Source organism: Leucoraja erinacea, chromosome 4 (assembly GCF_028641065.1).
Source record: "Leucoraja erinacea ecotype New England chromosome 4, Leri_hhj_1, whole genome shotgun sequence".
NCBI lineage: Eukaryota > Metazoa > Chordata > Chondrichthyes > Rajiformes > Rajidae > Leucoraja > Leucoraja erinaceus.
This window is the reverse complement of record NC_073380.1, coordinates 21327257-21471435: the sequence shown is the minus strand read 5'-3', so window position 1 is coordinate 21471435 and position 144179 is coordinate 21327257.

Here is a 144179-nt window from a genome sequence, read left to right as displayed (position 1 = left end):
ATTTTAGGAACTGAAGGTCAGGTTGATTCTATGATATTTGTCAGGATGTCAAGCATTATCTGATAGAGTAACTATTGGTTTATTAATGGTCCAATTGTTCTTTATTGTCACCTACGCACTACACAGTGAAATATTTGCACCTGTTGCCATATTTTTGAACTATTTGCAAAAGAAAAGTCAGAAGTCCAGTTTATATGCTGGATGTACAGGAGCACCCATGACCCAGGTAAGCCCAGGTAAGCCCTGGGCTGCTGCATGTCTTCTTCCGTCGGGGCCTTCTTTGGGGTGGCCAGGCCCGCCGCCGCATGATGAACATTAGTGCTATGAAGCCTTGAAATCAGTTTTGGGACTCAGGAAGATATCCTCATTTACCCACACATCACTCCATGTGCTCTTCAGTAGCTTGAAACCACTTGTGAAAGCACCATAAACTGGTGGGATTTCGGCAAAAGCTAGAGGAATCTGAACCGCAACTAACATTGGTGATCCTTTGATGTAGCACCTTCCGGGGTCCGCTGATAAATTGGTGTTTCACCTTGTGAGATTAAGTTCTCAATGATTTTGAGGAAGGACATTCTTGCTATTCAGGGAGTGCTGCATTGGTTCACAAGGTTAATTCCTGGGATGGCGGGTCTGTCATGTGATGAAAGAATGGAATGACTGAGCTTGTATTCACTAGAATTTCGAAGGATGAGAGGAAATCTTATAGAAACATAGAAGATTATTACGGGATTGGACACGCTAGATGCAGGAAACATGTCCTGATGTTGGGGGAGTTCAGAACCAGGGGCACAGTTGAAGAAAAAGGGATAGGCCATTTAGAACTGAGAAGAGGAAAAAGCTTTTCACCCACTTTCAGGGAACTGTGCACAGTTATTCCCGGATCCCTCTGTTCACTTACATTCTTCAATTCCCTACCATTTACCATGTACGTCCTATTTTGATTTGTCCTGCCAAGATGTAGCACCTCACACTTATCAGCATTAAACTCCATCTGCCATCTTTCAGCCCACTCTTCCAACTGGCATAAATCTCTCTGTAGACTTTGAAAATCTACTTCATTATCCACAACCCCACCTATCTTAGTATCATCTGCATACTTACTAATCCAATTTACCACACCGTCATCCAGATCATTGATGTACATGACAAACAACAGTGGACCCAACACAGATCCCTGTGGCACCCCACTAGTCACTGACCTCCAACCTGACAAACAGCCATCCACCATTACTCTCTGTCATCTCCCATTCAGCCACTGTTGAATCCATCTTGCTACTCCACCATTAATACCCAACAATTGAACCTTCTTAACCAACCTTCCGTGAGGAACCTTGTCAAAGGCCTTACTGAAGTCCATATATACAACATCCACTGCTTTACCCTCATCAATTTCCCGAGTAACCTCTTCAAAAGATTCAAGAAGATTAGTCAAACATGACCTTCCAGGCACAAATCCATGTTGACTGTTCCTAATCAGACCCTGTTTATCCAGATGCTTATATATATTATCTATAAGTATCCTTTCCATTAATTTGCCCACCACTGATGTCAAACTAACAGGTCTATAATTGCTAGGTTTACTCTTAGACCACTTTTAAACAATGGAACAACATACGCCAATCCTCCGGTACTATTCCTGTTTCTAATGGCATTTGAAATATTTCTGTCATAGCCCCTGCTATTTCTACACTAACTTCCCTCAATGTCCTAGGGAATATCCTGTCCGGACCTGGAGACTTATCCACTTTTATATTTCTCAAAAGTGTCAGTACTTCCTCTTCTTTGAATCTCATAGTTTCCATAGCTACACTACTTGTTTCCCTTATCTCACATAATTCAATATCATTCTCCTTGGTGAACACCGAAGAAAAGAAATTGTTCAATATCTCCCCCATCTCTTTTGGCTCTGCAGATAGCTGCCCACTCTGACTCTCTAATGGACCAATTTTAACCCTCGTTATCCTTTTGCTATTAATATATCTGTAGAAACCCTTTGGATTTACTTTCACCTTACTTGCCAAAGCAACCTCATATCATCTTTTAGCTTTTCTAATTTATTTCTTAAGATTCTTTTTACATTCTTTATACTCCTCAAGCACCTCATTTACTCCATGCTGCCTATAATTATTGAAGGTCTCTCTCTTTTTCCGAACCAAGTGTCCAATTTCCCTTGAAAACCATGGCTCTTTCCAATTTTTACTATTTCCTTTCAACCGAACAGGGACATAAAGATTCTGTACTCTTAAAATTTCACCTTTAAATGTCCACCATTTCTCTTCTACATCTTACCCATAAAACAAACTCTCCCAATTTACTCCTTTTAAATCATTTCTCATCTCCTCAAAGTTAGCCTTTCTCCAATCAAAAATCTCAACCCTAGGTCCAGTTCTGACCCTCTCCATAATTAAATTGAAACTAATGGTATTATGATCACTGGTCCCGAACTGTTCCCCAATGCATTCCTCTGCCACCTGACCCATCTCATTTCCTAACAGGAGGTCCAGCACCGCCCCTTCTCTAGTAGGTACTTCTATGTATTGCTGCAAAAAACTATCCTGCACACATTTTATAAACTCCAACCCATCCAGCCCATTTACAGAATGTGTTTCCCAGTCTATGTGTGGAAAATTGAAATCTCCCCCAATCACTACCTTGTGCTTACTACTAATATCGGCAATCTCCTTACCTATTTGCTCTTCCAATTCTCGCTCCCCATTTGGTGGTCTATAATACACCCCTATGTGTTGCTATCCCTTTCCCATTTCTCACCCAAATAGCTTCCCTAGACAAGCCCTCTAATCTATCCTGCCAAAGCACTGCTGTAATATCTTCCCTGATAAGCAATGCAACACCTCCACCTCTTGCCCCTCCAATTCTAACACACCTGAAGCAACGAAATCCTGGAATATTTAGTTTCCAATCACAGCCCTCTTGCAACCATGTTTCACTGATCGCCACAACATCATACTTCCAGGTGTCAATCCAGGCACTAAGTTCTTCCACCTTTCTTACAATGCTCCTAGCATTAAAATATACACATTTAAGAAACCCACCCTCTCTTATTCTCTGTTTATTGTCTTAAATTATTGTCTTAAATTCTTCTTCTTCTTCTACCTAAAAAGAGCCAATCATAAATCAAATTCCTTGCCCACTCTATAATTTCCGTGAATATGTTATTGTCTTCTTGGATATTATTCATCATGAAATTAATTTCAAAAGCAATAGAAACACAAGGAATTGCAGGTTGGAATCTTGAAACAAAACCTGTTGGAATAACTCAGTGAGTGGAAGGAATGGATAGACAATGTTTCAAGTGCGGGCCCTTCTTAAGATTCCCCAAAATAATTAGTTCAGGGACATTCTCCCAGCACAGGAATCTTACAACATGTTGTGCTATTTTCTTTCACAAATTATCATTCATTGCATATGTAGTATGGAAGTACAGGTAAACGCATACATATGAATGTACACACTCAGTTTCGTACACACGTATTTAATTCTAACTGTAAACCAAAATGTGATTCCACATACACACTGATATTCCTGCCTCTACTTCTAGACAAATTCATAAACAAATTCAAATTTACATTATCGGTATAATCTATTATTTTCCTAAATTTTATTTCCAGTATTTATTCATACTGTCAGCTTTTGTTTGAACGTTTCACAAATACAGCCACAGTGTTGCTTCATGTAGAAAGAGAAAAACTGATTACTTGAGATCTGTTGTGTTTTTCCATAAGGTATAAAGGTTGTCATAGTTACTGCATAATTAATTAGTGGAATGTGTTTCGTCTGTTGTGTCCAAATCAAAGAAAAATGCAACGTATGTTTACAAAAGTTTAGCAATGTAAACTAATTGTTAGAACAAGAAATAGGTTTAATTTTAATCTCACAACCCTCAAAATGTGCAGATCTAAGAAAGTTGTTTATCTAGCATTCTTTGCTTGAATAATGTTCGGGTGGGAAGTTCAAAGCTTGGGCTGAATCACTTTATTTTTCCGAATGCTTTGAGTGCAATGTGCATCGGATTTCAATTGTGATTCACATTGTTATTTACAATGACAATTGACCTCAGACAAGAAGATAGTGAGGTAATGTATATGCTGTGTGCACGCACCAATGGTAAGCAGTGCAGGCACAGTCGCAAACATCAATCCTCACGCAACACTAATTTGATGCGAGTACTGTAAAATCGGTTTGCTTTTCAAAAACCCATGGGATTCATAGAAATGTAGGAAATGTTGGATAACATATTGTCCAGGTAGCAGAAAGCAATGGGGAATGGCTGTTGTGAATTTTAATGACCATGGGACTATATGTAGTCAATCTCTGCAAGTGTCAACTTTCAAGAGTGTTTATTTGTCATATGATAGAAAACAGACAATGAGATTCTTACTTGCTGCAGTTTTATAGACAAGTTTGAAGCAAGAACAGGATGCTGCCTGGATTAGGGAGTATTAACTATATGGAGAGATTGGACAAACGTGGAATTCTATGTTATCCCCTCAGTAATTTCAAGTAATACAATGTTATTTGTGGTACTTATATTTATATTATTCTATTTGTAACATGTAATCAGGTTTAATAAACAGTTTAAACGAGGCCTGAGCTGTGCTGCTGTGTGAACATATCTGATTTTCCCCACTTGTGGTAAACCATTGTTCACATAATGCTTCTGAAGAATTGCAGTATATGAATTGAAGACAATGCTAAAAGATAAGGAAACTGAAATAATTAATATCACCCAAGTGTATCCAAAAACAAATACAAGAGAGCTGAATTTTGTTTGTTTAGGCGTGAAGTGGCATGAGAGTGAATGCAGTCAGAGGAAACTTTGACTGCACTAAATATTTCATGAATTGAATCCAAAAAGGCTTGAAGATGTAGAAACCTGAAAATGAACTCAGAAATAATGATTGTAGGAGACGCCGTGGGCGTACACGGTGGCACAGCGGTAGGGTTGCTGCCTTACAGCACTTGCAGCGCCAGAGAACCGTGTTCGATCTCGACTACGGGTGCTGTCTGTTCAGAGTTTTACGTTCCCCCCCCCTGACCGCGTTGGTTTACACTGAGATCTTCGGTTTCCTCCCACTCTCCAAAGATGTACAGGTTTGTAGGTAAATTGGCTTGGTAAATGTAAAGATTGTCCCTATTGTGTGCAGGATAGTGTTAATATGTGGGGATCGCTAGTCGGCACAGACCCGGCGGACCAAAGGGCCTGTTTCCATGCTGTATCTCTAAACTAAATGAAACAAAAGTAAACTAAACACTTACTTGAGGAACTGATACTTGGACTATCCTCATGGATTACTCATCTCTCTTGGACTATTAGTGTCTGGTGATTCTCCATATGCATTATCATGGACCTAAGTTACCCTCTCAAATGATGAAGTTCCAGGACCTTTCACCACAACTTAAACATCATTTCACTTCTGACCCAAAATACCAGCTCTACTACTCTCTCCACAGATGCTGCCCGACCCGAAACATATTTCCAGCATTTAATGTCCTCATGTCAGATTTCCAACATGTAAATATTTAATTTGTATCCATTGAATATCTTCAAGCCTTTCAGGAATCAATTTGTGAAATAGCTTGTGTGTTGTCAAATTTGCCCCTGGTTGTACCTCATTCTTATGCCTCTCCATGTTAAAACAAAAATTAAATTCAGCCATCTTTTGCATTTATTTTTTCGATTCACTCAGAGAGAGAATAATTATTTCTATTTCTTTATCTTTCAGCATTTTCTTCAATTCATATGTTGCAATTCCTCTGCAGCATTATGTTAATACAGATTTACTACAATAACAACATCTACTAAGTAGGTTACATCAATTTAAAAAGACAGGATTGATCTAATAAAAACTGCTGTAGGCCCTCAAAATTTGACAGCTTGTGAATGGTGCTGATTGTAGCCAATAGCACATGAAATGAAATAGTTACACAAGTGTCATACTTTATGGTACACATATTATTCCTCTATATAACAGAGGAAAGTAAAATGTAAATGCGTGGAAAGCCCAAAGGAGAAAATACAAAAATTGAAGTTATAAGATTGGTAGTGCATTTCTAATGGGATTAGGGCCTCTCCAGGGCAATTTAATATTGAACGAGTTTGCTCATTTTATATACTATTATAATTCATAATTAATAGGTTTTATCCTGAAAAAAAACCAAACAAAGCAACCAGAAAATCTTCTCACCAAACAATAAGTCTCCCCAGACCAAATAACAGAGAGTAGTGGACGTAGCCTAAAACCATCAAGCAGACCATCCTCCCTTCTATTGAGTCTATCTATACTTCATGCTGCTTCTGCAAGGCCACCAGTGTATTCAAGGACCAATCTCACCCTGATCACTCCCTTTCCTGCCCTCTCCCATCAGGCAAGAGATATAGAAGTTTGAAAATGCACACCTCTAGATTCAGGGACGGTTTCTTCCCAGCTATTATCAGGCAGCTGAACCGTCCCCTCACCAGCCGGTGGGCGGTCCTGATCTCCCATCTACCTCATTGGACGCCTTTGAACTATCTTTAATCAGACTCTATTGGACTATATCTTGCACAAAATTTGGTGCCCTTTATCCTTTATCTGTACATTGTGGACAGCTTGATTCTAATTTACTGTATTTCTTTGACTGGATAGCATGCAACAAAATGCTTTTCACTGTACCTCGGCACACGTGGCGGTAATGAAGTAAACTAAATTCAATATGTGAGCCCAGAGAAAAATACACCCAGAGAAAACCCATGTGGTCACAGGGAGAATAAATTACGAACAGACACCACCCGTAGTCAGGATCGAACCCGGATCTCAGTCTCTGTGAGGCAGCAGCTCTATCATTGCGCCACTGTGCCACGCACAAAGGAAGTGTTTCCCTTTTGTGGCCATTGCCTTGTGTTTTAACAGGGATTATTGTTGACTAGTTTGACCAAATGCTGCTCATGTAATTGATATTCCTCTTACCTCATCGCTGGAAGTCAGCACTTTGATCTCCATTGCTTCAAGGCTAAGATGAGACTGAAACAGAATGGTCCTAACAAAACCCAAACTGGGGACTGGTGAGCATTTTATTGGCAAGCACATGCTGCCTAATAGCTCTGTTGACGACAGCTTCCACCAGTTTGCTGACGATGGAGAATGGATTGATTGGGGTGTAATCAGCTGGATTGGATTTGTCCTGCTTTTTGTGAAAAAAGAGCAGGTCCAACTTGGCCAATTTTCCACACTGTCAGGTGGTCATCAATGTTGAATTCTATTGGAACATCTTCAGTTCAGTTTAGTTTAGTTTATTCTTGTGTGTACCGAGCCACAGTGAAAAACACTGGATTTTATATTGGCTAAAAATCTATGAGAAGTGGCAACTTTGGTTGGGAGAAACAGAAAGTGTGTACACAGTGTACACCTCAGTATTTTGGAAACAAATAAGGTAGACGAAAAGATGGGTATAATCATGGGTATAACAAATAAGGGAGAAGAGAATATGGTTGAACTCGTCTTGCAGTTGCTACAAGTAAATGTTGACAATACTAATAAAGTGCTGGGATTTCTTATTGTGACATAGAATTCAAAACGTTAAAGTTGATGAGCACTTTGTTTAGGCCTCACAAGCACTTTACATGTTTCCAATTTCCAAATTACAAAAAGGCCATCAAAACATGCGAAAAAGTACACCAATAAATGTACATAGAATGGTTCTGGAACTGAGATCAGATAGGGTAGGCAGTTTAACTTGGCATCATGATTGGCACAGATATTGTGGGACAAGGGGCCTGTTTCTGCCATGTACTATTCTGTATTCTACAGTGGTGCAGCTAGTAGAGATGTTGTTAACAGATACAGGGGCTTTAATTCAATCCTAATCTTGAGTAGTCTTTCTGGAGTTTGCATGTTCTTCCGTGATTGAGTTTTTCTCTGGGTGCTCTGGTTTCCTCACACATTGCAAAAACATGAAGGTTGTAGGTTACTGGCAACTGCAAATTGCCTGTAGTGTTGATGAGTGATAGATACTGGAGAAAGTTGATGAGAATATTGGGGCCAATAAATATTGGGATTAAAGTGAGTTTGGTTGATAGGTTGGATAAACAGTGAGCATAATAGCCTATTTCCATTCCGTACTTCTCTCCATGACCTTCTCCTTCAAAAAAGAGAAGAGTTAGAGGTGACTACACAGACTTCTCAGATTGCACTGAGTCAATGCCAATGACTTGTGGGAGAATTGAAAACTAGGGATTATAAAAGAACAAGTGAAAATAAAACTAAACTGCAGATGCTGGAAATTCTAAAGATATACTCAGCAGATCAGCCCACATCTGTGGGAAGAGAAATAAAGCTAACATTTCAGATTAAAGAGGGTTTGTCAGAAATTAAAAAATGAAATGATGATTAATAAATTAATTTGGAAATTATCTGTAAATTCTTTATGGTAATGAATGGGATTTACTATCTTCAGAGATGATTGAGACTAATAACTTGGATCCTTTCAAAATAAACTATATAGGCACTTTGGAGAACAAATAGTAGAAAGTGTTGTTGAAATGCTGAGATGTGGTAGAAGGAATAAGATGATGTTTATCTGGATCAAGAGCAGCACAATTTTGCTTGGCCAAGTAATCCGTTTTTGAACAAAGCACAGTGCTGGAGGAATTCAACAGGTCAGGCTGCATCTGGGGAGAGAATGGATAGGCAATATTTCTGAAAAATTGTCACAGCCCAAAATGTCACCTGCCCATACCCTCTTCAGATGCTTCCTGATCTGCAGTTCCTACAGCACTTTGTATTTTGCACAAGATTCCAGTATCTGTAGTCTCTTGTGTCTCCATAGCTTGTTCCTGAACAATATTCCCTCTGTAATGTAATGTGAACTTATTCAAGCATTCATAAAACTGCATTAACTTGAAGGTTCTGAAGAATTTTGCCACCCACCTTTGATTAAAAAAAGATGACAAAGTTCTTTTTGGAAAGTATCCAATTACTTCCTCAGTCTTTTTGACCTAGAACAAGCTGTGCAAAAATCATTATATCTGTTTTTTGAAAACTTGCAGCTTTTCAAAATTGATTGGTGGCTTAAGGGTAAAAGGTATTGTCTTTCATAATGAACTAAAGCTTGGAATTATAATATTAAAAAGCCTCAAGTGAGACTTAATATTTGAAGTGTTACTTTGAAATGCAATGTGAAAAATAACTGAGCAAAAACAATTAATGACACGTCCATTAACTTTTCCAAAGGCTGAATCAATACATTACAAATAACTGAATTTGAAACTCCACTGGTAATTAAAGTCTTAGATGTGCAAAGGATTTAATGACTATTGTAGAAGCTGTGCAGTAAAGGGGTTGTGGGTGAAGGGTGCAGAGGACTAGGGTGCGGAGGGATAGATAAATATTCTGTAGTCTTATTAATCTACCTCAGTCATATCGGCTCAAGAAAGTATCAGGACGGACATGTTGATTAAATTTGGGGGTAAAATGCTGCAACATTGATCCCATGCCAGGATTTGAAAGCTTGAGCTTCACTGCCTTCAACCCATCATCAAATCAGCAGCCTGGAAGTGTTCATTTGCCAGCCTTAAAATGAGGAATATGGTCTAGCTCAGGGGTGGGGAATCTTATCATGTTGGAATGCCGCATTAAGTTAGCTGTAATCTAATAAGGCCACATCCAAGAAACTTCAATTAGATATACTTCAAAATGTCCATTATTTTGTAAAAATCTAATTACTATGTACTAACTTCAAGAAAATGAAATCATTTTGTTAAAAAGTTAACTAATCTTTTAATGATTTTGTTGTGACTGCTTTTTGTGGGAAAGCATTTGAATATTTGGTTGCAACATGGAGGTACGCAGTTTCAGCTGATCTTCTAGATGGGTATCCGTCATTTGTGACCTTAAGGGCGTCTTGATTTGGGTTAGGTAGGAGTATCTATACACTGCGAATGGCTCAATTGTAATTATGTATTATCTATATAATTGTATTATTGTATTAATTAATATACATTAATTGGATTGAATGCATTAATTGTATTAATATATGATTGTAATTATGTATTGTTTTTCTGCTGACTGCATAGCACGCAAAAAAAGGTTTTCAATGTACCTCGGTACACGCGTCAATAAACTAAACTAAACTAAGCTGCTGTGTAGGAGAGAACTGTAGATGCTGGTTTACACCAAAGATAGACACAAAATGCTGGAGTAACTCAGCGGGACAGGCAGCATCTCTGGATGGAAGGAATGGGTGACGTTTCGGGTTGAGACCCTTGTCCAGACTGAGGGATAGTGTTTCCCCGGCTTTTATCATGCAACTGAACCATCGTCTCATCAACTAGTAAGTGGTCTTGACCTCCCATCTTTGGAGATCTTTGAACTGTCTTCAATCAGACTTTACCTTGCATTAAACACTATTACCTTTATCCTGTATTTGTACACTGTGGACAGCTTGATTCTAATCAGGTATAGTCTTTTTGCTGACTAAATAGTACAATAAAAACCTTTGCACTGTACCTCGGTACACATGACAATAATAAACTAAACAAGATTTAAGCTGGAGGAAAACCTTTGTTTTTTACATCTGGAATTGTGGAGAGGTGGAATATTGCATTGGGTGACCAGCCCTCCCGTGTGATGCTAGGACCCAATGGGCCCCACTTAGTCTAGTGATTTCTAAAAATAATTGATAATAGATATGCCATGGTAACTGAGCACAGATTGGGAACCAACACAAACTGCTTCTGGTATGGATTACTTATTTTTGTGTGGTCTTATCAACCAAGTGACCAAAGGTCATAAAACAGTTAGTGTGTTGGAAGGAACAGCAGATGCTGGTTTGCACCGAAGATAGACACAAAATGCTGGAGTAACGTTGTGGGACAGGCAGCATCTCTGGATAGAATGAATAGGTGACGTTTCGGGTCATTACAATTCTTCAGACTGAGGGCTGAAGAAGGGCTCTACCCGAAACATCAATAGCTAACTTGTCCAATAACTTAATTTGGTCTCATACAACTCATGCACTTTCTTCACACACAAGAAAGTAATGCAAACAACTGGTATCAGTAGCTGCATTGCCAACAAAATAACAGCCCGTGTTGGCTGGCAGATGTATAGGAAATAAGTAATGACATGGCAGAAGAATGATTTGGCACATTTTTGTTAGTTATGCTGCCTGTGAGTGTTCATGGAAACAGATGATAATTGTTTTTAGCATAACACGGCATAAACAAGTGGTCGTCATGTAATCTATCTTCTTATAGCATGGATTACCACCTAACCAGATCACTTTTACAATCTTCTAGATCTATTTTGATATCATTTGCAAACATAAAATATAATGAACTCATATCCAATTATATAAATTTGTGTCGTATCTTCACTGAGATGAACTGGATGCTTCAATCAATAAACATTGTACGAAGGACATGGCTTTTGTAATTTATTGAAGCCTGCAAAAATACATTCATATTGATTCATGACTTACAAATATTGTAATTATTGTTTGATGAAATATTATTGCATCGATTTGTGCAGTTTTTCGGTATTTATTTTGTTTTATAAACAATTCTATAAAATTTCACACCAAATTAAAACATGCTCTGAAAATATAACATCCCACAACCCCTCCAGAGGGGTTGGATGTACATCTATATTACCTCTGTAGAAACATAGAATGGTTACTGCATAGAAATCTGTTGAATCGGCACCATCACTATCTATACTATTACTAAAAGTCTCATCTTGAACACTTCTGCCCCTGTCCCACTTAGGAAACCTGAACGGAAACCTCTGGAGACTTTGCGCCCCACCCAAGGTTTCCGTGAGGTTCCTGGAGGTTTTTGTCAGTCCCCCTACCTGCTTCCACTACCTGCAACCTCTGGCAACCACCTGCAACCTCCGGGAACCGCACGGAAACCTTGGGTGGGGCGCAAAGTCTCCAGAGGTTTCCGTTCAGGTTTCCTAAGTGGGACAGGGGCATTCCTGTGTATGTTGTATATAGATTTTAGAAAAACGTTACCCTATATTGCTATGATTTTTTACCATCTTACTCACCGTCCTCTCCTCCAACCGCCCCAAGTTTTTTTTTCAATCGGTGAAATAATAAAAAAGTTATGAATGTTTAAAAAATCATGAGATCAGCATGTTGGTCTTCTCATCAGTCACCATGATGAAGGCAACGTTCCCTACAGGGGGGCCAGGAGAATAAAGCCCTGGACGTCAGTCAGTCACCCCAGAAGACCATGAGTGAGAGTTGAGTCCAGAACTGTGAGTCTACGCTGTGAGTTAACTGAACTGTGAGTCTGCACTATGCTGCTTGAACTGAATTGAAGTGTTGGTCTGCAAACTGTGCTGCTTGAACTGAATGTCGTGCTCATTCTAGAAGTCCTGCTCACTGCGGAAGTCCCGCTCAGGGGAGAGGCCACACTCAACCGCATGAGTAGATTCCAGAGAGTTTTACTGTCATATATATGTTGTGTGTGAGAGTGTGTGATGAATGTTGAGAGATGGTGTGTGTGTGTGTGTGAGACTTCCTGGCTGGCATTCCATATTTACCAGGATCCCACATCCTATATTCCAGGATCCATTGAAGTTACTAGACTGGTAACATGGATCCCACATCCTTGTTAAACATTTTCTCAAAATGTTCTTCTATTGACATAGGGGGTTCACAATTTTCTATTTCTAATAAGAACTTTACCCGTTTTTAAAGAAAATTGATCCTTTAATAAGATTCTTATCTGCAGTCACATTATTGTGTTCACTTCAGTCTGAAGAAGAGTCCTAACCAGACGCTACCTGACCCACTGACTTCTTCCAGCAGTTTGTTTTTTGCACTTCATTGAATACTTGACAAAGGAATACTAAACATGTTTGTACACGTGCACTTGTACACTTGGGTTTAGAAGGATAAAGGGCAACCTCTTTGAAATGTACCGAATAGTGAAAGGCTTGGATAGAGTGAATGTGGAGAGGATGTTTCCAATCGTGGGAGACTCTCAGCTCAGAACAAAATGACATACCATTAGAAAGGAGGTGAGGAGGACTTTAGTCAGAGGGTGATGAATCTGTGGAATTAATTGCCACAGATGGCTGAGGAGGCCAAATTAATGGATATTTTTTAAGGCGGAGGGTGACAGATTCTTGATTAGAAAGGGTGCCAGAGGTTACGGTGAGAAGGCGGGAGAATGGGGTTGAGAGAGAAAAATAAATCAGCCATGATTGAATCACGGAGTACACTTGATGAGCCAAATGGCTTAAATCTGTTCCTAGAACTTAAGAACTTATGAACATGCCATCCTTCCAGCGCCCGATTGATATGGACATTATTGAATAGCATTGTAAAAATGGTAAGCCCCAGTTTTGTGAAGAGGATCTCATTCAGCATCTCAACATGACTGCTGGAAATACAGACACATGATGTTGGAATCTTGGCCAAATCTTGGAATAACTTAGAAGGTCAGGCAGGATCTGCAAAGGGGATAGACATCATTTTGTCAGGACCTTTCTTTGGACTGAATGTGGGAGGGGGGGGGGGGGGGGGGGGGGAGGAAGCTGGAAAAGAGGAAGGGGTGGATCAAAACCTGGCAAGTGATAGGTGGATACAGGTTCAGGGCATTTGTTTGGCAGATGGGTGGAGTAGGTGACGAAGGCTAGAGATGAAAAGAAAACAAAAGGGTGTCAGATAAGAAGAGGAGTGAAATATAAAGCCAGAGGAACGGATATAGGTGGAAGGAGATGGGAGGCAGGGGAAGAAGGGGGTTTTGATGGTGGAGCACTTGGGTGTGCACCAGGGAGGGGGTATTACTAAAAAATTGGATTTCAAAGTTCATATTATTAGGGTTGTAAGCTACCCAAGCAGAATACAAGGAGTTAAAATGGTTAGCAACATGGAGGTACAGCAGGTTTGGGCAGCCAAATGCATGAACTTGGTGAAATGGTCACATCATCTACACTTGGTTTCACTGATGTAATGGAGGCCACATCGGGACTGCTGGTAGCCTGGTATTTAGACTTTCAATTCCTAGCCTACTTCTCCACTGCATTACACCCAAGCACGTCCAATGCACAGGAAGCCACCCAGTGCCTGAACATGCAGAGTTTTCTACACTTGATGGATTTTGACATTGCGGTTGAGGTGCACAATACCAGCAGTCACATAGTTTTATATTGCAGTAGGTTTTCGATGAATTTGTCAGTATTTTGTTTTTTAATTGGAAGCTATTGTACAAAAAATAATGACTTAACAGTTCTACAACTCTAGCACAGCTTCAATTTTAACATGTTATAAACAGAATATTAAATTGAAATAAGAAAAATGAGAGAAGAAAGGAAAGAGAAAGATGAAAAGAAGGAGAAAAAAGAGGAGATATATCCGTCGATCCACCCATGTGCCCGCTCACCCAGCCTTACAATCAGTTTTGAGTTTGTGTTCAACCATTGTATTGTTCAAGAAATTCAATAAAAGGCGACCATATTTTTAAAAATTGATCTCTGGTTTGTCAGTCAAGACAAACCTAATTGTTTGTAGATGTAGTGTCTCTGTCATTTCCGTAAACCACATCTTCACTGAGGGAACTGTTGTCTTTTTCCAAAATTCATTATACGATTTTTTGCTGATATTAGACCGTAATCAAGAAAGCTTCTTTGAAATACCGTTAGTTTGACACATGCCTCTGATTCTCTCAGTGTTATCAGTTTTGGGTCTGGTTCTAGTGGAATTTTAACTCATCAGTATTAATATTATATCAGTTCATATGCATCTGTTAGCTGTTCAACATTGCAACGTTAAACATTATTCAAATTTGATTCATAATCCTCAAAAGTCATGTTGATCTACATTCAATATATTTGCATCGTGAGGTAAATTTGAAGATTTAGTTCCAGTGTGGATGCTCACTAATCATCATTTCAGATGTTCATAGACTTTGATACAAAGTCCCAATTTTAGGATTCATGTTTCTCACCTGCAAAATTGGAACACTAATTTTAAACTGCTTCCTCAGATCTAACCCAAGCTTGATGTACTTAAATTGGCAATCTTCAAAGACAAATAAAAACTGGAAGATAAAACAAGATGGAATATATTGTTTCCATTGATAAGGAAGCAGCATATTTCACACAAAGGCACTATAATAAATCACGGTGACTTTGTGTGATTTGATTTTCTAAATGTCCTCCTGTTATCTTCTTAATGATGGATTCCAGCGTTATTCCAAGTCAGATGCTACATTTTCCTGGTTTCTTCCTCCCTCCTTTCATGAATAGCAGTGTTACACCTGTGGTTTCAAATCATCTAGGACCTCTCCAGAATCGAAGTAGATTACAACCAATGAATCCATCACTTCCTTTAAGACTCTAGAATGCAATATATCTGGTCCAGGTGACTTGCAAGCGTTTAGCTGCACAAATTTGTCTCAGGATTCTCAGTGTTGAGAGAGGTCTTCTGATTTTCTTGCTTCCAATAGCAATTTGCCTATCCATTGTTATTGGCTACAATTAATTCATTTCCTTCAAGGTTATTAAAATAGATTGTAAAAGGTTGCAGCACTCATCTCACTAGTTATACCTTACCTGCCTTGCCAAACATTGCACACATCTCTGTCTATGCTAATCAATTACCCTCGTCTGTGAGCTCATACCTTGATCAGCATTTTTGAAATGTTGCATCTGATCAAGCACCTGTTGTAAATCAAAATATGCTACAAATATTGGATCCCTTTTGTGATGTATTTGTAATGTACTATCATTGAATGTATTAGAATGGAATTTGTGATGTACATGTAATGTAATATCCAATGTATATGCCAGTGCCCCTTGAGGCCAAAAGCAGAAGCTGATGTAAGTTATTGGGGCAAATCCTCCAAAATTATGGAAGAACTCGGATAAGGACATGGACATTTTAAAAAGACAGACTTGCTGGCTGCAAAGGAAAAAAAAACAATCCACAAAGAAAGAATCAGTTTCAAGTTTCAAACCTGTCTGGCCTGTAGACTTGGGCATCACACAACTATGCAAATGGTGTGGGCAGGAAAGGCTGAGACGGAGATAACGAGATTATCTTGGAAACACAAAGGAAGGTACCGAGCCTCAGCAGATGGTGGTAAACAGGCCAGCAGCAAGCACAATCACCATCGTGGATGACCCATCCATCAGGACAATGGGAGCCCATGTAGGCGATGGGATAACGATCAGGCTGAGGGATCATGACATCAGCAAACCCCTTATCATCGGAAGCCTATTGTTCATGCCAGATCGAAACTGGGAATGATCAAAAGAACCCTTTTATCCAGAGGACCACCTGGGGGTTTGTAAGGAAACTCAGGTATAAAAGCAGGAGTCAAGCCAGAACTCGCTCTATTTCTGCTCTGCTGGACGGCTCGTGAGCCTGCATCAACCTAGCTGTAAGTATCCCAGTGACCTGGTGAAGTTCCCGAAATAGGAGAGAGGTTGAGAGAAGTAAAGGAAAGGGTGAGTATACTGGCAAGTAAAATTGTGTAAAGTAAGTTTTACGACATGCCCGATAGTTTTCCTTCCATAGTCTTAGTTTAAAGCATAAGTTTAGCCACGTGTTATGTAGCGTTGGTGAGATTCGATTTCACATAGTTTAATAAAGCCTGTAAATTTTACTTGCTTTGAGTCCATCTTGGTTTCTGTTTTCTCTCATCAGCACACTCTGGTCAATTCAACCTTTTATCATATCCCACCATAATTCCGAGGTCTAGAACCCAGGGGAATCCCTTTTGTTGTATTCTCTCTCTTGGAAACCACTCGAGTGGAGTGGTGGCCGTTTGACCCTCCGGCAAGGGAGAGAATAACTCGGGCAGTTGGGCCCGTTAGTGGAGTAAAGGGAAACAAAACCCCCACACTGGCAAATGTACCTGTGCCTCGTGACTAAGGTCAAGTGACCTTCTGGAAGTTTCAGTCATTGCAGATTAAACTTACCTTACAAGACGGCGGATGTGTAATCATTGTGCTAGTCACAACAGGGAACATCCATCCTACATTAAATATTTGAAGAACTCTAACAAACATGTCAAACAGTTTCTTTTTCATAGAATAATGTATGTTTTGCTTGATTGTTTTATGATTTGCAAATTGGTTTCTTCCTTCACAATGGATTCCAGAATTTGGCCAGTGTTAGGCTAAATGCATTGTACTTTCCTGTTTCCTCTTGAAAGTGTTACATTTGGTGTTTTTCAATCCATTGGGACTTTCCAGCCAAGTGAAATAATCAGGATAGCAAAGTTGGATTGCATGACTTAAAAATCACTAGCTGTGATTCACTGAACCAAATCACCACTTGGTGATATAAAACTGCAATGTTGTTTTAATCTCAATTAATCACAAATTACAATAGTGGACAAATCCATGATTGTTTTCATCTGTCCCATTGTCCCCAAATGGGTAAGTTAAGGGCCTGTCCCACTTGGCTGTCATTTACGCGACAGGCCGTTAGTGATTGACGTGTGACGGTCGCGCGCATCATCATGCGTCCGCACAGCCGTCTGGAGCGCGTGACGTCATTTGAAGATAGACACAAAATGCTGGAGTAACTCAGCGGGATCGGCAGCATCTCTGGAGAGAAGGAATGGATGATGATTCGGGTTGAGACTTTTCTTCAGTCTGAAGAAGGATCTCGACCCGAAACATCACCCATTGCCTCTCTCCAGAGATGCTGCCGGTCCCGCTGAGTTACTCGAGCATTTTGTGTCTATCTCCAATTATCTTGGCCCCACTCTGGGAGTAGGAGTGGGGGCGGATCCAGATCCACAACGGCCGTGAGTCCCATGCCGAGCTCGGCGATCGTTTGCCTGCTTCTGCTGCTGTTGGAGGCGAGACTTTGCGCCACACCAGGGTCTTGGGCCTGTCCCACTTTGGCCGTCAGTTACGAGACAGGCCGGTGGCGTGCAAAGATTTTGTGCATGATGAAGTCCACACTCCTCCATGCCACTCCACACTCCTCCACACCACTCCATGTGCCCGTCTCGCGCTACCCACACACTAGCAGGTTGCGTAAATGGCGCGCGAATGACGGCCAGGCCCTTCAGCCTTCACATATGTAAGTGTGCTGCCACTGAGACAATTATATTCAAGAAACATAAAACAGAGATAGTTGAACCAAAGCCTTCTCTGCTATCTGGTTTCATAGTAAATATATAACATTGTGTTGCTTATCATTGGCAAATGAAGAAATTATCCTAAATTTTGCTTTTTGCACCATCCTCCATATGAGAATGTTAAAAATGTTCACTAGCAATTGATCTCAAAATATCCTGGTATTCAAAAAAATGGTGTGAGACTGGTGGGATAGCTGAAAGCTGAATGGGTGGTAGACCCTTGATTAAACATGGAAGAATTAAACTATCTAACCATTATTAATGCTAAAGAAATGTAATGTTGTAAAAAATACATTACATGTTCCAGTAAGAAAAAACAAATACAAAATTGCTATAAACATGCATTGTAAGATTTATTTTTGGTCTGACATATCTAAAATATTAGGTATTCATCAATCAATTCCAGTTATTTTGTTTAGACTTAGGAAGTAAGATATGCTAATGATAATAAGTGATGCTTTAATGAATATGTTGAGAATGGTGCACAAATCTTTAAGAAAAATATTCACATTGTAAACTTCCAGGGTAAGGTCAGCATAATCACTTCAGAGCAATTTTTTAAATAACATTCCATTCCAAAAGACATTGCTGTATGAAATCAAAATATCTGAACTTAATATTCCACCTTTATCCACTCCAGTAGATTTTACATATTATGTGCTAACAGAATGAACCATGATTAGAAAGAGTTAAAAACAAGAAAACCATTTAATGTTCCCGTGTACCTGGCAGAGGGCATAACATTTAAAGTATAAAAAGAGACAATATGGAGTGTAGTTGAAAGTAATGGTTGGTTGGTTCCCCACCCCCAAAAATGTTTCCCACCTTTAATGGTGGTGGGGTGAGGAGGGTTTTCAATGCGTGATCCATTTCATGAAATCAATAGGAGGCCCAGATTGTTTGTATTTGTTCATGATTCGTTTAAATAGAACTGGGGAGTTTTGAACTTTACTTTATACAATTAGTTCACTATTACAGTAAGGGAGAAATCTGAACCCTTGCAGCAGCATTTATTATATGCTCCAGTATCAGGCTAAACAGCACATTTGATTTCAATTATAACAGCTCATTCAACTTGATATTTAAAGAGGAAAGTGCTGGTTGAAGACCAGGAAAGGATTTACTAAGTGCTCATATTGTTTCAGCAACTGCACCTTCTTTCATTTTGCTATCAGGCACAGGTTGCTTCAAATCAAAGCCCAAACTCTTGGCACAATTTCAAGCAATTACTGCAGTAATAAGATGAATATAAAATCAATTCTTTAATTAAACCCTTCCTTCTGGCCATTCTAATAAAGTTTTACCTGGAAATTCATTTAGGTCTATTTCCACAGATAAGCTCTCCTTTAGTTTTAATGGAAAGACTCAGCTTGTTACTGCTAATAAGATATAAATTATCCCCAGTAATTTTGAAACTTTGAGAAAGAAGATAATTAGTGCAGAAGATCATGCAGTGGTTTGATTTCAATACATTAGTGAGGCCGGAAGAAAAAGTGAACAGTGTTGTGTATTTTGAATTAATTCAGCTAGTCTCCCTTGCAAAAAAGCAGTAGAATTTATGTTAACATGTAGTTCCTTGTAAATAATGATACTATTTATACAGTGGCATATTTTCATATTGAGTACAGAATGCTCCAGTTTATTCGACACATCCCGGAACCAGCAAATCCGCCTGACAATCGGAAAGAAGAAATTACAGATTTAACTCCATGGAGAACATGGATACTGCATGAAAGAAATAAATCTTAATGCTTGCTGCTGTATAATGAGATGAGATTTGGGAAAAAAACATGCTTGACAGAAAAGTGTAATTACCCTTGCAGCTTGAAAACAGGCACTTCTGCCCAATGAGTCAACGCAGCTACTTAGTGAATCTTACATTCAGCCCATTTTATATTTCCCACATTTCCATAAAATCCCGCCAGATTCTTCCATTCTGCATGTCCCAAGGGGTATTTAGATATAGATATGCCATTTATTGTCACTATACATGTACAGTGAAACTGAAAGCTGCTCGTACTCAGTGCATACATACAATTTAGCACAAAAAACAAGAAACAGAAAAAACAAAAAACAGGAAGATGGGGGGGGGGAATAGGTGCACAAATTCTGCGGCCCTACATACATATATACAAATATACAGATGGAAGTCCGTGTTGGGCGGTGTAGTCAGTGCATGTGTGAATTTGAATTTATAGTAGATATAATTCTCGGAAAGCAACTATTCCTGAGTCTGTTTGTCCTGGATTTGATGCACCTATAGCGCCTTCCAGAGGGCAGCAGGTTGAACAGTCCAAACGCAGGATGGGAGCTGTCTTTGAAGATCTTCTTTGCCCTGCTAAGGCAGCGGGAGGTGTAGATGTCCATCAGGGAGGGGAGAGGGCAGCCAATGATCCTCTGCGCTGTCCTGGTTACCCTCTGAAGCCTCTCCCTGTCTGCCATAGTGCAGCTGGGCAAATAACCTACTTTAAAATTTAGACATACAGCGTGGAAACAGGTACTTCTGCCCACTGCGTCCGCGCCAACCAACGATCACCCCGTACACTAGCATTATCTTACACACAATGGACAAATTACAATTTTTACCAAAGCCAATTAACATACAAACCTGTAAGTCTTTGGAGTGACGGAGAAAACTGGAGCAACCAGAGAAAACCCACACAATCACAAGGAGAATGTACAAATTCCGTACAGACATTACCTGTGGTCAGGATTGAACCTGGGTCTCTGGCGCCGTAATGCTGAGCCACTGTGCCGCCTCATGTCTTTGGATATATGAGGAGGCTAGGATACGGGAGGAAACTAGAGCAACAGGAGGAAACCCACGCAGCAGTCACAGAGAGAACTTACAAATTCCATACATATAGCAACAGAGGTCAGGATTGAACCAAAGTCACTGGAACTGTGAGGTATCAGCGCTACTTGTTGTGCCAGAGTGCCACACATTATGTGCATCCACCAATAACTGTTACTGTCTGTTTAAATAATCCATTGGTTCTCCATCCAGCTGTAATTTCTAAAAAAAGGAAACATTTTGATTTGCATGAAAATGATTTAAAGATATTTAGTGATTAAACATTTACATAAATTTACATTTAAACAATCAAAATACCCTTGAATTCAGCCAGGTATCCAGAGATATATAATGGGAAAGTGTACTGGAATTATTGGAATAACAAGAGGAAAATTGAAGAATGAGTCAAGTGTGTCATGTTCACATACATTTAATAGTTGGTGCAAACATAATTTGGTGAAAACCAGTAGTTGCACCAAACTGTAGGAATTGTAGGACGCCTTCCAGAAGTGCCGCTGGGAAGCCGAGGTCAGAGCTTCGCGGGTCCAAGCCTCGCAGGCCGGAGGTAGGGCCTAACGAGGTAACGAAGCCCATGGCCTACGGCCCCTGGTTCTGCGGATCCCGCGCCATGGAGGCTTCCAGAGAGGACCCGGCAGCGATGGTGGAGAAGTCAGTGTGGTGGTTGATGATGGCGCCGACTGACAGACTATGACAGACATGTGGAAGTGTGGACACCGCTGCCGGGGGAAGGAACAAAGGAGGACCCGGCATGGGGGGACTGCCATGTGGGAGGTGGAAGAACAATGGACAATGGAGGACCTTACATGGGAAGGGGGAGGGTGAGGGGAACAAAGGGGGACCTGGCGTGGGGGTACTTTGTAACTTTGTAAGCACCCTTCATGGGCAATTATTTGCATACCGCAGCCTTGCAAGCAAAGAATTTCACTGTGACTTGTCACATGCGACAATAATGTATTCAATTCCATTGTGCCTCATTGATAGAAAAGGGAAACGTGTGTAACCTCAGTGAGGTTCTTACAGAGATTCTATTACACACATGCTATAATTTTGTTTGGCGATCTTGCCGGAACTGCTAAAATAGAACATATGATGTTCCTATTGAATTAACTGGATTTTCATGGATTTCCTGTTGAAAATGGATCACTGTTGAAATTGTGGAAGGATATGTCGCGATTTTAAAGTGCCTGAACAGCAGATATGCAAAACAACAAGCTATTTTGGGGTAGTAGACATAGTCCTATATAAATTTAGATGGAAGTGCAGAGTCATCAACCTTGAACAGCCTCCTTCAGTTATTCGTAACGGCAACTGAAACTCATGTCTGTCAAAATAGTACACTCAGTGAACAATTGGCCAACAGAGCTCTGATGACACTTTTTCAATCTGAAACATATCTCATTTTCCTAATGCTGACTGATCTGCTGAGAATTGTACTATTCTCAGAATTGTACTATTCTCTGTCAGCCATCATTACCCAGTCCCAAGAATTTATATCTAGATGAATAACCAAAGGTAGTTGGGCTAATTTTTATTAAAGCTACTCAAATTGAAAGTGACAAAATGAGATTGGCCATTTTACACATCATCGTATCATTTTCCATTGCCTGCAATAGACTGTAGAAACAGGTAGAATATTAAACAGGTGAGCATTCATACTACTTCACATCAGCCAGATGAGGTTAGAATGATCCTCTATGTGATGTATCTGAGGCAAATACTTAGAACATTCCCTCTTGCTGATCCTTAACATTGGCCCACTTCACAATTAAATTTGCAGACACCCAATGACACATTTCATCCAGCATTGAAAAGAAAACCCAACGTATGATGGGTTACTGCCCTGGAATATTGGCGATTTCCCTTTCCAACGATGCTACCTCACTTGCTGAGTGTTTCCAGCATTTACCAATTTTGTATTGGGGAGCCCTGCATTTGCTGTTCCTTCCCCACTACTACTTCCTGTCAATAATGTCCGTAAATTTGTTTCAAGTATGTTTTTCATGCAGTATCCTCTCCCCAGTCTTTAGACTAGAGAAACAGCAAGGAAACTGGCCCTTCAGACCACAGAGTTTGCCCCATCCTCTCCCCAGTCCTGCCTCCATCCTCACTCCATTCCTGCCCCCAATCCATTTCCATTCCCCTATACCAGGGGTGTCAAACTCATTTTAACTCATTTTCTCGGGGTATCTAAGTCTAAATCTAAATTTTATTAGTTATTTAAGTTATGACATCGGATGGAAGCTGCATACCAAATTTCGTTGCGCTTATGTGCAATGACAATAAAAGATATTATTATTATTATTATTATTATTATTATTATTATTATTATTATTATTATTATTATTATTATTATTATTATTTAGGTCACAGGCAAAATGCAAATTTATGTGCACCGGATCACGCTGTGCACGCGCGAGCGCAGTCCAATCCAGCACCGGGGAGAACATCCCGCAGCCCCTTCGCAGGAAGCATCCGGCCCATGGGCCATGAGTTTGACACCCCTGCCCTATACGCTGGTTATATTTCTTCATCTCACGGTTTCCTTTATCTTGTGTCTGTACACTGTGGACGGCTTGATTGTAATCATGTATTGTGTTTCCGCTGACTGGATAGCATGCAACAAAAAGCTTTTCACTGTACCTCGGTACGCGTGACAATAAACTCTGAACTAATTAGGCCCTTCTATCTTAATCCGCCGCCATGGTTTTGAAATGCTTTTGCTTCCATGACAGATGATTATTTTCTGCATTTCCTGTTATTCCACTTTTTCACCAACAGTAGTTTAGTTTAGTTTAGAGTTACTGTGGGAAACAGGCCCTTCGGCCCATTGAGTCTGCACCGACCAGCGATCGTCGCACATTAACACTATCCGACACGAGGGACGATTTTTACATTTATACCAAGCCAGTTAATCTACAAACCTATATGTCTTTGGAGTGTGGGTGGAAACTGAAGTTCTCGGAGAATACCCACGTAGGTCATGGGGAGAATGTACAAACTCCATACAGACAAGCACCCATAGCCAGGATTGAACCTTCTTCAAGGAGCTACTTTTTCCATTTTTCCTCTTTAGGCAAGCCAAGTACTGCACAGAATATTGCAACATTGAACTTTGTTCCAGCTTCCCAGAAAACTGGCAATGCCCTGAAAGACACATTGTAGGTCATCAAAGAACAGCTGCACGGTGATAGAGTTTCTATTGATGTCTGCCACTACATTGAGCCTAGGGCCCTGGATGGCCATATGAGCATCATCGATCACACCTCCACCACTGTGAAGCCAGCAGTCTGGTGAGGTTACAGAGTCCTACCCTGCAGTTATTATGAGTTTGTCCTTTAGAAGAAAATGTTCTGGCAAAAACATTTTTTAAAGAGTCCCTCTGGTCTGAAAACTGCTGTAACAAATAACCTCTCCCTCTGCAAAGATGTCAGAGTCCAATGGTATCGTATTGACATGTGCAGGCAGAGTACCACCAATACCACCAGATATCCCGCACCATCCCTGCCACTGCGCATTTTTCTTCATCAAGATGTGAAACCTGAAAGCAATCATCATTGCTGTAATCTGTCAACCACCAAAAGCTAATTGACATTTTCATTGTTAGCTACTGTCACAATCTTCCCTCTCCTCATTCTCATCCACTTCACCTCCCAGTACTTTTCCACTGGTCCCTCCTTCTCCTCACCTGCATGCCTGCCACTCCCCTATCTTCAGCCCAACTCTCCTCACTTGTTGCACTCAGTTGCCTCTGATCACCAATTAACCCGGTATATAGACTCTCCTCACCGTGCACACAGTGCCAGATTGTTCTCAGCGTTCATGTAAGACTCTCCAGCGATTTCCCGACTGACTACATGGATTCGAACCTGCCTGCCCCTGACCACTCCGTCCTGTCGTCTTCCCGGATATCACCTCAGCCTTCTGTCTCCGACCATGGCCATCGTCCCGTACCCACTGGTTTCTGTCTGCCTCTCTCCTGGGCTGTTTGGTGTACCCCTGCAACGGCTCCTCGACTTCCTGCCTGGCTTCGACTCTCCTTTCCTCGCTGGTTTGTTTGCATCGTGTGTTGGGTCTCCTGGTTACCGGACCTTCCGCTACCCTGACTACGTCTCCTGCCTGCCCCTCTTCGGAGCCCTCGCTCAATCCTGAGCCTCTGTGTGAGTATGGTGTACCTATGCCTGTGTTACTACTCTGTGTTTCAGTATCGTAATAAAGTTCATGACCAATTATACCTGCCTGATTCTGTGCTGCTATTGGGTCCAAGTTATACCCAAGCTATACCAGTACAATCTGGCCAACAATGGACTCAGCGCACACAATGTCTCCGTCAAACCAGAGGTTTTGGTCACTCTCCTGGAAAGCCTCGACCGAAGCGTGAGCAGCATCAACTGACCAAAGATCCTACAGGATCTTTGCTACCGACCGCACACACACACACACACACGCACACATACACACACACACACACACACACACACACACACACACACACACACACACATCGCGAAGGTGGGTGCCAGGAACAGCAAAGGAGTGCTGTCTGCGCGATGAAGAGGAAGGTAAACAGCTGCCACAGTGCACGGTAAGTCCTTTAGAGAGCGCGGGAGAGTGGGAGAGAAGGGGAAAGAAGGGGGAGAGAAGGACAGAAAAGGGGAGAGAGAAGGGGAAGAGAAGGGGTGAGAGAAGGGGGGAGAAGGGGAGAGAAGGGGGGGAGGGAGAAGGAGTGGAGACAGTTTTAAGAAGTTTAATAACGTTAGCGGGCATTTTACCTTCCGGCAGATCTTCTAGGTCCTGAAAACCAAAGATTCTATAGGATCTTTGCTGAAAACTCCAATGAGCCAATAAAAATGGCTGGTCAGCGAAGGAGATTGCCTTCGACTGACTGTAAGTATATAGCCACCCCACTCCACTGGCTTCAACCAAACGGCAACCTATTGTTAAAATAATCACAGGAACATAGAAGAAGCCTCGACTACGCGGAAACCACTTTCGACCATTGGGGAGAGTGACCAAAACCTCCGGAACCTCACAGAAATCTTGGGTGGGGTGCAAGGTCACCAGAGGTTTCCGTTCAGGTTTCCTAAGTGGGACAGGGGCTTAACTGTGACAAATCAAATCAAAAAAAAAAAATGGATAGAAACATAGAAATTAGGTGCAGGAGTAGGCCATTCGGCCCTTCGAGCCTGCACCGCCATTCAATATGATCATGGCTGATCATCCAACTCAGTATCCCGTACCTGCGTTCTCTCCATACCCTCTGATCCCCTTAGCCACAAGGGCCACATCTAACTCCCTCTTAAATATAGCCAATGAACTGGCCCCCAACTACCCTCTGTGGCAGAGAGATTCACCACTCTCTGTGTGAAAAAAAGTTCTTCTCATCTCGGTTTTAAAGGATTTCCCCCTTATCCTTAAGCTGTGACCTCTTGTCCTGGACTTCCCCAATGTCGGGAACAATCTTCCTGCATCTAGCCTGTCCAACCCCTTAAGAATTTTGTAAGTTTCTATAAGATCCCCTCTCAATCTCCTAAATTCTAGAGAGTATAAACCAAGTCTATCCAGTCTTTCTTCATAAGACCGTCTTGACATCCCAGGAATCAGTCTGGTGAACCTTCTCTGCACTCCCTTTATGGCAATAATTTCCTTCCTCAGATTTGGAGACCAAAACTGTACGCAATACTCCAGGTGTGGTCTCACCAAGACCCTGTACAACTGCAGTAGAACCTCCCTGCCCCTATACTCAAATCCTTTTGCAATGAAAGCTAACATACCATTCGCTTTCTTTACCGCCTGCTGCACCTGCATGCCTACCTTCAATGACTGGTGTACCATGACACACAGGTCTCGCTGCATCTCCCCCTTTCCCAATCGGCCACCATTTAGATAATAGTCTGCTTTCCTGTTTTTGCCACCCAAATGGATAACCTCACATTTATCCACATTATACTGCATCTGCCAAACATTTGCCCACTCACCCAGCCTATCCAAGTCACCTTGCAGTCTCCTAGCATCCTCCTCACAGCTAAGACTGCCCCCCAGCTTAGTGTCATCCGCAAACTTGGAGATATTGCCTTCAAGATACACCACAGTCACTGGTTCTCCCCTATCCACGCTACTAGTTACATCCTTGAAAAATTCTATAAGATACGTCCGACATGATTTACCTTTCGTAAATCCATGCTGACTTTGTCCAATGATTTCACCACTTTCCAAATGTGCTGCTATCTACAGTAAATTGTCATCATATTTGGCACTTGGCTAAAGTAACATTGCTGAGAACATCAGCAAATGAAGAAAAAAAAATAATATCTTATATCACAGTCATCAACTCTGATGTACTGCCACGTCAAACAATCTTATATTACTAAAAGTCTGTTCTTGACCGTTTTGGCTTTCTGTGCTGCTATTTCTGAGAGTACGCCGCCACCTACGGCCGTCATTTTTGGCCACCTCGCTCAGAGCCCCCCTCCGCCGCATGTGTGCAGAGAATTTTTCCCATCTATGAAAATTGACAGAGCTATTAATTTTTTTTACAAAATTCCCCATTCTCTTTGCTGCCCCTGCTGGAGGGAGGGGGAGGGACTATAAAACCAGGCAGTGGTGTGCCTCAATCAGTCTCTGCAAGTGGTGTGCCTCAATCAGAGCTCTGAATGACACTTATAAATGTCTGCAACACTGTGAGTACCCTTAATTTGGTTTGAAAATGAAAATATTGTTAGAGGTAAAAAAGCACTGCCTGCAAATGGTTGTTTGGGTTTGGGTTGAAGTAAAATGGAACTCTCTCCCCCCCACCCAACCCCCCCCCCTCCCCTCCCTCCTCTCCCCCCTCTCCTCCTCTCCTCTCCCCCTCTCCCTCCCTTTCCTCTCCCCCCCCCCTCCTCTCCTCCCCCCCCTCTCCTCTCCCCCCCCCCTCTCCTCTCCCCCCTGTCCATATGCAAAATATTTTTACCAGAGTAATCTGGCTAAAAAGCAGTTATTCAGGATACCTCCATTGTTAAAGGTAACAAGATGGAAGAATGAGTTGCCAGGCTTAAGGAGGACTAGTTTTGATTGTCCCTAAAAACATGAGTGTGGAGCAGGATGGAAGATTAACCCCAACTTTAAGATGCTCGCTCACATGTAGGATTCCTGAATCCATTCAATGCCACCATAGTTGCACTCCGTTGGAGCAGAGATTGATGAGCATAATTTAGTGGCAGCCTGCAGCACCCAGAGGGGAAGTCTGTTACTGTTGCAGAAATGGTTAAGAGTCATCAGATAACTTGGTTTAATACGAAGAAGGTGTAAACATAGCAGAAGGAAAGAGACAGAGGACTAGCCAGTTTCATATGATGCATCAAAAGCTTCGGGGGAGAGGGATGGAAATCCAAAGCATTAGGTATTGTCGCAGTGTGATGAAAAATAAGAAGGGAAAGACGCTGGAATGAATTTCCTGTCCAATACCAGTTGGAAAAGCAATATATTGAAGCGAGACCAGGCAGATTGAGTAAGGTAATTTTTGTCTATATACTTATAAAACTCTGATCTTGGATGTGTGTGTGCGTGTGCATAAAATCATACTGCTCGAATAAACAATGCTCTAACGGTAACATTTTTAGATATTCTGATAGAGATTAATGCCGTGGTCAAAAATCGCCTTATCTGAAAATTTCATGCATTATTTTTTGAGTTATTTATGAAAGTGTTCACAAATGTGCAGAAACTTGGGGAAAAAAGTAACAGTTTTTTCCCTGTGCCTACAGCTGTGACATCACAATGGGATTCTAACTCTGCTCACAACATTGTTGCTATCCAAGTACACTGAGTTCTGCTCGCCCAAGCACGTGGAAATGCATTCTTTTTAAGTTTTCGGCTTTGCGTGAGTGGTGGAATATTGCATTGGGGAATGGGTTGTGTTGGGAGACCAGGCCTCTTGTGGGGGCTATGGCTAAGTGGTGTTGGGGGACCAGGCCTCTTGTGTGACAGGGACCCAATGGGTCCTACTTGGCCTAGATAAAATGGAATGAAAACTCGTGCAATCTGTGTGCCTGGCTTAGCTAACAAAAACAGCTCCTGTTGCTGGGAGGAGAGCTGACAAACTAACTAAAAAGCCCGCGAATGAACCCCCGCAGTCACGTGACCGAGCCAACCAATGACGAGGGTTCTGACCTCCCCACCACTAGGTGCTGCTACAGGACACCCTCCCACCCCCAGAACCAAAGGAAAGAAACGAGCGGGAGTCCGAATCAGGCAGCCAGACCAAGTGGAGACAGGAGGAACTGGCATAACCGGCGCAACAGGCACAACAGGCGGAACAGGCATAACAGGCGGAACAGGTATAACAGGCGGAACATTCTTAACTGGTGGAATAGGCACAACAGGTGCAATCTGCTAAAGTGGCATGGCCAGTGGACGACTTGTACGCCGAGGTTGGGCCACCACCACCGGGCTGTCGACGTCCAGATGGGCGGGATTGAGGCAGGCCACGGAAACGATCTCCTCATGACCCGCGACATCCAACACAAAAGTCGCAACGCCGGGCCGCAACACCCAGAAAGGCCCTTCATAAGGCCGCTGCAGCAGTACCCAGACATGGCACCGATGGACGAGAAGCCAAAGCAAAGAAGTCGAAGCCAAATTACCGAATGAAAATGAGGCTGAAACGCCAATTAACCGAAAGAGTACGAAGACGAAATGCCTACTAACTGAAAGGATGGGGCGCCTAAATGCAAATTAACCGAAAGGGTGGGATGCCTAAAAGCCAACAAACAGAAAAGCTGTGTAACCTAAAAGGAAACTTACCGAATGGCCACTCTGTCGAAACGCCACCTACCCGAAAGGTGGCGTCGCCCACAAGACCTACAGCCGCTCAACAGAAAAGTCCAATAACGGACATGAAGTTGCCGGAGGGTGGGACTTTTCAGCAATTGGTCCAGATCCCTGCGTCCATCACAACACTGTGATGGACGCAGGCCGCTTTAAACCTGGTGCTTGGCACCCAAGGACTAAGTTTAAAGCGGCCGAAGGTGTGCATCCCAAGGAAGGAAAAGGCCCACAATAAATCGTTGCCCAGCAGTGGCTGGGAAACGTCTGCGATGGTGAAGGGCCTCGAGTAACGTCGAGAGTTGACGATGAGGGAAACATTCTGAGTAGCATAGGTGCGGATGGGGCTGCTGTTGATGGCGGTCAGGGTGGGGCCACGCTTACCAACATGAGTATCGAGCCCGGACGGAGGTAAGATGCCCAGCTCAGCCACAGTGTCCATGAGAATTCAGAGCCCGGAATGGTAATCCCAGATGTAGAGGCGATGTTTCTATCCTCTACTGGCGAACAGCCGAGGCATTTCCCGGATTTGAGCAGGGGCACGGCATGAGCAGGCCGCCGCACCCCAGCATCGGTGGTAATAACACCACTGGTGCTTGTGGCGATACACAGCGTTTGATAGCGTTGCAGCGATGTCGGCCGAGGGTGGTGCGGAGGCGCGGACACCCGGCTGATGGAAACACCGTCCTGCTGCTTTGCTAGCCACAGCTCGTCCGCCTTTTCAGCAAGCTGCAGGGGGTCAGCGAAGTCAGGCTCGGAGAGGAGCAGGCGGATGTCATCGGGCATCTACTCATGGAAAGCCTACTCGAATAAAAGACAAGGCTGGTGGCCGTCCATGAGCGCGAGCATTTCCCTTGTCAAAACAGACAGCTTACGATCGCCGAGGCTGTCCATATGCAAAAGCCGAGCCCGCGATCACAGCGACTGAGTCCGAAGGTGTGTAGTTGCAGTGCCTTGAGACCTTCATGCATGTGAAAGGTGGGCAGATTCTGCAGGTAAGTTAGCAACCGGGTGGCAGTCTCCTGGCTTAGCACACCCACCACATAGAAATAGCATGATCTGGCAGAGCTTGAACTGGGCCTCGACAATCTGGCGGAGCTCGAACTGGGCCTCGATGTGCATGAACTACACCTGAGGCAGAAACACCCAGAAAATGTGCAGTTTAAGTGCAACCGCATTCTGATGTGTAGGGTGGCATCGAGGTTCTCGGTGGTGTTTATGACGAAAATCCGAAAAATGTTCAGATCGTCGGGGTCACCAGTGAAGCGAAACCAGTCAGGTTGAGTAAACACATTTTTATTAACAATAAAAACGGAACGAAAACTCGTGCAATTCGCATGCCTGGCTTAGCTAACAAAAACAGCTCCTGTTGCTGGGATGAGCACTGACAAACTAACTAAAAAGCCTGTGAACGAACCCCCGTGGTCACGTGACCAAGCCGAACAATGATGAGGGTTCTGACCTCCCCACCCCACAACTAGGTGCCGCTACTAATATACAATGCATACAATGCTCTGATGTAGTATCACCAATGGCTTGTAACATTGTAGCAAAAATTCCCCACTTTCATTCTCCATCCCCTGTATTATAAATCAAATATACTTTTCTTCCTAAATATTAGTTATATCTGCATGAAGAAGGATCCCAGAAAACATTTGCATCTGCCTCATAATTTCCCATTTTGTCTTTGTATTTAGTGACATTATACCCGATCTCTTTATTTAAATAGTAGTAGGCCCCCCTCAGTCATGACTGACCAAAAGTGATGCATCCTAGTTTGTCAGATGCAAGCCTGGGCGATGTCATATGGAGGACAGGCTGTTGCCCATGCAGCACGTCCCCCCTCTCCACGTCGCTGATCGATCCAAAGGAACAACAGGGCCATTACAGTTTGGCACCAGCGCCGTCGCAGGAGTTGCCAGATCGAGGTTGTAGACAACGACAAACTGCCTTCAGGACTCCAACTCCGGATTTTCTTGAGGTTTACCCCTGGAGCCTTTACCATGACTGGATATGGCCAAAAGGCAGTGGAGGTTTTAAATCAGAGTTTTCGCTCTCCTAGATAGACTGCCTTCCCAGGCTGATGAGCCCCATCAGCCTGACAATCGTGGGGGCGGGAGCGTCTACCTTCCCGTGCAGGTCTATAGCACCTGCCCACTTTATTAATATAAAATGTAAATAGTTGAGAACCCACCATTTTATTCCTGTGGCATTATACTCGTAACAACAATCCACCTAAAAATAAACCATTTACAATATCAGTTTTCTGTCATTTATGAGATAGGCCATCCTCTGCCAATGCTAATTTATTACCTCACTGCTGTGAGCATATGCAGGGGATTTTGTCTATCAGGTTTGCCAGGAGATTGGATGGTAAAGGGCCTGTCCCACTAACACGACTTTTCAGTGACTGTTTTCAACCTTCAAGCAAGTGGGCACTCGCTTGAAAAACCTCGAGCTGGATCGACTGTCAGCGATGAAACCATGAGCCGGATTGACCATCTGCACACACACACACACACAAACACATAGCAAAGGCGGGGGCCAGGGAAAGTGGTGGGGCGCTGTCTGAAATCCACACCCGCGATGAACATGAAGGTATAAGACAGCTGACAGTTATGGTAAGTCCTTTAGAGAGCGCAGAGAGGGCGGAGGGGGAGAGAGAGGGGGAGAGAGAGGGGGGGAGAGAGGGGGAGAGAAGGGGAGAGAAGGAGTGGAGGAGTGGAGACACTTTTAAGAAGCCAGACAACCTTTAATAAAGTTTAGCGGGCATTTAACATTACTGGTCGGTTTACTTACCTTTTTTTTCTCAACGAGCTTTACCTTCGACAACCCTCGATTACCTTTGATTGCCTTTGATTACCTACGAATAGCATTATGACCTACCTCAACTAAACCTATGAGTAAAAAAATATCCATTTTTTTCCATGGCGACCATTTTTTACTCGCGGGCATTTTTCAGCTTGCTGAAAAAACCCGCGACCTATCTGAGGCCTCAAGTATGCGGGGACTTATCTCGAGCATGAAGTAGAGTTACAAAGACGTCCTAGGATCTCATGCTGACCATGCTGTGAGTATTAGTCGAGGTCAACCTCTTCTAAAGTTGCGAATTAGGTCCCCGCAGTGGGCCAGGCCCTTTATTGTTTACTGCAAAATTATTGTCTTTGGATTGTCACCTTGTCGTGGTCGAGAAGCTGGTGTAGTCCTGAGATCCTGAGAGTGATGCCGTCCGGAGCTATGTTACTGGAAGGGCCACCCTTGGCGGTAAGGTCGAGGGGGAGATCCCAGACAAAGAGCAATCCAATGGTGGACCAGGCAGAGGATGATGGCTGACTTAAGTGGAGCGTCACATTGACTGGATAGGCGGATGAAGGCTGCTGCAGAAAAGGGTCCCCGGTCGTCTTGGACTCCATGCCATTAGATCCTGACCCAGATCTGTCAAGAACTGTGTGGTGGCTGTCTGTGCGCCAGTTTCCACACATTAAACAAAGTTACAAGATACAAGAGATACAAGAGCCATTTATTTGTCACGTGTACCAATTGGTACAGTGAAATGTGTGGTCACCATACAGCCATACGAATAAAAAAGAGCACAGACCACGATAGTCTTTAACATAGACATAGAATGAAAGTTTCCCACTGTGAGAGTAGGCACCAAAATTCAGTCATCCTCCTCTGTTGTCCTCTGTTGTTCACCCGTGGACGGGGGCCTCCCGAACCCCTCGCTGTCGCTGCTACGGGTGGTCCGATGTTTAGGCCCGCTAGCCGGATGATGGAACTCTGACGTCAGAATGGGAGCACAACCTCAGCCGCTCTGGGCGGAGATTCACGCTGGCGGCCATCGGCAAAAGGACCCAGGACTCCGCGATGTTGAGGTCAGCGCCCCCTGTGCTGGACGCTCTACAAACCCCAGCTCTGCGATGTTGACGCAGCAGGCCCAACACTCCGGAGCTTCAAATGACCATCCAGGTAAGGCATCGCCCGCTCCGTGGTGAATCCAGTGCTGCGCCACCGCTGAAGCTTTGGCCGGTCCCCGGCAGTAGAGGCCGCGACAATCCAGTTGGTAGGCCGCGAGGAGGGGGGCGAGGACGCGACTCGGAAAATAGTCGCATCCTCGCCAGGAAGTGACTGGGAAATGGTTTCCCTCTTACCCTACCCCTCCCCCACATAGAAAAAACTAAAGAAACCCCCAAAACTTACTTTTAAAACCTACTAAAAATAAAAAAAAAGATAGAAGTACAGACAGACTGTAGGCAGAGGCTGCCATCAATGTGGTGCTCTCCCAAAAGCGGACAGTCATACTCGTTTCGAGTGACCGCCGATGATGACTGAAAAATGAATTGAATACAAAACCTGCAAAGTGTTTCTTCAATTGGTGAGTACATTGTGAAATACATTGTTGAGTATTGATCTTTTTCGAGGTAGGTTGATAATGGTTTAGAAGCAGATTTACGAGGCTAACACATGGGAATCAGTGGGATGTTAATAGGAATGTGTGAGAAAACACATAGCAGGGAAATTGGAGGAGATTGTTATTATTTGTTGTGCTAGTACAGATGTAACAGATTGAATGGCATCCTATGTCAAAGAAAATATAGAATAGGAGTGTTGGCTTGTGAGAAAATATAGATATGCTATTCCCATATCTGCTATAATTTGATTGAAACTGGAATCTAGAATAAGGGAACACAGTTTAAAACGGAGGTACCACCTATTTAAGAGAGGTAAGACATTATTTTTCCCCTCTCAGAAGGTCATGGCACTTTGGACCATAGAAGCAGTACTTAAACATTTTTAAGCACAAAGATACAGGTACTTGATTAAAAAAAAAAGGATGGAAGGTTATCAGAGTAAACGGGAATGCAAAGTTCAATGTAAATCAAATCCGCCGTAATCTTTTTAAGTGGAGGAACAGGTTTGAGGAATTGAATGGCCCACTGCTGCTATTGATTTATATGGTTATACATGCTTGAAATCTGTGATTAAAAACAGAACAAGTTGGGGATTTGCAGCAAATCTAAAAGCACTTGTGAAGAGAGTAACAGAGGTAAAATATAGGGGGCAATTTTCAGAAACTTGGAAATCATATGGAAATTGAACATGTGGTTAACTCATTGTTAGGCATGTCTATCTAAATGTAGGAGGTAACTAGTGCATGGAGCAGTCAACCTCCTGAAAGACCATGGAGATAGTGGGGAGGGAAGAATCTCTCAACTCCATTCTGGAGTTTGTGCTCAATTGCAATGCAATCACTCAACCACAAATTATTTAGCTCACAGCTGCCATGTGGTCAACAGTGTTGTGTAGGCAGGCAATGCAGATGCTGGTTTATACTGAAGATATACTTAAAATGTGGTCGTAACTCAGTGGGTCAGGCAGCATTTCAGGAGAAGGCATCATCATTTCTCCAAAGATACTGCCTGACCCGCTGAATTACTCCAGCTATTTGTGTCTATGTGGTCAACACTTCCACTGCAGGAGGATATAAATAGTTTGATCAGTTGAGGAATGTATAAAATTGTATTTATTTTAAGAATATGTAAGCTAATGCATTTGAGGAGATTCAACATTATGAATGGGAGGAAATTTGGAAGGTTGTTAAATGTAGCAACTCAATTAGATGGCCCGAAAGGCGTATTGGAATATGCCGGGTTATCCTGCATACATCCAGTGAGATTTGGCGACACACTGGTTAATGCCTTTACTAAAGTAGCATCCAAATACAGTTTGCACATCATCCCTTAAAAAAACACCATGGTACTGAAATAAGCTGCTTAGATACCTAAACCCTAAGGCTTAATGCGTTGAATCTTAATTTCAATGCAGTGAGAAAGTAGAGGGAAACCAAAGCTTTTCCAAATCCAATTAAACATCAAGGCATATACAGAAATTTCCTATCAGTATTTCTATTACTCTGTGAGATTCAGGCAATTGCCAACATACTTCCCTCTTTTAAAAAAAATCGCCCACTGTTGTTCCTCCCTTGATTCAATAGTTCTTCAGCAACATAATCATTTTTTTTTATCGGCACCAAATCGTACGATACGATACAACTTTATTCATCCCCGCAGGTAAATTGGTCTGCTGACAGTCGTTGTGACTTTTAATTTCAAATTTTTGTGTTCCTCCAAGGTACACAAAAACTTGAAATTAAAGGTGAAAACAAAAAGAAAAGACAAGTGACTGTTGGCTGGCTGCCGTGTGCACAGCATCTTCAAATGAACAAACAAACAAACACAGACTTATTTTCTGGGCAGAGGATTCTAAACTAGAGTACCCCCCCTCCCCGGGTCTCCCACCGTCACTCATAGCAGTCCCCCCACTCTGGGTCCCCATTGTTTTTCACAGTGGTCCCCGCATGCCGGGTCCTCCAATGTCTTCCCCTCCCCCTCACGCTCATCGACCACGAGGCTCCACCACCACCGATACTCCCGTTGCTGCCGAGGCACATGTTGCCGCCGAGGCTCCCACCGTCACAACCGCTGAGGCTCCTTCGGCCCAGACAGGCCTCGCCGCATGACTTCACCGTAGTCCCCTGGGAGGACTGTAGAGCTTGTCGGGCCTACCGGGATGCGTTTCGGTCTCAGGTCATCATTCTGGTCATCAATGGTGTGGTTGTTCAGTGGGTGGATTGGGCCCACGTGCTTCTCCTGGGCACTCCCACTATGCACGTGGCTCCCTGGGACCTATAGATCTATGTCTGTCCTTGAAGAAATAAAGCATATTTGTTTTCCCAACTTATGGTTTCATTCCTCGCCAACAGAGCTACCCCACCACTTCTGCCAACCTGTCTGACTTTTTGATAGGAGGTATACCCTTGAATATTCAGTTCCCAGCCCTGGCCCTCTTGCAGCCATGTTTCTGTAATTCCCGCAACATCATTCATGCCAATTTCTAACTGAGCCTCAAACTTGTCCACTTTATTTCTTATACTTTGCGCAATAATATATAACACTTTGACTTTGGTATTCACCTCCCCTCTCATACCACTCACAACTGGCCCTGACCTTACTCTCTTATGAATGAATGCATGAATGCATGAATGCATGAATGCATGAATGAATGAATGGATGAATTGAATGTATGAATGAATGAATGAATGAATGGATCAGTTCTCGAACTTTCCTCCCCATTAAAACGAGTGTCTTTTGTAACTTTTCCTGTACTCACTTCACCTTTAACGCCATCTTTATACTCCCAATTTGTCAATCCCCCCCCCCCCCCCCATTATTTAGTTTAAACCCACACATGTAGCCCTAGCAAACCTGCCTGCCAGAACGTCAGTCCCCCTCCAGTTAAGGTGTAACCCATCCCTTTTGTACAGGTCACCCCTACCCCAGAAGAGATCCCAGTGCTCTATAAATCTAAATCCTTGCTCCCTGCACCAGCCCCTCAGCCACACATTAAGACCCCCTATCTCCCTGTTCCTGTCCTCACTAACATGAGGTACTGGAAGCAGTCCAGAGATAACCACCCTAGACGTCCTGCTTTTCAGTCTTCTTCCCAACTCTCTAAACCCGCGTTGCAGAACCTCCTTCCACTTCTTCCCAATGTCATTTGTGCCTACATGCACAACTACTGCCAGCTGTTTACCTTCCCTCTTGAGGATGTTCTGAATTTGGTTTGTGATATCTTGAACCCTGGCACCTGTGAGGCAACAGACCATCCTTGAGCCTCGGTTCCCGCCACGGAATCTCCAGTCCGCACCTCGGGCAATGGAATCACCCACCACTGTGGCTCTGCCCGATGTCAGTCTCGCTGGTCCAGTCTCATATCTAGGATTGGAACCACCAACCTGTCCGCTGCTTGGACTGGAAGTGTCGTCTCCCCTGACAGCTCCCAAGAGGGCCTACCTGTTTTCATTAGGCACAGCCCCCTGGGTATCCTGCACTCCACAGTTACTCCCCTTTCTCTCAGTCACATATTGTTCTTCCCGTATCCTCGGCGTGACTACCTCACTGTTGATCCTGTCCAGGAAACTCTCCTGGCTCTGAGGTCATCCAGCTCCTTCTCCAGTGCCCCAACACGGTCCTTCAGGAGCTGAACCAGGGCACACGTACCACAGTTGTAGCAGCCAGAGGCTCCATCAGTGACCCTGGCCTCCCACATCCTGCAAGCAACACACTGACTCGTATTACCCATCATGTGTTTATCGCGTCCCGTCCTCTCCAGCTGTTGGCGTAGTCTCCTCTCCTCGGCCTCCTCGCTGAAGACTCTCGAGCCAAATAGTAAAAGGCCTGTCCCACTTGCATGCGATTGCATGCGTTTGGCGCAACCAAATGGAAGCGGAGTTTGCGGTAATTTTGTGCTAAGTTCGTGCGTGACGTACTTTGCGTCAAACTTACCAAACTTACTGGGCAGGAGGCGGGCTGACTGAATTTGGGCATCGCACGGCGTCGGGCGGTGATGTCATCACGCAACACCACACAGGGCGGTGGCGTCATCGCACAACACCACGCGCTAGGCATATGCCGCCAAGACACTGCGTATGCCGTCAAGGCACAGTATACAACTGCAATGCACCTGCGTGCCGACTGGCCGTTGGCGCGCAAAATTTTCGGACAGTGCAGGATTTTCGGATCCCCGCGCGATGTCGGGACCAGCCCCGTACAACTCCATATGCCTCCACGCTTCAAAGTGGGACCGGCCTCGCGCGGCCCCTACGCTTCAAGCGACCACGTTTGGTCAATCGCATGCAAGTGGGACAGGCCCTTTACACTTTTCTCTCAAGGCACAAGACTATCTCAAGGACAAGACTCTCGAGCCAAAGACTTACACTTTTCTCTCAACGCACTAGACTCTCGAGCCAAAGACTCGCACTTCCCTCTCAAGGCTGCTCCCCAAGATCAACCTTGCTCATATTGGCTGATAAATTGCATAATTTGCCAATTTACAAATCAAATTCCTAAGTTTTTCCCACTACCTTCTTTCCCATGGACTTTCAGCCAATAATCTCTTCTCCCTGCTTCTGATTGATTTCTGCTTCTCCGAGCTCCACATAAGGACTCACCATCTTTGGTCAGAGGGTGGTGAATCTGTGAAATTCTTTGCCACAGAAAGCTGTGGAGGCCATGGAGTGAATATTTTTAAGGCAGATAAATATATTCTTGATTAGTACAGGTGACAGAGGTTATGGGGAAAAGGCAGGAGAATGGGGTTAGTTAGGAGGGAGAGATAGATCAGCCATAACTGAATGGTGGAGTAGACTTGATGGCCCGAATGGCCTAATTCTACTACTATCACATGACCTTATGATCATCTCTACAAGTTGGAAACTCAGATTAGCAGGCAGAGACCACAACTATCTTTCCAATTTAATCTCAACAAACCAACTGTTTGTGTGGAATTTGCATGCTCTTCCTGTGACTGTGTGGGTTTTCTCCGTGTTCTCCGGTTTCCTTCCACATCCCAAAGACGTGCAGGTTTGTCGGTTAATTGGCCTGCGTCCATTGCCCCTAATGTATGGTTGCAAAAAATGGGATAACACAGAACTAATGTGAATGGGTGACCGATTGGGTGTGTAGTTAGTGGGCCGAAAGGCCTATTTCCATGTTGTATCACTAAACTAAATCAAACTTATAATGAATTAAAATTGTTTGAAATAACACAGTACAGGTTCCATCCGTTTAGATATGGTTTCTGTTTTTGGCTCACATTGTGTATTAGGTGCCTATAAAAGTCTACTGTAGAACTTTGCATGATGATTAAAATCACAGTGGCACACTCTGCTTATCTCGACATGCACATTGCATGTACCGTAATTTAGCGCTACAAGTAACCACAGGTACACTTTTCTTTGAAATTGTGCACATAAAGAACCCATAGCACCTGAAATATGAGTTTGAGTTTCTAATCTAAAGCTTTTAAACATACCATTTAAAGTTATCCAATTCCCAAATCCTTTCTGGAGAAAGGCCACTAGAAAAAAAATCCTGAAGCTTGAGAAAACACCTCAAAGGATGATTTTCAGTACATGAATCATTTTGCAGAAAGTGGTAAATACACAGATAACAGGTTATTCAGGATCTTCTGATCTAATAAGTGAACTTCAGGGTCAAAATGTATCTGAGATAGATGCAGCCTGTTCATCAGGTGAATTCACTGGAATGAGGATCTCAAAGCTGGAATACTGAAGGATCACTGGTGCTCTATAAGCTTTGAATTTGATACCAGGGTTGTGGATTTCATCGTCAAACATTCATTTTATCTGTCAACCAAAGGCCGTGTTGTTGTACTGTAAGCAGTGTTCAAGTACATGGACCATGTTTGCCTTCTTTGATCCTGAGGATATGGGAAGAGATCCAGGTTTTCCAAGGTCTCTCCAGAATTTCATTGCTGAGGTGCAGTATTGTGTGACAAGGAGAGGTTGTTATAGAATATTCAGTGCAACATCCATCATCCTGCACTTTCCAATAGGGAATTCAACTTGAAACATGTCTTCTGCATGCACACATCTATCAGAATTATCTGTAACTCAATGAATACATTTGAGATGGGCTTATTTCTGGGGTGGAGATTAAATAAGATGTACCGATACAATTCATATTGTAGCTTAACCCTGCTCCATCAGTGGGCTTATTGTTGTTAAATGTAGACCACTCCTATAAACACATCATGTGTATAGTAAATAAATAATGTCTATAAATTATGAAGCTAGAGACTAGCATGTTGAGTCCTTCTTCACTTGCTTCTGGCAAAGTAACATTGTGTGCTAAGAATATCCAGAAAAATGGGCGGCACAGTGGTGCAGCGGGTAGAGCCACTGCCTCACAGTGTCAGAGACTCGGGTTTGACCTCGGGAGCTGACCGTGTGGGCTTCCTCCAGGTGCTCCAGTTTTGTCTTCCCATGTCTCAAGCATGTGCAGGTTTGTAGGTTAATTGGCCTCTGCAAATTGCCCCCTGTGTGTAGTGAGTGGATACAAAAGTGGAATAACATAGAAAAAGTATGAACGAGTGATCAATGGTCAGCATGGACTTGGTAGGCCGAAGGGCCTGTTACCCTGCCGTATTTTTCAATCAATCAACAGTGGCTCACCACACAAAAAGGGAGCTGGATAATTCTTCTCAATTAACTGAGCATTCAGCATTAATTAACGGAGGTTGAGATGCATTTATCATTATTTCTGCATAATTGTTATTTTTAACTTCCTAGAGTAGGCATTTTCATGAGAGATCAGGTAATAATATTATTTTCACAGTGATTTCAGCATTTTCTGGATATGGAGACAGAGGGGACATAAGAATAATAACCCATTTAGGCCTTATCATCGGTGGGCATTTTGCGTGGAAAGTTCGCCTTTCCCTATCTATTTTTGTCGGTCTGCAGTTGGTGGTTGGCCTCTGATTAGAAAATGGAAAACATGACCAGTGTTTCCACTGCTGAATGTTAACTTGACATTTGATTAAAACATTTGTTGGGTATCAGAGCAGTAACCCCCAAGGGCAGCCAATATTATTTATGAAGAATCATTCAGCAAACCTCTGGAGCAAGGGTTCCCAACCTGGAGTAAATTTACCCCAAGGGGGTAAATTTCACCTACCCAGTGGGGTGCATTTGTTGATTCTGGATCTGTACATATTTTTTCTAATGACTGACTGCGTTTGATTCTGGTGTACCGGTATCTGTTCATCATTAGTTGTTCATGAATAAGTGAGATAGCATTGTTATGTGCTATTAAAGTTGCCAGTGGTAAACGGGACGAAAAAGGTTGGGAACCTCTGCTCTGGGGGATGTTCAGTACTGACATGGCATTGGGTTAGCTTGATCTGAGTCGCATGATTCCATCTGTTTGATCAAGTAATTAGTGACTTATTTCTACCGAGGGCTTATCTCTTAATTTAGATACTGCGAGTGGATAAAAACTTTAAGATGTCATAAAGCTTACCAAAAGCAACACAACATTTCAAGCCAATAATACCCCAGTGTCAAGGGGATATTGACAAACAGTTCAAACCTCTCTGCTTCATCAATGAGTATTTAATATAGCAGCATAGCAACATAGAAACATAGAAAATAGGTGCAGGAGGAGGCCTTTCGGCCCTTTGAGCCAGCATTGCCATACATTGTAATCATGGCTGATCATCCGCAATCAGTAACCTGTGCCTTCATTCTCACCATGCCCCTTGATTCCGCTAACTCTAACTCTTTTAAATTCATCCAATTAATCTAACTACCTTTTAAATTCATCCAAACGAGAGAATTTTACAAATTCACAACACTCTGGGTGAAAAAGTTTTTCTCACCTCAGTTTTAAAAGGCCTTCCCTTTATTCTTAGACTGTGGACTCTGGTTCTGGACTCCCCCAACATTGGGAACATTTTTCCTGCATCTAGCTTGTCCAGTCCTTTTATAATTTTATATGTTTCTATAAACCCTTCCCCCTCATCCTTCTAAATTCAAGTGAATACAAGCCCAGTCTTTCAAATCTTTCCTCATATGACAGTCCCTCCATCCCGGGATTAACCTTGTGAACCTTCTCTGCACTCCATCAATAGTAAGAATGTCCTTTCTCAAATTAAGAGACCAAAACTGCACACAATACTCCAGATGTGGTCTCACCAGGGCCCTGTACAACTGCAGAAGGACCTTTTTACTCCAATAATCAAACCCTATCTTTAGGAATGTCAACATGCTGTTAGCTTTCTTCACTGCCTGCTGTACCTGCATGTTTACTTTCTGTGACTGGTGTACAAGGACACCCATGTCTCATTGCACTTCCATTTTTCCCATGATCTTCCCATTCACTCAACTTTTCCACCCTGCAACCTCCTAGCATCTCTTCACAGTGCACATTGCCACCCAGCTTAGTGTTATCTGCAAATTTGCTAGTGTTACTTCTAATTCCATCATCTAAATCATCAATTTATATTGTAAATAGTTGCGGCCCCAGCACCGAGCCTTGTGGCACTCTACTCGCCACTGCCTGCCATTCTGACAGGGACCCGTTTATTCCTACTCTTTGTTTCCTGTCTGCCAACCAATTTTCTATCCATGTCAATATCCTACCCCCAATACCATGTGCTCTAATTTTGCCCATTAATCTCCTGTGTGGGACCTTATCAAAGGCTTACTGAGAGACCAGATACACTACATCCACTGGCTCTCCTTCATCCATTTTACTTGCCATACCCTCAAAAAATTCCAGAAGATTAGTCAAGCAGGATTTTCCCTTCATAAATCCATGTTGACTTGGACCAATTGTTTTATTGCTAACCAAATGTGCTGTTGTTATTTCTTTAATAATTGACTCCAGCATCTTCCCCACAACCGATGTCAGGCTAACTGGTCTATAATTCCCCGTTTTCTCTCACTACTTTCTTGAAAGGTGGCATAACATTAGCTACCCTACAATCCACAGGAACTGATTCTAAATCTATAGAACATTGGAAAATGATCACCAATGTGTCAACGATTTCTAGAGCCACCTCCTTGTGTACCCTGGAATGCAGACCATCAGGTCCTGGGGATTTATCATCACTATGCCACCCATATGTAACACATCCTAGCATGGATTCTATCCTTCACATATCAGCCATTTCAAAGACTTCAGACGTTAGTGTTGCTAAAGCCAGCAGTATTTGATAATGGTCAAGGTTTGCTCTCCACCCCAGCCCTTTGGCAAATTTCAATAATGAATATTCAGATATTAAAATGCCAACAAAATCACATGAATAATAAAGAAAAATGGGTTATATTCCAGGGACATTTTATGTAACACATTTTAATGCTGCTTCAATATAACTGTGCAGTATTTCGATGAAGAGTGAAAATACAGCCAGCATCTGAGTATTTTCTTGAAAATGTTCAGTACTTTTAAAAGACATTTTAACACGAAAAGATTGACACTAAAAATGTACTGCAACTTCTCGTCTCATTTACAGTTCCCCTACCTTCCTGCAGTGGCATGTGGTCATTTCTAGTCCTTAATCCGTCACAAAATGAAATCATGCCCACCATAGCAAACTGTCCGTATTACTCCTCATAAATGCTTACTAGTCAGGTAATATTAGCAGAAAATGAAATAAAAAACCTGAAAACCAAGTTTTATTTTTATTTTTATATAAACATATAAATATATTTGATATATTTCTAATGCAATATTGATCAAGGACCTGATGATACAAAATTGAAGTATTTGAATTGCAGTAAAGGTTTCAAGGTCAGTTTATCGTCACATGCACCAATTAAGGTACAGTGAAATTAGAGTTACCATATAGCCATACTAAGTGAATTGAATTGAATTGAATTTCCTTTATTGTCAATCAGACTTTTCGGTCTGAACAAAATTTCATGCCTGCAGTCATACATATAATAATAAATAACAAAAACACACGATAAACACAAATTAACATCCACCACAGTGAGTTCACCAGGCACGTCCTTCACTGTGATGGAAGGCAAAAATCTTAAAGTCTCTGTCACTTCCCTCCTTGTTCTCCCTCTGCGCCAGTGCGATCCAGGCTTCCATTGTTGTGACCCCGCCGGGTGATGGACACACAAGACACACAACCACATAAAAGTTAACATAAACATCCACCACAGTGGATTCCACATTCCTCACTGTGATCGAAGGCAATAAAGTTCAAACTTCTTCCTCTTTGTTCTCCCGTGGTCGGGGTAGTCAAACCATCCGCAGTCGGGGCGATCAAAGCCTCTGCAGCCGACAATCTAAGCTTCCGTCGGGGTAATCAAAACTCCCTTATCGGGGTGGTTGAAACTCTCTCTGCGGCATGGAGCTCCCGAATCGGCCTCTTCTTACCAGGGACTGCGGACTTCACAATGTTAAAGTCCAAAGTTGTATTTTTAGTAAATTATTCCATTCTTCTTTATTATACTTTTTTCTTTTTTTATTTCTTTTTCTTATTTTCTATCTATATTTAAAAAAAATACTAGAAGCAGAGTTAATATCAATTGATAATATTAGTGATGTAGGAATGATATACATGAAATGTTTTTAATATGATATGTACCTGCCTCTAATAAAAAGATTATTAAAATTAAACAAAAAAAAACAATGTTAACGTCCACAGCCCAGCAGTTGGAGCTTCGATTGCCGGCAAAGGGATCGCAAGCTCCACGATGTTAAAGTCCCGCAGACTCCTGTGGCTTGGTGCACCGGGTCGGTCTCCAGGAAAGGCCACCAACTTCACGATGTTAGGATTTAGTGGGGACGGAGATATGGAAAAAATGTGCATTTCCGTCGATGGAAGAGATTGAAAAATAGTTTCTCCCAACCCCCGCACCCCACCCCCTCACATAAAACAAAACATGGAACACAAAAACATACTTTTAACACAAACTAAAAATAACAAAAATGAAGAAAAGGCAGTCAGACTGTTGGCGAGGCAGCCAGTGCTGGTGGCGCCATCCGGTGTGCTGCAAGACTCAATTAAGGATGAGCAAGCACATGTATTTGGCACCATGAAACATTATAATATTGCATCGAGAAATCAATGCTTGTTCATTGACTAAAACAGGAACTAAAAAAAGACAAAGAATTGAAATCCTAAATACTAACCAAGGCCTGGGAATGCATTGCCGAATGGTCAATTGCTGAAAAAGATTGAGAATGTAGACATACATAGAGCTATAAATATCACACTGCACTCCCAACTCACCCATTTTCTCCACTCTTTCTGTGCTCATTCCATAATAATGACAACTTAAATTTGTGCAGCACTTTTAAAGTAGTAAAATACACAAACCACTTGACAGGAGCATTAGCAACAACAAAAAATCTACACCAAATATACAAGATACAAGAATAGTTGAGAATAGACAAAAATTGGAGGTCAATGTTCAAGCCGCTGGGGTGCAGATTGTCCAAGCGGAATATGAGGTGCTGCTCACTTAGAGGGGGAAAACATAATATTGGATAATTCAATGTTCATACAGTTGGGTCATAAGATAAAGGGTGTTGTTACTTAAAATTGGAAAATTCGATATTGGGTTGTAAGCTACGCAAGCGGAATTTGAGGAGCTGTTCCTCCAGTTTGCATGTGGCCTCAGACAGTGGAGCAGGCCCAGGCAGCAATATTGGTATGGGAAAGGGATGGGAGTAAAAATAACAACTGGAACATCTGGTAGGACTTCGCAGTCCGAACGCAAGTGTTCAGCGAAACTGTCACCTAATCTATGCTTGGTTTCCGATATAATGGAGCACATTTTGGAGCACCAAATGCAATAGATGAGGCAAGGAGAAGTGCACATGAACATGTGTCTCATTTACTGGGCCCCTCTGCTGGAGATGGCACCTCAGATGTTAGAGGTTTAAAGATTGCACAGGGGCAAAACCATGGAGGTGTTTGAACACAAGTTTTAAAGTTCTAAAATTCTCATTTGTCACACAAGAAACTGATATAAATGAGTATGTGCAGGACTGATAAGCGAATGGAATGTGTGCTTGAAGATACAGATTATAGTTAGAGAACATGGAACAGTACAGCACATGAACAGCCCTTTCACCAGCAATGTCTGTGCCGAACATGATGTCTAGTTAAACTAATCTCTTCTGCCTGCCTGTGATCCATATTCCTCCATTCCCTGCATTACCATGTGCCAATCTAAAAGCCTCTTAAATGTCATTTTCATATGTGCTTCCATCATCATCTTTGGCATCACATTCCAGGTATCCACCACATTCTGTGTAAAAAACTTATCCACATGGTGCCTTTGAACCTTTCTGCTTCTAATCTTAAAGCTACGCCCACTCGTATTGACATTTCGACCATGTAATAAAGGTTCTGGCCCGTCTACCCTATCTACACCTCTTATAGTTGAAGAAACTTCTATCAGGTTTCCCTTCAGTCTCCGGCATTCTGGAGAAACCAATTCAAGTTTGTCCAACTTCTAATTATAGCTAATACCCTGTAATCTGGGTAGATTAATAATAAAACTCTTCTGCATCTTCTCCAAAGCATCCATATGCTTCCTGTAATGGGGCGACCAGAACAGTATGCAATACCTTTAAGTTCAGTTTAGAGATATAGCGCAGAAACTAAACCTTTGGCCCACGGAGTCTACGCTGTGAAGCAATCCTCATACACTAGCACTATCCTACATGCTAGGGACAATTTACAATATTTACCGAAGCCAATTAACCTACAATTAATTCTGTATGTCTTTAGAGTGTGGGAGGAAACCAGAGCACAGGGGAAAACCCACACAATCACAGGGAAAATGTACAAACTCCATGCAGACAGGATCAAACAGGGGTCTCTGGCACTGTAAGGCAGCAACTCTACCCCTGCGCCACCATATTGCCCAAATACTCTAAATGCAACCTAACCAAAATGTTATAACGCTGAAACAAGCATTTCTAGTTTTAATACTCAATGCCACAGACAATGAAGGATATAGGGTAAAGGCCTGGGATAAAATGGTGGAAAGATAAGCCAAAGCTATATGCTGATGTGGAGATAGAAAGCTAGCAGGGAATGGTTAAAAAACCACCCCCTCAGCAGGTATCTTCTCCTGCAAATGCAGGAGATACAACACCTGCCTTATACGTCCTCCCTCGACTCCATCCAGAGACACTGCAGTCCTTCCAGAGGAGACAGAAGTTCACAAGCACCTCCTCTAACCTCATTTACTGCATTCAATGTTCCGAATGTGGCCTCGTACACTGGGGAGGCAAAGCGTAGATGGCAACCATTTTGCTAAACACGGATATGCAGGTAGATGTGATTAGTTTATATTCACATCGTGTTCAGCACGGACATTGTGGGCCGAGAGACCTGTTCCTGTGCTGTACTCTTCCGTGTTTTATACAGATGAAAAGTCAAATTAATTGCTAAAAAACAATAGAAGTATGCCAGTTGAGAGTATGAATGCCATCTGCAGACAGACATGGAACAAAGACAATGCTGCTCAGGTTTGGCTGGGAAGAGTGTTTATACACAGCTAGGAAGCTATCACTAAATGTGAGAGCTAAAGGACTACTGACCACCTCTGTCACTCCAGCAGGATCATGCTGCAAATAAGAAGCCAACTCACTTTTCACAGAAAAGAGCAGATGGTGAAAGACTGAGTTGGTTACAATGCATGAGACGTACCAAGTAGAGGATTTTTCTTTTAACTCCCCGCGTGATTTCTGAAGTGTTCCAAGAAAGGGAAATAAGTATATCAAGTTTTAATCACATTAGAATTATTTGACTGTGTGCCATTAAAAGACTAACGGTTTAATTTCCCTTCAAAAGACAGTCAAAACGGAACTCAACAATTCAGAAATTCTGTCAATTCTGAGAATACCGCATGAAATGTGGATAATTACACTGAGCTCCTTTTAATCAGTTTAAAAAATATATAAGGTTGTCTTGTTGATTATACTATTAAATGTTACTTGAAATTATTATAATCAGGTATGATAGGTGACACAGTGAGCTGAAGGGTCTGTTTCTATGCTGGACAAACTTATAACTCCATGACTAAGAGATCCCAGAGGTGGAAGAGCGGCATATTGGTAGAGTTGCTGCCTCACAGCGTCAAAGACCCGTGTTCGATCCTGACTACAGGTACTGTCTGTACAAAGTTCACACGTTGTCCCTATGACCGCATGAGTTTTCTCCGGGTACTCTGATTTCCTTCCATGATCTGAAGACATGCAGGTTTGTAGTTTAATTGGCCTCTGTAAATTGTCCCGAGTGTGCAGGATAGAACTGCTGTGAATAGGCGATTGTTGGTTGGCATAGATCCGGTGAGCCGAAGGGCCCGTTTCTTCACCGCATCTCAAAACTAAACAAAAATGCAAACAACAAATTAAGCTTTATTGGAGAATGTTAATAAATTGTGTTTTTACACAAAATAAATCAGAAAGTCCGATACCAAGCCCACCTTAGACTCATCACTTCCCCCCCCATCCCGCACCCCCAGACAGTCAATGATTCTTAAGTCAACATCTATGAAGAGGAGTGACAAAAGGTATCAGGTATCACCATTGTTGCCCAGCAGCCTGTTGAAGTACAGGAATATTTTTAATAACAAAAATGGCACGGCTAAAACTGATAATGCAAGAGCTTCTTCCACATTTGTCATAATACCAGCAGTCCCGAGACTCTGCTTTGGTGCAAGTGCTATCAACCCTTTCTCTGTCCAATTACTGGTGTACCAGAGCCAGCAAGGGAGGCTTTGCTGAACCTTCTTTGTACTTGTAATCACATCCTCAAAAACCACTCTCACTCTCACAATATCTTTACCCTTGGCTGCGCTTACTACTCTTTCTGTCATCAAGTAAAATATGTTAAGCTGCCAAAGTCATCTCAAAGCACTTTAACCTCACTAATCCACTCCCACTCTTTATGCAGGGGGAAAACATGCCATCCCACACACACCAACATCAATAGAAGCTTTTATTGTTGGCTGTTATCTCAAGCAGGGTGAAATATTAAAAACTGAGGAAGCAATGCTTCAGGTTTATCTAGCCTTCGTCAAATCTAGTTGGAACATTGTGCATTGGTTTAACAGATTTATTGAGACAGATTAGAATCATAGTGTTAGAGAAGCACAGATGTGTGCATGGAACAACTAAGTCCATCCTCATTCCTCTCTACACCATAATAGATTCCCCAGAATGGTGTTAGGGCATTAAGGGTTAAATTATGAGAACAAATGATTTAAAAACAATGATTAAGAAGGAGAAACAGGAACTATAGATGTTGGTTTACAAAAAGAAAGACACAATGTGCTGGAGTAACTCAGTGCATCAGGCAGCATATGTGGAGGGCATTGACAGGCGATGTTTTGGGTTGGGACCCAAAACATCGCCTGTCTAGTCTCTCCAGAGATGCTGCCTGACCCACTGAGGTACTCCAGCACTTTGTGACTTAAAAAAAAAAAAATAGACACAGAAAATGCAGCAGCACCATCCACGATAAAACACAATAAAATTGCAGTACTGAAATATAAATTAAACAAGATATATTCAGACCAAGTTATAAAACTTTATCAACATACAAAACAAATAAATTTTGAATTTGGTGATAAACCACAAAAACTATTAGCGCGTCAACTTCGCAAATTGGATGGGGAAAAAACAATATACAAAATTAGAACAGACAAGGGAGAAACATTAACACTGCCTAAAGATATTAATGATAGATTTCTACAATACTACCAAAAATTGTATTCATCTAAAATAACAGAACAATCAACGGGAATGGAAACATTTTTACAGAATTGTAAGCTTGCGGGTCTAGATCAGAAAGAGAGAGAATTGCTAGGGGCTGAAATTACGATAAAAGACATCGAAGAGTCAATCAAATCTTTAAAAAACGGAAAGGCTGCAGGCCCCGATGGTCTAAATTCTGAATTTTATAAAAAAAAATTATGATTTGCTTTCCCCACGCCTACAGACAATGTACAAATACGCTTATACTCAACAGAAACTCCCAGAAACTCTAAATGAATCTACAATCATACTCATACCAAAAACGGACAAGGATCTTGAAGATCCAGGTTCATACAGAGCTATAGCCCTCTTAAATACAGATCAGAAAATATTAACTAAAATTTTATCTAATAGATTGAGCTTAGTGATCAGCAAATTAATACATCCCGACCAAACAGGGTTTATCCCCAAAACGGTAGTAATTTTATATTCTGAGAAAATTATTTAATATTATATACTCCAGTAGAATCCCTAATGCAGATCTAGCAATTATCTCGTTAGATGCTGAAAAAGCATTTGACCAGGTAGAATGGCCATATTTATTTTCAGTGATGGAAAAATTTCAACTAGGAGAGAAGTACTGTACATGGGTTAAATTGTTATATTCTAATCCAACAGCTAGAATATTAACAAACAAAATGTTATCAACTAAATTTAATCTCTCTAGAGGCTGTAGACAAGGATGTTCACTATCCCCACTATTATTTGCTCTTGCAATCGAACCCCTAGCAGAAAGCGTTAGAAACCATCCAGGAATATTTGGATACAATACTAGAGACACATGGAATAAAATCTCCTTATATGCAGATGATATGCTAATATATATTACAAAGTTAGAAACTAGTCTTCCAAACCTATTAAATCTAATAACTCAATTTGGTAAGTTTTCGGGATATAGAATTAATTGGAATAAAAGCGAAATCATGCCAATAACAAAATTCAATTTACATACAATACAACAATCCCCTTTTAAAATAGTTAAAGATAAATTTAAATACTTAGGAATCTATGTAACATATATAGAGACATATATCTCTTTATTTAAACTAAATTTCCCACCCTTACTGAATAAACTACATAAGAATATTCAGTACTGGAAAACACTCCCCATTTCTATGCTTGGGAGAATTAATGCTATAAAAATGATTTTTTTACCGCAACTGCTGTACCTACTTCAATTAATTCCGATATATATCTCAAAAACTGTTTTCAAAAAAGTCGACTCCATTGTTACAAGTTTTGTCTGGGATTATAAGAATCATAGAATAAGTAAAAAACATTTATGTAAGTCAAAGATAAATGGAGGTTTGGCTTTGCCAAATGTCTTATTATATTTTTGGGCAGTCCATATTAAAAACGAATTTCTGGCTGGAAGAAATGGATCAACAACCAGATTGGTTAATGATGGAAAAGGAAGACTGTCTACCTTTTGAAATTGGACTGATCATATTTGCCCCCACAAAACTGCACAAAAAAACCTATAAAGAAAACCCCATAATACATAGTGGAATACGAATTTGGAAACAAATAAAAAAAGATTTAAAATTGAATAATATACCACTATGTCTTCCCATTGTAAATAATCCTTTATTCAAATCATCCTTTATGGACAAAGGTTTCACACAATGGAAAAATTATGGAATCAAAAATATAGGACATTTTTATGGGAAAGGCACTTTTCTTTCATTTCAAGAGTTACAACAGAATTATGGACTGCACTCAAATAATTTCTTCAGATATCTACAAATTAGAGATTATGTTAAATCTAATACACAAGTCTACAGTCCAGAAGAATGGAGAAAGCTTTTAAAATTAGAGTGCACTTTATAAAATCAAAAAGCATGATTTTACACATAATAATAAAAATATCGAATTGTCTTCCTTTAAAATCACTACAAAATATTTTCAATGGATAAGGTAAGTTTTGACAGGATTTATTTGAATGGCAAAATATGACTATCGGAAATTGTGGACTCCGTAGTGGTAAACAGTAACTATACCTGCAGAAAGCATTGGCTATTTGAGTAACTTTGACTCGATCGATGTTGGAGTCTGAGCTCCGAACACTTCGACACATTAACCAACACGAGGGGTTCCTAGACATGGTATACCAGGAAGCAGTCTCACCTCTTAGATTTACTATCTCTAAATTGGTGAATAGCCAGTAATGCTGGTAGAGGAATGCAGAGAATAGTTTCAGAAAACCTTCACTCCTTACCTTTGTCTATCAAGTATGATCTTTACACTCTGAGAATACACATTGGATGTACAAACTATCTTAAGCTCAGAGTGGGAGGGGGAGGTTCCAGTTGCCATGGTCTACATAGGAACTAACAACACTGGCAGGACTAGGAAGGAAGTTATGCTGAGGGATTGTGAGGATCTAGGAGAAAATTTAAAAGCAGTCAGTCAGGGTAATAATCCCCATATTATTACCTGAGCCACATGCAACTTGGCAAAGGGTAAATGGGAGTAGGGAGATACATGCATGGTTCAAAGCTTGGTGTGGTAGAAATGAATTCAGATTGATGAGACAGTCGCACCGGTACTGTGAAAGGAGAGAGATGTTTAATTGGGGTGGACTTCACCTGAAATGCGCTGGGACCAAGTTCCTAAAACCAGTGCATAAATAGGGTTGCAAACAGAGCTTAAATTGACAGGATGCTATCTGGATTTTTATAATATTTCTAAATGGGCTTAAATATATGGTAGACCTGGAGTATATTCACCTACTCACCTAGCAAATATTATTGACCTGGAGTATATTCACCTACTCACATGTTGGATGGTTCAGTTCAAAAGCTTTGAAATGCTAATGCTAATTGTCTATTTCACAGCTAAGGCTGTTGAACAAAGATAATATTTTTTTCTCAATAGCCAAAGTTGGTTTGAACTGAACTTACATGCCACAATTCAAATGTCCATTTGTATTTATTTTTATCTAAGTACCCAAGAGTCAACAAAGTCATTGCATATCTACTCACTGGATTGGTATAGACAGAGGCTTAAAGTATCACCCTAAACAAACCTATTTGGCATAAAATGAAGACGGCTGATTGAATGAGAAATTAAATTGCATGGTGCATAAAAGTTCAAGTTCAAGTTCAAGTTACATTTATTATCACAGGCACCAATTGGTAGAGTTAGATTTGAATTACCATGCAGCCATATGAATAAAAAGAACACAATACACGATATAAATTTAACATGAACATCCCCACACAGCGGAATCAAAGTTTCTCACTGTGAGGGAAGGCAATAAACTTCAGTCATCTTCCTCTTTGTTCACCTGTGGTCGGGGCCTTTGAGTCCTCCGCAGTTTCCGCAACGGTGGCCCGATGTTTCAGGCCCTCTCGCTGGGATGATCGCAGCTCTGGCGTCGGAACCGAAGAACACACTCAGCAGCTTGGTGTTTCCAAATCGGCCACTTCCTACAGGAGACCGCGGCTCCCAAAGTCCACAGGCCGAGCTGGGCGGAGATTCAACATTGGCGACCCCCGGCAAGTGGTCCCAGAACTCTGCGATGTTAAAGTCAGTGCCGCCCGTGGCTGTAAGCTCCGCAAACCACAGCTCCACGGTGTTGAAGCAGCTGGCCCAACACTCCATAGCGCCACAAGGCGATCCCCGGTAAGGCATCGCCCGCTCCACGATGGAATCCAGTGCTGCGCCGTTGCTGAAGCTCTGGCCGGTCTCAGGCAGGAAAGGCTGCACCAATCCCAATGGTAGGCCGCGAGGACGGGACGAAGACGTGACTCGGAGAAAAGACGCATCCTCGACCAGGAAGTGACTGAGAAGACGGTTTACACCTCCCCCCCATCCCCCACATAAAAAAAAGACTAAGAAACCGCCAAAACCATACTTTTGACACACTAAAAATAGCAAAACGGGTGAAATGACAGACAAACTGCTAGCGAGGCTGCCGCGGGCGGCGCCACCTGACGACGCAATCCAAGTCAATAGCCAAGCCAAATCCACAAATTCCTCACCTGCAATTCAAATTCTCCAATTACGACTGGGAGCAGGGAATAGAGAGAGCATAAACTTTAATACTATAATACATTAGTTAGCTATAGTGCTGTGAAAGATGTGATTCTCTTCATCAAATTCTCAATTATCACACACTCATGCTGCCTGTGCTATTTTGGGATGAAAATAGACCAAATCCCTTTACATGACCAGTGAAATATAGTGACTAACATGCATATTATTCATTCAACATTACTGGACATCTAGTGTCCCTCAGCAGAGGACCAGAAGATAAAATAGGTAATTGAACTTATGACAAAATATTTTTTCAATCAGAAATGAAGCAGGGAATTGGTGGAATGGTTTTTCATCCTGTTGATTCAACTGGACAGCATTTTATTTCTTACCGTCCCAACTTCTTTCTTATCAAATATCCTTGCATTGATTGACTTAGTAAAATATATCTTCCATTCTAAGCTGAGGCTCTATTGTTAAGTTTCAATCAATGGTATCAAATGTGTCAATGTGTGTCTAAAAGATGTGAGAGTAGTTATTTAACACAAAAATACATTGGTTGTTAAGAAATATGTCATGTTATTGCAGTTTTTTGACCTGCCTATTTACTAGAATGCATTACAATAGGCCATAGGGCAGAATGTTGGACATAAAACACAAAAAAAGCTTGGTTTTCCTGGGGCTCTGTGAAATATTAACTTCTCAGATGGTCCTAGAAGATTATCCACCCTGTCAGGTTTAGCTTCCAAACAGGCTTTTGGACCAGGCCTCTGATGCTGGTGGTGTGATTGGCTAGCTCCTGTCAAGGTGTGGAGGGTCTGAAAAGGTTGCAAAGTTGGGAAGGGAAAGTTGGGGAAGTGGCATAAAGCATTTCCGATCATTTGGACTCACACCAAATGTAAATATATGGGTCTCACCACAACTGATAAGATTGTCCAAGCCATGCAAATCCGACCACTCAACTCAAACTGCATTAATTAAAAATCCCAACTCATTTCCCATGAACATTTTATATAGGCAAAATTAAATCCAGATACCCACAGGCTAAGTTCAAGTAACCTACTTTCACACAGAGAGTGGTGAATCTCTGGAACTCTCTGCCACAGAAGGTAGTTGAGGCCAGTTCATTGGCTATATTTAGTTAGATGTGGCCCTTGTGATCAGAGGGTATGGAGAGAAGGCAGGTACGGGATACTGAGTTGGATGATCAGCCATGATCATATTGAATGGCGGTGCAGGCTCGAAGGGCCGAGTGGCCTACTCCTGCACCTAATTTCTATGTTTCTATGTTTCTACCCTACAGTCTGTTAGCCTCAAGGGCCTTGGCAGGACAGATATTGAAAAATAGTTGCCACTGGTGAGAGAATCATCAACAAAAAACATAGTTACAAAATAAAGGGGTGGTCATTTAAAATTGATGTGCATGGAAACTTCTTCTCTCAGTGGGTAAAATTGTTCCCATTAGCAGAGTCTGCAAGACTAGAGGACGTAAAAATACAAACGTGTCATGAAAATGGGAAATGGCTCTGACCTGGAATGCTCTGCTAGATGTATTAGTAGAGGCAGATTCATTTGTAATGCTCAAAAGGAAGTTGGTTATGTGTGTGAAAAGGACATATATTCAGGGCAATGGGGAGAGACTGCGGGAATTGCTTTAGCTATTGTTTAGCAATTAGGTGGCACAGTGGCACAGCCCTAGAACTTCTGCCTTACAGCCCCAGAGGCTGGAGTTTGATCTTGACTATGTCTTTTGTCTCTATGGAGTTTGTACGTTTCCCCCTGTGATGCCATAGGTTTACTCCCACACTCTAAAGACTTACAGATTTTAACTGGCTTTGGTAAAATTGTAAATTGTCCCTAGTGTGTAGAATTGTGTCAGTGTATGGGGTGATCACTGGTCAGCGCGGTCTCGGTGGGCCGAAGGGCATATTTCCATGCTGTATCTCCAAAGTAAAGTAATTAGTAGCATTGCTCTGACAATGGAACCTCTTCCCATGCTCTAAACGTTCTGTTATTCTGGTGAGCTGAGGGTGAGCTATGCCCAGGACAGCTTATTTGGGAAGTATAACCACATTCACTTGAATCGGATCACGATTCTCAATTTAAAAACATATAAGTCAATGGTAAATGTAAAATTGATCACCTGTTCGCACTAGTTCTATCTCATCCCACTTTTGTATCCACTACCTACATACTAGGGCTAATTTTACAGAGGCCAAATGACTTACAAACCTGCAAGTGAAAGGCATGTGAAAGGAAACGAGAGCACCCGGAGGAAATCCACACGGTCATAGGGAGAACATGCAAACTCAATGCCGCCTGCACCCAAGGTCAGGATCAAACCTGGGTCTCTGGCACTGTGATGCTGTAGCTCTACCTGCTATGCCAAATGTCGTAAATGCCATAATTGTATCTGTCTCAGCCACTCGCTGTACATACTTCCTCTGGGTTCCATCCTTAGAAAGCATGGCATCTCCTTCCACTGTTATGCAGATGATACCCAGCTTTATTTGCCGCTGAGGGGGGAAGATGCCTTTTCTGTAAAATCGCTTCTGTCCTAAGTTTTGATGACATCATGACCTGGTTGGCCCTAAACTTTTCTGGATTTAATGAAAAGAAACATGAGATTTTGAAAATGACACTTTTGATCATATTGTGGGTTACAGCTGGTTAAAAAGAAATTTATGTTTTGTACTGACCTTTAACATTATAAGCTAGAAGTAGCAACATACAGCTAAGGATTGTATCATTTGGCCCTTGTTCCTGTACCGACCATTTAAAAGATCTATCCAAGTCTTCACCATCTTTTACTCTTTCCCCAAACATTATATTCTCAACTGTGTACTCATTTAGCTTTTGAAAGCTGTTAATACATCTGCTGTCACAATGCTTTCTGTAAGCCATCTTTTTGGTGTTGTTTCGAACTTTTTTGGCTTTCTCCAGTGTGGTTCAGAATTTTGCCGATTATCTTCTAAATGGGACCGAACCAGTTACACATATCGCCATTCTGCCTGTCCCTACACTCTCTCTCGGTACCATTTCAGAGTTCATTAAAAGTTACTATTACTGTTTTTTAATCTCTTCTCTGTTTATTTAACATTTGGGTGGCATTTCTGTCTTGTTAATAATTACACATGAAAGATAGAACATCATGGCAGCTCCCTGCACGTTAGAGTTCAAGAGTCAAGAGTCAATTTAATTGTCATTTGGACCCCTAGAGGTCCAAACGAAATGCCGTTTCTGCAGCCATACATTACACACAAATAGACCCCAGACACAACATAATTACAATTTTACATAAACATCCATCACATAGCTGTGATGGAAGGCCAAAAAAAACGTATCTCTCCACTGCACTCTCCCCCCCCCCGATGTCAGAGTCAAAGTCATAATTGCCCCCGGCTGGCGATGGCTATTGTCCAGTGCTTTTTAAATAAAGCCATTATTCGGGTGGTGCGAGGTCGCACACCGGGTCTTGATGTTGGAGTGCCCCGGTGTGCGCTCGCAAAGTCCCACGGCCATTCCAGCCGCGCGGGGCGGTGTAGTAAAGTGAGCCCCGCTCCAGGAGCTCTTCAAGTGCCCGCAACACGAGGGCTGGGGGAAGTCGCCGTTGCAGGAGCCCCGAAAAGCGGTCTCTCTCCAGGGAGCCGTGGGCTCCCGGCGCCGCCGTGATCAGACCCGCAGTAGCAGCCTCCGACTAAAGCAACGTTTTGTACTGACCTTTAGCAGCAGCAGCTAGAAGCAGCAGCATACAGCTAGCGCTCCTATCACCGCTCCATGTTCCTGTACCGGACTCGATCCATCCAAGTCGACGGTGACTTTGAGTAGCTCTTTCCCCAAACATTATAGTCCTCAACTGTTCTTCATTTAGCTTTGAAAGGCCGTTAATACATCTGCGTTGCAATGCTTTCAGCGACAATTTTTACCATTGTTTGGAACATTTATTTCTCCGTGTGGTTCTTTTTGCCGATTATTTAAAATGGTGACCCCCCCTCCCACCCCACCATCTGCCCCCCCCCATCTCTCTCACCCCATGCCAGAGAAAGATAAAAGTCATATTACTATTTAAACACAGACTCTGTTAATAAAAACGCGGTGGCACTTCTGTCTGCTAATGGCCACGAAAGCCGCGCCACCATACCGGCAAATCCTGCACGTTTCAAAATTTATCCTGCTTCAAAATTTCCATTGGCAAAGGAATGTGTGAATTGACTCAATAGTCACAAATATATTAAACGCCCTTGATATAGTCAGTGCCTAGTATATGAATTTCACGATAATCCTTCACATTTGTTTTTACCAGGGATGTTGCACAATAGCTGAAATGAAATAGCAGCTTGATACTTAATGCAGAGGTGTAAGATTATGCTGTGAAAAAATTAATTCGTTCATTGAATGGTGGAATAATTTACAGCACACTCTTTTATTTTATTTGCCTTCAGCAACTGCATAAAATTATGGGTCACCATTTTATATAACTGAATTAAGAGATATTATTTTTATAGAGAAATCATGTGAAACCTCGGGCTGCAGATTGCAGGTGATCATGTAGTGTGAACAGAAGATCACATAGAATGAGTTAAACAAGGAAGGTAACGGGACAGAGCTCCCGAACATTTTGGAGGGTGGAAGACAAAGTGAGTAGAATGATTTAGAGATGTGATGTATTTAATTTCTAATTTTGTAAGGAAAAGACTTCTCCATGGATTGTCACCGTGTCGTGGTAGAGAAGCTTGTGTGGTCCTGAGATCCTGAGAGCGAAGTCGTCTGGAGCTATGCTCCTGGTAGGGCCACCCATGGCGGTATGCTTGTATTCACTGGATTAGGCTTCTATTCACTGGAGTTTAGAAGGATGAGGGGGATCTAAAAGAAACATATAAAATTATCAAAGGACTGGACAAGCTAGATGCGGGAAAAATTTTCCCAATGTTGGGCGAGTCCAGAACCAGGGGCCACAGTCTTAGAATAAAGGGGAAGTCATTTAAGACTGAGGTGAAAAAAAAAACTTTTTCACCCAGAGAGTTGTGAATTTATGGAACTCCCTGCCACAGAGGGCAGTGGAGGCCAAACCACTGGATGGATTTAAGAGATGGTTAGATAGAGCTCTAGGGGCTAGTGGAGTCAAGGATATGGGGAGAAGGCAGGCATGGGTTATTGATAGGGGACGATCAGCCATGATCACAATGAATGGTGGTGCTGGCTCGAAGGGCCGAATGGCCTCCTCCTGCACCTATTTTCTATGTTTCTATGTTTCTATGGTAAGGTCAAGGGGGAGGACTCTGACAAAAAATAATCCAACCAAGACCTCAACGGTGGAACAGGTGGAGTATGATGGCTGACCTTAGTGGAGCTTCACAATGGCTGGGAAGGCTGATGAAGGCTGCAGCAGAAAAGTGTTTCCGGTCATCTTGGGCTCCATGATGTTGGATCCTGACCCAAACTGTCAAGGACCATGTGATGGCTGTCTGTACACCAGTCTCCCCACGTTAAAGAAAGTCACGCACTGGTGTCCTCCAACCCTAGAGACACCCATGGTCAGCCATGACCGAAGAAAGAAGAAGGAAAAGAAAATGATAATTTAAAAAAAAGGGAGAACTAAGTGTCTTTTCTTACATCAGTTTAAAAATTGTGTTGCGGCATGGTGGTCCATCTTTTTGATTCCTTCCTTGTATTTCATCGAAATATATTGACGGGGGTTAGGGTGGAATAAGTTTGTGGGGAAAAAAAAGTAGCACAGTGGCTGGTAGAGCAGCTGCCTCAGAGCACCAGAGACCTGGGTTCAATGGTGACTTTGGGTTACTATCCGCAGAGCTTGCTCATTCTCTCTGTGACCTCATGGGGTTCCTCCAGGTGCTTTGGTTTCCATTCACTTTCCGAAAACTTGGGCTTGTAGGTTAATTGAAGTCTGTATATTCTCCCAGTGATTGATGGCTGTTGTGGACTACATTAGCCAAAGGTCAATCTCTAAAACCAAACTAAACCTAGATACTGTGAATGTGCAGAGTTTTTTTAACCAGGGTCAGAGAATCAAGAACCAGAGGACAAAGGGCACTGACTATATCAATAAAGAGCTAGATTTAATAGGAACCTGAGGGGCAGCTTTTTAACTCAGGTGGCTGGTGTGAGCTAACAGGTACTATAAAAGTATTTAATGGGCATTTTGACGGTACAGGGATAGGAAAGGTCTGAGGGATAAGGGCCAAATGCAGGCAAATAGGACTAACATAGATGGACATCTTGGTTGGCATCCATGTGTTGTGCTGAAGGGCCTATATCTTTGCCGTATGATTATGACTTTGACCTACAGGAGCATTTTTAAATGAAATGGCTGTTTAGCAATAAATGTCAGAAATGATTTACCAAGAAGAAAATTGGAAAATGGGGCAACAACTTCCATTGACAAGCTTTATGTTTTACATTTTCAAGATTGTTTACAGTGAAACTGGGGGACTTCCGTCAGTGCAAGGTGCCGATTTTGGTAACTAACCAAGGTTAAAACTCTGCCTCTTGGTATCAGGTTTGTGCTGTGAATGTCACCAAAATGATACATCCACCAACATGTCCTATATTAATGAGACATCCGTAACTACTTTCACAAAGATTGATGGAGTCAGAGCCGAACATTGTGATCCTGGGAATTTCAATGCCACTGTTTTATGTTTCAGAAATGAACAAACCAAATTAGTTTTGCTATATGGAAGAGAATGAAGGGGATTAAGATATACAGAAGTAATTCCACCACCATATGGCAGGTGCAACTGAGTTCATGTTATCTGTAAGTTGACAGATTTAGTGAAGGGATTTATTGACACTGTAATAGAACAGAAAGGTTAGCCATGGGAAACCTCAGCAGTTATTGGAAATGTGGCAGAAATACAGATACAACGACAACATCATTATTTTGTTTCATTTCATTCATTCGCAGGATACGGATGTCATTGGTATTGCTTGCATTTATTAAGCATGCTTAATTACCCTTAAATTCAATGGCTTGTTTGGGCATTTCAGAGGGCAGTCAAAGGCCATTGCTCTATATCTGATGCCAATATACCCAGGAATGAATGTGAATGCCAGATTTCCTTTCTTGAAGAACATTAAGAAACCAGATGGGGTTTTTATAACAATCCGTTGATTCATGGTTATCATTATTGTTACTGGCTTTTTATTCCAGACTCAATACATGATTTGAATTAAAATTCCCAGGTTGTCGTGGTGGGAATCAAACTCAAATGTCTGCATCAGTACCAAAGGTTCAAAGGTTCAAAGGTAATTTTGTTGATCACATACACCTAGGTGGAGTGAAATGCTTCTTGCCATGCAGCACATAAAGAAAGAATACAGACATAACAATAATAAAGACATTTAAACATAAAAACATCCCCCCACAATGGTTCCCATTATGAAGGAAGGTACAGTGTTCAGTCCTCATCCCATGTCCACCCATAGTCGGGCCTATTGATGTCTCCACAGTTGCCTTTAAGGAGGCCCGATGTTCCAGGCCGTTCTCGCCGGATGATTGTACTCCGGCGTCAGCAGAATCCTCTCGACGGCATGGGAACCCTGGAACGGCCGCTTCCCTCACCGGAGACCGCGGCTTCCGAAACCAACAAGGCCGCGCCGGTTGGAGCTCCACCACTGGTGATCTCATCGAGAGGTCCCAGGCTCCCGATGTTTAAGTTCAGCGCAGCTGGCCGCTCCAAAGACCCACAGCTCCGCGATGTTTATCTTGGCAATCTCAGCATACCGGAGTTCCAGCGCGACGACCCAGGCAAGGCATCGCCTGCCCCACAATAGCACTCCAGGGCTGTGCCGCCACCGAAGCCAAAGTACTGTGTGGTCCCCTCTCGAAACGCCGCTCCACCCTGCATCGCTGTGATTTTTGGCCATGTTACTTACAGCCCTCCTCCACTGAGCCAGCCCCGAGGATATTTCCCATCGATGTAAAATAAAAAAAGTTATAAATGGGGGCGGTGGAGGGGGGGGGGGGGGGGGTGGGGCGGGGGGTGCAGGACTATAAATCACAGATGCCTGGACGTGTCATTTACTGCAAGGTTGCGAGGGAGAGGCCATGACTGTCATTCTAAGCTGAGAATCAACTGAACTGTGAGTCTGCAATGTAATGGCAATAAATGATTTGTTAGCCCTTAATGACAATGCCATGAGTTGTTTGGCCTGCTGCCCTGCCTGTGCTTGAAACTGCAATGCTTTATTAAGTTTGACTGTGTTTGGAAGGAATAAATGCTTTATTAGGCCAGAATGTGTATGGAAGGAATAAATGCTCTATTAGGTCCTACTGTGTTTAGTCCAAAAGTCCCGCTCATTTCATGACTTCCGCTTGGTGGACAGGTCGCGTGATTGTTTAACTTCCGGTGAGTGCAGAGGTCATCCTGATTGTGGAAGTGCCGCTGACTGCGGAAGCCCCATAGTGCGGTCGCACTCAGCCGTGTGAGTAGATTTGATAATGTTTACTGTCATATAAATGGTGTGTGAGTCAGTGTGTGTGTGTGTGTGTGTGTGTGTGTGTCTGTGTGTGTGTGTGTGTGTGTGCGTGCATGCATGTGTGTGTGTGCGTGCGTGCGTGTGCGTGTGTGAGTGTGTATATGCGTATGAGTGTGTATGTGAGTGTGAGTGTGTGTGTGTGAGTGTGTGAGTGTATGTGTGTGTTTGTGACTGTGTGTGTGAGTCTGTGTGAGTGCATGTGTGTGTGAGTGTGCCTGTGTGTGTGTGTGTGTGTGTGTGTGTGTGTGTGTGTGTGTGTGTGTGTGTGTGTGAGTGTGTGTGAGTGTGTGTGTGTGTGTGTGTGTGTGTGTGTGTGTGTGTGTGTGTGTGTGTGAGTGTATGAATGAATGAATCTCTTTATTGTCATTGCACATGGTACAACAAAATTTAAAAGTCAATCCCTCGGTGCGATTCACAAGAGCAATTTTAAATATATAAGAAAAGGTAAAAATATATACATATTAAAAAGAAAAATTACAGATAAATAACAATAGCAGCTGAGATAACACTCACATTCAACTGAATGGTTCTATTTCTTATTTTGCATTGTTAAGTTCACGTATGGCTATGTGGTAGAAGCTGTCTCTAAGTCTGTTTGTGCGAGTTTTGAAAGACCTGTACCGTCTGCCAGAGGGCAGCAGGTGGAGCAGGTTGTGTCCAGGGTGGGAAGGGTCCTTCAGGATGTTGGCTGTCCTGCCAAGGCAGCGAGATGTCCTTCAGGGAGGGCAGTGGGCAGCCAGTGATATTTTGTGCGGTGTTGATGACCCTTTGAAGGGCTCTCCTGTCCGCTGCAGAGCAGCTGGCATACCATGTGGTTATACAGTACACCAGCACACTCTCGATGGAGCAGCAGTAGAAGGACACCAGCAGCTTCTCCTCCAGGTTGTTTTTCCTGAGGATCCTCAGAAAGTAGAGACGCTGCTGGGCCTTCTTGACTGCTGTGGTGGTGTTTGTAGTCCAGGAGACATCCTCCGTAATTTGTGTGTCCAGGAATCTGAAGTCTGAGACCCTTTCCACACAGTCCCCATTGATGAATAGGGGTTTGGGGGCTGCACTGTTCTTACGAAAGTCTATGATAATTTCCTTTGTTTTTGTGGTGTTTAGGATGATGTTGTTGTCTGAAAACCACGCTGCCAGTCTTTGGACTTCCTCCCTGTGGCTGTCTCATCTCCTACTGAGATGCGTCCAACCACAGTCGTGTCGTCCACAAATTTGACGATGGTGTTGGTGGAGTGGGCGGGGGCACAATCGTGGGTGTAGAGGGCGTAGAGGAGGGGGCTCAACACACAGCCCTGTGGGGAGCCGGTGCTGAGTGTGATGGGGGTGGAGAGGTGATGGCCCAGTCTGATAGTCTGGGGGCGGTTAGACAGAAAGTCCTTGATCCAGAGGCAGATGGGTTGGGAGAGTCCTAAATCCATGAGTTTGGTGACCAGTCTGCTGGGGATGATGGTATTGAAGGCGGAGCTAAAGTCAATGAAAAGCATCCTCACATAGCTCCCCTGGTGTTCGAGGTGGGTCAGTGCAGTGTGAAGAGCAGTGGCGATGGCATCCTCAGTGGACCTATTTGCTCTGTAGGCAAACTGGTGTGGATCGAAGGTGGGCGGGAGGCTGGCATTGATGTGCTGCTGGACCAGCCTCTCGAAACACTTCATGATGACTGGTGTGAGAGCTACCGGTCGGTAGTCATTAAGGCTGCTGATAACAGGCTTTTCTGATAGTGGGATTATTGTAGCAGTCTTCAGGCACGGTGGGATGATGGATTTGGACAGGGACAGGTTGAAGATTTTCTTGAAGACCTCGGAGAGCTGGTCTGCACATTCCTTCAATACCCTTCTTGTCACGCCATCCGGGCCGGCAGCCTTCCTCGGGTTCACCGCCCTGAGCACCCACCTCACTTTATGCTCCTGCACAGCGAGGGTGTAGTTGTTGTTGTTAGGGGCTGGTGGGAGAATGGTGATGAACTCTTCTGGTTCTGCCTCAAAGCGAGCAAAGAAGCAGTTCAGCTCCTCTGCCAGTGTGGCGTCGCTGTCGGCTGTTGCTGGGCTTGTAGTTGGTGATGTGTTGGATGCCCTGCCACACCCGCCATGGATCGTTGTTGTTAAAGTGGTCCTAATTGATAGATCTGGCGTTGGTGAGAATGATGCTGGGTAGCGGTGGTTTATGTGGTTGTTGCCTTAGCGTAGCGAGTAGTCCGGACCGGCGACCACGCTTTTGTTTCCTGTGCCTCCTCCGTCTCCGGCGTTTGCTGGGGCTGACAACAATCCACGGAGAGCCCGGTGTCCTGGCTATCTCCTCCGGTATGTTGCGTGAATGCAGTAAAACACACGTAACTGCCTGTTTACACTATAATCCGATAATCAGAAGATCCTGTCGGCTGAAGGTGAGATTGGCACGACAAAACGTAACATTGTCAAATAGACATACAAACAAAAACACACAAAAAAAGCACCAAAAGGGAGAGCTTCGAGCCGCTGCGACTGTGCGCGCCACCATCTTGGAGTATGTGTATGTGTGAGAGTATATGTGAGTGTGTGTGTGTGTGTGTGTGAGTGTGAGTGGGAGTGAGTGTCTGTGTGTGAGTGTGAGTGTGAGTGAGTGTGTGAGTGAGTGTGTGAGTTTGTGTGTGTGTATGAGTGAGTGTATGTATGTGTGTGAGTGTATGTGTGTGTGTATGTATGTGTGTGTGAGTGTATGTCTGTGTGTGTCAGTATGAGTGTATGTGTGTGTGTGAGTGTATATGTGTGCATGTATGTGTGTGTGTGTGTGAGGTGGAGGGTGTGTGTATGTGTGTGTGAGTGTGTGCGTGTGTGTGTGTGTGTGTGCGTATATGTGTGTGTTTCTGTGTGTGTGTGAATGTGTGCGTGTATATTGGAATTGGTGGAGAGGAGAAATGTTGGGTTGGGGGACCAGCCCTCCCATGTGAAGCTGGGGCCCAATGGTTCCCACTTAGTCTAGTGTCATCTTATAATTTTGATTTAAATGTGAAAGGGATCAATAATTTTAAAGTGATGGTTCATTAGATGGTTCCATAAATGCTGATCCTGTAGTTTTATGAACCATAGGCACCATAACCAGCAAATAATAAATAAGATAGACAGAAAGTGCTGGAGTAACTCAGCGGATCAGGCAGCATCTCTGGAGAAAAGGGATGGTTGACGTTTCGGGTCAGGACCCTTCTTCGTAATAAATAAATCAGAAAGTTGAATTCCACTCGTAACATCGCAGAAAATCAAGCAGTGTGTGCTCTAGACAACATTTTGTCATGTGCTGATGAATGTACACCTGTAAATGTACATCTGTGCCAGACAATATTGATCTCCAACAAGAGAGAGTTACTGGAGTCAACTCTTAAACTTGACATTTAATGGCTCCACTATTACTGGGTTCCCCATGATTTACATTTTGAAGGGTGCCCTTGAATAGAAACTTTAAAAAGCTGCCACATAAATACCGTAGATACAAGAGAAGGTGAAAAAAATGGGTATATTGTGGCAACTGAATAATGCCCTGAAGCTGTAAAGCGTTTATATTGTCTACAGTGCATAAGCTAGGAATGATTGTAATACTCTCTGTTCACCTGGAAGTGCACAGCTCCACCAACATACAATGATTTTTCCATCAGCAAAGTAAGGCAAATTATTTGATGCTTTACTTTGGTGATAGAAAAGTCATTGTATGTTGGCCACTTATTGTCATTTTAAATATTTCTTTCCTCACCTTTCATGGATTGCTTCATCAAAGTGCCTGTTGACTGGAGGACATAAACATGATACATTTATCCAAGAAGAACAGCAGGAATATGCTTGATAACAATATGCCAGTGACTCTTTCATCAGTAGTAAAGAAATTATTGGGAAAAATTCCAAGAGACAGGATTTATTTACACTTGGAAAGCCAGCGATTGACAAATTTCTCCAGAGTATTAAAAAGAGGAATTGGTGGATTTAGATTCAAGATAATCGGTCGTTATAAGAAGGATTACATTTTCTAAATGGCTGATAAAGGAATATTCAATCACACCTTTCAGAAAGAAAGTGAATATAGTCAAAGAAAAAATTGCTGGACTGCAGAACCAAAATGGGGCAACTGTATTCATTGAGTATCATCTCAAAGGGCAGCTTGAGACATGAGTCAACAGTCTCCTTCTGTTCCATTTACGGTCAAAGATTCAAATAGTTATGGTGCCATACAGTCAAACAGCATGCAAACAGGCTGTAATTGGCCAAAAAGTGCCCATCTATTACAATCTCATTCTCAAACACTTGGCCTGTAGCCTTTTGGTGCTCATCAAATGCTCATCTAAATAGGTATTGGGATTTCTTACTGGTTTATAATTACCTGGCATATTCCTGCTGGCCTTTTTGAATAAAAGTACCACATATATTGTCTTCTGGTCATCAGGAACCTCTCCAATGGCCAAAATAATTTAAGTATCTTAACTATAGTCCAAACAATCTCCTCCGTACCTCAATTCCAACATACCTACTCATTTTTAATCTTACATGAATCTCACTGTCCCAACTGAAATCTTATGATTGTGATGTTTTATCAACACAGAAAGGCAGGAAGTAGATTGACATTTCTGTACCTCTCTGACAGAAAATTTGTTAATTTCTCTCTGCATCTCTGCCCACTTAATTCTATAAGGTTAGATTCAGAATCGCTCCTTCTCCAGTAGAACTATCTGAATATTAGACAGACTGAGGAAGTCCCCTCAAAACAGGGGACACAGAGACATGCACTATTTTCTTTAATTCACCCATTACAATTAAAAATAATATTATTGTTTCTTACATTCCTCATCTTTCCCTCAATCTCTACTCCAACAAGTGCCAATTCCAACATAAGGACGCTATCCTTGAAATGTCCTTCCACGGTCTCTGCTTCAGCTGCCCACTTAATTCTATAAGGTTAGATTCAGTATCGCTCCTTCACCAGTCGAACTATCTGAATATTAGACAGACTGAGGAAGTCCCCTCAAAACAGGGGACACAGAGACATGCTCGGAACTCATCTGATTGCATGGAGCAAGATGAGAGAACAATCTCTCATCCCAGGGTCGCTCATTTCCTTTTAATTTCCCCCTTTCTCCTCTCCCACTGTTCCTTGAAATTTGATCTTATCTGATACCCTTTTGTCTCCTTTGTCACTTACTCCAACCATTTGCCAATCAACTACCTCTCCCCCGAACTTGTATCCACCTGTCAGGCTTTTTCCCCACCCCATCGCTGCTTTCCAGCTTTCACCCCTGACTACAATCAATCTGCATAAGGCTCACCACCCAGAACTTCACTTCACAATACCCTCCACAGATGCTGCCTGACCTGCTGAGCTCGTGCTGCTTTTTCCTCAAGATTCACTTTTACTTTTGATTTCTAGCAACTGCTGTTGTGTTCTGCAAATAATAATTGTGCCATACTTTGTTATTCCCCCTCGAACTATCCTCATTCATCTTCCTCTATTTGCACACCTTCAGCTATAGTTAACCAAATTAATAACCCCCTTCCCCCCCACCCCTCCCCCGCTAGATGGCTTTGATAACAAGTGTGTCATCTTTACAACCATGGCCACTGCTGTATTAGACATTTCCTTTGTCCCCTGCACTGCAATACACCCTTCCCTGCCACTTAAAACACACTTGATTTCTCATTTTTTCAGTTGTGCTGCAAGCCTTTCGACCTGAAATACTACCTCTGTTTCCCTTTTTGTACAAATACAATCTGACCTGCTGAGTATCTAAAGCCTCTGAAGCCCTTGTTGTTTTTACATAGGTGTGAAGCAAACAGTTCTATTTACATTGTACAAAATAACTCACAGATGCAAAGTATCAGTCACGATGATAATGTCAGATCACAGCTCATGACCTCACTTAATTTTTCTCTCTATCCTAAGTAAATACAACATTTTGTAGCTATGTTCAAGAGATGAGAGTCAAGTGTGTTTTATTGTCATATGTTCCCCATAGTACAATCAAATTCTTCCTTGCTGCAGCACAACAGAATATGTAAACATAGTAAATAACAGGAGAAGAAAAAAAGTTCAGTATGTGTATACACATGCACACATACTCAATCTCAATAAATAACAAATATAGTGCAATAATAAAAACTGTCTTGCAAATTTCACACCTCATACAAAAGCGAAACAAAATCTTCAGTAAAACTGATTATTAATCTTTCAGCCTTATCTTTTTCTTCCATTTAGCTTTGCTGGAACTGCCATTCAGCCATAAATAACCTAACACATTTTTTTTTCAAAAATTTCTGGTAATCCCTCATGATGAAATGTTTTTCTTCAATTATTTTTCAATTTCAAAATTGACTTCGTAATTCATTTAATCACAGAAATGTTCACCAAATCTCACAGTAATTATTACATAAAATGTATCTCTCTACCTGAAAATGTCAGCAATTACCCGTGACTAGAAGATGGAGATTACTATGCCCGAAAACTCATTAACCAGAGCAGCAAGATTTATAGCGGACCCTGAGGGCACCTTCCACAAAATGGCTTCCGTGAGCAAAATAAATGTCTTGGACTATGGTCACAGCACCTCTTCACATGTAGGATCAGATTAAATCCTCATCCATATAGATTCTACTGTATTGTATAAATTATACCCTTGCATAATTAGCATATACATATAATCAGTACAAATCTGCTTCCTATCAATATTTTCTATGTAACATATAATTTCTATATAGTGTTTTATGAAAAGTGTTCTTTGAGCAACTTTATTTACTCTCTGTTTGTGTTCACTGCTGATGCTTACTTGATCAAGAGAGCAGAGGTGGTTCAGACGTGAGTTGTCCTTCTGAATTTCCTGCTGCTAATTTGTTCAAAGCTATGAAAGCTTTATATTCATACTTTCCCATTGTCTTGCTACTGACTGGGTGATTTTTTTTAACTTGTATCTATCCTTTCTTAAGCCATATAACATATTCTTATTACATCTAAGTATTACTTGTTATGTAGGAAGGATACAAGGGTAAATATCCATTCTAGCTGCTAATTCCTAAAGTACTTGACAGGCAATCAGTTCCTCCGCATTTGTATTCTATTTGTGCAAAACACAATGTTTCAGTTAGCTTTACAGGAACCAGTAATATAGTCTTGAAAGGAAAGAGATACTTGCACCTCAGTGCCTTGTAAAACTTCTCAGAACACTTTTTCACTAATTAAGTACTTTTGAGATAATTACTAGTGTGAGGTGGGAGATGGGGCAGACAATTTGTGCACATCAAACTCTTACAAGCAGTGATGTACCAATGATTAAATAATCGACTGCCGCTAATAAGTGGGTGATAAATATTTTTCCAGGGTTAACTCTCCTGCTTTTATTCAAAACAGTGCCCAGTATCTTTTCTGTTCACTTGGAAGAACACACCAGATTTTGCTCAAAGGTCTCAACTAAAAGACTGAATCTTTGACACTGCCTCACACTCTCATAACAGGACAATCATAGTCCAGGCTAGTGTGCTGAAGTCCCATGTGGTAGCACTTTAATTTATGACCTAAAACTCAGAGGCAAATGGACTATATCTGAGGTAACGGCAACACATCATTCCCAAACTGAAAGAGCATTTCTCTATGATCCTTTTACAAAGTTCAAGCGTCCATAATTTTATGTTTTTGTTGATTTTAATATTATCTTGCTAACAGACAATTGAAAACCAACAATGTAATATTTTCTCAATGTAATATTTCTCAGTATAAATTGCCTCTGAGTTAAATTGTTATTTAAGGGTTTGGGAAGTTTTGTAATGAATCAAATTTAATGTTTCCAGGACAGTGCATTAGCTATAATTTAATTTGAATATGCATTTTAACTTGAAATTCATAAAAGTTGAATTCAGTGTCATTTTTATCACCTTGGCAACAATATTTATTACTGCTGCAATTACAAATTTGTAATTTGTAATCCAGATAAAAAGGATAGGTCATTATGTTTTGGTTACCCTTGCTGATCTTTAGCTGAATTGTATGAAAAGCACACCTCCAGATTCAGTAGGTAGACAAAAACTCAGTGGGTGAGGCAGCATTTATGGAGCGAATAAATGGGCAATGTTTCGGGTCGAGACCCTTCTTCAGACTTATGTTGGGGGGGGGGGGGGGGGCGGAAAAAGAAAGGAAGAGGTGGAGACAGTAGGCTGTGGGAGAGCTGGGAAGGGGAGGGAAAGGAAGAAGAAAGCAAGGACTGCCTGAATTTGGAGAAGGCAATGTTCATACCATTGGGGTGTAAACTACGCAAGCAAAATATGAGGTGCTGTTCCTCCAATTTGCGGTGGACTCATTCTGGCCATGGAGGAGGCCCAGGACAGAAAGGTTGGATTTGGAAAGGTGCAGGTGAGCCTCTCCCTCACCTGTAAAGACTGCTCGGGTCCTTGGATGGAGTCAAGGGGGGAGGTAAAGTGACAAGTGTAACATTTCCTGCAGTTGCAAGAGAAAGTACCAGGGAAGGGGGTGGTTTGGGTGAGAAGGGATGAATTGACCAGGGAGTTACGGAGGGAACAGTCTCTGCTGAAAGCAGAAAGGGGAGGAGATGGGAAGATGTGGCCAGTGGTGGGATCCCATTGCAGGTGGCGAAACTGTCAGAGGAATATATGTTGTATGTGACGGCTGGCAGGGTAGAAGGTGAGGCCATGTTCTCACCTCTCCACATTCAGGGTCAGTTTCTATCCAACTGCTATCAGGCAACTGAATCATCCAACCACAATCAGAGAGCAGCGTTGAACAACAATCTACCTCTTTGGGGACGCTTGGACTAACCTTGATCGGACTATGCTGGCCTTACCTTGCCCTAAACGTTATTCCCTTATCATGTATCTATACGAAGGTACACGAAAATGCTGGAGAAACTTCAGACTCTGAAGAAGGATTTTGGCCCGAAACGTTGCCTATTTCCTTCGTTCCATAGATGCTGCTGCACCCGCTGAGTTCCTCTAGAATTTTGGGTACCTTTGATTTTCCAGCATCTGCAGTTCCTTTTTAAACACTCATGTATCTATACACTGTGAAAGGCTCAATTGTAATCATGTATTGTCATTCTGCTGACTCGATAGCACGCAACAAAAGGTTTTCACTGTATCTCGGCACACGTACGATAATAAACTAAACTAAACTAAACTAAACTGCTGTGTAGGAAGGAATCGCAGATGCTGGTTTAAACCAAAGATAGACAGAAAATGCTGGAGTAACTCAGCGGGATTGGAGAGAAGGAATGTGTGATGTTTCGTGTCGAGCCCATTCTTCTGAATTGTTCTTGCTCCATGACTCATGGAATTAGCAATATGAGCCAGGGAACCACAACAAATGATGATGTCACAATAAATCTGACGACCACACAATCTGTCACAAAGGAGTGTGTGAAGGCCACCCTGGTATTTAAATCTATTATGCAACAGAAACAGAAAGTTTGGAAACACTCACTGATCAGGCAGCATCAATGGAAAGAGGTATAGAATGTACCTGAATCCTGTACCTTCTAGATCTGGAATCCCCTGCCCTTGGAAAGGTAAAATAAAACTATCTATCCTATCTATCAAAGATCCTATAGCAGAACAAGATGGGTTACTCTCACGCAAAAGTGAGGTACGTTCATGGGCGGATTCATGGACGATTTTATGCCTCATTTTAGCAACCTGCCTCCGCCATCTTGTTCCGCCATCTTGCTCCGCTTTCTTGCTCCTGCCTTCTTGCTCCCGCCTTCTTGCTTCTGGCCAAAGATTGGATCCGCAGCGAGGAAAAGGAGAGCGGGGCCCGGGGCAGCGGGGAGAAGGAGTGTGGGGCCCGGGGCAGCGGGGAGAAGGAGTGCGGGACAGCGGAGAGAAGGAGTGCGGGGCCCGGGGCAGCGAGGGAGAGGGAGTGCGGGGCAGCGAGGAGAAGGAGTGTGTGGCCCGGGGCAACGAGGAGAAGGAGTGCGGGGCCCGGGGCAGCGGGGAGAGGGAGTGCGGGGCCCAGGGGCAGCGAGGAGAGAGAGTGCGGGGCAGCGAGGAGAAGGAGTGTGTGGCCCGGGCCAGCGAGGAGAGGGGCATAGTGGGGGGGGGGGGGACATTGTAGTAAGGGGGCAGGCGAGAGAGTGCCGGGGGGGGATAAGGTCTAGTGTGTGTGAAGTTGCAGGGAGGTTTACAATGTTTCTTATTTACAATGTTTCTTATTTAATGTCCCTTGTCTAGTCTGAAATAAAGTTCATATTGGACTAGAAGAAATATAATTGTGTGTGTTATATACATTTATATAATTTTCATGTATGTGTGTTTATAAACATTTTATTCTTTAACACGAATCAACAGAATTATGAACTAACAGAATTATGAATCTAACCCTGTATCACGCACAAAAAGTCCCCCCCCTGTCAATCACCCTGCGAGTCGGGTCGGTTCCGGTTACTACAAAACAACTCAAACATTGCTTGTGAGCCATTTAAAAAGAAATGATTTAAAAAACATTAAAAAAGACAATTACCAGAATCAAATTTTATTCTTGACAAGAAGTTTGAACTGACAGATTTATGAATCTAACCCACACAAACTGTTGCCCCGCAACATTGATTACAGTGCAAGTCGGGTCGGGTTAGGTAGGCTCAGGTTGCTAAAATGGGCGTGGAAAAATGCCCATGATCCCCTCCATAGCGTACTACACGTCAGTCCATTGCATTTAGCAGGAGTAGCCTATCTTGCTCTGCTATAGGATCTTTGCTATCTATGCTCCATAAAGTTTCTAAAATTTATGTTCATCTCTCAGCTGCACATATTCCAGTGAGAATGAACCCACCCTATGAATCTCTCCTATAACTATAGCTCTCAATTCCAGGCAATAACCTGCCGAATCTCTTCTGACCTCTCTCTTTATTGCTATCACATGTTTCCTTTAGTGTGATGACCAGAACTGTACAGAATACTCCAGGCGTGGTTCAACTAAAACACAAAGTGCTGGAGGAACTCAGCGGGTCAAGCAGCAGTTGTGGAGTCAAAAGTGTTTTATTATCATCTGTGCCAAGCAGAACAATTACATTCTTACTTGTATCAGCACAACAGGTTTGTAATCACAGTATACTAAAGCTACATTATAACAGACCAGAGGGCAGGAATGATGGGTTTTGCTGATTGTCCGTTATAAGCGATTCAGTCTGCTGAGTTACTCCAGCTCTTTATGTCGTTTTACCTTACATGTGACATGGATCTTACATGTTAAGGCTCATGTTGTAACTTCAGGCTGTCAGTGCTTTCTTCAGGCCACCGCTAATGGTGGGATGTGCTCGGTCACCATGGGTTCCCTCCACTCTCACTTGTTGTCGCTTCCAAGGTGGAGTATGTCGGCAACTCCAGGGGAGGAGAAGGTGGAGTTGCTGACAATACGGGGGGGGGGGGCAAAGGAGAGGGTGGCAAAAGAGGCAGTGGACAGAGTGACAGCAGATATTAGACAAAAAAACCTTTCTTTCTCCTTTAGAAACCCTTTGAGCGCTATTACAGGCAATGGACATTAATAAAATGATAATTCCCAAAGGCAGAACTGATATTATCCATATCAAGAAAGGGAACATATTTAATAGGAAACTGAGAGGAAATTGAGGCATGTACAATAAAAACATTGAAATTACACTCAGAATGTACATGGATAGGAAAGTTTCAGAGGGATATAGGCCAAATGAGATTAGTTTAGCAGGGTCATCTCAATCATCATGGACAAATTGTGCTGAAGAGACTTTCCCATCCTGTATGACCTGACTCTCTCAGAGTCAAATCACTTTTCCATATCCTACTGACCATGTATTTTCAGTTTTATCAGTAGGGGTGAATGGTCAATTATCAGTTACAAAAGCTGTTACGAGTGGTTGCTCACTACAGTGGCAGCAGGTTTCAGATCTTTATTTAAAACAACTTTTTTTTTAATTTCCATGGCGTTTGAAGAAACTGGATTTCTCCGAAACCGTTTCTCTCTTCACCAAGGCTTTGGCAGCATTAACAATGCCTCTGTGCATTTACCAAAGGTTTTCTGAAGCAACAAGGATCCATCTTCAGACACTGAAGATGACGCTGAACACATCCATATAAAAAAAGCCCTTTGCACGTCTCTATGTCTATGTCTATGTCTATGCACCCAACAAAGGCCTCTCATTAATAAGAGTGTCAACTACATTTTACTCAAAGGTCTAGATTTTACAAGCTGCTCCTACAATGAATAGATGTCATTATTCATTTTGCTTATATCTACCCACACAACCTGTGTGGTGTCTTGAGTAGCCATTGAGAGTATTGTGAGATCAACTTCACTATAATGCACTTCATTGATTATCTGTGAATTTGGGCCACAAAATTATCAACCAGAGAAAAAAAAATATTGGCTGAGACAAACGAAGATGTATTAACTGGAACAGTTGAGTCAAAGTATAGACATGCACAGAAAGTGAAATAATGAATAGAAATTTCATATGGAATGAAAAGGGACGGGTTTAGTGAGACAGACCAAAGGAGACATAAGAGAAACAAAAGATAAGTCAAGTCAAGAGAGTTTATTGTCATGTGTCCTGGATAGGACAATTAAATTCTTGCTGGCTGCAGCACAACAGAATATGTAAAAATAATGCAGAACAGGCGATAAAAGTTCAGTGTGTCTATATAACATAGACCATATATATATATATACATTAAATAAACACATAGTGCAATAGGCTGTTATTGTTCAGAGTTTGTTTGATGGTGAGTTTAATAGCCTGATGGCTATGGGGAAGAAGTTGTTCCTGAACCTGGATATTCAAGATTTCAAGCATCTGTACCTTCTTCCCGATGGCAACGGAGAGATGAGTCTGTGGCCAGGATGGTATGGGACTTTGATGGTGTTGGCAGACTTATTGAGGCAGCGACTGTGATAGATCCCTTCGATGGTGGGGAGGTCAGAGCCGATGATGGACTGGGCAGTGGTCACAACTTTCTGTAATCTTTTCCGCTCCTGGACGTTCAAGTACCCGAACCAAGCCACAATGCAACCAGTCAGCATGCTCTTTACTGTGCACCTGTGGAAGTTCGAGAGAGTCCTCCTTGACATACCGACTCTCTGTAATCTTCTCAGGAAGTAGAGGTGATGATGTGCCTTCTTTATGATTGCAACAGTGGGACCAGGAAAGATCTTTGGAAATATGCACACCCAGGAATTCGAAGTTCTTGACCCTTTTCACCAACGACCCATTGATATAAACGGGATTGTGGGTCTTTATCCTACCCCTTCCAAAGTCCACAATCAGTTCTTCGGTTTTACTGGTGTTGGGAGCCAGGCTGTTGTGCTGGCACCATTTGGACAATCGGTCGATCTCACTTCTATACGCTGACATCGCCATCAGTGATTCGTCCCACAACAGTGGTGTCATTGGCAAACTTGATGATGGAGTCATACATACTACTCAAGAGTATAGAGTGAGTACAGCAGGAGGCTGAGCACGCAGCCTTGAGGTGCTCCCATGCTGATTGTTATCGAGGATGACACTTTTCCACCAATACGGACAGACTGTGGTCTGTGGATGAGGAAGTCGATGATCCTGTTGAATGAATGAATGAATCTCTTTATTGTCATTGCACATGGTACAAAATTAAAAAATCAATCCCACGGTGCGATTCACAAGAGCAATTTTAAATATATAAGAAAAGGTAAAAATATATACATATTAAAAAAAAAATTACAGATAAATAACAATAGCAGCTGAGGTAGAACCATTCAGTTGAATGTGAGTGTTATTTCTTATTTTGCATTGTTAAGTTCACGTATGGCTATGGGGTAGAAGCTGTCTCTGAGTCTGTTTGTGCGAGTTTTGAAAGACCTGTACCGTCTGCCAGAGGGCAGCAGGTGGAACAGGTTGTGTCCAGGGTGGGAAGGGTCCTTCAGGATGTTGGCTGCCCTGCCAAGGCAGCGAGAGCTGAAGATGTCCTTCAGGGAGGGCAGTGGGCAGCTAGTGATTTTTTGTGTGGTGTTGATGACCCTTTGAAGGGCTCTCCTGTCCGCTGCAGAGCAGCTGGCATACCATGTGGTTATACAGTACACCAGCACACTCTCGATGGAGCAGCGGTAGAAGGACACCAGCAGCTTCTCCTCCAGGTTGTTTTTCCTGAGGATCCTCAGAAAGTAGAGTCGCTGCTGGGCCTTCTTGACTGCTGTGGTGGTGTTTGTAGTCCAGGAGAGATCCTCCATAATTTGTGTGCCCAGGAATCTGAAGTCTGAGACGCTTTCCACACAGTCCCCATTGATGAATAGGGGTTTGGGGGCTGCACTGTTCTTACGAAAGTCTATGATAATTTCCTTTGTTTTTGTGGTGTTTAAGATGAGGTTGTTGTCTGAACACCACGCTGCTAGTCTTTGGACTTCCTCCCTGTAGGCTGTCTCATCTCCTCCTGAGATACATCCAACCACAGTCGTGTCGTCCACAAACTTGACGATGGTGTTGGTGGAGTTGGGAGGGGCACAATCGTGGGTGTAGAGGGCATAGAGGAGGGGGCTCAACACACAGCCCTGTGGGGAGCTAGTGCTGAGTGTGATGGGGGTGGAGAGGTGATGGCCCAATCTGACGGTCTGGGGGCGGTTAGACAGAAAGTCCTTGATCCTGAGGCAGATGGGTTGGGAGAATCCTAAATCCATGAATTTGGTGACCAGCCTACTGGGGATAGAAACATAGAAAAAACATAGAAATTAGGTGCAGGAGTCTGACGGTCTGGCCTGCACCGCCTTTTATGATCATGGCTGATCATCCAACTCAGTATCCCGTACCTGCCCTTGATCCATACCCCCTGATCCCCTTAGCCACAAGGGCCACATCTAACTCCTAAATATAGCCATGAATTTGGCCTCAACTACCCTCTGTAGAGAGTTCCAGAGATTATGGTATTGAAGGCAGAGCTAAAGTCAATGAAAAGCATCCTCACATAGCTCCCCTGGTGTTCGAGGTGGGTCAGTGCAGTGTGAAGAGCAGTGGCGATGGCATCCTCAGTGGACCTATTTGCTCTGTAGGAAAACTGGTGTGGATCGAAGGTGGGCGGCAGGCTGGCTTTGATGTGCTGGTGGACCAGCCTCTCGAAACACTTCATGATGACTGGTGTGAGAGCGACCGGTCGGTAGTCGTTAAGGCCACTGATAACAGGCTTTTTGGTAGTGGGATGATTGTGGCAGACTTCAGGCACGGTGGGATGATGGATTTGGACAGGGACAGGTTGAAGATTTTCGTGAAGACCTCAGAGAGCTGGTCTGCACATTCCTTCAGAACTTCCTGTCACGCCATCCGGGCCGGCAGCCTTCCTCGGGTTCACCGCCCTGAGCACCCGCCTCACTTCATACTCCTGCACAGTTAGGGTGTAGTTGTTGTTGTTAGGGGCTAGTGGGAGAATGGTGACAAACTCTTCTGGTTCTGCCTCGAAGCGAACAAAGAAGCAGTTCAGCTCCTCTGCCAGTGAGGCGTCGCCGTCGGCCGTCGTGCTGTTGCTGGGCTTGTAGTTGGTGATGTGCTGCATGCCCTGCCACACCCGCCGTGGATCGTTGTTGTTAAAGTGGTCCTCTATCTTCCTCTTGTGGGCCGCTTTGGCATCCCTGATGCCTTTCTTCAGGTTGGCTCTAGCAGCGCTGTACAGGGCTCTGTCGCCAGACCTGAAGGCGGTGTTGCGGTCCTTGAGGAGAGTTTGGACCTCTTTTGTCATCCACGGCTTCTGGTTGGGGTACACCCGGATGAGTTTGTCGTTGGTGACGTTGTCAACACAGTTCTGGATGTAAAAGAGTACCGTGGATGTGTACTCCTCCAACTCCTGATTTCCAAAAATGTCCCAGTTTGTCCTTTCAAAGCAGTCCTGTAGCTGTGAGGAAGCTCCTTCAGGCCAAGTGTTAACAGTCCTGGTGGTGGGTTGAGCTTTTCCCCTGAGGGGGGTGTATGCTGGTGCTAAGTGAATGGATAAGTGATCCGACTGGCCTAAGTGTGGTGGTGGTGTGGCTCTAAACCCCTTCTTGATGTTTGAGTTGGCCTTGTCTAATGTATTTTCTCCCCTGGTTGCAAATTTGATGTGTTGTTCAAACTTGGGGAGAACTGATTTTAAGTCTGCGTGATTGAAATCACCAGCTACGATATGGACTGCTTTGGGGTAGGTGTTCTCTTGTTTGCTGATAGCGCTATGGAGGTAGCCTAGGGCTATGCTAGCATTAGCATCCGGTGGGATATACACAGCTGTAACTATGACCATGGTAAACTCACGTGGAAGGTAGGAAGGCCTGCATCTAACTATCAGGTATTCCAAATCAGCAGAACAGTGTCTGTCTATGATTGTGGTATTTGTGCACCAGTTGTTGTGAACGTAGATGCATAACCCCCCCCTTCTTTGCTCTTACCGGAGTCTTTGTTTCTATCCCAGCGAAATGCTGTGCAGCCTGCTAGCTCAATGGCTCCGTCCGGTACAAGTGCGTGTAGCCACGTCTCTGTTATTAGCAGAATGCAACTGTCCGCAATGAATTTATTTGCGGCGACCTGTAGTCTTAGTTCATCCATTTTTTTGCTGATAGATCTGGCGTTGGTGAGAATGATGCTGGGTAGCGGTGGTTTATGTGGTTGTTGCCTTAGCCTAGCGAGTAGTCCGGACCGGCGACCACGCTTTTGCTTCCTGTGCCTCCTCCATCTCCGGCGCAGAATCTCAGATCTGAGAGCTTGGTAACCATCTTGGATGGGATGATGATATTAAACGCTGAGCTGTAGTCTATGAATAACAGCCTGACATATGGGTTTTTGTGTCCAAGTGGTCCAGAGCGGAGTGGTGAGCCAGTGAGATCGCATCCACCGTTGACCTATTGTGGCGATAAGCGAACTGCAGTGGGTCAAGGTTCTTGTCGAGGTAGGAGTTGATATGCACCATAACCAACCTCTCAAAGCACTTCATCACCATAGACGTTAGTGCCACTGGTCGATAGTCATTGAGGCTCGTGATAATGGGGGGGCAGCACAATGGTGCAGAGTAAAATGTCCCACTTTCACAACCTAATTCACGACCACTGCCAAGTTTTCCCTTGACTCATACTCGCAGCATGGTCGTCACGAGGTCGTAGGCGGTCGTAGGAGGTCGTAGGTAGGTCGTAGTAGGCTGTGATGCTAGTCGTAAGCACTCGTGGCATCAAGTAGGTCGGGGAGTTTTTTCTAGCCTGATGAAAAACGTCCATGAGTTAAAAAGGTTGGAATTAGGTCGTGAAAGTGGGGCAGGCCCTTTAGAGCTGCTTCCAAATAGCACGAGAAACCCGGGTTCGTTCCTGACTACAGATGCTGTATGTATGGAGTTGTACATTCCCGCTTTGGCTGTATGGGTTTTCTCCTGGTGTTCTGGCTACCTGTCAAATTCCAAAGACATGCAGGTTTGTACATTAATTGGCTTCTGTAAATTGCCCCTAGTGTGTAGAATGCAAAACTGGGATAATATAGAATGAGTGCAGGGGTGATAATTAGTAGGTGCGTACGCGCTGAGCCAAAGGACCCGTTTCCATGCCGAATCTCTAAAATGAACTAAATTATGTTTGGAAAGAATAAAGCTCTCAGGCTGAAAATTTAACTGCCTAGATTGTGGAGATTATCACAACATCATTCCTGGGATTCACTTTCTTCTTGGCTGCCCGAATACAAGAAATTCATAATGCCCTTAGTACTCTGTACCTTAATCACTGGAACATCCATTGCAAGAATCATAATGCAGCTTTCTTATTAGCAAAAAGGTTTGATTGGTGGTGATCACTCACAATATAGCTCTCCTGGCAATAGGTCTAGCCATCACAACATAGCTCTGACAAAAGGTCAGTGACCCGAGATGATAACTCTCTCACTCTCCACAGAATGCTGCCTGACCTGTTGGATATATCTGCCTAATAATATGGTTAAGTGCTGGCTATACACTGATATCATTGAAATGATCTGTACAGCAGGACATCAATACCCTACCAATGGTCAAAGGTTAATTGCAAGGGTCATGAGCCCCCTACTTTAAATTTCCCCAACTCACTCTCAATTCATCTAAAGCTACCTGGCAGTCGCTTTTCCACTTAATAGGATTTTGCAATTAGGCATTATTTATGCCATACAAAATTAATTAGAAATGTCTGGAGCTGTTTATGAATATGTAGTTATGCTAAAATATATAGACAGTTGAAGCTCTCCTCTAACCCTGAGAGGTTTACTATTTTGCATACATTTTAGATGACTGCACTGAAAGCCAGCTGTCTTGATCAGCAATGGCAGAATGCATATGCAGCACTCTGATGAGAATTGCAAATTTATTAACAACCATATTTCTGTAATTTGCTTGCATAAGTGGTTGCAGAAGCAAATGATTCTATAATGTTAAATAAGTAAGAATGTTTTTTTTTTTTTTTGCACAGTGACATCTTCATCGAAGAATCTTTCATGATATTTGCTCATGAACCGTTGTGAATGGCATATGTTGTTCTGTACTGGAATGGCCCAAATGGCTAGCATGTCCATCAGAGCCATTGTTGGCTACTGACAAATTTGCCAATGCAAGATTTATCTGCCAGAGCTTTTAACAAAAACGATGCAGGGTGGATACATTCCTGTTTCTGTCTGCTGTATGTCATTCTGTCAATGTATCTCTCATGTGTCTCGTGTGTCTCTCATGTATAAAATCATGAGAGGAATAGATCAGGTAGATGCACAGAGTCTCCTGCCCAGAATAGGTGAATCGAGGACCAGAGGACATAGGTTTAAGATGAGGGAGGGAAAGATTTGATAGGAAGGTGTAGGTTAACCTATGATGAGCGTTTGTCGGCACTTGGCCTGTATTCGCTGGAGTTTAGAAGAATGAAGAGGGACCTCATTGAAACATACTGAAAAGTGAAAGGCTTGGATGGAATGGATGTGGACAGGATGTTCCCACTAGTGGAAGAGTCTAGGATTAGCGGTCATAGCCTCAGAATTACAGGATGTTCTGTTAGGAAGGAGATGAGGAGAAATTTCTTTAGTCAGTGGGTGATGAAACTGTGGAATTATTTGCCACAGAAGGCTGTGGAGGCCAAATCAGTAGATATTTTTAAGACAGATAGATTTTTGATTAGGCCAGGTGTCCAAGGTTATGGGGAGAAGGCACAAAAATGGGGTTAGGAGAGAGAAATAGATCAGCCATGATGACGGAGTAGACTTGATGGGCCGAATGGCCTAATTCTACTATCACTTATGGTTTATAGCCTTATGAATCTGAGGGGTATCTTTTTCACACAATGGGTGGTGGATGTATGGAACAAGCTGCCAGAGGAGGTAATTGGGGCAGGGACTATCCAAACATTTAAGAAACAGTTCGACAGGTACATGGATAGGAAAGTTTGAAGGGATATGGACCAAACATGGGCAGGTGGGACTAGTGTAGCTGGGACATTATTATTATTATTATTAAACTTTATTTCACACTCAAGGTCCAGACAGGAGTCGACATTACATAAAAAACATTGCATGTTGGCCGGTGTGGGCAAGTTGGGCTGAGGGCCTGTTTCCACACTTTCGCTTTATGACTCTATAAATAAAAACAATGTTAAAACCTGCATTGTATCTTACACCATTTATGTTTACATTTTCCAAAACTCTGCTGCAAGCACTGATTTTAAAGTGGGATAGAATCCTAAAAAAAATCGAAGTCCGCAGCCATTATCTAAATGAGTATCTTTACATGTTGTTGCCTAGACTGGATGGCTAAAGAATGCATTTTTAATATCATGGTATTTTTGCACTTCCTTCCTACACATCTCTGGAGAACATGGATAGGTGACCTTTTGGGTAAAGATCCTTCTTCAGACTGATTAAATCTAATATTATAGTTGTACTACTTTTAAAATGGGTACCCTACCATTTGGAACTAGATTGTAATATGAATGCTTTCTTCCATCTGATTGCCATAAAGCTGATGAAGTATATACACTCTCTTTGATTGAAGGGTGCAGGGGAGATGAATGTTGAGGACATTTCTTAGATTCCTTGGAGGATTTAATTTCACTACACTCTATTGTCATGTGGGCTATTGCAGCACCTTTAAAATGGAAAAATCAAACTTACATTTAAAAACCTGTTTACTGCATCAACAAAACATTCAGCAGCTAGATGGTCTGAAAGGAGAAATAATTAATGACTTATTTAGACTGCTTTCTGAAATGTTTATACAATTCTGCCGAAGGGCTCTTGTCTTATGGAAATCACACCATTTGTATTATGATTGAGTTCCTTCCTTAGTAAAGAAAAACAAAAAGTGTCTGGCATTGATTTTAACATAATTATTTTTGCTTTGAAACTGGCTGTATAGCTGGCCTGATGTCACAATACATTGTAGACATTTTCACTAATTTACAATGTTAGTTAACACAATCAGTTTACTAGAGAATAACATGTTTACAATAGGTCTGGGATCATTCTTCCTTTGGAGATGCAACTGAACAGTCATATCTTTAATGGCAGCATCACATGCTCACTTGCCCAACCTTATTTGCAGCAGATTTGGTGCAATAATCAACGAGCACAGGCAGTATCAGGAGAAGTAGTGGATATTTCAGTAAGCCTTTCTTGTTGGAAGAACTCAAAGGCAAGAAAAAACAAGGAAGTACAACAGAAAACATAAAAGCACATTTCATATAAGAGTGTCAATTGGACAAAGTCTCCATTTGTCAAATTAAGGAAGAATGGAGAATTGTCTTTCCATTTTTATCATGCTTCTGAACGCCCCTTCTATCGTTATGAAGCTTCTGAATTGTCTTCTGAATGGCCCTTACTTACGAGGGTACTATCTGATTCATCTCTACCCCATTGTGGACATTGAGCTTTCTCTATCGAACTGTTGTGCTACAATTCTGAGAACAATATTCAGCTCTCTGTATTTTCTCCTATGCTCTACCTATTATAATGAGTTTGACTTTAGTTGATTATAATTATGTATATTATTATTGGATCTGAATGGAGAGCATGCAAAACAAAGTTTATCACTATATCTCAGTTCATGTGACAATAATAAACCAAAACTTAAAGGAAGACTAAGATTAAGAAGAGATTAGGGTATTTCGCGGCAATATTGTTCCTAAGCAGTATTCCTCAAGGTAGTTTTCCTGTATATTAGTTCAAAGCTCACAGTGGAACAGCTGGTGGAACTGCTTTCACACAGTGCAAGAGACCTGGGTTCGATCCTGAACTCATGTGGCCTCTATGTGGAGTCTGCACATTCTCCCTGTGGCTGCATTGGATTCCTCCTGGCACTGTGGCTTCCTCCAACATCCCAAAGAGGTGTGAGTTTGTGCTTTAATTTTCCTCTGTAAAATTGCAGGGAGAGAATTGTAAAGGGGGGATAGCATGGAAATAATGTGGATGGGTGATCAATAGTTGGCGTGGACGCAGTGTTCTGAAGGGCCTTTTCCATGTTGTATCTCTGAACTTTAAACTTACATGAAGACACAAGGAACTACAGATGTTGAAATCTTCAGCAAAACACAGTGCTGGACTATCTCAGTGGGTCAGGCAGCATACTTCAAGATCACTTGAAAAATGGTCCTTGTGTGGAAGTTAATAATGATTTAAAAATCCAATAGATTCCGATGAAACTAAGACAGGCTTTCACCGTCTTCTATTAAATTGCAAAAACGCACTAACCTTTGCTTTCAGTACACTAACAAAGCTAGCAAACTGTTGATGTTCCCTTTCCAATAACATAAGCGAGATAATAAGCTCAGCTTCATGAATGTCTCCTTGTAAATTGTAAACAATGTAAACATTGTGAGAGAATTCAGACTATAAGATTATAATGTGCATCATAAGTAGAAAAACAAAATGTTTGTTCTGCAGAAATATAACCTTCTCATATAACCATATATGGCTAACCTTCCTCTGTCAGAAGAACCTGCCAATCTTCTTGTGTTGTCAATCTGATGGATCTGTCAATCTTAAGAAGCAAGAGGCTGTGCTATGATCTGTAAATAAGGTATTGCTGAATCGTTGGTTATTGGAGTATATATATATGTAATTAGACCACTGCCCCTTTGTGTGGGTTGAGAACTCTGTATAGTCTGTAATCTGCATACTGTTAAGAGTTTTCCACACCCACCTGGCGAAATAAAGATTGTACTGCTTGATCACTGATTTTATTTGCGTTTTTGTCTGTTGAAGAATACTGAACCACAATACTTGGACCATGCTAACAATCATGGGGAAATTGGGAATTAGAGCAATCTAAGATGGCTGTTTTATTATTGCAGGGAATGAGGCTGGAAAGCATCCACTGAAGTGACACATCCCCTCTATGTTCAGGAACTGTCGTGATTTTGCTTAATTATGCATTGTTGCAGGGCAGCAAAGAATATGTCTATTTCCAGTACTCCACAGGGGAAAATCGTATGGTCTGAGGTGGCCGCTGGTAGTATTATTACGATGGAACACTGATGTGAAATAGTTTGCTGGCTCCATCAAGTCATCCAGTTTCAGTTTCAGTTTCAGTTTCAGATTTAGTTTATTGCCACATATACCGAGGTACACCAATGTCAAGACAGTATTTAACTTGAACGATGTGTGAAACTAATAAAATATTTCTATTCACAATGTTAAATCACACTTGCAGTCAGATGTAAAAGAAAAATAATTACACCCTGCAGCTAAATGCCCCACTCAACAGAGAATACCAATGACAGAAAATAAGGAAGATCAGAAACTCCTGCAGCTCAACATTTGACTGAAAGCAACTCAAGAATACACAGTCGTTTATCTCTAAGCAGATCCCTTCTGATAAAAAATAAGTTAAACACATCACTTAATTCAGCCAAAAGAAGGGTACGTGGAAAGAGCAGGTTGGCAAATAAATTAAAGAATCATAGAATCACGCAGCATGAGATCAGGCTGACTGATTCTGCGATGACTGGTCTTGAACTTGTTATTATTTTCACCATATTTCCATAAGCCGCCTGAGCCAGATTTCACCACTTACAGCACATCAGAAACAGTTTACAGCAGCAAATTAACCCACCAACCTGTATGCCATTGGGATGTGGAAGGAAATCATAGCACCTGGAGGAAATCCACACAGTCACGGGAACAACTTGAAAACTTAACATTTGGTTTTGCTGTTTCTTACATACTATATACTGAGACAAACAAAAAACACCAGAGACTGCTGGCAGGATGTTATAATTTTAGTTGGGCCCAGGATCATTACTGAATGTGAGCAATGTTTAAATGGTGTTAACCACTTACAAGAGAAGCTTCCCCCTAGCTCGCCCCCTTGTGAGAAAGTAGCATAGCAGCTGGCACATAGTCTGACTGATTGGCAGATTGGTTGCGAGGGCAGGAAACATGATCCCATCATGACATCAAGTTATTCAGCAAAAACACATGTTTGTTTTAGTTTAGTTTGTTGAGAGATACAGTATGGAAACTGGCCCTTTGGCTCACCAAGTCCACATCGACCAGTGATCCCGCACATTGACACTACCCTACACACACATGGCACCAATTTTACACTATACCAAGCCAATTAACTGACAAACATATACGTCTTTGTAGTGTGGGAAGAAACCGAACATCTCGGAAAAAACCCACCAAGTCACAGGGAGAACATACAAACTCCGCACAGACAGCACCCGTAGTCGGGATTGAACCTGGGTCTCAGGCGCTTCAAGTGGTGGAAGGCAGCAACTCTACCAACCATTTGATACCAATAAGGATCAAACCTTGTTCTTCCTGACATCGCCAGTGAACTAATCCTTCTTGCTGAAGAGTCTCATTGCCAATAACTTTGTAGAGCATGCATAGAAAGTAGATTATTAATTTGCATTTGAAAACTGATCTCCCCTTGATCCCTGTATTTGAATACGTAACTCATTCATCAAGTGTTTTTATCTGAACTTCGTTCATGTTCTTGGACCAAAAGTACAGGTATTAACAGTGGTTGCTACCTCTTCTCATTACCTCTTGAATCTATATCCAGAAAGCATAATTCCTTACTTTAGATGTTTTATTGCCCCTTCCTGCAGAAAGAACTCCACTACATTATCAGAAAATATTGATGCTTACTTCCTCATCTTTTTCCTTATATTATTACAGTATCGATTCTATTATCAGATGATTATTCATTTCTAGCTTCCACATATCAATGTCCCTTTAAGAGGTGAAACCTACTTTAGTTTGTACACAGACATTGAACAGCAAAGATGGTGCTGGCTGAACACTGCAATCATGTGAAAGAGTCTCATCGCCATAACTCAGCTTGCTATTAAGCATAAAAAAACCTCTCCCCTTGAACGTAACTCATTCAGTGTTTTTAACGTTCATTCAATGCTACAAGGCATGGCGTACCTCTTGACTATTTTGATCGCCAGCATTCCAGTTCGCCCCTTCCTGCAAAGAAGATTAGTCAATGCCTTAACCTTTTCTCCTGGAGTCGATTCTCTTATTATTAGCTTCCACATATGCCATGTCCCTTTAAGAGGTGAAACCCTACTTTACTACACAGACATTGAACAGCAAAGATGGTGCTGGCTGAACACTGCAATCATGTGAAACAGCAGGCAGCATAAAGTTAACGTGAAACCTGCAATGCTACAAGGCATGGCGTGGACTATTTTTGATCGCCACACAGTTTGCAGAAGATTAGTCAATTTAACCCCCTTGGAGTTTTATTAACTGCATTCTCAGCTATGGGATGAGGCATAGTGTGTCAGAAGAGCAATTCGAGAGGGAACTATGTGTTCTGCCTTCCTTGTGTCTCACTAAAGATTGGTACTAAATTGTGGTCTGAAAGATTGAGAAAGAGTGTCACTCGCCCTGCTTTTGGAACATCTGCTTTCACATAGACACCAAATGCTGGAGTAACTCAGTGGGATATCTTTGATGAGAAGGAATGGTTGACTGTCTGAGAAAGGGTCTTGACCCAAAATGTCACCCACTCCTTCTCTCCAGAGATGCTGCCTGTCCCGCAGAGTTACTCCAGCATGTTGTGTCTATCTGCGGTTTAAACCAGCATCTGCAGCTCCTTCTTACACATCTGCTTTTGCATTCCTTTCGACATCTTTTAAAGTTTCATTCTGCCCTCTGCATTTGTCAGATTATTGGTTTCAGAGTCCCCATCAAAATGAGATGGCACTGGTTCACTTTAAATCATTTCACCTCACTCTGTTGCCTAGCTTTTCAATCAAGCTTCCGATCAATAATTATAATTCGCCCATCATAATCCATGGTTAATTTCTTGCTCATTAAAACATTTGTAACATATCTTGGAATATTTTATTTATTGAAAGATGTGGTAGAAAGCAGATGGTTGAACACATGATAATGAAACTTGCTTGTGAAGTTGCAGAGGATTATTAGTGTTTCCTCTTCTTGTTTTAAAGAAAGGTTAATCATGTATAACAATTGATGACACATCGACAAGATGGCTGCCGTGCCTCTACTACAAATTAATGATTTCATGCTATAGAATTTCATCAACTTGATCTGCAAGAAAGCAACTCATCACAATGCACTTGTAATAATGAACCTTTAGCACTTTGCATGCAGATAACAAGGCACTTGCACAAATTACGAAAAGTTCATTAATCCAGCCGAGGGTTATCCTTTTCCAAGCATGTTATTTTTGTGAAAAGGATAAAGGTTTTCACAGGCTACATCTCAATGGTGTTTGTGGACCATGCACTAGGAAACTGGTGGCACCTTTCTTTATTCAGGGGGTTTGCTGCAAAGATAAAGACATAATATATGAGTGTTCCTTTTAATTTTTCAGGGAATACAGATGCATGAAGAAAGACCAGTACTGCTATTCTTTTATTATCATTGAGAAAGCTTCCTTCTTGGCAGAGAAACTCCCACCCTTGCATGGGGAACTGCAGAAGTTAGATCTAGTGGAATGAAAGAAGGGCAATTGTTGGCAGATCAATTTCCTTCCTGGGATAAATAAAGTTCTATTGTATCGCATCGTATCATATCATCGCGATGGAGTTCAAAGTCAGAATGATGTGTAACCTGCTGGTAGTGATCTCCAAAGTTTTATGACTCTTAGTAATTAAGTTATTATTGTCATGTGCAATGAGGTACAGTCAAAAGCTTGTTTTGCATGTTATTCAATCAAATTCAATAATACCATATACAACTACAATCGAGTCAAATTCAAGTACAACAGATATTTGGGTGATGCTGTTGAGTTGTCAACATGAGTAAATGCAAAATTGAAACACGAGCAACTGCAGATCCTGGAATCTTGAGCAAAATGACAAAGTTTTGGAGAAACTCAGCCGGTCAAGCTGCATCTGTGGAGGGAATGGACGAGCAATGTTTTGGGTCAGGTCTCTTCATACATGCAGATAGTCCAAGTGAATGAGTCTGAAGAAAGGTCCTGAACCAAAACATTGCCTGAGTAAGTGCTATGCAGTTTTGTAGAACATATGGTGCAATGGAAGAGAATTATAGAATCTTCAGTCATACAGTATGAGCTGCTGTGTCCTGGATGGATTAATGCATCTGGAAATTTATTGAAGTTGCACTCATCCTGGAAGGTAGTATATTTTTTCTTACTGTTGACTTTTACCTTGCCGCTGGTGAAAAGGTCAATGACTTTCATCAGAAATTTCATGATCACCATTATTTAATGAAGAGCTAGAACATTTGCGGATTTATCCGGATGCTACAAGGACTCAAGTGCCCGATCTATTGGGAGAGGTTGAGCAGGCAAGGACTTTATTCCTTGTAGAACATAAGGATAAGGGGTGATGTATAGAGATGTATAAGATCGTGTGAGGAATAGATAGGGTAAATACAGTATTTTACCTAGAGTAGAGGAATCAAGAACGAGAGGACATGGGTTTACAGTGAGGGAGGAAAGATTTAATACAAAACTGAGGGGCCCTTTTTTTTACACAGTCTTCACATATCTTTAAACCAAAAGTATTTTAGAAAAGGAGAAATTTAGCAAAACAGCAAATTAAATTAATAGATAAAATCTAAGTAAAATATGTAAACAATCTGGTTTTGCACACCATTCCTTTTAGTTCAACCCCCCCCCCCCCCATTGTATATGGAAGAAACTGCCCGAGGAGGTAGTTGAGGAAGGTATTATCGCAATGTTTGAAAAATTTGAATTGGCACATGGACAGGATATGTTTAGAGGGATATGGGCTAAACACAGGCAGGTGGTGGCAGATGGCTACAGGTGAGGCATGTTGGTTAGCAAGGGCAAGTTGGGTTGAAGGGCCTGTTTGCACATTGTATGACTCCATGCCGCTATGACTCTAAGAAATGTCATCAACCTGAAAGGCTGATCTCTGTCACTCTACAAAGACGCTGCCTGACATGCTGGGTACTTTCAGCATGATTTAGTAATGCAAATCAAATCTTCACATTCTTAAATCATTGGTATCATTAACATTAGTTAATAAAGTGTGATTTATTTTTCTGCCTCTTTTGCCTGATACAATTGGTTATTCTTTGACACTCATGCCAGCAAAAATGGTTTGTTAGCTCTGTAAGCAGTATTAAATGATCATTATTGGAGGCACATTTAATATTGGCTTTGACTTTTTTTTACAGTTAATGAAATGGGATTTTCAGGCATTGCACATTTTAAAAAAAGAGCTGATTCTAATTATTTTATTGGTGGCTCATTAATTTCAACTAAAAAGCTGGTGATTTATTCATATCTAAGAAAGACGAATAAAGCAGCTATATAATTTTTGTCTCTAAAAAGCTCAGAGAACAATTGAAGGAAATGAGATTCAAAAGTCAAACTGATTAGGCCAATCTCCCTGGTCAATTTGTCCCTTCCCACCCAAACTACCCCCACCCCTGGTACTTTCCTTTACAACTGCAGGAAATGCTACACTTGTCATTTTACCTCCCCCCTCGACTCCATCCATGGAACCAAACATTCTTTCCAGGTGAGGTACAGGTTCACCTGCATCTCCTACAACCTCATCTACTGCATCCGCTGTACCAGTTTGCAACTGCTCTACATCGGTGAGACCAAGCGCAGGCTTGGCGATCGCTTCGCCCAACACCTCCACTCAGTTCACAATAACCAACCTGATCTCTCATTGGCTCAGCACTTCAACTCCCCTTCCCATTCCGAATCCGTCCTTTCCGTCCTGTGCCTCCTCCAAGGCCAGAGTGAGGCCCACCGCAAATTGGAGGAACAGCACCTCATATTTTGTTTGGGTAGTTTACACCCCAGCATATGAACATTGACTTCTCCAATTTCAGGTAGTCCTTGCTTTCTCCCTCTTTCCCCTCCACTTCTCAGCTCTCCCACAGCCTACTGTCTCCGCCTCTTCCTTTCTTTTTCCCGCCCCCCCCCACCGTCACCAGTCTGTGAAGGCGAAAGTGGAAGCAATAGTGAATGCTCCAAAACCCAACAATGTGTCAGAGCTACGATCATTCCTTGGGATGGTGCAGTTCTATGCACGATTCCTTCCAGATTTAGCAACTGTGCTAAAGCCACTACATCACCAGCTACAAAAAGATGTGAAATGGACATGGGGAAAGGAACAGCAATGTGCATATGATATCTGCAAGAAAAAATTGACAAGTGAAAAACTCCTTGTTCACTACGATACGACACGCGAGATGAAACTTGCTTGTGATGCTTCAAGTTATGGTGTAGGTGCAGGGATCTCCCACAAAATTAATGATGGACAGGAAAAGCTTATTGATATTGCATCCCACACCCTATCACCAAGTGAACGCAATTATGCACAGATAGAAAAGGAAGCACTCAGCATAGTATTTGGAATCAAGAAATTCCATCAGTTTCTTCTCGGCAGACCATTCAACCTAGTAGTGGCTGATCACAAGCCACTACTAATGATACTTGGTCCCAAGTCAACTATATCTTCCATGGCGGCATCAAGGATGCAGCGCTGGGCAATTTTACTGTCCCAGTATGACTACAAGGTTGAGTACAGAAGTTCCAAGTGCAAGCAGTTGCAGATGCGTTGGCCCGGTTGCCCCATGAGAACTCTAATGTGGGAAGTGAGAACTCAACCTGCATACTGCAAGTTGTAGATGAAGACTTTCCGGTGACTGCAACAGATATTGCAGCAGAAACAGAGAAAGACACTGTGCTGAAGTGGGTCTATGAACAGACATTGAACGGTTGGACTGAAATCGATAGTGGATTGAATTCAGTTCTGAACACAGAGCTGAAGCCTTTTCATAATCAACTTATCATGTGAGCATGGATACATTAAGTGGGGTTACAGATTGATTTGAGAAACAAAATTATGAATGAACTTCATGCCAAATATCCTGGCATAGTAAGCATGAAGTCAATTGCCAGAAGTTTCATGTATTGGCCTGGTATTGACAGTGCTATTGAGTCACTGGTGAGCAAATGTAGCCGCTGCCAAAATTGCTGGAGTGAACCACCAAAAACACCACTGCAACCCTGGTCATGGGCAAGTAGACCTTTTCAGAGAGTTCATGTAGATTTTTGTGAAAAGTGTAATGATCACTTTCTGGTACTAGTAGATAGTCATTCCAAATTGGTTGAGGTTCAGCATATGGGGTCAGACACTGCTACTGAGTGTACCATACATGAGTTGAGATAAATCTTTGCATGCCATGATTTACCGGAATAACTTGTTTCTGATATCGGGCCTCGGTTTCGTTCAGAATGGTTCAAAGAGTTCATGTAGCAGAATGGTGTAAAACACAAACTTGTTCCCCCATACCATCCAGCCTCCAATGGGGCAGCAGAAAGTTCTGTTAGAATTGTCAAAGATGCTCTCAAGAAACAGGTTTTGCAGGGTAGTTCAAAGCTCAGCATGAAACATCATTTGGCTAGCTTTTTGCTGTACAGAACCGTACAACACACAACAATAGATTACTCACCTGCAGAACGGTTGATGAAGAGAAGGCTAAGAATAAGCCTAAGTCTAGTTCAACCCAATTTGGCCTTGAGAGTTGAGCAAAATCAATTAAGTCACAAATGCCATTTTGATTCCCACAAAAAGGAGAGGTACTTCAAGCCAGATGAGCAGGTTTGTGTTCTCAGTCCTCCCAACAAGTCCAGTCGAGACAAATGGGATGTTGGGAAAATAGTGGAAGTGTGTGGAACAAAAATAAACTTAGTTGAGGTTGGAGATAGGTTTAAAAGTGTGCATGTTGAACAAATGATTCCAGCCAAAGATGAACCATACACTGAGCATGAAATCCTAATCCCTGAGGTTTTATCTGAAAGTGAGTTGGAAGAGAAAGTGTTTGAAACACAAAGTTCAGTTAGTACAGACAAAGAAACAGATTCCTCTGGTCAAAGTCAGGGTACTAAAACAGAGCCAAACAAGCCTACAGTTGAGTCAACACCTAAACATGTTACACCTGTACCTGTTAGACATCAGGCAGGATCCGTAAACTAGTAGCCAGGTTACGTTTGTAAAATAAATAAATCACTGCAGAAGTATAACAAAAATGTGTAGGTATGTAAAATAAATATATTATATTTATCATTTCAGATTTCATAAATACTGGTTTAAATCAAGTATCACAATAACAAAATTGGAACTGAATACATAGATTTAATACTTTAAAAAAAGGAGCTCATTGTAATGTATTGATACATATTCATGTATGTTAGTGAGTTGGTGGTCAATATAAGCAGGGAATTTTGGGTAATAAATCTCTCTGTCTCGTGATCCAGGCAACCTGCGTGCAGAAACATAGAAAATAGGTGCAGGAGTAGGCCATTCGGCACTTTGAGCCTGCATGGCCATTCAATATGATCATGGCTGATCATCCAACTCAGTATCCTGTACCTGCCTTCTCTCCATACCCCCTGATCTAGAAGGGCCACATCTAACTCCCTCTTAAATATAGCCACTGAACTGGCCTCGTGTAAGTTGTTATTCATTCTACCTTCTGTGGCAGAGAATTCCAGACATTCACCACTCTCTGTGTGAAAAATATTTTAATCATCTCGGTCCTAAAAGATTTCCCCCTTATCATTAAACTGTGACCCTTTGTTCTGGACTTCCCCAACATCGGGAACAATCTTCCTGCATCTAGACTGTCCAACCCCTTAAGAGTGTTGTAAGTTTCTATAAGATCCCCCCTCAATCTTCTAAATTCTAACGAGTACAAGCCGAGTATCCAGTCTTTCTTCATATAAAAGTCCTGACATCCCAAGAATCAGTCTGGTGAACCTTCTCTGTACTCCCTCTATGGCAATAATGTCTTTCCTCAGATTAGGAGACCAAAACTGTACTCAATACTCCAGGTGTGGTCTCACCAAGACCCTGTACAACTGCAGTAGAACCTCCCTGTTCCTATACTCAAATCATTTTGCTATGAATGCTAACATACCATTCGCTTTCTTCACTGCCTGCTGCACCTGCATACCTACTTTTACTGACTGGTGTACCATGACACCCAGGTCTCGTTGCATCTCCCCTTTTCCCAATCGGCCACCATTCAGATAATAGTCTACTTTCCTGTTTTTGCCACCAAAGTGGATAACCTCACATTTATCCACATTATACTGCATCTGCCATGCATTTGCCCACTCACCCAGCCTATCCAAGTCACCTTGCAGCCTCCTAGCATCCTCCACACAGCTAACACTGCCCCCCAGCTTCATGTCATCCGCAAACTTGGAGATGTTGCATTCAATTCCCTTGTCCATTCAATTCCCTCGTGTAAGTTGTTATTCATTCTGCCGTCCGGAATATAACAGTGTGGAGTTTGCATGTTCCCTGTAATCTCAAGGATATCCATTGAGGACCTTGGGTTCCTCCCTCAACTTGAAGTTCAAGTTCACATTTATTGTCACATGCACTAATTAAGGTACAGTGATATTTGAGTTACCAAACAGGCATACAAGTCAAAAGAACACAATAGAGTTTAACATAAACATCCATCACATTGGAATCAGCATACCTCACTGTGATGGAACGCGAAAAAGTTCAGTCATTCTTCCTCCTTTGTTCACACATGGTCAGGGCCTTGAACCCACCACAGTCGCTGTTACGGACCACACCCGATGTATAAGCCCTTTCGTTGGGATGATCGAAACTCCGACGTCGGGATGGACCAGAACACATTACGCGGCTTGGAGTTCCTGAATCGGTCGCTTCTTACCGGAGACCGCAGCGTCACGATGTTAAAGACCACGAGCCAGTATTCGGAGCACTTCTTCTGGTGATCCCCAGCAAAGGATCACAGGCTCCGCAATGGTAAGTCCATGCGCCCATGGCTAGATACTCCGAAGACCGCTGCAATCTGCAGGCCCCTACGGTCGGAGCTCCAACTGGGTTGAGGGGAGAGCTAGGTAGAGGGGAGGGTGAGAAGAGGGGGGGAGGAGGAAACGGGAGAGATTTGAAAGGGAGAGGAGAGCGGGGTAGGGGGAGAGAGAGGCGGATTGGAAGGGGGAGGAGAATGGGTAGAGGGAGAAGAGCGTGGAGGGCAGGAAGGGGGGGGAGAGTGGTAGGGGGGTGGGAGAGAGGGGTAACGGGGAGTGGTGCAAAAGAGAGGGGAAGGGGGTGGGGAGGAAAGATGGGGGTGAAGAGGAGTGGGGGAGGGGCTGGGAGGGGAGGAGGGAGAGGGGTGGGGAGAGAGGGGGGAGGTGAGTAGGAGAGTGGGGGTGGGGGGGGGGGATGAGAGAGGGGTGGGAGAGTTGGAGAGGGAGAGGGGAAGGAGGGGGGGAGGGGAGGGAGGGGGGGGAGAAGGGGGGAGAGAGAGAGGGGAGGGGAAGGAGGAGGGAGAGGGGAAATAGTGTGGAGGGAGGGGGGAGAGTGGTAGGGGAAAGAGTGGGATGGGAGGGGAGGGAGAGCGGGGTAGGGGGGAGAGAGGGGGAATAGTGGTGAGGGAGGGAGGAAGATAAGAGTGCAGAAGAGGGGCAGAGGGGGGTGGTAGAGAGAGTGGTGGAAGAGGCAGAGATGGTAGGAGGAGGGAGAGGAGGGGGAGAGAAGGGTGGAGGTTGTCGTGGGAGGGGAGGAGGGAGAGCGGTGAGGAGAGGGGAGGAGGGGGGGAAAGGGAGGAGGAGAGATGGCTGCGGGAGGAGGGGGTTAGAGAAGGAGGGGGGAGGGGGGGAAAGGGGGGGTTTGGGGGAGGGGGAGGGGAGGAGAGAGGAGAGGGAGGGGAGGTTGGAGGGGAGGGGAGAAGGGAGAGGGGGAAGAGTGTGGAGGGAGGGGGAGAGGGGTAGAGGGGGGAGAGAGAGGGAAGAGTGGGGAGGGGGAGGGAGAGAGAGTGGAGGGAGAGGGAAGGGAGGGGGGAGAGAGAGGGGTGGGGGAGGGAGATGGGGAGGGATGGGGGTGGGGGGAGATAAGTGGAATAATGGGGAGGGAGGGGGGGAGAGGGTGTAGGGGGGAGTGGTGGAAGTGGGAGAGGGGAGAGGGGGGGGGTAGGGGGGAGTTGTGGAAGAGGGACAGAGGGGTTGGGGAAGGGCTGAAGGAGAGAGGGGGGAGCGAGGTGAAGGGAGGGGGAGAGAGAGAGAGGGGTGGGGGGAGGGTGAGAGGTGGGGAGAGTGGTGGAAGAGGCAGAAATGGGGGAGAGAAGGGGAAGAGGGGGGGAGGGAGAGGGAGAGGGGTAGGGGGGGGGGGGAGAGAGGGATGGGGGTTGGAGCAGGGGGAGGAGAGGGGGAGAGGGGTGAGGAGAGGGAGATGAAGAGGGAGGAGGAGAGAGGGGTGGGGAAGGGAGGAGAGAGGGGAGGGGGGAGAGAGAGTTGTGGGGGAGGAAGGAGGGGAGGGGAGGAATGAGATGGGGTGGGGGAGAGGGGGAAGAGTGTGGAGGGAGTGGGAAGAGAGTGGGGAGGGAGAAGCGGGGTGGGGGAGAAAGGGATGGGGGTGTGAGGAGGAGGGAAGAGAGGGAGAGAGGTGAGGAGAGGTAGCAGAGGGGCAGGAGAGAGGGGAGGGGGGAGAGAGATGTGGGGGAGGGGGAGGGAGAAGGGGTCAGGGAGAGAGGGGGTAGAGTGTGGAGGGAAGGAGAAGGGGGGTGGGGTAGAGAGGGATGGGGGTGGGAGGAGGAGGGGGAGGAGAGGGAGAGGGGTGAGGAGAGGGAAACATAGAAACATAGATATTAGGTGCAGGAGTAGGCCATTCGGCCCTTCGAGCCTGCACCGCCATTCATTATGATCATGGCTGATCATCAAACTCAGTATACTGTACCTGCCTTCTCTCCATACCCCCTGATCCCTTTAGCCACAAGGGCCAGATCTAACTCCCTCTTAAATATAGCCAATGAACTGGCCTCAACTACCTTCTGTGCAGTGAATTCCAGAGATTCACCACTCTCTGTGCGAAAAATGTTTTTCTCATCTCGGTCCTAAAAGATTTACTTACCCCTTATCCTTAAACTGTGACCCCTTGTTCTGGACTTCCCCAACATCTGGAACAATCTTCCTCCATCTAGACTGTCCAACTCCTTAAGAATTTTGTAAGTTTCTATAAGATACCACCTCAATCTTCTAAAATCTAATGAGTTCAAGCCGAGTCTATCCAATCTTTATTCATATGAAAGTCCTGACATTCCAGGAATCAGTCTGGTGAACCTTCTCTGTACTCCCTCTATGGCAAGAATGTATTTGAGCATTGGGCATTGTGACATCACACGATGGAACGTTCACCAGGGGCTTGTGCTCCTGCAAAGGCATATGTAAATAGTTCCATTCCGATTGGACATCTGTGAGCATCGGGCATTGTGACATCACACGATGGAACGTTCACCATGGGCTGGGGCTGGGGCTGCTTCTATGGGTGAGAAGCCAGTTTTTTTTTTAATATGGGTGAAGGGGGGGGAGAAGGATTTGATTAAAAATGCGTACATAAACATGACAAAATGTAATCAGGAGCGGATAATTTGAAAGAAAAGTGAAATCGCTACCGAAATGGAAAAGATCTCGGCAAATCTGCGTCTGGTTTCGGCGTAGCAAGGAATCAAAGGAAGAAAGGCGGACGCCGGCAGGCACACAGTTTTATATAATAATAGATGTAAATGCGTAGAGCATTAGACAGTACAATACAGGAAAGGACCGTTTGCTCCACAATGTTTGCGCCGAACATGATATCAATTAAACTGATCTCATCTGACTGTTTGTGATCCATATCCTTCTATTCCTTGCACTTCCATGTGCCAATCTAAAAGCCTCTTAAATGCCACTGTGGTATCTGCCTCTATTACTAGCCCTGGCAATGCATTACATTCCCCCGCCAATCTCTGTGTAAAAAAGCTTGCTCGCAACATCCCCATTAAACTTTCCCCTCTCACCTTATAGCTTTATCCTCTAGTGTTGGACATTTCCACCCTTGGAAAAGGTTCTGCTTGTCTACCCTATCTATGCCTCTTATAATTTTATATACTTCTATGAAGTCTCCCCTCAATCTGATGTTCCAGAGAAAATTATCCTTGTTTATCCAACCTCTCCTTGTCACTGAAACCGTTTAAACAGACAGCATTCTGGTAAGTCTCCCCTGCACTCTTTTCAAAGCCTCCACATCTTTCCTGTAATAGGGCAACCAGAACTTAATGCAATGCCCCAAATGTGGCCTAACCAAATTGTTATAGAGTATCATGCATCATGACTTCCTGACTCTAATACTCAATACCCCTAGCAATAAATGCCAGCATACCATACTCCTTATTTACCACCCTATCTACTTGTGCTGCCACCTTCAGTGAACTATGAACTTGGACTCCAAGATCTCTCCATATCAATCCTGTTAAAGGGCCTGTCCCACTTTCACAACCTAATTCACAACCTCTTCCGAGTTTGTCCTTGACTCATACTCGCAGCATGGTCGTCACAAGGTCATAGGAAGTCGTAGGCAGGTCGTAGCAGGCCGTGATGCTAGTCGTAGGTACTCGTGGCATCAAGTAGGTTGGGATGTTTTTTCTAGCCTGATGAAAAATGTCCACGAGTAAAAAAGGTTGTGAATTAGGTTGTGAAAGTGGGACAGGCCCTTTAGGGTAACAACTCTTCTTCAGACTTTGTTCCCCTTTCCATCTCTCCCGAGATGCTGCCTGTCTTGCTGAGTTACTCCAGCCTTCTGTGTCTATCTTTGGTATAAACCAGCACCCGCAGTTCCTCCCTACACAATCCTGTTAAGGGTCTTGCCATTAACTGTATATTCTCCCCTTACATTCAACATAGTGCAGTGCAACACCTCATACTTCAATGGATAAAACTCCATTTACCATTTCTGCACCCATTTTTGGAGCAGATTTCTATCCCACAGCATCTTCTGACAGTCTTCTTTACTGCAACTCCTCCAATCAGCAAACTAACTAACCAACGCATCTACAATCCAAGTTATTCATACATATTTGAACATGATTTGTGATTGGTATCTTTTAAGTAGAATATTTTTTAATTTTTGCAGTGCTTTTGTTACTGAATGGTGGCAGTTTGATTGCTGAATGGTGGTCGATATCAGCATGCACAGATATGAAGCACAATTGCCTGTATGATAGAAATGCATTGAAAGCATTTTCTGTTCAAAGAGGCCAACTACTCCAAATTCCTACTGTGAAATGTCTTATCTCAATGCTCCACAGATGAGGCCAAGGAGAAAATTATACAAAATAATATATCAAACTAAACGTTAAAAAATGCTAAAACCAAAAAGTAAAAGTTGCTTCAAGAACTTGTGCAGGTCTTTAAAAACTACAGTTGTTTATCGCATGTGCCATTTTTTTAATCAGCAATGCATTTCACTCCAATGACCCCATTAAACCCAATAAAAATAACCTGATGTTTAGCAGTTTTGTGTCTTTTAGAGGCAGTGGAAGCAATGACTCATGATGCTCATCATAGTAAACTCAGTGCATGCTTATAGAAAGAACATTTTCTAATAAAGAATTAAATGAGTTACAGCAGCCACTTTCATTCAGCACAGTGGGATGCCACCTCCTGTGACACCACAACCAGCAATTATAACAGTAAAAACAACAGTACCTTGAAATTACAAACATTAGTGGTGTGATATTGGGGGAATCGTGACTCGTATGTGTACACCAGTAATTGCTTTCAATATACATACCTTATTGTGATAGGGAGAAAATACACCTTGTTGGAATGTAAAAGTTTATAGAATCTATGCTGTGCAAGTTTTTGCAATTCTTAACCCATCGTCCAACATCCACAGTATTCTGCAGCAGAGGTCTTACTTTGTTTCTGAAAATTTCTATTCCGACTTGGGTTTCCCAATATCGCAGGACATCTGCTGAGATCTGTTCCACTCATATTCGTGAGGTTTGGCTGGTACTGACCACTCCATTAAACTATAAAGTCTGTTAGCTAAGGGGAAAAAAATACCTCTTCAAAGTGATCCCTTTGTTTTCCTTGCAAATCCAAAGTTTCCATCTATATTACTAAAAGTCTGATCATGACCACTTCCTGTTGTTCTATATATTGATTTTAGAAAAAATTCTGCCACTTATGGCTGTGATTTTTGGCCATCTAACTCAGTCCCCCTCTGCTGCGCAGGACAAGAGGATCTTTCCCATCGATGAAAAATAAAAGTTATTAGTGTTTAAAAAGTGTTGAGATTCTCTCTCCTGAAGGCCACGCCCCTTCTGGAGGGACTATAACACCCGGAAGTGTTGAGTGCCACAGTCAGTCTCTGCAAGATGGGCGAGTGAGAGGGTCACATCTCTCAGTCTGAGCTGTGAATAACACTGAACACATGTCTACTAAACTGTGAGTAGTTTTACTGACCTGTCAGTGCCCTTAATGTGGTTCGAAAATATATTTTGGAAATGCTAAAGCTGTGTTACCTTTGGTTTGGAAATGCTAAAGTATTGTTGCCTTTAGTTAGGAGAAATGCTAAAACTGTGTTGCCTTTGGTTTGGAAATGCTAAAGCTGTGTTACCTTTGGTTTGGAAATGCTAAAGCTGTGTTGCCTTTGGTTTGGAAATGCAAAAGTTGTGTTGCCTAATTAAAGTTGCCCTGCCTAAGTAAAGTTGCCTTACCTAAGTAAAGTTGCCTTGCCTAATTAAAGTTGCCTTGCCGGAATAAGTTGCCTTGCCTAATTAAAGTTGCCTTGCCAAATTAATGTTGCTTGCCCAATTAAAGTTGCCTTGCCTTCTATATAATTAAAAGTCTAATCTTGACCACTTCCTGTTTGCGCTTATATTGATTTTAGGAAAAAACGCTACCACGTACGGCTGTGATTTTTGGTCATCTTACTCAGAGTCCCCCTCCGCACATAAGGTGCCGAGGATTTTTCCCATCGATGAAAAATAAAACTTACTAGTATTTTTAAAATGTTGATTTCGGTGGTGTCATGGAGTATTAAGGCGCGGCATTGAGCTACTCCCTCGTAAAAAAATGTATAAAGCCATTTTAAAGTCAGCACCGATTTTAAAAAAACTTACCGGAGTCACCTGGTGTTGTGTAAGGGTGATATCATCAGAAGGTGACGTGAAAATCGGGGAGATCAATGGTGACATCGGGAGTTTAAATGAGCAGAGATAATCGTTCAAGGGCGCCAGAGAAAAACACTATCAGTCTTCAGTTTGAGAAAGTATTGGATACTCTGCAAACGACAGATGAAGGTTCAGAAGAAGAAGAATCTTACAGCCAAGGGTTTCTGCTTGAAATGGCAACAAAAGGAGACAAGAAGGTGAAGGAGAAGGAAGTAAAGCAAATGCTTTTAGATATGACTGCTACAATCACCATTACACTGGAGAAGATGCAAAGTATGGAGTCTCATATGGAGAGTAACAAGCAGAGTGTGGAGACTAGCATGAAGAGAATTTCTCAAAAAATTGATAATACTTGCAGTGAGTTAAATGAACTGAAAAAGCAGTATAAGGAATTTGATAAGAGATTAAAATCAGAGTGTGTCAGAATTGAAAATGATTACAACAAGACATTTAAAGGTGTGAAGGATGATATCGGAAAGCTGGATGAGATAATGGAAGAGATGGAGAATGAGATAAAAGAGATTGTCTCGGAAATAAAGAGTTTGAAACAATCACAGAAAACTAAAGAGGAAAAACTTGGAAGAATGACTGATAAATGTCTGGACCTGGAAGCAAGAGCTCAAAGACATAATCTGAGGATTCTCGGAGTAGAGGAAGGGACATGAATCTCAAGCATGTACTTTCGTTACTGATTTACTCAAAGATCTTTGAACTGTCGGAAGAACCAAGAATAGACGTCGCTCACCGAGTTCGGTATGTTGCAAGAGGAACAAATTATTCAAGACAGATAATTGTTAAATTCCGTAACATCTCTTCAGTGGAATTTATATTGAAAAAGATCACTCATGGGAAGAAGCTAACATACCGTGGGGATAATGTGCGAATATTTCACGATTACTCTCCTGAGGTAGTCCAGATAATGAGATTGTTTACACCGGCAAGATACACTTTGAGGGATGTCCCGGGAGTAAGATATGGAATTTACTTTTCCAGAAAAATGAAGGTATCTTATAACAGCATTGAACGCTCATTTGCAGATCCTGGAAAAGCTTTAAAGTATGCAGAATATATCGTTAAGAAAACACCGGGGCAAGCTGGCGACAAGGAAGAAGATTGAACTTTTTACAGAGTTTTGAACTGATTAAAATGATCAAGCTACCCAGACAATTATAAAGCTTATCTCGCTGGAATGTGTTATTCAGAGAACTTGGTTATATTCAACCTTGGATGAAAATCTCAAAGTTTAACCCCTTGGCACCTGCTTGTACGGTAGTTAACCCTTTGGTACCTGCTTGTATGATTGGTACGCTTGTATGGTAGTTATAGAATGGGATATTATGTAAGAATCTTGGGTGGATAAATATGGGGAAGTTTAGATTAGATTAATATTGGATAAGTTGGAAGGACATATATTCTTATATAATCGTGTATATGTTGTGTTCTATATTTGTTTTTTTTTACTCCTTGTGTCTCTTCCTGATAATTGTTTTATTTTTTTATTTCTTTCTCTCGGCTTTCACTGGTGCTGGTTTGATAAACTCATATAAGAAAAGACAAAATATGAAACGGTGTGTAACTTTTTATGAGGAGGAGCTCAATGTATAACAACATCACGGAGGCCTATACATTTTTTTCCATCATTGATGGCTATTCGTCTTTAAGGTATCTTTCCTTAGATATCTTAATAGAACCTTTTTTTTAAGCACAATCAAGATTTTTATCTGTTAATTTTTTTTAAAAGTAATTGTATATCACATTTTTTCTTTCTTTTTCTAAGGCACTTTACAAGAAGGAGATGCAATATAAATCTAATAACCCGGGATGACCACCCAACTCCTAAAATTCTGAGGTATTTGGTTGCACCATATGATTCAGGAATATTACCTTGATTTACAATGCAAGACGATAGTCAAATAAAGAATGGAGGAATTACATTTTGTAGTTGGAATATAAGGGGTGCCAATGAACCAATTAAGAGGGGTAAAATGTTTGCCCAACTAAAATCGTTGAAAAGCGACATAATGTTTTTGCAGGAGACACACATGAAACAACAAACACAAATGAGATTAAAGGCGATGTGGATAGGCCAAACATACTCCTCATTTACTTCTAAATCTAGGGGTACGGCTATTCTTATTAGAAAAGGTATTCCTTTTAAAATAAAGAATACTATATCAGATAAAGAGGGAAGGTATATTATAGTTTTGGGAGAAATTTATGCAACCCCACTAACTTTGATAAATATTTATGCTCTGAATTTTGACAACCCCCAATTTTTTGATAAAATTATAGACACAATATCAGAGTTTAATTACCAAAATGTGATAATGGGGGAGGACTTTAACTGTGTTTTAGATTCATGTCTAGATAAATCAGCAAAACAAAGGAAGAGTAATTTAAAATCTAAGACTAGCGAACTTCTAAATGCATATATAAAAAATACTAATATAATAGATTTATGGAGATCTATTAATCCAGTTGGAAGGGAATACTCGTTTTACTCTTCAGTACATAAAACTTATTCAAGAATTGATTTTTTTTAGTGGATATGAAATTAATGCCATATACAAACAACCCAACATACCACATTAGTAGTATGTCAGATCACTCTCCGTTGACATTTTCAGTAAAATTTGAGGGAATGCCGGGTAAAAAAAAAAAAAAATTGAGGTTTAATACACATATTTTAAAGGCTATCAATATTTAAAACAACAAATGAAACTTTTTTTCGATACAAATGATATACCAGGTACTTCGCCTTCTTTATTATGGGAAACTTTTAAGGCATTTATGAGAGGAATTATAATTTCATATCAAAGTTTTCAAAATAAAAAGAATAAGACAGAACAAATGTTGTTAGAACAATAAATCAGGGAGTTAGTGTTAGATAATGCTAAAGATTCCACGACAGAAAAACACAATAAGATAATATTACTGAAATTTACACAATCGAATTTTATCGGCAAGAGTAATAAGACTATTCCAAATTAGAAAACAGGAACATTTTGAGTTTGGTGACAAACTACATAAGCTTTTAGCTCGCCAATTGAAAAAACAAGAAAAGGAAAATACTATAAGCAAAATTAAATCAGAGAAAGGTGAATTGCTAATACTACCTAAAGATATTAATAATAGATTTGGTCAATTTTACCAAAACTTATATACATCTAAAATTAAAATAGAAGATAGTAAAATAAAAATGTTTCTAGATAACTGTAATCTTCCAATACTGGACCTTTTGGAACAAGAGGAACTAGGAGCTCAAATTACAATCAAAGAAATAGGTGAAACAATAAAATCGCTGAAAAATGGTAAGACACCGGGACCAGATGGTTTTAATAATGAATTTTATTAAAAAAATGTCATGAGATAACGACCCCTTATTTATTTAATTTATACTCCCATGATTTTAAAGAGAACAAACTACCTGAAACACTAACAGAATCAAATGTTACGCTTATTCCAAAGATAAAGATTTAGAAGATCCGGGCTCATACAGAGCTATATCACTTTTAAATACAGATCAGAAGATTAAGCAAATATATTAGTTAATTGATAAACCGTGATCAAACGGGGTTTATACCTAAAAGATACTGATTTAATAATCTGAGACGTCTGTTTAATATAATGTACTGGCATAAAGTAGAGGAAGAAGATGTATCAATTATTTCTTTGGATGCATAGAAAGCATTTGATCAGGTAGAGTGGCAATACTTATATAAAGTACTACAAAAATTTAATATGGGAGAGAATTTTACAACATGGGTAAAATTATTATATGATAAACCGATGGCAAGAATTTTAACTAATAACATGTTATCTCAAAAATTTCAACTATCAAGGGGTATTAGGCAGGGATGTGCATTATCACCCCTGCTATTTGCCCTTATGATAGAACCCCTGGCTGAAAGTATAAGAATTCATCCGAATATTCAGGGCTATAATACCAGGGAGTTAAAGAATAAAATCTCATTATATGCAGACGATATACTTTTATATATTACAAAGTCACAAACGAGCATACCAAATTTATTAAATTTAATAGAGGAATTTGGGTCTTTTTGTGGATATAGAATAAACGGGAATAAAAGTGAAATCATGACATTAAAACCTTAAGAACCTACACACTTATTGAAGTTCCCCTTTCAAATTGCAACAGAAAAAATTTAAATATTTGGGTATTCAAATTACTAGAAAATATAAAGCATTATTCAACGCTAATTTCAAACATTTGTTAAATAAACTTAATACGCTGATTAAATTTCCCTTATCATTATTAGGTAGAATAAATGCAATAAAAATGATTTTCCTACCACAATTACTATACCTATTTCAGTCTATACCGGTATATATACCAAAAATATATATATTTTAAATTAGACTCTAATATTACTAATTATATTTGGGACTATAGATCACATAGAATCACAAAAAAACATTTATGTAAACCAAAAGAGGTTGGGGGTCTTTCACTTTCGAATTTTATGTATTATTACTGGGCAGTGCATATTAAGAATATGATTTATTGGTTGGATAGTTCTACCCAACAGACAGAATGGATAAAAATGGAGAAGGAGGAGTGCCATCCTTGTAATATAGGAACGATCCTCTTCTCTCCAAAAAAACTGAATAACACAATATATCAGAAGAACCCAATTATATATGGTACAATAAGAATTTGGAAACAAATAAAATTATCTTTAAAATTAAGAAATCTATCATTGTTAATGCCAATGGCGAATAACCCTTTATTTAAACCATCTCTTATTGATAAGACATATAACCAATAGGAAAGTCTCGGAATTAGAAGGATCGGGGATATGTACGAAATGGGAAACCTACTATCATTCCAACAATTACAATTAAAATTTAAATTGAAAAACAACCAATATTTTAAATATCTTCAGATTTGCGATTTCATGAAAAAAAATATACAAGGATATCAAAAAATAACCTCTGAAGTATTGGAAGAAGCAATGAATGTTGAAGCTGACTCACAAAAATTAATATCATATTTATATAATAGTATTCTAAATATAGACCTACCATCGACAGAGGTACTTAGAGAAGAGTGGGGACGGGAACTAATGATAAAAATCACGAAGGTTACATGGGAAAAATACTTGATATATATTCACAAATGTTCAATTAATGTAAGACATAATCTAATTCAATTTAAAATTGTATATTATATTCTTCAAAAACAAGATTGAACAAATTTTATCCAAATATATCCGCCACTTGTGCTAAATGTCTAGCCCAAAATGAAACTATAACACACTCCTTAGTTTCCTGCATAAAACTTTATAGATTTTGGAATGATATTTTTGAAATATTTACAAAATTATTCAAGGCAAGAATGGAACCTAATACTGAAATGATTATATTTGGCGTAATGGAAGATGGGAATAAATTGAACACATCTCAAAATCTATTCTTTAACTATGGGTTAATAATAGCAAAAAAATTAATACTTAAATTTTGGAAGGGTACATCAATACCAATGCTTAAAATGTGGATTGCAAGTATGTTGGACACCGCTCATCTTGAGGAAATGCGATTCCTCCTAATGGATAAATCAGACCAATTCATAACGAGTTGATCTCCATTTGTCGTTTTTTTGGAATCACATGGTGCAACACAATTGTAAAAAATAACTGTTTCAGAACTGGACGAGGGTTGGTCAAGATTATAAATAATGATCTCCTTTTTTTATTTTATTTTATTTTTTCTATTTTCTCTTTCCCAACTTTCTTCATTTACTTGTTTTCTTTCTTCACACACTATATATTTCACATCTTTCTATCTTTTACTATCTAACTTCTTTTTCTTATTCTAATCTTTTTTCAATGTAACAAAAAAAAAAGAAGTTGTACATAAAATGTATTATGAAAATATATATTAGGCACTTTGGTGCCATTTGATTGTACTTACTTCTAATAAAATAAAAAAAATACAAATAAAAAAAATAAAAATGTTGAGATTCTCTCTCCTGTCAATCACACCCTTCTGATCGGAGGGGGGGGGGAGGACTATAAAACCCAGAAGTGTGGGCGTGGTAAGAAACTGCACTTGAATTTGTTGGTCTTGCACCCTGCTTGAAATGGAATTTCAAGGAATAGCCGTAAGTCAACTGCCAGCCCACCAGCCGTGAGTGAGTGAGCTGCCAGCATAACAGTCTTGAGTGACTGAGCTGCCAGCCCAAGAATCCATTCAGCCCACAATGTCCATACAAGCCCTCTGGAAACCAGTCTCTTCAGCCCACAACATCCATACAAGCATTCCAGAAAGCCCCCCTCCCACTGGCCACCAATATTAGAATTGGTGGAGAGTTGGAATATTGCGTTGAGGGACCAGCCCTCTTAGTATTTCCTTAAATTTCAGTCAGAGAGAAAATTATTTTCAGGAATTCTTGACAAGATGTAAGCCCTGTGTTTTACTGACATCAAAAGGGTAGACCTGCCTGTTATTCATCCACCGTTGAATAACTGTTACCTTGCACTCTGCTCAGTTACATTAAATATGATGAAAGTCAGTAGCAGCCTTTCATTGCCTACATTTATGTCTTCTGCAGGTAATGTTAAAATAGTCCATAAGTATTCTGTATGCAGGCCAAGTTCACATAGAGTTAGAGCAGCCTTTGGAAGAAAACAATAAACTAAATTTTAGAATATTAAGTTGAAAGGCCATTTCTTATTATTGCTAATATGACAATAGATTTTTACCCTGCTTAGCAACCTCATACTATGGAATCAGTGGCATCTATACAGCAGCACAGACAGATCCTTTTCAAGATAAAATCTGAATTTATATCAGCTCTATCTGAATTTTTGCAGTCTCACGTTCTTCCAAAGCATTTCAAAGCTTAAGATGTACTGTATCTTTGAAGTATGGACACTGTTATAATGGGAGAAACCCTCCAACCGTCAGGCAGGAGGTACTGAGGCGTGGTACACATCACCAAGTTTAGGAAAAACTACTTTCCTAAAATTATCACAAACCTGTCTGAACTTTACAACCCTAAACCAACATTGGCATGAGGACGCTACGGACCAACTTTTGCACAACCACAAACTTGTATTCTAATTGTGTATTGCACTAAGGACTTGTTTTTTGCAGTTGTTTTCTTTTCACTGTCTTGTAGTATTAATACTTAATTTATGTATAATTTATATATCTATATAATTAAAACTCAAATCTTGGCCACTTCCTGTTTGCACTGCATATTGATTTTAGATACAAAAAAAAATAAAAATGAAATGATTCAATTTATTGTCATTGTCAGTGTACAGTACAGAGACAACGAAATGCATTTTTAGCATCTCCCTTGAAAGGGAGACACAGGGCGTCGCGGTGTGCCCGCGCCTGCCGCCGTAATTACATTCCATTACACTTAGGTGGGTGAAGTGTTTGCCCAAGGACACAACGACAGTATGCACTCCAAGCGGGATTTTGAACCGGCTACTTCCGGTCGCCTGCCGAACTCTTAGCCCATTGTGCTATCTGTCGACTGCTATCTGTCGCACCACACTACGGCTGTGATTTTTGGCTACTTACTCAGAGCCCGCCTCTGATGCGCAGGTTAAGAGGATTTTTCCCTTAGCTAAAAAATAAAACTTATTAATGTTTAAAAAATGTTGAGAATCTCTCTCCTGTCAATCACGCCATGAAGGTCACACCCCTTCTGGTGGAAGGGGGAGGGACTAAAACCCAGAAGTGTGGGCGTGGCTCTGTCTCTGCAAGATGGGGGAGGGACAGGTCATGACTCTCTGGCTTTGGTGGCCTTTTACCCTGCTTGAAATTGTATGAAACGCCACTTGATGGCCTTGCACCCTGTTTGAAATTGATGGTATGAAACTGTATTTGAATTTGGTTGCCTTGCACTCTGCTTTAAATGGTATGAAACTGCATTTGAATTTGGTGGCCTGGCACCCTGCTTGAAATGGTATGAAACTGCACTTGAATTTGGTGGCCTTGCACTCTGCTTGAAATGGCATGAAACTGCACTTGAATTTGGTGGCCTTGTACCCTGCTTGAAATTGTATGATACTGCATTTGAATTTGGTGACTTTGCACATTGCTTGAAATGGTGTGAAACTGCACTTGAATTTGGTGGTCTTGCACCCTGCTTAAAATGGTATGAAATTGCTCTTGAATTTAGTTGCCATGCACCCTGCTTGTAGTGGTAGAAAACTGCACTTGAATTTGGTGGCCTCGTACCCTGCTTGAAATGGAATTTCAAGGAATAGCCGTGAGTCAACTGCCAGCCCACCAGCCGTGAGTGAGTGAGCTGCCAGCGCATCAGGCTTGAGTGACTGAGCTCCAGCCCAATAATCCATTCGGCCCACAATGTCCATACTGGCACTCCAGAAAGCTCCCCTCCCCCCCACTGGACACCATTATTGTAATTGGTGGAGAGGTGGAATATTGCTTTGGGGGACCAGCCTTCGCGTGTGAAGTTGGGAACCGACGGGTTCCATTTGGTCTAGTATTTTTTTTTATATGTGTCTTCTGTCTCCAGGGTAGGGTGCTGGTCGTAAACCCGCTGGTGTCCTCCATGTTGTGGTACCTGCTGGCTACTCGTGTCCCATCCTCTATCTTTGTAACTGCAGTACAGAAGAAGCTGGTGGATTTATTTTGGGGAAATAGGAAGCACTGGGTTTCCACAGCGGTCCTGAGTCTCCCGTTAGAGGAAGGCAGCCAGTCCTTGGTTTGCGTGCGTACCCAAGTGCCGGCTCTCCGTCTCAGGACTCTGAGGAGGTATATGTATGCGGAGACCTCCCCCCAGATGGCAAGCTCTGGCCACGTAATTTTTCTGCCGGGGTCATTGCCTAAGGGGGGTTTTGTAGCACCCGGTGGCGGGCATCAGTCGACCTGCCACACGGGGTCTGCCTAGTTTCTATCGTGACGTGCTAAGTGCAAGGAATTTAGATGTTTCAGCCAGCGTGTTGCTCCACAAGGGGAGGGGGGTTTTGTGGCTGCGTGGGGGCTGGTCCTCACCCTGTCATGGTGGGTGTCGAGGAAAGGCATGTGCTTGGAATGATTCTGACTCATCTTACCCCCGCTTCATCAGATTTGCTCATCGGGCCCAGACTCCGGGAAATTTCACGGGCGCCGGTTCCACACAACTTGAGCCGCCTTTCCGAGATGCCCAGCGAGCCGTTTCATGAAACGAAGAGAAGCATACTGTACAGAATGCTCCTGCACATTCTGTACCTCCTTGCCTTCGTCTTCCGTCCGGACACATCTTGGCATTTGTGTTACCACCTGAAGGCAGGGGTGGTACCCAGTGGAGGTTTCTCTACAAGGGAATCGTCCCCCTTTACATTGGAGACCTGGGGTGGAGAGTGTTGCACAGAGCGGTGGCGTGTAATAAACGTTTGAGTCGGTTCACGGGCTTGCCGGCCGCCTGTATTTTCCACAGAGAGGAAAAGACCATGTTCCATGCGTATATGGAGTGTGTGAGGTTGCTGCCCCCTGTACCAATATCTGAAGGGGCTATTCCCCAAGTTTTGGTTACATTTTAGTCCTATGATCCTGGTGTTTGGACACAAGGCAGGGAGTGGGGAGTGCCGATCAGGGGGGTGGGATCTCCCTGTCGGTTTGCTCCTGGGCCTGGCCAAGATGGCCATTCGCGGGTCCAGGAGGCGGGCGGCCGATGGTCGATGGTCACGCCAGAGTCGGCTGCCTGTCCCTCTTTCGGGCCAATGTCCGTGGTTGTGTGTCCCTGGAGAGGAAACATGCCGTTCCATGGGGACTCAGGAGACCTTCCATGAACACTGGTCACCGCGTGGCATCGAGAGCATTGTAAATAATGACTGCATCATTGTATTATAAAGATTGCTTGATGTATTGTAACCTCTGAATGTGTCTTTTGATGTGTTGTACTCTGCATTTTTGCTGAATAATGTCCTTGGAAAAGGAAAAAGTAAGAGAGACAGAGAGAGAAAAAAAAGTAGTTGTCAATTCAATTGAGTTTATTGTCATGTGTCCCTGATAGGACAATGAAATTCTTGCTTTGCTTCATCACAACAGAACACAGTAGGCATTGACTAAAAAACAGATCAGTGTGTCCATATACCATTAATAAACACGTGAATAAATAAACCGATCAAGTGCAAATAACAGATAATAGTAAGATTAAACGAGAACTTACCAGTTCGAAGTTTGATCTGTATTTTATGAGGAGTTACGATGAGGGATTACGTGAAGAAACCGCTCAGTGCGCAGGCGCGGCATACTTCCAAGCAGCGGTGTGGAATCACAGATAGACACAGTTATTTGAAGTAAACATAGAAAAGATAAGGAGACATCAGTTTACTAGTTTGATCTATATAATGAGTGTGGGAGCGGAGGGCACGTAATCCCTCATCGTAACTCCTCATAAAATACAGATCAAACTTCGAACTGGTAAGTTCTCGTTTAATCTTACTATTTTACTTCGGAGTCACGTGATTGACTACGTGAAAACTTCAAAGGTCTGTGATTTCAAACCGTGTAACAGTTTTTATTTCACTCACTGCCGAAGTTCTTGAGGGAGGAAGTGTTATCGTAATCAACCAAAGAATCTGTTTTTTCAAGAAACAGAAAGGTGTTTATTAACAATAACAAAAAATAAATTGCTCCCCCTGGCTTAAATTAAATATTTGCAGTTTGTAATATTCAATCTGCAAACAAGTCAGGCTTCATCAACGGCTTATTATAAAACGTTCTGAACGTCGTTTCCCTCGACCATCCTGCCGTATTGAGAATGTGGTCAACGGGACGTCCATTTGTTCTGCCGCTGATGTCGATGCTGCCCTAGTGGAATGGGATTTTAAAGTATTAGTGTCTATTCCGGCAGCTTTCAGCACCTGTTTGAGCCACCGTGAAATGGTTTGGCTCGTTACCCGTCCATGAGGTTTCTTGTGGCTGACCCATAAGGCTTTTTCACTCCCTCTGAGATTGTGGGTTGTGTCTAGGTATTGTTGTAGATGGGTCACGACACACAACCTTGGCTCTGGTGGGTAGGCCCGGAATACCACCGGTGGATTGGGTGTTCCTGGCCTGCTTTGTTTCACCAGACCTCGAATGATGAACGTAATCTGGTCTGGGGTGATCACCATGTTGTCCAGACTTAGTTTGTGCAGCGACTGGACCCTCTGAGCGGATACAAGTGCCATTAGCATGAGCGTTTTTAATGTAGATTGCTCGAGGCTGAGGGATCTAGCTGGTGGCCATTCCCTGAGGTATGTCAATACCACACTGATATCCCAAACATGGGTATACCTGGGTTTAGGGGGCTTAATATTAAAAATGCCCTTCATGAGTTTTACCACCAGTGGATGGGATCCCATGGCCTGCTGTCCTGCTGGTTTTAGGTAAGCAGACAGGGCGCTTCGTGCTGTATTGATGGCACTGTAACTGATCCTTTCGTCATGGTGTAGATGGGCCAGGAACTCCAGCACGTCGGTGGTTGTGGCAGTTTCATATGTTGTCCCTGTTTCCTGGCAGTACTTTTCCCATTTTTTGATGTACGTTAAATACTGCTTCCTGGTGGATGTTTGCAGGGATGCCGACATGGTGGTGATAGTTCGTTCGGATAATCCCAGTCCCTGGTAAGGTCTATTCAAAACCTACAACCCAGGAGTTTGATGTGTTCATGGCATGGGTGGCTTATGCTGGATACTGGGTGAGTCAACAACCGTGGGTCACTAAGGAAAACCATAGGTGACTCGACCACCATGTCGGGAGCCATGGCTGTGTAGGCCAGTCGGGCACGATCAAAATCCCAGAAGCGGAGTCAATCGAAGTACCCGACTGATGAGGCAGAAGGGAGGGAAAGCATAGAAGAAGAAATTTCCCCAATCCAGCGTGAAGGCATATACCGCTGCTGCCTCTGGGTCTGGTTCCCAAGCCACATACATAGGTAACTGGTGATTCAGTCTTGATGCAAACAAATAGAATGATATCTGGCATTCCATATTGCTTAATAACTTTAGCAAAGATTTTAGGGTTTAACATCCATTCGATGTTATCATTAAATTTTCGTGACCTGGTGTCTGCCACTGTATTTAGCTTACCTGGTAGATAGGCAGCTGATGACCAAATATGACTTTCGACACACCATTGCCAGATCATATTGACCAATTTGTCGCATGATAATGATTTTATGTCCCCCATATGGTTAACATAAGCCACCACCGTAGTATTATCAATCTGTAACCGCACATGCACGTGCTGCATTTTAGATGCATATTCTTTTAAACCATAATAGGCGGCCAACATTTCTAGATAATTGATGCCCAGTGTGTGTATTAAAGATGATACTTGTTTAGTCCGTCTACCACCTGAGTTGGATATGGAGTTAGTTGCTCCCCAGCCTTGAGCACTGGCATCTGTTTTAATAACTAAAGTAGGGTTGGTGATGATGATAGGGCTGAAACTGTGCCAAACATTCTCTGCCCACCACTGTAGCTCTGATATAGCTTCAGTGGGTAATTTCATGATTCGGTCATAGTGACCCGAATATCGTTGTAGTGCATGTACCTTTGCTCTTTGTAGATTTTGATAGTGCAAAGGTCCGAATTGTGTAGCCGGAATTGCTGCTACAATTATGCCAATCACTCTAGCCACTTGTCGAATAGTTGGTCGTTTGTTGACCATTAAGTTGTTGCATGATTGTGCTAATGCAACCATTTTTTCCCTTGGCAAAGTAACAGTCATATGGATTGAGTTGATAGTGAAGCCCAGGTAATCCATGGTAGTAGATGGCTTCAACCTAGATTTATCTGGATGTAGGACGAACCCCAGTGTTTCAAGGAGCTGTTTTGTAGCTAATACTGCTGCCACAGCCAATTCCTTCGTTTTTCCTAATATGAGGATATCATCCAGATATGCCATGACTATATGCTTTTGTTTCCTTAGTATTCCCATGTCTACTTTTAATATTTCTGTGAATAGTCTAGGGGCTGAAGTTAGACCATTGGGCAATGCTCTATACTGCCACAGCTGCCCCAACCAGATAATTTTTAGGTATCTGCAATGATCCTTGTGTATGGGTATTAGATAGTAAGCATCTTTAATATCAATGCTTGCAATAAAGTATCCTTTGGAGATCAGTTGTCTGGCAGTAACAAACGTCTCCATCTTGAAATGTATATACTCAACAAATTTATTTAGTGATGTTAAGTCAATGATGATGCGACATCCACCATCTTTTTTGGTTTTAGTGAATATATTTGATACAAATTCCAAAGGTTCATGTTTGGTCTTTTCGATGATCCCCTTTGCAATAAGCCTCTCCAGTTCAGCTTGTCCCTCTCACTTTTCTTTCTCGGAGGGAGAAAATACCCTTTGGGGCCAATGTTGAACTGGCGGCAATATCTCTGATTTAAATTCAATTTTGTATCCATTAATACTGTTGAGTATATACTTGTTACTTGTGACAGTACCCCATGCTTTTTTGAACAAGTGTAATCGCCCCCCTGTTAGTAGAACACCCTTGTTCTCTATATGCTGGCAGGAACCTGACCCACCTACCTCCGTGGTTATTGTCGTTTTCTCTGCTTTTTCTTGTAGGCACTGTTTGCCTGATATGCTTGCGATGTTGGGGGGCGGCGCATTTTCCATGGGGTCTGCTCTGGGCCCTGATCTAAAAAAGACCTTTGGGGGTAGTAATAAGCGGTCCCCGAGCTTTCACCAGTCCCTGGTTGTGGACGTCGACTGATGGATGCCGAGGGGTGCTGCCGGCTGGGTGTCGGATGCGTTGTCCTGCTCGTTCCCGGGCCTGCCCTCATGAGGCCAAAAGGTTTTGCTGCCTCTTCCATGTCCTTCAATCTCTTGTTGAGGTCTTTCCCAAATAGCAGTGCGTCTGTTTCTGCTGTAGGGGTTTTGCATAAACCCGCAAATTTGGGATTGAGGGCAGGTCTTATGTTGTCCCGCCGGAGATTGTTAATCTCGAATTGTGTGTTGCACATCAGTGCTTGCACATCCTGTTGGCAGGTATCCATATCTATGTGTTCCGTGGAATGAGCAAAGGCCGTGATGGCCGACGTCAGGAGCCTTAGGATCCACTGCAGTTTTAATTCCTGGTTCCGAATCTGTTGCCCCAGCTGCCTCCAAATTAGATTATTCACACTCTTTACCTTGAGGGCCTCACAGTTATCTGGTGCTGTGTATTCCTCCAAGGCTTCCAAAAGGACTTTCTCCTGTAAGGCCTTGTTGGAGAGGTGGTTTATGCTGGCCGCCATCTTTGGTTCCAGCGATCTTCCTGTGCGTGGTTTTGCTGCAAAGGTTTTGCAGCTCTTCGTGCTCCTGCTCCCCTTGCACACACCCGAACTCGTCCGCCAGCCCCTGTTGCAGACCAGCCCAGCCCTGGTCACCTGCGCTAGCCTCTAATAATGAGGGAGCAGAGGGCAGTGCACAAGACACTGTAGAGGAGGCAACTGACCTACCTCCGTGAGAACGCTCTGGTTGCGTATCTCGCTGGAGTATTTGCTCCAGGAGCTGTTGAATACAGCTCAGACGGCTGTCTCTTCTCCGTTTTGGTGGAGACATTTCCCTCTCTGACGAATCGGAAATGACCGGCAGGCTTGTTTTCCTGGTGGCTTTCCTCCCTGTCCGCTGTTCAGGTATTAGCGGCACTGGGCTTGGCTCGGCCTCGGGGATAGCGGAGCGCTCGAAGAGCGGTCCTGCCGCCTGTGGCTGCCGCCCTGATACTGAACCCTCCTCTGGTGGATTCGGGCAGGGGGCAGTTCTCTTTGAGAGTCGTTTTTGACGTGAACTCATTTTGTCGCACTCAACTCTCCTTCCATGAATTTTTTCTCCTGTTCAACATACTCACCTGACAGTCCGTGTTTTAAACTGCAGCTGGAGAGCCTGGCTCCAGCTGCCGCCGCTGTTGCACTGCTGGCGTTAATGCCGCGCCAGCGCACTGAGCGGGTTCTTCATGTAGTCACTCACGTGACTCCGAAGTAAAATGGGCTATTAATGTTCAGAGTTTTGTCAGAGCCAAGTTTAACAGCCTGATAGCTGTGGGGAAGTAGCTATTTCTGATCCTGGTCGTTGCAGTCTTCAGGCTCCTGTACCTTCTACCTGAAGGTACAGGGAGATGAGTGTGTGGCCAGGATGGTGTGGGTCTTTGATGATACTGCCAGTCTTTTTGAGGCAGCGACTGCGATAGATCCCCTCGATGGAAGGGAGGTTTGAACCGATGATGGACTGGGCAGTGTTTACTACTTTTTGTAGCCTTTTCCTCTCCAGGGCGCTCAAGTTGCCAATCCAAGCCATGATGCAACCGGTCAGCATGCTCTCTACTGTGCACCTGTAGAAGTTAGAGAGATTCCTCCTTGACAGACCAACTCTCTGTAATATTCTCAGGAAGTAGACGCGCTGATGTGCTTTCTTAATTATTACATCAGTGTTCCCGGACCAGGAAAGATCTTCAGAAATGTGCACGCCCGGGAGTTTGAAGCTTTTGACCCTTTCAACCAGTGGTGTCGTCAGCAAACTTGCTGATGGAGTTCACACTATGACCGGCTACGCAGTCATGAGTATAGAGTGAGTACAGCAGGGGGCTGAGCACGCAGCCTTGAGGTGCTCCCATGCTGATTGTTATCGAGTCTGACACATTTCCACCAATACGAACAGATTGTGGTCTGAGAATGAGGAAGTCGAGGATCCAATTGCAGAGGGATGCGCAGAGATCCAGTTCTGCGAGTTTGGTAACCAGCTTGGAGTGGATGATTGTATAAAATGCTGAGTTGTAATCCATGAATAACAGCCTGACATATGAGTTTTTGTTGTCCAAGTGGTCCGGAGCAGAGTGGAGGGCCAGCGAGATCACATCCACCATTGATCTCTTGTGGCAGTTAGCGAACTGCAGTGGGTCCAGGTTTTTGTCGAGGTAGGTTGATTTGTGCCATGATCAACCTCTCAAAGCACCTCATCACCACGGGTATTAATGCCACAGGTCGATAGTCATTGAGGCACGTCACCATACTCTTCTTGTGCACTGGTATAAAGTATTTCTGTGTTTCTTCAGGCTAAAAATCATCTTATAGACCACTACTGATCTACTCTTCATCCCCCTTTGCTCACCTTTGTTCTATACCCCTTGAATCAACCTAAAGATAACAATTCATTTCAGCTTTACTAATTTCTATTAACCTAAAATCTCTGGCTTTGTGTGAGTTGGGCATGTTTTTTTTTTACACAGAGGGTGGTGAGTACCTGGAATGTAATGCTGGGGCCAGTGGTTGAAGCAGATATCATAGTAGCAAGAGACCTTTGAATAGGCACAAGGGTATGCAGGGAAGGAGAATTGGGAAGTGTTTAGCAACTGGAAGATCAGGTAGTCTGCCTGAACCTACCTGATCTCCTGGTTGCTAAACACTTTCAGTCTCCTTCCGATTCCTACACAAACCTTTCTGTCCTAGGTCTCCTGCATTGTCAGAGTGAGGCTAAACGCAAATTGGAGGAACAGCACCTCATATTTCGCTTGGGCAGGCTTCAGCCCTATTGTATGAATATTGATTTATCTAACATCAAGTAACCCCGGCATTCCCTCTCTCTCCATGCCTCCCCAACAAACAGCTAACAATGGCCTGTTTCCTTTATCATCGTTACTTTTTTTCATATCTTTCATTCATTGTTCTTTATCTCTCTACTTCACTGTATCTCTCATTTCCCTCATCCCTAGCCAGTCTAAAGAGGGTCAGCCATTCCTTCACTCCAGAGATGCTGCCTCTCCCACTGTCCTGTTCTATGTTCTTTGTTTTATTTCCAGGATTGGCAGATTTTTTGAACAATTGGATATCACTCCTATTATTTCAGCAACACAACTTTTTTCAATGCGTCACGTAGTTAATAAGTACACTTTAGAATTCAGAAAACTGAGGGGGGATCTTATAGAAACTTACAAAATTCTTAAGAGGTTGGACAGGCTGGATGCAGGAAGATTATTCCCGATGTTGTGGAAGTCCAGAACTAGGGGTCACAGTTTAAGGATAAGAGGGAAGTCTTTTAGGACCGAGATGAGGAAATCATTTTTACACAGTGAGATGAATCTCTGCAATTCTCTGCCACAGAAGGTAGTTGAGGCCAGTTCATTGGATATATTTAAGAGGGAGTTAGATGTGGCCCTTGTGGCTAAAGGGATTGTAGGATATGGAGAGAAGGCAGGAATGGGATACTGAGTTGGATGATCAGCCATGATCATATCAAATGGTGGTGCAGGCTCGAAGGGCCGAATAGCCTACTCCTGCACCTATTTTCTATGTTTCTATGTAATACATGTTGCAAAAGATTTCAAAGTGAGCATGGAAACAAAATCAGGAGTATTTAAAGGGAGCACATAAACCTCATTGAGTTTAAATTGAGCATAGAATGGTGCCTTGTGATGTTTAAACTAAGCATGGGAAAGTGGGAATGGGTTCAACCTGTTCAAAGGGACGGTAGGAATGAGACAGATTTTGGATCTTTTGTTAGTTGAGTCTATTATTGTCATATATACCGTAATCACAACTCGATGATTGTTTTACATAATGCCACACCAATCCAGCACGTGTATGAGACTGATGATTAAAAAGGATATCAAATAAATACTTTTTTAGAAAGCTGATAGTAAGTGAACAAAAATGAACACGAGCATTTGAGCAGTAAAGAATCGCAGCTGGAATGAAGAAAAAAGCTATAAACAACAAAACAAAAATTTTATGTGGAGGTCACAGGAGTAAATGAGAAATATAAGAACCAAAAGCAGGAACTAAATTAAAAAAAGTCATAATTGAAGGGCATGCATTCACTTTGGAAATATAGGAGAGTATGTCAAAAGGGAGTATACTGTAAATATCACAACACCATTCAATTTATTCAAATGCAGCTGTAATCCAAATAATACCCTGACTCATTGTGAGATTATCCAAAATGTTCAAGCTCTGTGCTAGAAGAACAGTGTACACTGGCACCAATGAACCTGATACTAGCTCATCCCTTTCCTCCCTTCATTTCACAAATACAGAGGAAGTAAAAACAACAGCAACATTACAGGAAAACTGTCCTATGCTAATCATTATCAGGGATTATTCTGTCTTTCTTGATATTGCTTACACTAATCACAAATTTAACCTATTTGATACTTCTTGCTTGGTGAGAATAATGTGATTAGGATTGTGCAGCAAAATCATCAGTAGATAGCAGCAGTACTGACCGACATCCACTATAAACCCACTGACTCCCATGACTATCTGGACAACACTTCTTCCCACCCTGCTTCCTGTAAGGACTCCATCCCCTACTCCCAATTCCTCCGTCAATGCCGCATCTACACCCAGGATGAGGTGTTCCACACAAGGGCATCAGAGATGTCCTCATTCTTCAGGTAACGAGGATTCCCCTCTTCTACTATAGATGAGGCTCTCACCAGGGTCTCTTCTATACCCCATAACTCTGCTCTCACTCCCCATCCCCCCACTCGTAACAAGGGAAGAGTCCCCCTTGTCCTCACCTTCCACCCTACCAGCTGGCACATACAACAATTAATCCTCCGACATTTTCGCCACCACCAACGGGGTCCCACCACTGGCCACATCTTCCCATCTCCTCCCCTGTCTGCTTTACGCAGAGACCATTCCCTCCATAACTCCCTGGTCAATTCATCCTTTCCCACCCAAACCACCCCCTCTCCTGGCACTTTCCCTTGCAACCACAGGAAATGCTACACTTGTCGCTTTACCTCCCCCCTTGACTCCATTCAAGGACCCAAGCAGTCTATCCAGGTGCGGCAGAGGTTCACCTGCACCTCCTCCAACGTCATCTATTGCATCCGCTGCTCCAGCTGTCAGCAGCTGTACATCAGTGAGACCAAGCATAGGCTTGCCGATTGCTTCGCCCAACACCTCCGCTCGGTTCACATTAACCTACCTGATCTCCCGGTGGCTCAGCACTTCAACTCGCCTTCCCATTCCAAATCCGACCTTTCGTCCTGGGCCTCCTCCATGGCCAGAGTGAGGACCACTGTAAATTGGAGGAGCAGCACCTCATATTTCGCTTGGGCAGTTTACACCCCAGCGGTATGCACATTGACTTCTCTAATTTCAGGTAGTCCCTGCTTTATCCTCCCCTTCTGAACTCTCCCTCATCCCATTGTCTCCGCCTCTTCCTTTCTTCTTCCCCCACCTTCACATCAGTCTGAAGAAGGGTCTCGAGCCGAAACGATGACTATTTCCTTTGCTCCATAGATGCTGCCTCACCCGCTGAGTTTCTCCCGAATTTTTGTCTACAGTAGATGGTAGCATGTCATCTCAAGATACATCTTTATCGTTATCTTGGATGAAGCAGGAAAATCAGATCGAGTGATTCCAGTCCATAACCATTTGGTTGAGGTGATGAATGCAATGCGAAATGTCTTTAGCTAGTCCGAATGACACTTCAACAATCATCTAGTTGAATCACAAATGGGATGAGTGAGCATGGTCGACAAATAAGACTGCAAATGAGTCGTCCACTAAAATACTATTGTGGAATTTTGCCTCCAGAATGTAATGATTTTGTTCCATCATTGGATTAAGGCTGAGATGTCTGGAGCCAAGTGGTCCTGGTGAAATCCAATCTGATATTCCCTGGTGAGAACATGCTTAAGCTAATTGAGAATAATGATAATGACTCCTTCCAGAGATATGAGTTGGATGTTAGCAATTATTAAGAGTGAATCTATTTTGCTCTACGTGACCAGCTAAAGGACCTGTCAAAATCCTTTTGCATCTTCATGTCCTATTCTGTGCTATTAATTTAATTTTACTGCATCTTCAAATTTGAATTGCATAAAGCAATAAAGATTCCCATCTATTGAGTGTCTATTGCTTCAATATGCCATTCAGAGTAACAAGGTGACTTCCAATTTAGTGGGCCATTGTTAGAAAATCGTAGTCATAGTCTTACAGCATAGGAACAGGCCTTTCAGCCCAACTTGCCCATGCCAATCATGATGTCCAATCTACTTTTGTCCAACCTACCAGCTTTTGGTCAATATCCTCTTATCCATCCCTATGCATGTTCCTGTCCAAATGTATTTTAATCCAAATGCTTGACTGTGTTCTTGCTAATAATTACATACAATATTATCTTTTACAGGTATGATAAATATGCAGTGGTTTATGATATTCAGATCAGTACTGTGCGAATGTTTCAGATATCACTGATATTATGATTTGTAAATGTGTGCAACATGGCTCAATGCTGAAATATTAATAAGATTTGAGATCCAGACATAAAACACAGTTTGGTTCTTAAATGTGCTGTGCAAAGTAGGCATCAGATTCTGTTATTTTAATTTCTAGTTCATACAGCCGTGTCCTTGAACCATCTTCTGACCCCTACTGACATGCTTTAAAGAATCATTTCATCCCTGTATGTATTGCAGCATCTGTGGTGAAAATTAGATAAGAACGAGGAATAATTTGTGATTTTTTTAATATTAAGACCACTTTAATACATAACAGTGTCCTGCAAAAAAGAAACGGTTTGCAAACCGTATCTATTTTACTCAGCAAAGCAACAAAATGCTGGATTAACTCAATGGATAAGGCATCTGTGTCGAGATATGAATGAATGCATTTTGGTTCGATAGCTGGTAGCAATCTTCCCTCTACTCCATCAGACTGAAGAAAGGTTTTCACCTAAACATTGATTACCATTTCTCTCCACAGATACAGCCTGACTCAATGTTCCTCCAGCATTTTGCCTTTTGCTCAGGGTTCCGGCATTGCAGCCTCCTGTGTGTTTAGTTTCTCAACCTCTGCCTTCTTCCCTGATTCATTCCACTTCAGCACCTTTTGAAGTTCTAGTCTTGCTCGTCTATTTGCTTTCTGATGTAATCATCCTTTTCTGATATCGTTCCACCCCTTCTTTACTTTTATCTGCAAATACTTTATCTCAGTCCTTCATCTCTCTAGTTTCTTCATATTCTTGTTCATGTGTTTAAAGGTTGTTGAAGGAAACCTAAAATCCAAAACAACATTGTATTTCTTTGCTTCAGAGGTCATGAAAGAGCCCTATCTTTTTGATTGGAGCATGGAATCAACAAATTAATCTATCTGAAGATTATAAAATGTTTTTTTTTAAAGGTAGATGGAGGCCATTTGGTTCTGTGTGCTAACATCACAAAGAGAAATCCAAAGCAAATCTCTCTCTCTGTCCCAACTTCATAGTTCTTCGAGTTCCATTATTCCTTAAAAATTGCAACTATCTTTAACCTTACCCATTTTCAATGGCCAAACACATCATTTTCATGGGAGTCAAGACTATTTAAGTTATTAATGGTCATATGCACCAGGACTGGAACAAATAATTTTTTACATGCTGCAAATTTAAAACCATATTAACGTAACACAACAATAAAATGTACAACAAACAACAATACAATAAACTTTCAGTTACACTGAGTAACCATACCATAATCGTGCAAGCTCAAGTATAGAGTGCAATTAATATCTAAATGGGGTCGAGGAAAGAGCGTTCACGTCGCGGCCCTGTTTCCATCAATTTTTCACCAACACCCACATAAGCACAAATAGCGCAAAATGTATGCAGATACCGAGAACTATGTTCAGCTCTGGCTGAACAATTTCTAATCTTGTGATGTGGACGCAATAAGAATAATATCTAAATGGTGATCTGGTATGATATCAAAATAGCCTTAGACCATGAGCGTTTCCTCTGGATGCTCCAGATTTCTTCCACATTCCAAAGATACGCAGGTTAGTAAGATAATTGGCCTCTGCAAATTACCCCTTGTGTATAGATAGTGGATGAGAAAGTGGGATAGCATATAACTGGTGTGCACGAACGGGTGATCGATGATTGGCACGGACTCCATGGTCCAAAGGACCCGTGTCCCTGCTGAATCTCTAACTAACTTACACAAAGTCCACTATTGTTCGCTGCTGAGGTAGGGTTGTGGTTAGGGTTGTGCAGAGTGTAACAATACTATATTTTTCCAGCATTTCTCTTGTCCATCAGCCCATCACCATTAACAGCGAGACAGTGGAGGCTGTGCAGAACATCAGGTACCTCGGGGTCAACATCGGCCACGACCTGACCTGGACCGTCAACATCACGGCGACGGCCAAGAAAGGACTTCAAAGGCTTCGCTTCCTGAGGTGCTTGAAGAGGGCACGTCTCCCACAACAGCTGCTGGTGAGCTTCTACAGGTCAGCTATCGAGTCAGTTCTCACATACTGCATCACAATATGGTACTCTGGTTGCACCGCAGAGAACAGGAAAGCTCTCCAACGCGTCATTAAGACTGCTGAGAGGATCACTGGCACCCAGCTCACCAGACTGGAGGACATCTACCGGACCCACTGTATATGGAGGGTCAAGGGCATCATTAGAGACAGCACACACCCTGGACACTGCCTCATCACCCCCCCTGTCCTCAGGAAGATGATACAGGACACTGAGCGCCCGCACGACAAGACTAAAAAACAGCTCCTACCATAGAGCTGTGACACTACTGAACTCTATCCCCCTCCCACACTGATTCCTCGCCCCCCCCTTTCACACACGCGTCCATACTCCTATATGTTTATAGTCTAATTTTTGAATAGTTATTTTTTAAACGTATTTTTATACTCATATTCCTGTGCAGTTGGAGGACTGCTCCAACAAAATGTTGTTGTCTTGTACAATGACAATAAAAATTATTATTATTATTATTATTATTATTATTATTATTATTATTATTATTATTATTATTATTATTATTAGTAATTACTAATTTTTTAGTAATTCTCCAAGCAGTTTTAAGCAGAATGACAAATAATAAAACAGTTTGAATTATTGTGTCCAGAACAATGGAATACAAACACAGGATTTTCAGTTTGTCCAGAACATCATGGTCCCGCACGGGAGACTGGTGACTAAAATTAGAGCACATGGTATTGGGGGTAGGTTGTTGACATGGGTAGAAAATTGGTTGGCAGACAGGAAGACACAAAGAGTAGGAGTGAACGGGTCCTTTTCAGAATGGAGTGTTGCAAGTGGCGAGTGGAATGCCGCGAGGCTCGGTGTTGGGGCCGCAACTGTTTACCATATATATTAATGATTTGGAAGAGGGAATTATGAGCAACACTAGCAAGTTTGAGGATGACACAAAGCTGGATGGAAGTGTGAACTGTGTTAGGAGGTTGCAGGGTGACCTGGACAGGTTGAGTTAGTGGGCAGATGGGTGGTAGATGCAATACAATATAGATAAATGTGAGGTTATCCACTTTGGCGGCAAAAACAAGGGGGCAGATTATTATCTTAATGGGGTTAGGTTAGGTAAGGGGTAGGTGCAGCGAGACCTGGGTGTCCTTGTACACCAGTCACTGAAAGTTGGCGTGCAGGTACAGCAGGCAGTGAAGAAAGCTAGAGGCATGTTGGCCTTCATAACAAGAGGATTTCTGTATAGGAGTAAATAGGTTCTTCAGCAGTTGTGTAGGGCTCTGGTAAGACCACAGCTGGAGTATTGCGTACACTTTTGGTCTCCTAATTTGAGGAAGGGCATCCTTGTGATTGAGGCAGTGCAGCGTAGGTTCACGAGATTGATCTCTGGGATGGCGGGACTGTCATATGAGGAAAGGTTGAAACGACTAGGCTTGTATTCACTGAAGGATAGAAGGATGAGGGGGTATCTTATGGAAACATAAAATTATAAAAGGACTGGACAAACTAGATGAAGGAAAAATGTTCCCAATGTTGTGCGAGTCCAGAACCAGGGGCCACAGTCTAAGAATAAAGGGGAGGCCATTTAAGACTGAGGTGAGGAAAAACTTTTTCAGCCAGAGAGTTGTGAATTTGTGGAATTCCCTGCCACAGAGGGCAGTGGAGGCCAAATCACTGGATGGATTTAAGAGAGAGTTAGATAGAGCTCTAGGGGCTAGTTGACTCAAGAGATATGGGTTGAAGGCAGGCACGGGTTATTGATTTGAGATGATCAGCCATGATCACAATGAATGGCGGTGCTGGCTTGAAAGGCCGAATGGCCTCCTCCTGCACTAATTTTATATGTTTCTATGTTTCTATCACATCAAATGCTCCTTTACATGCTTTGCCCACTACCTGTGACCATATAATATGACAGTAAATTTACTTTAAATGGGTAAAGTTTAGCTGTAATCTCAAATTGGGCACTAGAGTTATGAGGGGTTGCATTCAGAACAGGAGAATGTTCAAAATAAGAGAGAAGCTTCAACAGAGGTTTCTCTTTTGAACCATTACATCTTCTGAGGTTCAGTTAAAAAAATCTAGGACAGTCTCTTATCTGAAAATGGTGGGACTGAAGTAAACAAAGTAATATGTCTGTGACCAGTAGAGTTCCGCAATGTTCTGTGTTGCACTTTGGGAGGTTGAATGTAAGAAGAGAGTATGCAGTTAATGGCAAGGCCCTTCACAGCATTAATGTGCAAAGGGATCTTGGAATCCAAGTTCATTGTTCACTAAAGGCATCAGCATGAATAGATAGGGTGGTAGATAAGACATATGGTATGCTTGCCTTCATTGCTAGGGGCATTGAATTTAAGAGTCAGGAAGCCTTGGCACATATATATAGGACATTAGTCAGGCCATATTATAAATATTGCATGCAGTTCTGGTCGTCCTGTTACAGGAAATATATAGAAGGTTTGGAGAGAGTGCTGACGAGCTTTATCAGAAAGCTGCCTGGATTAGAGGGTTTCCTCTACTGGGGACGTTGGATAGACTTGGATTGTTTTTTTCTGGAATGTCAGTGTTTTATGGAAGACTTTATGGTAGACAGTCAGAACCTTCTCCTAGGGTGGAAATGTGCAACCCTGGCTAACAGGTGAGAGCTGGGAAAGATTAATGGAAATGTGCAGGGCATGTTTTTTGCAGAGGGTGGTGGGGGCATGGAATACATTGTCACAGGTGGTGGCAATGAAAGAGGCAATTGCCATAGTGGTGTTTAACGGTTTTATATTTTGGCATGTGGAAGTGCAGGGAGTGGAGGGACATGGATCATGTCAGCAAGAACATTGTGGCCCAAAGGGCCCATTCCTGTGCTGTACTGTTCTATGTTCTATGCTCTATGTTCAGAACAGGCTAGAGACAGATTGGGAATAGCAATGCTAAAGTTGAAGAAGATTAGGAACACTTTGTTGGATTTTAGCAGGACCCCCACAATTCTAGCCCAATCATAACTCCATGATGATTTTGTTTTTATTTCATTTTTCCAGGATTCTCCATTTTCCCCTTTCAATCTATAAAAATGAGTGCAAAATGATATCCCACCATAATCCAACGTTTGTGTGAGCAGACTTCAGTGCCTGCCTCCAATTGTGATCTTTTATTCTTATTTATCAACCCGTTACAGGAATTTAACGGGAAAGAGCTAGCTATCAGCCTGCCTAAATTTTCACTCATATTTCCATGTGTGTATGCACCATACAAGAAGTACACATGCATGGAATCAAAATAGCCATAATTCTGGCTTTATAGATAATGTCACTAAAATATAACGTATGCTAGGATAAGACCATTTTTGTTCTCCTAAACCATAGCGTATTAGAATAGGTGTAACCTTTGTGCTCAGTGCAGCAACAACAAACATTACCGATATGAAACGCAGAGCATCTTGAAAGCTGAAATTACCCTCACATGTATGGGATTATCCAAATGCTTCTCAAAGTACAATAGATGGCACTGAATGATTATGATTATCTCTTTTGATTGATTCCTCAATTTGCCAGTTACTCAAAGTATTCGGCAGTATTTGAAATAATTGAGCAGGAATTTGGTGCCTTACTGAAAGAAGGAATATAGTGCAGTGAGGAGAGAATAATGGCCGCATGTTGTCTGCTCTTAATATCATAATATAAAGAAGCAGCAGGGTACAGGAGACAATGGAGCTGCATGCTAATCACCATCATGAAAAGAGATCAAAGGATATGGTAAAAATGGTTGAAGCAGAAATGACAGAAAGTAAGCAATGCAAGAAAATCACTGAGGCCTCCTTTAAAAAACTTTAATATTGAAATGTGGGCCAATTACATATTCTGTTTTGCAGAGCTGGTGTTACCTAACAGCTTATAAGACATTTTCTGATGTAAGTTTGATATTAATTGTTTTCGGTGCTCTTTCAAAAAGCTAAAGTAATATTTCTGGGATTTGAAATCTATTTTAATATTAACTTTTATTTGCTTATAAAATAGTTATTCAGTATACACGCTTTATGACTTACACAAAATCACTGCTCACGTATTTGAATCCAGAAGGGGGGCAGTGAGAAAAAAAATTGAGGAAGAAACAGAGGGCTTTGAGACCTTCCTAGTGGGGGATGGAGGTGTAGAGTGACTGGACATCCATGGTGAAGATGAGGGAATGGGGGCCTAGAGAATGGAAGTCCTGGAGTCGACGAAGAGCATGTGAGGTGTCTTGAGCACCTCACAAGGTGTCTGAAGAAGGGATTCGACCCGAAATGTTGCCTATTTCCTTCGCTCCATAGATGCTGCCCCTCCCGCTGAGTTTCTGCAGCATTTCTGTCTACCTTTAAAACCAGAAGACTTGCTTATCCCAGGTCCAAACTAATATTCTTTTACACCAAAGGAAGGAGTCAAAAATGGACAAGATAGGCTGCTATTTAGATAGTAATTGAAAATAATTTCTAGTAGGTTCCAAATCTTAGATTGTAGACCACACTGCAAATTAGGCCAATCTTGTTTCACAATGTCCCTTTTCAGCCATGCATGGTCCTGCAATCCTTCCCCACAAATTCCACTTCCCTTCCATCTGAACTGTGTTTCCCTAATCATGAGTAAAAAAAAAAATCCGATGATTTCTTCAGATTAAGGTGAAAGGTTTAAATTTGCTTGAGTTGTGTCTTAGATTTCCACAGACAACAGATGCAATATTGAGCAAATGCACATATCTACAAAGCTTTGCTCCATACACCTTTGAAGTTGATATCAACTGTGCAGCAGGCAGTGAAGAAAGTGAATGGTATGTTAGCATTCATAGCAAAATGATTTGAGTATAGGGGCAGGGAGGTTCTACTGCAGTTGTACAGGGTCTTGGTGAGACCACACCTGGAGTATTGCGTACAGTTTTGGTCTCCTAATCTGAGGAAAGACATTCTTGCCGTATAGGGAGTACAGAGAAGGTTCACCAGACTGATTCCTGGGATGTCAGGACTTTCATATGAAGAAAGACTGGATAGACTCGGCTTGTATTCGCTAGAATTTAGAAGATTGAGGGGGGATCTTATAGAAACGTACAAAATTCTTAAGGGGTTGGACGGGCTAGATGCAGGAAGATTGTTCCCGATGTTGGGGAAGTCCAGAACAAGGGGTCACAGTTTAAGGATAAGGGGGAAGTCTTTTAGGACCGAGATGAGGAAAACTTTTTTCACACAGAGAGTGGTGAATCTCTGGAATTCTCTGCCACAGAAGGTAGTTGAGGCCAGTTCATTGGCTATATTTAAGAGGGAGTTAGATGTGGCCCTTGTGGATAAAGGGATCAGGGGGTATGGAGAGAAGGCAGGTACAGGATACTGAGTTGGATGAACAGCCATGATCATATTGAATTGCGGTGCAGGCTCGAAGGGCCGAATAGCCTACTCCTGCACCTATTTTCTATGTTTCTATGTTTCTATGTTTCAAAGTTGATGTTAGTGTACATTACTAATAAAGAAACCAAATAATTTGTGTGCTCCAAAGGTTTAAGCATTAATACAAAACAAAATCAAATAATATAATGACAACAAAATGTAATATGGTTCAGCAATTTAAAGGGTTAATATTTACAAATATTAAATCAGCTCTGGATAAAGATTTGTACAAAGGTAGATTTATGCGTTATGGTCCTGAACTGATCACATAGATGATGCTCTAATGAGGCCTGGAGGGAAATTCATCAGCATTCCTGGCTTTGAATTTAAACTCTGGGAGAGAAGATGAAACGATTCAATAAAGGGGAATGTGTGCCTGATAAAATAATTATTAACAAGGTATTTTAGTTACCATGAAACCATGGACATGAATGGTAAATAGGTGTTTAATTTCTCTCTGATCTTTGGTTCCAACAAGCAGAGTGACCGCTATAATGCATGAATTGACACTAAAGATTATACTATGCATAAAATTAATTACTTCTCAGCTGCTTGATTTAACAATTTTGTACATGAGCCTGTGGTTCTTTTTTAACCGCTACAATGATGTACAAGTCACATAGGAATGAAAAGATTAGTTTGCTGTCCTCAACCCTGTCCTCAACCCACATACACTTTTTAAGTAGGCACAAAATGCATCAACATTCCATTACACAAAATTTCAGGGCAACCTGGCTCAACTTATGATTCAGTTTCACGAGGATGAGCAACCTATATGGTTTCAGACAAAAAATAGTGGAGGAAGCCAAACATTATTCTTTCAGAGGCACCACATTCATCACAACCATTGACCTCCTTCTGTTGCCGAGGTTTTAATGATTCTTTGAACATTACATCCATTTCCTTACATTGGTTGAAATGTGGCCACAACATTTTTTTTTCCTTTAATATATGGTATGTTTGTCGTCCATTAGCTAAAGTAAACAGTGCATGATTTCCATTGCAGTACCATCCAACTGAGTCAGCTTCCCCTTCGCAGCAGGTAACATGTCTTATTTGGTATGTAAACTGTTTGAAAGAAAGGGCCTTCATGCCTGTGGAGGTGACTGTAAAAATATCCTGGACCTCCCCAAAGAGAGATGCAAAATTATTACATTGCATCGGCAAATCATTCTGCCTCACACTACCATTAAATACAAACAAATTCATTGGTCACTTTCATCCTATTTTGGAGAGATAGGCTATGGTGTGTGCTTATTTAACAATAGGAACACCATGATTAAAAAAAATAACATTAGCTGTGAAAAGCTTCAGATGTATTAATATCTTTGTTTCACGTTTCTCTTTCTGCCAACCTGCAGATTGGCTGTTCATGAAATAGAGCTGCAACAGCAAATAGTTTCAGTACTGCCTGTTTTCCACATATTTTTTCACATTTTGCTTTCTCCACAATTGGGTTGCCTTCCCATGTCCAATCTGTCACCCCACTATTGATAGTCAAATTAAGCCTTCTAGCCCTGACCTCTGGAATCCCTTCTGTAAAAACTCTCCACTTCTTCTCCTCCCTTACCATTAAAATCCACCTTGCAACAATCTCCTTTGATCAGACTTTAGGAACATTGTCCAAATGCCTACTTTGGCTCGGTGTCAGATTTTGTCTGAATGCACTCCTGTCAAACCGTCTGGTCCACTTAGCTACATTGCAGGAATATATGTTAATGTCATTTTTCTCTGGATAGTTTCCGAAATAGCTCTTGCCTCACAATCATATGCATTTCAATGACCATGGCTGTTTTTATTTTAGGTCTCGAAGCTAAGGTGATAATTATCAAATTATCATTCTAGGTAACAGTTTAGACAGTTGTTACTCATTGTGTTTTGTTTTCCACACCCTTTCTGGTTCCGAAATTTAACTAAAGTCAGAGAATGTCGAAGGAATTTTACACAGTTCCTGTTTTGTGCATATTTTTTAATCCCGAATAAAGTTTATTTTGATTAAAATTAAAAAAGGGGGAGTTTCAAAATACAGAGCATAAGCTTGAGTGAGAAGGCAAAGATTTGAATGGGGCATTGGGGTACATTTTTCACATAGAGGCTCATTGATAGGAGGTGTGTGGAGGGATATGGCCCCGAAAGCAGGAAAATGGGAATAGTCATAGTCATAGAGTGATGCAGCACAGAAACAGGCCCTCATCCATGTTGAGCCTGACGTCTCATCCAAGCTAATTCCAAGCTCATGTTTGGCCCATATCCCTCAAAACCTTTCCTGTCCATGTACATGTCCAGGTGTGTTTTAAATGTTTTTTCAGCATTTGCCTCAACTACCTCCATTGGAAGCTTGTTTCTTGTACCCATCTTCCTCTAAATGAAAAAAAAATGCCCTTCCGGTTTGTATTAAATCTTACAGCTCTCATCTTAAATATATGTCCTCCTGTTATTGATTCCCCTTAGCTAGGGAAAAGCATCTATTTATTCACCCTATCTATCCTGTTCATGATTTTATACACTCCTATAAGGTCACCCCCCTAACCACCCTAATCCCACCCCCTCTCAAGCTTCTTGAGCACCAGGAAATAAAGTCCTAGCCTGCCCAACCTTCTCCCATAGCTCAGTCCCTCAAGCCCTTGCAACATCATCATAAATCTTCTCTGCACTCTTTCCAACTTAATGACATGTCTCCTGTAGCAGGGTGATCAAAAGCTTAACACAGTATCAAAGATCTTATAGCTTCGCTATGAGACCTTTGCACAGTATGGCCTCACCAACATCATGTACAACTGAACCAAACTTCTATACTCAGTACTCTGAATGAAATAGCTTTCTTGACAAGCTATCTACCTGCAACACCATTTTCAGGGACTTTCTTCACTGCCCTATGTACCTGTGATCATCATTTATTGTGAAGGTCCTGCCCTGGTGTGACACCTCAATATCCAATACTACACACTTATCAGCATTAAATTCCATTAGCCATTCCTCAGCTCATTTGCCCCACTGTTGAAGAACCTGTGGTAATTTGTGATAACCAAGTCATTATCTACAATGCCAACTACTTTAGTGTCACCATCAGACTTGTCTTGTACATTGTCATTCAAATCATTGATATAAATCACAAACAGCAATGGGCTCAGCATTGATCCGTGAGGTGCACCATTAGCCTCAAGCATATAGTCTAAAAAACACCCTTCCACATCACCCTCTGCTTCCTTCCATGGTCAATTTTGTATCCAGTTAGCTAGCTCTCCCTGGATCTCATGTGATCTAGCCTTGCTGAGCAGGCTACCGAGTGAAACCTTATCAAAGACCCCACTAAAGTCCATATAGAAAATGTCAATGGCCTTGCCCTCGTCAACCTTTTTGGGAACTACTTCTAAAAACTCAACCAAATATAAATTCATAAGCTCCCATATATAAAACCATGATGACAGCTCCATGATTATCCAAATGAAAATACCCCTTATCACTCAGAATCCTCTCCAGTAACCTACCTACCAAAGGTCAATTAGGCATCATGGTTGGTATGGATGTTGGGCCGAAGGGCCTGTTTCCTTGCTCTGTTACCCTATAATTGGGTATGTTACTCTATAAAATGGGTCTAAGGCAGGTTCTACAGGGATGATACTCTGAACTGATAATTATGTCTAACATTTGAATCCTGCCAACAAAATCGATGCAGATAAATGAGAAATTAGAATTGCTGCTTGTGATTCCAATCTGTATTTCATTGAGATCACTGACAATGTTAGGAGTTCACTCATGGATCACATTGAGTCTTAGAGTCATAGTCATACAGTGTGGAAACAAACCCTTTGACACAACGTGCCCACACCAACCAAAATATACCATCTAAATTAGTCCCACCTCCCTGCGTTTAGCCCATATCCCTCTAAACCTGTCTTATTCATGTACCTGTCCAAATGTTTCTTAAATGTTATGATACTACCTGCCTCAACCTCCTCCTTCGGCACCTCATTCCATACACCCACCACCTTCTGTGTGAAAAGGATACTCCTCAGGTTACTATTAAATCATTCCCCCCTTACCTTAAACCTATGTCCTCTGGTTCTTGATTCCCCTAACCTGGGCAAGAGACACAGATTTTGTACACGCAGTTTACAGCAAGGGATTTACAAAACCATGTCAATGTATAGGCACGTATAGATTAAGGACCTGATTGCTTGCCTGCCAGCTAGTGTTCTCAACATCACAACATCGTTACAAACATCAGGGTCTTCAAAAGGATTTTGTGACATCTGCAGAGTCTTCAATGTCCTATCACTTGCAGTAATAATTGTTTGTACAGCAGGATTTGAGTATCCCCAGAGAATCACTCTGTTTATCATAATTGTTCAGCCACTTTTCTTCTAAGGTGAAGAAGCAGAATCCGAATACCTGAATCTGTGACAAGACTAAATCAATAGTTCCTCAATTAATTTAAAAGCAAAAAGTAATTTACTTGTGATAGAATGGGACAGTGTGATGTCTCTTTAAATGTACATTTCTATTGTCTCTATGTCACTGTGTGATCGGTGATCCTGCTGTAAAGGGAGTCATGTGGTGTGCTTGCGTTTTAACAGTCTGCACTCAGAACAAGGAAAAACAACCACTGTGTATGCTGAATGTAAATCTTTATTTCTATTGATACATGTATTGAATCGTAATAAATGTTTTAAGCTAGTACATTTACCATGCTACATGCACACTACCCTCCATAATGTTTTGGACAAAGACCCATCATTTATTTATTTGCCTCTGCACTCCACAATTTGAGATTTGTAATAGAAAAAATGAAATGCGATTAAAGTGCACCTTGTCAGATTTTAATAAAGTGTATTTTTACACATTTTGGATTTGCCATGTACATAGTGTTTATACATAGTCCCCCCCCCCATTTCAGGGCACCATCATGTTTGGGACACAGCAATGTCATGTAAATGAAAGTAGTCATGTTTAGTATTTTGGTGCATATCCTTTGCATGCAATGACTGCTTGAAGTCTGCGATTCATGGACATCACCATTATTTGGTGTCTTATCTTGTGATGCTTTGCCAGCCCTATATTGCAGCCATCTGTACCTTATGCTTGTTTTGTAGACTAGTCCCGTTCAGTTTTCTCATCAGCATATAAAAGGCATGCTCAATTGGGTTCAGATTGGGTGATTGACTATGCCACTCAAGAATTGACAATTTTTAGCTTTGAAAAACACATTTTTTGATTTTGGTAGTGTGTTTGGGATAATTTTATTGCTGTAGAATGAACCGCCGGCCAATGTTTTGAGGCATTTGTTTGAACTTGCACAGATAGGATGTGTCTTTACATTTCAAAATTCATTATGCTACAGTTGTATCATCAATTAAAATAAGTGTGCCAGTACCATCAGCAGCCATACATGCCAGGCCATAACACCCCCACCACCGTGTTTCACAGATGAGGTGGTATGCTTTGGATCTTGGGCAGTTCCTTCTCTGTGGTTGCTCTTTAAAGTACCTCCTGGCAAACTGTAACATGGCCATCTTATTGTTGTGGCTAACCAGTGGTTTGCATCTTGCAACGTAGCATCTGTATTTCTGTTTGTGAAGTCTTCTGCGGACAGTGATCATTGACAAATCCACATCTGACTCCTGAAGAGTGTTTCTGATCTGTCGGACAGGCGTTTGGGGATTTGTCTTTATTATAAAGAAAATTCTTCTGTCATCAGCTGTGGAGGTCATCCTTGACCTGTTCATCCCATTGCAATTAGTAAGCACCAGTGCTCTCTTTCTTCTAAATGATGTTCCAAACAGTTGATTTTGATAAGCCTCAGGTTTGGCTGATGTCTCCAACAGTTTTATTGTTGTTTCTCAATCTTATAATGGCTTCTTTGACTTTCATCGGCAAAACTTTGGTCCTCATGTTGATAAACAGAAATAAAAGTTTCCAAAGGAGATAGGAAGACTGGAGGAAAGAAAGAGCTGAGAGCTCTCTTATACCTGCATTAAGAAGGCAATTAAACACACCTGAGCAATTACAAACACCTGTGAAGCCCTGTGTCCCAAACATTATGGTGCCCTGAAATGGGGGGACCATGTATAAACACAGCTGTAATTTCTACATGGTGAAACCAAAATGTATAAAAATGGACTTTATTAAAATCTGACATTGTGCACTTTAACCAATGTGATATTTTCTATTACACATCTCATATTGTGGAGTGCAGAGACAAATAAATAAATGATAGATCTGTGGCCCAAACATTATGGAGGGCACTGTATAAACCACATAAAAAATAATCTTTAATAGACATCCTGATTCCTAAATTCTTGATGTATCTCTTTCCTTTACTTCCGTATAAGGAATGCCCTGAAAAGTGTGTCTTAAAGTGACAGGCCAATTTAAAACATTATTCTGCGATAAAAGCTAAACAACGCATTGTGGTCTGCAGGCTAACCCTGGGCAGCTACATATTTCATTTTCAGAAATAAATTACCAACTGGAGAACATTCAAAATTGAATTTACTGGCTGTTGTCCTTTGTTAACATGTCAGACAATTCACCACGAGCCAATTGCATTGACATAAACAAGGATTTATCTCAACAAAAGGGCAATTTTTCATTTCTTATCGATATTTTTTTCCCTTATCTTTGACACAAAAAGACATTAAATTCCGCATCAAGGTTATCTCATCCCCAACAGAAGGACAGTCATATCAAATGATGGCAAAAATGTTGCAAGAGTTCTCCTGGAGTAGGTAAGGTAATGTGCCTTGGGCAGTTAATAAGACATTTAGTCTACATCAGCTGTTCCACGTAATATTCAGGATTGGTATCAAAACACATGTCATGAAAATAAAATTGAAAAACAAAGTTGGAAGAACAAACCCCTAAAGAAAACTGAGAACAATGAAGAGTGGCATAGTGGCGCAGTGGTAGAGCTGGTGCCTTATAGCGGCAGAGACCCTGGTTTGATCCTCCCTACAGTGTGTTGCCTGCACAGAGTTTGCCTGGTGTCCCTGCGACTGCATGGGTTTTCTCTGAGTGCTCTGATTTCCTCCCACATCCTAAAGATGTGTGGATTTGTAGGTTAATTGTCTTCTGTAAATTGGTCCTATTTTGTAGGATGGAACTAATGTGAATGGGTCGGCGCAGACTTGGTGGGTCGAAGGGCCTGTTTACATGCTGTATCTCTAAACTAAACTAAACTAAAACTAAAGAAATGAAACAGTCAGAAATCACCAATTCCTGTATTGGATCGGAACAAATAAGTCAAATTAATGTCTCCACACCTCCATTGAGCAGAAAAGAGCTAATTATGGCAAATATACCACTGCAGATTTGGAATCTTGGAGCAGCAAACAGACTACAGGAGGGAAAAAAAAGTGCTTGGTGAGTGAGGCAGCATCTGTGAAGGGAATGACAGATGACATTTCAGGTCAGAACCCTTATTCAGCATGTCCCGGACATTCCCTCCACAGATGCTGCCTGACCCACCTGCTCCTCCAGCACTTTGATTTTTGCTTCAGATTCAAACATCTGCAGTTACTTGGATCGCTAGATGACTGGAGGTACCCAGCAGGCCAGGCAGCATCTGTGGAGGAAAATAGATATGCAATGCTTTTGGTCTGATGAAAGGTTCCAACTCAAAACATTGTCTGACCATTTCTTTCACGGATGCTGCCTGGCCCACTAAGTCCATCCAGCATAGTTTTTTGGACAAAGTATAGCCGCAGTTTTAACTATATATGCATCAGATGAGAAGAGAAAATTGCTTCAGATGACTTATTTAGAGTAAAAAAGGAAAATGTTTATTCAAAGGTTTCAATGGTCTTTTATTGTCAAATGTACCAATTAAGGTACAGTGATATGCGAATTACCATACAGTCATATTTAAAAAAAAAGCAACAAGACACACAACTACATAAAAGTTACCATAAACACCCACCAGAGCGGATTCCCCACATTCCTCACTGTGATGGAAGGCAAAAAAGTCCAATCTTTATTCTCCCACGGTCGGGGCAATCAAAATATCCATTGGGCGATAGAAACTCCAGCAGCCGGCGGTCGAAGCCACCGCGCTGGGGCGATCAAAACCCCTGCATTGGAGCGGTTGAAGTTTCCAAAGTCGGTCTCTGACCAGAGAGACGGCGGGCTCTGTGATGTTAAAGTCCTCAAGCACCCACGGTTAGAACTCCGAGTTCGATCGCTGGCAAAGGGATCGTGAGCTCCGCGATGGTAAGTCCGCAGGTGACCTGATGTGCTTTTGAACTCTACTATCGGTCAGTCTCCTCTATGATGACTGACCATTGAGAATAAAACCCCAGGCAAACGTCATTTATTTCCCTGTGAGAAAAAAATATGATACTAATTAAAGCACTGAATATTATTGCATCCCACTTATGTAACATGACTGGTACTCTACAACGCTGAGAAATATATTCTGCACTCTGTGTTTTTCCCTTTGTTCTACCACTATTGTACTTGATAGACACAAAATACTGGAGTAACTCAGTGGGACAGGCAGCATCTCCTGAGAGAAGGAATGAGTGATGTTTTGGGTCGAGACCCTTCTTCAGATTAGAGTCAGGGGAAAGGGAAACAAGAGATATAGATGGTGATGTGCAGAGCGATATGGAACAAATGAATGAAAGATATGCAAAAAGGTAACAATGATAAAGGAAACAGGCCATAGCAAACAGCTAACAATGGCCTGTTTCCTTTATCATCGTTACTTTTATGTATTTCTTTCATTCTTTCATTCTATATATCTCTACATCACCGTATGTATCTCTTGTTACCTTTTCCCCCTGACTCTAATCCATTCCTTCTCTCCAGAGATGCTTCCTGCCCCGCTGAGTTACTCCAGCATTTTGAGTCTATCTTCGGTTTAAACCAGAATCTACAGTTCCTTCCTACACATTTCCATTATACTTGAGTTTGGCTTGATTGTATTTATGCATATAATTATCTGATTTGATTGGATAGCATGCAAACCAAAGCTTTTCACTGTACCTCAGTACATGTGATGATAATAACTCTAAAAAAAAAAAAATTGTTTCTAATGTTTGGAAGTGGTATTATTGGATATATTTTATCTCTTGACAATTCAACGACAAATTTTATTGACGCATTGTGTTCCAGGAGAGAGCTTTGCATGCAACTGATGTAGGGAGATATTTGCATTTCAAATTCAAATCTTGTGATATAAAGCAAAAAGAAAAGTCTGACGAAATGACGGTGTGGAAAAATGTGAAGATTGGGCAGGGGACTGATAGATGATCTCTTTTGGACAGGGAGCCCATGTTGCAAAATATCATGGATCAGATCACAATCTGAAACCACACTCTGAAATATTTCCACTAACAGAACTAAAAGTAAGGTAAATTAAAAGCATAACCACCCCCTGCTGCCACAAGGAAAATTGTTAAACAGCAGACAGCTACAAGAATACAAGCTTAAATTGAAATGGATGGGTGCGTAGGTAAACACTGAATTAACTAAGGTTATTTATAGCACAAGTGTGAGCAGAGCGGAGTTTGACTGACAAACTAGCTATCAATTAGATATGAAATTACCAGTGTCGACGGCTGCTTATTATTGATTGACTATTGTGGAAGTGACATGGGTATTTGAATTGGCTCCTGGTTTAAACTGACAATGTTGATTTTAGAGAGCTTAATTGTATTTGTTACATGAAGTAACAGGAATTTTTTTTCGAGCTGGTGAATTGAAGGGATTTGCCAGAACGGGTTAGGTAATGGTAGCTCAGTTGGCCTGAAATGATTTTTATGTCTCTGCTTACAATTATTCTGGTGGAAGCCTATTTTGTGTGACAAGCTGCAGAGCATTGTTGGATGCCAAGGCCATCATGGGAATGAACATTGAAAATAGTCACATCCGTGAACTAATCAAGTCGAAAATTAGCGAGACAGAAGCGAGTAGAGTTTTTTGGAACATGTTGGGGGCGATGAGAAAGGAATTTTAACTTCCAGATGAACTAGGCTGGGATACATGCTCAGTCATACAGAGTAGGAGAGTCACAAATCAGTCCTTTGGCCCAACTTTGCATGGCCACCACATTACATTACTGAGCTAGTACCATTTACCTGCATTTGGCCCAAATTCCTCCAAACATTTCCTATCTATGCCTATATTGTAATGTCTTTCCAATGTCACCATTGTACCACCCTCTACAGCTTCCTCTGGTAGAAGACATCAGTTTAAGGTGAGTGGGAAAAGATTTAATGGAATCCTGAGGAGTAACTTTTTCACACATCGGGTGGTGGGTGCATGGAACAAGCTGCCGTAGGAGGTAGTTGAGGCAGACGCTATCGCAAATTTCAAGAAACATTTTGACAGGTACCTGGATAGGACAGGTTTAGTGTAATATGGGCCAAACGCAGGCAGGTGGGACTAGTGTAAATGGGACATATGGTACACGTAACAATAGACTAAACTAAATTAATCTGCCGTTATTTGGCCCACTTCTCTAGTTGATCAAGATCCTTTTATAAACTTTGACAGCTTTCCTCACTAACTACTGTACCACTCACTATACCTTTTACCATCTGCAAACTTACTAATCACATGAAATGCATTGTCATTCAAATAATTAATATTGAATGCTTATAACAATGGAACTAACACAAATCCCTGAAGCACAGCACTGGTCACAGGCCTCATTAAGAAAAACAAACACTTACACTGTGGGGACCTGCATTCCCCACATACTTACACTATCCTACACACACTAGGGACAATTTACATTTATACCAATCCAATTAACCCACAAACCTGTACGTCCTTGGATTGTGGGAGGAAACCGAAGATCTCGGAGAAAACCCACACAGAACACGGGAGAACATGCAAACGCAAACTTCACACCGATGTAATAGATGTAATCATGAAGCAGGTACTCCAGTGCCTTTACTTTATTTAGATTTTAAAGAGATTTGGCACATCACTGCATACGCAAAAAAAAAACCTGCTGATACACTGTATTCTGACTACATCAATTCCAACACACACGGGCACAAGCAGTGCAGATACAACCTGGTCCATCACAGACATAGTCACCGCACCATCTGAAACATCTACATGACGTGTTACCTCTAGAAGATGGCATCTATATCAAGGATACCCAACATATGGAACATGGCATCCTCTTGTTGTGATTATTGGGCTGGAGGTACAAAAGCCTTAACTCCAACACCACCAGGTTCAGGAACAGCTATTTCCTCACAACTTTCAGATTCTTGAACGGACCTGCAGAACCTCAATCGTATTCTGGCAATGGAACATCGTGGACACCACTTGCCCTAGCATGGATTTGTTTTTGTAGTTATATTTTTGCACTATTTTGTTATTTTACAAGCATAATTACTTCCTTTTATTCACTTGCAGAATGGATAATGGGAAACAGAGAAATGGCCGAGCAGTTAAACAAGTACTTTGGTTCTGTCTTCACTAATGAAGACACAAACAATCTTCCAGAAATACTAGGGGGTGAGGATCTAGTGGGAGGGAGGAACTGAAGGGAATCCACATTAGTCAGGATATGGTGTTATGAAAACTGTTGGGACTGAAGGCAGGTAAATCCCCAGGGCCTGATGTTCTGCATCCCAGAGTACTCAAGGAGGTGACCCCAGAACTCGTGGATGCATCTATATCAAGGTGATAATTTTCCAATGTTCTCTGGATCAGTTCCTATGGACTGGAAGGTAGTCCACTTTTTAATAAAGGAAGGAGTGAGTGCAAAGAATTATAGACCAGTTAGCCTTACATTGGCAGTGGGGAAGATGCTTGAGTCAATTGTTAAAGATGTTATCACAGCGCATTTGGAAAGCTGTGACAGGATCGGTTAAAGTCAGCATGGATTTATGAATGGGAAATCATGTTTGACTAATCTTCCGGATTTTTTTGAGGATGTAACAAGTACAATGGATAAGGGAGAGCCAGTGATTGTGATGTATCTGGACTTTCAAAAAGTAGTGACAAGGTCCCACACAAGAGATCAGTGTGCAAAATTAGAGCACATGGTATTGGGGGTAGGGTATTGGCATGGATAGAGAACTGGTTGGCAGACAGGAAGAAAAGAGGAGGAATTAACGGGTTATTTTCAGAAGGGAAGGCAATGACTAGTGGGGTGCCGTAAGGCTCGGCGCTAGGACCCCAGTTATTTACATTAACGATTTAGACAAGGGAATTAAATGTGACATCTCCAAGTTTGCGAGTGACACAAAGCTGGGTGGCAGTGGGAGCTGCGATGAGGATGTTATGAGGCTGCAGGGTGACATGGATAGGTTGGGTGAGTGGGCAGATGCATGGCAGATGCAGTATAATATGGATAAATGTGAGGTTATCCACTTTTTTGGTAAGAACAAAGTCAGATTATTATCTGAATGGTGTCAGATTAGGAAAAGGGGAGGTGCAACGAGACCTGGGTGTGATTTTACATCAGCCATTGAAAGTACGCAAGCAGGTACAGCAGGCAGTGAAGAAATTTAATAGCATATTGCCCCTCATTGCGAGAGGATTTGAGTTTAAGAGCTAGGAGATCCTACTGCAGTTGTACAGGGCTCTGGTGAGACCGCACCTGGAGTGTTGTGTGCAATTTTGGTCTCCTAATTTGAGAAAGGAATTATTGCTATTGAGGGAGAGTAGCGTAGGTTCACCAGGTTAATTCCCAGGATGGTGGGACTGACACATAATGAAAGAATGGGTCGACTGGGCTTGTATTCACTGGAATTTAGAAGGATGAGGGGATCGTTGCCATATACTATAATCTCTATGAGCTTCACGTGAAGATGAAATCTCATTGCAGTTTGGTCTATATGACAATTTAGTATTCTGAACTTGAATCCATTCATGCTGAGACTACGTGCAGTAAACCTTGGACAATGGATTGTGGATAGTTTTAAGTCATTTGAAGGTTTTTATGAGCCTTGCTAACTGCATTAATTATGTAGTTTGGTTCAACGGTGAGGGTAATAGAAAACAAGATTAGTTCTAATCCTCTCAAAACTTTCTCCAATATTTTCTGCGAACCTACACAATTTTTGTTTGAAGTAAACTTTTCATGTAGTGAATCAGGAGAGCAGCTGGGAAGCTGCAGAATTACTTTGTAAGCTCCTTGGCTCAAGACCAAAGGTACTTTGTTCTCATCAGAGTTTCACTGGCATATTGCAAAAAGATTGGGAAAGCTGTGGGCCTTGGATTAGAGTTGATAACTCCAACTAGAGTTGCTCTTAATGATCAAATGACCTTTTTAAAATTACCAAACTGCTTATCCCATGAAGGTCTGGTATGCTTGGGTTAAAGTGCGATATCAGTGGATTATCATTGAATTTTGTATCTGCTGGCCTTTCTCAGGGTTTAGCTTTTTGTAACACCTACTAATCTTCAGGTGCCCCAATCCACCCAGCCCACTGCTTCTTCAAGATCTATCATATCCAGAAGGATGAAAAGAATTGGAAAGTGCATGCGTGGGAGGTGAACACAAACTCGAAGGAGCTCAGTAATCTCCAAGTGGATCCAAAGCTGTCTGATATGTATAATGCCCTGGCTTTCTTTAATGCTTGTAGGTAGATGGAGACTCAGAGAAAGAAAGTTATAATCACCAATTCACAATAAGGCCAAAGGTTGGCCAAAAGGTTAGATTTATACATATTTAGAGTTTAGAGATACTGGATGGAAACAAGCCCTTTGACCTACCAAGACCAGGCCGACCGTCGATCATCCATTCACAAACTAGTTCTACGTTATCCACCTTTCTAATCCACTCCCCAATTTACAGAGGAAAATTAACCTACAAACTCACACATGTTTGGGGTGTGGGAGGAAACCGGAGCACCCGGAGGAAACTCAACATGGAGAATGTGCAAACTCCAAACAGACAGCACTCAAGGTCAGGTTTGAACCCAGGTCTCTGGTGCTGTAAGGCAACAGCTCTACCAGCTTCATTGCTGTGCCGCCCAATAATATATTTTATATATTTGATTATAATATATTTGATTATAACTTTTTCTTTTGATAGTGGTTCTTCCTCTTGATAAATCTAACTTCTGCCTTGCAAGTACTGTAAATGTGCATAGCGGCGTCAGAAAAATCAGAACCAAAACTTAGATATTAAATAAAAATATGAACTGAGCAAAAACTACAAATGGAGCAGTAAGATCAATAAAATAATTATAAAGACAAAAGTATCCTCCATTTGAGAAATGGAGGATCTCAAATGCACCCAGCACTCTCCATGCAAGCCCAGCACCCACCACCTGCTCCCCTTAGCTTTATGCATTAATTCAATTGTTCTCTGGTACAAATGGGGACAATGGGGAGCACAATGGTACAGCTAGCAGAGCTGCGACCTTGCAGTGCCAGATGCCCAGATTCGGACCTGACCTTAGCTGGTGTCTATGTGGAGTTTGCACGTTCTTCGTGTGACCGCGTGGGTTTTCTTCAGTTGCTCCAGCTTCCTCCCACATCCCAAAGATGTGCGGGTTTGTAGGTTAATTGGCCTCTGTAAACTGCCACCAGTGTGTGGAGAATGGATATGAAAGTGGGATAACAGAGAATTAATGTGAAGGGGTGATCGATGATCAGGATGGACTTGTAGGTCAAAGTGCCTGTTTCTATGCTGCATCTTTCAATCAATCAATCAATTTCAATCAATCAATCAATCAATCAATGAAACAACTAATTTCAGAACTGGTACTTACATGTTTTAAATACAATTGTTTGTCCCTGACACCAGGAAATAGAAACAGAGAAACATAGAAAATAGCTGCAGGAGTAGGCCATTTGGCCCTTCGAGTCAGCACCGCCATTCAATATGATCATGACTGATCATTCAAAATCTGTACCCCATTCCTGCTTTCTCCCCATATCCCTTGGTTCCGTTAGCATTAACAGCAATATCTAACTCTCTCTTGAATACATCAATATTCATTTGAAAATGAGAAGTAAAGGAATATTATGTTGTATCAACCCTAATCTGTCTCAATGTTGCTAGATCCTCCTTTGATTAAGGATCCCTTGCTTGAAAGTATTGTCACTATCAAGCAGAACTCTCCCGTTGTCGTTTAGGCAGTGCTTCAGTAATTAAGCATCCAAAGATAATTGGCATTAATCCCAAATTAATGCGCCAAATCATTTACTGAAGTGCTTTATTAATCCAATCATCTGAATATGTTCCTGGTCAAAAAACTCACCCAAAAAACTGATGCATCTGATGATTCATAAAGGTCAGGATTGATCCTGTCTCCAGCCTCATCACCAGTTGCACACTATTCACATACACATTGATTCCCTTGTAGTTCAAATACCTGCCACCTCTGCGTTAACTGTGATCAATGATCAAACTTCCACAGATCTCCGAGATAGAAAATTCCAAAGATTTACAAACATTTGAGAAAGGACACTTTTTGTCATCTCACTTTTAGGGTCAGGTTTAGTTTGCTATTATCACATATACCGAGGAACAGTGAAAACCTTTGTTTGCATACAATCTGGAACATATATCCCATATGTGCTACAATCATTACAAACTCATGCACATAGATAGAGCAAAGGGGAATAACCCAGTTTTTCAAAACCGTGGTCTCTAGTTCTAATTCTCCCCCAACCCACTGCAAGGAAAATATCCTCTCATCATCCACTGTGGCAACCCCTCAAAATCTCGAAGATCATTTCTGGTGCCTCTATATTGCTATTAGTACAGGCCTGAACTGCTCAACTTTTCTTCTTTTGTCAATCAGAATTAATCTGCAATCATGTGGCCTTCTGGTTTGACTTCAAATCGATTTACATGCACTGCCTACACAATCAAGCATATTTAAAAGACCATTTACAAACAAACACACATATCTTTGGGATGTGGGAGG